At 38.7% G+C, this 144,179-nt stretch overlaps 7 protein-coding genes across 21 annotated transcripts in view; 2 read left to right on the plus strand and 5 right to left on the minus strand.

Annotated features, from left to right (window-relative positions):
• The first annotated feature begins 2,476 nt into the window (after positions 1-2,476).
• tll1 (tolloid-like 1) lies at positions 2,477-52,784 on the plus strand. The gene is made up of 22 exons (XM_056372942.1): positions 2,477-2,682; positions 4,531-5,011; positions 23,023-23,145; positions 23,362-23,442; positions 24,572-24,745; positions 24,845-24,962; positions 27,517-27,695; positions 28,996-29,101; positions 30,010-30,134; positions 31,756-31,871; positions 32,126-32,228; positions 33,386-33,502; positions 33,852-33,997; positions 35,257-35,452; positions 35,579-35,704; positions 37,124-37,284; positions 37,397-37,577; positions 41,967-42,092; positions 45,091-45,218; positions 48,825-49,038; positions 49,356-49,606; positions 50,735-52,784. Exons 2-22 carry the CDS (start codon positions 4,831-4,833, stop codon positions 50,867-50,869), a joined length of 3,087 nt encoding a protein of 1,028 aa, XP_056228917.1. The 5' UTR covers positions 2,477-2,682; positions 4,531-4,830; the 3' UTR covers positions 50,870-52,784.
• Positions 52,785-81,406: 28,622 nt separating this feature from the next.
• On the minus strand, positions 81,407-98,868 carry stox2a (storkhead box 2a). 2 transcript variants are annotated; one of them, XM_056371620.1, is made up of 4 exons: positions 98,230-98,868; positions 89,019-89,171; positions 84,127-86,683; positions 81,407-82,271 (listed from the first exon to the last, which is right to left on the minus strand). In XM_056371620.1, exons 1-4 carry the CDS (start codon positions 98,567-98,569, stop codon positions 82,070-82,072), a joined length of 3,252 nt encoding a protein of 1,083 aa, XP_056227595.1. In that variant the 5' UTR covers positions 98,570-98,868; the 3' UTR covers positions 81,407-82,069. The 2 variants fall into 2 exon arrangements, with proteins under 2 accessions (XP_056227595.1, XP_056227596.1); XM_056371621.1 differs by lacking the exon at positions 98,230-98,868 and adding an exon at positions 90,954-92,297.
• A 1,227-nt stretch (positions 98,869-100,095) lies between these two features.
• On the minus strand, positions 100,096-105,346 carry casp3a (caspase 3, apoptosis-related cysteine peptidase a). Its single transcript, XM_056371622.1, has 6 exons — positions 104,940-105,346; positions 104,572-104,705; positions 102,214-102,342; positions 101,912-102,087; positions 101,696-101,807; positions 100,096-101,608 (listed from the first exon to the last, which is right to left on the minus strand). The coding sequence occupies exons 1-6, from the start codon at positions 104,990-104,992 to the stop codon at positions 101,379-101,381; spliced, it is 834 nt and encodes a 277-aa protein (XP_056227597.1). The 5' UTR covers positions 104,993-105,346; the 3' UTR covers positions 100,096-101,378.
• Positions 105,347-106,343: 997 nt separating this feature from the next.
• On the minus strand, positions 106,344-116,756 carry LOC130166336 (oxysterol-binding protein 1-like). Of its 8 annotated transcripts, none has more exons than XM_056371883.1 (19): positions 116,650-116,756; positions 115,611-115,781; positions 115,017-115,225; positions 114,725-114,887; positions 114,480-114,591; positions 114,187-114,385; positions 113,949-114,063; positions 113,748-113,805; positions 113,449-113,616; positions 113,102-113,347; positions 112,739-112,859; positions 112,447-112,550; positions 112,162-112,257; positions 111,721-111,905; positions 111,247-111,476; positions 111,063-111,101; positions 110,833-110,880; positions 109,985-110,023; positions 108,987-109,866 (listed from the first exon to the last, which is right to left on the minus strand). In XM_056371883.1, the coding sequence occupies exons 2-19, from the start codon at positions 115,742-115,744 to the stop codon at positions 109,778-109,780; spliced, it is 2,355 nt and encodes a 784-aa protein (XP_056227858.1). In that variant the 5' UTR covers positions 115,745-115,781; positions 116,650-116,756; the 3' UTR covers positions 108,987-109,777. The 8 variants fall into 8 exon arrangements, with proteins under 8 accessions (XP_056227861.1, XP_056227858.1, XP_056227856.1 ...); XM_056371881.1 differs by having other exon boundaries at positions 113,742-113,805; XM_056371882.1 differs by lacking the exon at positions 116,650-116,756 and adding an exon at positions 116,363-116,497 and having other exon boundaries at positions 113,742-113,805.
• Positions 116,757-117,662: 906 nt separating this feature from the next.
• Positions 117,663-120,453, minus strand: sart1 (spliceosome associated factor 1, recruiter of U4/U6.U5 tri-snRNP). Its single transcript, XM_056372243.1, has one exon. It carries the CDS (start codon positions 120,133-120,135, stop codon positions 117,820-117,822), a length of 2,316 nt encoding a protein of 771 aa, XP_056228218.1. The 5' UTR covers positions 120,136-120,453; the 3' UTR covers positions 117,663-117,819.
• Positions 120,454-120,584: 131 nt separating this feature from the next.
• On the plus strand, positions 120,585-141,164 carry pcm1 (pericentriolar material 1). Of its 7 annotated transcripts, none has more exons than XM_056372236.1 (40): positions 120,585-120,725; positions 122,096-122,210; positions 122,522-122,770; positions 123,734-124,060; positions 125,243-125,413; positions 126,033-126,152; positions 126,431-126,617; positions 126,845-126,954; positions 127,318-127,591; positions 127,664-127,805; positions 128,105-128,326; positions 128,584-128,750; positions 129,148-129,377; positions 129,657-129,799; positions 129,926-130,055; positions 130,233-130,403; positions 130,505-130,686; positions 130,849-131,043; positions 131,143-131,413; positions 131,594-131,739; positions 131,835-132,061; positions 132,448-132,628; positions 132,720-133,030; positions 133,137-133,298; positions 133,556-133,612; positions 133,788-133,960; positions 134,498-134,629; positions 135,330-135,459; positions 135,965-136,132; positions 136,264-136,361; positions 136,662-136,796; positions 136,900-137,103; positions 137,258-137,317; positions 137,399-137,549; positions 137,957-138,117; positions 138,330-138,390; positions 138,518-138,723; positions 138,879-138,971; positions 139,103-139,226; positions 139,421-141,164. In XM_056372236.1, the coding sequence occupies exons 2-40, from the start codon at positions 122,115-122,117 to the stop codon at positions 139,444-139,446; spliced, it is 6,393 nt and encodes a 2,130-aa protein (XP_056228211.1). In that variant the 5' UTR covers positions 120,585-120,725; positions 122,096-122,114; the 3' UTR covers positions 139,447-141,164. The 7 variants fall into 7 exon arrangements, with proteins under 7 accessions (XP_056228211.1, XP_056228215.1, XP_056228214.1 ...); XM_056372240.1 differs by having other exon boundaries at positions 137,957-138,105; XM_056372239.1 differs by having other exon boundaries at positions 130,508-130,686.
• asah1b (N-acylsphingosine amidohydrolase (acid ceramidase) 1b) overlaps positions 140,905-144,179 on the minus strand; it is a 4,796-nt gene continuing 1,521 nt past the window's right edge. The window contains exons 3-14 of the mRNA XM_056372244.1: positions 144,067-144,157; positions 143,892-143,978; positions 143,666-143,744; positions 143,498-143,572; positions 143,362-143,407; positions 143,126-143,270; positions 142,973-143,027; positions 142,799-142,880; positions 142,174-142,305; positions 141,715-141,838; positions 141,475-141,531; positions 140,905-141,382 (exon numbers count right to left, since the gene is read on the minus strand). Coding sequence (XP_056228219.1) covers positions 141,293-141,382; positions 141,475-141,531; positions 141,715-141,838; positions 142,174-142,305; positions 142,799-142,880; positions 142,973-143,027; positions 143,126-143,270; positions 143,362-143,407; positions 143,498-143,572; positions 143,666-143,744; positions 143,892-143,978; positions 144,067-144,157 — 1,063 coding nt within the window. The 3' untranslated portion in view covers positions 140,905-141,292. The remainder of the gene's footprint in view (positions 141,383-141,474; positions 141,532-141,714; positions 141,839-142,173; positions 142,306-142,798; positions 142,881-142,972; positions 143,028-143,125; positions 143,271-143,361; positions 143,408-143,497; positions 143,573-143,665; positions 143,745-143,891; positions 143,979-144,066; positions 144,158-144,179) is intronic.

The raw sequence follows: 144,179 nt of genomic DNA on the forward strand, positions 1-144,179 counted from the left end.
TATTTTGGCAAAATTATGTTTTGTATTTGGAAACAAGTACACTGAAAAATTAGTAAAATTAGTATTTTAAGAACATAGTGAGCATATGGATGAACGGCAGAGAAGTGAATTTTACTGTAGATGTTTATCTGGAGTAAAAATTGGCCATTGTAGGGATATGTTGCTACTGAGTGAACTCACTGTACAGGTACAGCAGTGTGAGAAAGTTACAAACTTTGATAACCACTTTTCAATAACTCAAAAAACTGATTTTGGACAGCGTATACCTTTTTAAGTTAAACAAGTGCAGTACAAACCTTGTGGAGTTTAGCTATACTGCATATAGAATTGATGGGAAAGTGTGTTTGAGGAAAACAAAGCTAATAATAGTGCTCCAGTACCTGCAGACCACAGCACTTGGCGGAGTCTCGAGGGGCTGCTGCTCACATTGAGGGTTCCTCCTGGTTTGTGTGTGGAGGTGTGAGTGTGTGTGCGGTCTCAGGGAGGTGGTCAGTGTGCTGGGTCAGAATGCTGGCGAGGTACTTTCACAGAGTTTCAGAGACGCACTGATCGATAAATGCTTTAAATAGGGACACAAATACCTGCACACAGCATTAATCTCAATAGCTGGATCCTATTTAAGAAGGAAGCATTTTGCTGAATAGATTGGCTGGATGGCAACCACATGCAGCTACAGTAAGTGGTTGGAGAGGCCCAAACGCCACTCAATGCCTTCCCCAGCGTTAATTAGCAAGTGCTCAGGAGGGAAATCCAGACCACAAACACACAGATACACACTGAGACACACACACAATGTGGTATTAAGGTTTTTTCGACACAGTGGCCCGAGTTTTGGTTTATTTAGTTTAATCCTCAGATTGTACACTAGTTCTGGATGCCTGTGCACACACTGACAAATAACAAACTAGACACAAGAAATGCTGCCATAACAGTAGTAACACTAACACTCAAATAACACATATTCCAAGAGGACATTAGTGTTGCTTAGGAACCCACCTAGCCACAAATAACATACAGTGTATTTAATCATTGTGTATTTATTTGATTAACTGATAAATAAAAGGCAGATGATAAGAGGTGCACCTGAGAACAGAACCAATTAAACAATTAATGAATATGAAATGAAACCTTGGAAATGAACATTTGTGAAAACAATACAAACAAAATCAAACAAAGGAAACCAATATCTTTGAAGCAACTTTCTAAATCTTTCTGAAGTGGATCATAGCATCTGTAAACAGTGACTCAACAGACTAATAAAATCACGAATCAGGGAATGTCCTTCAAAATGAAATATGGTTTGAACTCCTCGTTTTTTCCTCCGAAACCTTTTATAATCATAAGTCAAGTCAATCTTAGATCTAGCCTTTTTAATAAATGTGTTAATCTTACATGGCATATATGGCAATGTCCGTTTGTCCAGCTCTTTGTCCCAGACTGAAATATGGATTGGATGGATTGCCATGAAGTTTTGTACAGATGTTCATCGTTCCCAGAGGATGAATTCTACCGGCTTCAATGATCCCCTGACTTTTTGGTTGGCACCACCAGTAGAAATCTGATGCTTTTAGTGAACAGCTGTTTGATTAATTGCTATGACACTAGTACAAATATTCATGGTGCCCAAAGGACGGATGTCAATGACTTTGCAGATCCCAATTTTTCCTCTGGTGCCACCAGCAGGTTAATGTTCTCACTTATCCTGTAACATCTGTTTGTCGGATTGGCACATGCACTGTATCTTGGTACTTAAGCGTTACCCTGACTTTTCCTCTATAACGCCAACTTGATGTTCACATTTGTGGTTTTGAGTGAACTATTGGACACAAACTATTGGATAGATTGTAGTGACATTTGTTGAGGATAAGAATATCCCCCTCAGGATGAATATGAATAACTTTGGTGATCTCTTGACTTTTCCAGCACCACCATCAGGTCACGTTTTTATTTTGTCCAATACTTAGGATCATGAGTAAATACCTGCGGGACTAATAGTGTTCTTATCAGCCTAAGCTGTTCTTTGTGATTAGTGCCAATAAGCAAATGTTAGTATGCTACCATCCTAAACTAAGATAGTGCATATGGTAAACATTATAGTATACCTGCTAAAAAATCAATATAAACTTACACATATTTGTATATGGAAACAATGTCAACTTTCTGATCTTTGATGAGATCTGGTGATGCTCCTTTCCTTTTGTCAGTACCTCCTTCTCATAAAATGAAGGTTCACGTTGTTCAGTGTAGGTCCACACACTGCTGATTTTGCTCCAAAAATAGGTGACAAAGTGATGGTGCGTGTGTGCGTGTGTGCGTGTGCGTGTGCGTGTGTGTGTATGTGTGTGTGTGTGTGTGTGTGTGTGTGTGCGCGCACTGCCTCCAGGGGATTTGTGTCCATGGCCCGGGGCGTGTATAGTGGACAGCTTGCTGCTGGATTGATAGAGTGACGTCAGCGCGCCGCTACCTCTCCCCGAGGGCAGGATTAGTCGGGAGCAGCAGAGACAGCGCTCCGGTAATCTCCCGGTAATATATGGTGGGAGACGCGCACGTTCGGAACTGCCAGTACCGACTGATACCGGAGGCCCCCTGAGACTCCTGAGAAGATCCCTGCATTTGAAGCATGATGGGTCGCTTCATGACGCCGCAGCAAACCAACGCGCCCCGGGCAGGTAAACGCAGCAGGTAAGCTGCGGAGACGCAGGGTGAACTCGTCTCAGGAGGATTTACCTTTGCAAGGTGTTCACAGGCTGCACTGCTTGTCTGTCAACAACTGCTGCTGTTTTATTTTTACTGTGTGTGCCTGCCGTGTTAGTGCGTGTAGGTTGCACTTGGGAGATTATGGGTGGCTGTTGACAACTTTGCAGTCCGTGCAAAATTAGTAGTAAACTATTTTCTATACATTTAAACGTTTTTGGATTTATACACTTAATGTCACACGCGCACGCACACACGCACGCACACACAAACAAACAAACACACGCACACACAAACAAACACGCACACAAAAGTAGAAGTTTCTCCACCGTATTGTGGGTGTCAGTGATGCAGTGGAGGATGAACCCACATGAACTCAATTCACTCAGCTGTTGTTGACTGACCTACTGTCGGCAAGGGTATTTATGACAGATTAGAGAAGACATCATAGGTGAATCTATCTATCTATCTATCTATCTATCTATCTATCTATCTATCTATCTATCTATCTATCTATCTATCTATCTATGAAAGGCATAATGGGGAAGAAATATTTTCCAAATTAAACCGTTAAATTAACAGAAAATATAAACAAATTATATCGGTTAAACAAAACAACTTCTTTAAAGTAATTGATCAGTGATTATTTTCTGCATTTCCCGAACACTCGCTCGCTATTTGTCATAGTTAATTTTCGGCTCTATTTCTCTACCATCATACACTGTACAGTCAGGCTCCTGCACAGGAAAGGTAATATACCCGCCTGAATCATGATCTCTAAAGTCATGGTGTTAACGTGCTGAGGCCTGAGGCGCGCCTCTTTTTTACGCACAAAGCCCAATTAATCTTAATTGCTTTGAATTGCAACTAATATAACCCTAAATATTTTTCCCATCTCTCTCTTTCTAGTACAGAAAATAAGGAGAGAAGAGGGACAGTATAAGGACTGAGTTGTCACGTCATGGCCATAAAGGCTCCCTCTATAGTAGTACCTCTGGGCATTTATGGTTTGGCTGTCACCTACTTGGCACCTGCCTCTAAATAACCTGGAAACACCCACTATGCACCGGGTCTGTAAGGGCTGGTGGATACTAAAACTCACAGGCAAGTGTGTAACCGCCGTGTTACTTTTACCGCTACCGGTTTTTACTGTAAGTTCACTTTACTTAACGAATCCGTGCGAGTTGAGGTCCAATAACCTGCAATGATCAGTGCGCGCTTCCTCTGAAGTTTACGCTCGTTGTTAGGTTATCCAACTGTATGTGTCTTCCCTCTCTCTCTCGCTGTGAGTGTGTGTGTGTGTGTGTGTGTGTGTGTGTGTGTGTGTGAGAAAGAGAGAGAGAGCAATGGGGGTGGCGAGAGAGATAAAGAGTCTTTCAACATTAGATGCAGATACTCAGTGAAAAGGAACAAAAGAAGACAATTAAAGTTTCGATTCTGCGCCACTTGGGTCGAACAGTGCAGGTAGCTGTGCGTATGTGTGTGTGTGTGTGTATGTGTGTGTGTGTGTGTGTGTGTGTGTGTGTGTGTGTGTGTGTGTGTGTGTGTGTGAGAGAGAGAGAGAGAGAGAGAGTTTGTGTATGTGTTTGTAGGCGGTGCGCTAACTCGGGTTGAGAGAGACAGTACCACTACCGGACACGAGTGAGAGGGGGGGAGAGAGAGAGAGAGAGAGAGAGAGAGAGAGAGATTACACCATGCGATACAACAGTGCTGGTTGGAAGTATGCGAGGCGGATGATTCTTGTGTGAGCAGCAGACACACCGTGGTGCGTCTTTACGCTCGGAGATCATCCAGTCCTGATCCCCTCACCGTTTCTCTCTCTTGTTTGTCCCACAGCAGCCTCACCTGCAAAGCCACAGCGGAGGACAGCGGAGCTCCTCAGCGGACACTTTGCTGACCGAGAGGCACCGGGCGGGCAGACAGATACCTCAGTGTACTTTTACCATGGAGGAGAGCCCGGCAGAGTAACTTCCAGCAGCCTACAGTATCCACAGCCAGACTGTCAGAGAGGACACCGATCTTCACAATGACCCGTTAAATTCCTGCTGCCGATGCTTTCTTTAGAGAGTGGATTGACCATCTCCTAACAGCAGAGGAGACGAGCAGAGGCCTTTATTCGTTTATTTCAGTCTTCAGATGGACCGAGTGCCCTCGGCACTGGCCGCTAAGATGCGCTGGATCACGCTGATGCTTGCCGGCTTGACTTTCTGGGGCAAAGTGACTATTTCTAACTGTTTCGACTACGATGAGCCAGACTATGACTATTATGAAGAGGAGAGAGCGGAGACCATTGACTACAAAGACCCATGCAAAGCCGGTGAGTCCCGTATTTACTCTTTTTTCATTTTTAGTTATTTGAAAAAATTGGTATTTTTGCGCGCCCGGTCACTGATCCCTCTTACCGAGCGCAGTGGCCCTGAGATGGCACGTGTATGAGTGTGAGAGAGATGACAGCGCGCGCCCATGTGTGTGTGTGCACCGGTCCAGATGTCCCTCTATCCCCAACCTTCATAACCAATAAGTCAGTGTCTGTGGTGATCCTGTGGGTGGATGCCACGTGCAGCCCGGTGGCAGTCCACACTTTTCACTGCATGCACGCACATTCAGCGCGTGCGACACTTGTAAGCAAAATTTTGGTTCTGATAGTGGCAGAATGTAAATGGACAGGCTATGCATGCGCGTGTAAGTGTGTGTCTGTGTGTTTGCTTGTATCCAGATGTTAAATCAACCATCAACAAAGATGAGAAACAGCTGGACTTAACTGTACCAAAACATGCGCTGATGCTCTCTCTCTCTCTCCCACACACACACACACACACACACACACACACACACACACACACACACACACACACACACATTGTGATAAAATCTTTTCAGGACATTTAATGGCAAGCTGGCAGCTGTTTGGTCTCATAAGACATACAGTAAATGTGTGTGTGCCTGCGTGTCTTTGTGTATACATGTGTGAAGCAACATCCTTGCAGTTACATTATAATATGTCCATTGTGTGAGAAACTGCCCACACTGTTTTAAAGTGCTTCAAATAACTAAAAAATGTAGTTTTTTTCCTCAGTATATTATAGATTTTATAGGTGTGTGTCATGCGCAGTGTCTTTGTACACTCCACCCAAATGAACTCATACTTTCAACACAAAGCCTGGAGATTCACTCAAGATTTTACACAGTCCTTGAATTAAAGTGACCTTTCTTTACATCTTTAGCAGACACTGTATGTCCCGATTGGATGGTTTGGTGTTATTTAACTTAGTCTGCCTAGGGCTGGGTAAATCTGAAATGTTTTACAAAGGTGTGATACAATACCTGAGTTTCTGTAATGGCACCAGAACAATAGTTTTTCCAATATCTTAAATCAGTACTTTATTACCATAACGATTTAAGAATCCTTTTTGAATTTAATGAAATGTGTGAAACTTCCCAGTGCATCACTGTGTTTTGTCTCAGCGTGCTCAGCTATACAAGCATTTTGCGACAATGTGTCATGATTTAGATCAGGAAATATCAGCCCAAATAAATAAACAAGACCAAAAATTTGAACAAACATTCAATGTCAACTTTTGATACTGGACATGTTACATCACATGTTAGGTAGAGGAATCCTCTCCTCTCCTCTCCTCTCCTCTCCTCTCCTCTCCTGTGTGCAAGAGAGTTGCAAGGGAAATATTGCTGTGTTGTAAGACCAGTAAGCATCTTCTTAAGTCTGGGTTCTTGTTTTGGTTACACCCGTTTTGACTTGGCGTGTCCATGTGCATATGTGATTGCGTACACGTACATTCATGGGTGTTTTAATGGGACTTAATGTTGTCTGTGATGACACGTTGGACTGATAAGAACTCCACCCAGAGCACTGCGTGTCCACACACTGACCAACACGCATTCCTTACATACCAAATACACAAACCTGACAACCCTGGACACTGGCCAGTGTGTGTGTGTGTGTGTGTGTGTGTGTGTGTGTGTTTGCTCATGTGTATGTTACAGTGATCTCTGTGTGGGTGATTTTTATGTTGATACTGCAGTCCCATGACTCTGTGGCTTTTAGTTATGCTAAGAACTTACCGTGTGTGTGTGTGTGTGTGTGTGTGTGTGTGTGTGTGTGTGTGTGTGAGAGTGTGTATATGTTTGGATGGGAGCCTGGCAGGTTACAGGGAGACAGTCAGTCTACATATATTTGAGTAACTGAGCGACTCTTGTAGGTTAAAAAAACGAAGTGAGAAAACACACACAGTGTTTTTATTTGCTGGAAATATCAGTGGACATAAGGAATGCATTTACAGTGGCAAGAAAAAGTAAGTGAATTGGAATTACCTGAATTAGAATCACCTGCATTTTTATATAAATTTGTTTTAAAATGGGGTCAGGTCTTCGTCTACGTTATAATTATGAACATACACAACCTATTGCAAAATGTTTGTATTGTTCTTTGTCCATATTGAAAACATCATTCAAACATTCACAGTGTAGGCTGGAAAAAGTAAGTGAACCCCTCGGCTAATTACGTCAACAGAAAATAATTGGAGACAGGAGTTATCAAACCTGGAGATGAACCAGTGGAACCTGATTGGACGTCTTGGCTGGAGCTACTTTGACTTTTACAAAAACACTCAACATTTTGAGTTTTCTGTTCACAACAAAACACACAGCTTCTGTTGTGAAACATGCCTCGGCAAAAATAAATCGCCCAGCCTAAAGGCCAATTCATACTTCTGCGTTGAATTGATGCCGTAGGTACGGTAAAAGGTATGGCATACCCACCGCCGTAGCCTGATGTGCACCTCCCTAGAAATGTAACTGCATGTCGTGCCGACGCAGACTGCAGCAACTGTGATTGGTCAGCTTGGTCGCATGTCTTGTCCATGTATCTCAGTGGCCAGACAAGCACAGAAAGCACATCCTCCCCCTGCCTCAATCAGTATACCATACATTACATTTACTTCGACGTGCTCTCTATTTTCTGCATTGCAGTATTTTCAGTAAAAGTAACTGTTGTTCAACATTACTAGCTTCAACTCCAACATGATGTTTCAATTGCCATTGTTTGAAGTACACACACACAGTGGCATAAACCCCACAGCCAAATAGATTTTTGACGGTGTAATCGCAGAGCACCTTGTAATTCCACAATGCTACTGGGAAAATGTTTTGTGGACTGCACTATGAATGGCGTACAAAGGGAACATCACACCATCATTAAAACATCATCCCAAAGGTGAAGTGCAGTGGAAGGAAGCATCATGATTTGGGGCTGCTTTGCTGCCTCTGGGCCTGGACAGCTGGACAGGGTGCTTGTCTACCCGTTGAAGCTCAGGAGAAGCTCGGTGATGCAGCAGAAACATGACCCGCAATATCCAAATTAATCTAATACAGACTGACTCAAAAACTGAGAAAAAAATCCACCTGGTGGAGTCAGAGCCCAGACCTTGACTTAGCAGAGATGCTGTGGAATGACCTGAAGAGAAATGTTCACACCAGACATCCTGAGCTGAAGCAGCTCTATAAGGAAGAAAATTCCTCTTAAACATTGTGCTGGTCTGATCAGCAACTACTGTAAGCACTTGTTTTAGGTTATTGGTTAGATTGAGATCAGATCACAGTTTATGGCCAATTAATGCAGGAAACCTGGCAATTCCAAGGAGTTCACATACTGAATGCTGACATGCTTAGATTTCTCGCAGCAAATGACCACACATGAGAATCCCATTTTAAAGAGATCTCCATAATTGACACCTGTTTCTGAGTTTTTATTTTTTAGTAAAATCATGTGTGCATGTTTAATGGAACCCTTTACTTTTTTTCAGGCCTTGTTTTGCCTTTTCTGGATATTTATACAACCAATAACTCAGAGAACGAGAAGGAGAGGGGTGGGGGGGGGGACAACAACATGCGGCAAAGGTCCCTGTCTGGACTTGAACGGGGAACATCAGTGTTACATGGTACGAATGTTTTGTTCAGATTAAATGCAAATCAAACGACTGCCTCCATTTATTCATGCCAGTTGGAATGTTTGAGCGCAGTCTGTGCTTTTACAGCAACAACCGAGGGACATGTTCCCTGATCGACTGTATGGACATTTGCTGTAGCTACTGTACCGAACAACATGCACATCTGTGTGCGAGACACATTTCAAAACTTTTATTCTAACACTTTTAGTTTTGCTGCTGTTGCTGTACATTAGTGGAGTCGTACACATCAGGATAGTAACTGATGTGTCTCTTTAGTCTTCATGGCAGTTCACACCACCTGGATCAAATCTACCTGTTTGCATCTTTAAATTAAGTTCTTATGCATTTGTGGCATCTCTAATTTTCATCTTGTGCTCAGTCTAAATTCCCCAGCAGACAAATGGGCTTTCAGAATTTACCTAATATTCATTTCATTTTCATTCACCTTAATCACTTTTGTCTTCTCCTCACATTTTCTTCTTGACAAGCTTCTGAATGAGGTGAATTTAGTCGATGTTATGGAGTTTTTGGTCCGATCACAGGGTCCTTATCTGCTGCTTGAGTTTGCTCAATTTCCATGGAACTGTAGAGATGGAAACTTTCCATGATTCCATTTCCATGACGTCTCATGTCGACTTAAAAGTTAAGACACATTCAGCTCCTTTCTTGATATTGGAAATATTTAAGAAATCAGCAGTCAGTTTGATAGTGGAGTAATCGCTTAATTTGCTCCACCATATTAGGCAAATATTTCCTGATAACAGCGTCTCACGTGTGAGGATGTGCTTATTCATCTATTTTGAAAAATGACAAATTGCAAATTAAATTGGGCTCTGGGGACTTGTAATGGTTGTTTTGAATATTTTTTTTTTCATTTTTCCATGAATATGTTCTCAATTTACATATAGATACATAACAGCTCACCTGATCATCACTGCATCGCTCTCATATACCATCTTACATGCATGCCACATCTACACAACCTTGTCCGACCACCCCTACACAAAAGGGAAGATATAACAAAAGTAAACATAAGGTGCCTATTTTTTATCATCTATCTTTTAGGTACGTATATGTCACATCTACATGCACATACACAGACACAAACTTCCAGCATTTAAGATATGCATGCACAAATGCATCAAGCAGAGTCTGTACATGCACACTTATGGATTTGTAAATTTATAGATGTCTGTGGATTTACATCCAAAAGTATTTTCACTATTTTCTGAACAGATTAACCAGTAGTGGAAGTAATAATTAGTTCCATCCTTATCATCAACCCATACATGTGCCAGTGTATAAAGATTTGGTGGCTGTGTCTTTGTGTGTGTCTGTGTCGCTTGTAAGAAGTGGAAGCGCGGCTCATTCCAGGCCTGACCCTGTGGCATCAGTCTGAGTAGTTGGTATTCCGCCTCCTGTTTTTGCTGGGAAAACACAAGGGGAATATTTGGCTGGCTGCTTATCTCCTCCGAGTCCCGCGCTGGTAGACAGGAGAACACACACTTCCAGGCCTTTGTGAAGTGATTTCCCTATGCGAACACACACAGGCACACATACGCACACATTTGATGCACACACACACGCAGAGCTCCCTCCATTCACCCGCGCTTATCTCTTCCTGGTTGTCTGCATCCTGCTACTCAGCTGGAGATGACACACACGCGTGCGCACATACACACACACGCACACAGTCATACAGATGTGCACGGGTTCCTACGCTCACTCAAGAGTCATTCATGCTTCCTTCCAAATCACTGTTCTCATAAAATGCTCACACACACAGAGCGAAAGCTAAACAAACCTCGGTGTTCGAATGAAGCCGGGGGGGGGGGGCGGCTCTTCGGGAATGACCCGAGAGACCAACTACTTGTTCTCTTCTTCAAATACAATCGTGGTGTATCATAGGAATGTATAGTAACAGTATTTAAAACACATAATGTACATTTTGTCATGGACTCACATCTCTGAGCCCAGATGTTACAGCCCAGTACTTAGCCCAGCCCAGTAGTTGACACTGCAACAGGGGAGGAGTTTTTGCAATTTTGGCAACAATTGGATAAGAAATTTGCATGTGAGCTATAATGATTTCAAAGAAAATTTAAAAATGGTGGCCAATGTTTTGTTAGGTTAAGTTGTGACTCTAAATTGCCTGTAGCTCAGCATCAGTTGGAATAGGCTCCAGCCTCCCTGTGACCCTCAAGGATCAGTGGGTATACCGGATGGATGGATGGATGGATGGATGGGTGGATGGGTGGGTGGTTGTGTTGGTGGGTGGTGGTTTGTGCTGTTCATTGTCCACTGCCTTGGAGTTTTGATTCAGAGGCAACAGTAATGATGTGACATGACTGCAATACATTTTACCCAAACTCTGGGGTTTCCACACCGGGGTTGGAGAGTCAGGGAAAGAGTTAATAGTAATTTAATATGAAGTTCATGAGCACTTAAGTAACATTATATCACAGTTTCCTTGTGAAGCTTGAAGCAGGACCTTCCACTTAAGGGACGACCTCCGCCCTGCTGCCTACATGAAGTGGTTCACGTCAGCTGAAGCTCATTCTGATGAGATGTGCAGATAAAATTCAGCTGTTTATTCTTAAAGACATTGTTACAGCTTCATGACGGAGGCTCCATGTCTCAATCAGTGACTCCATATATGTGCCCAGGTAGTTAGTTAAAACATCAGATTTAAGGAACCGTTTTAAAGTCTATAGCTTTTGAAGGCAAGAAGACCATCAGACCACCAACTTCAATGTGAGTGTTTAAACAGATGCACTGTGGTGTTTGTTTCTTCGCAGTTTGATGGATAAATTTATACCTATGGTTGTTTGAATGATAAAAACACCATGAATCTTCATCAGATGCCACATTGTCTGTGTACAAACTGTTTAAAGGTGCAGATTTAACACAAAACAAACATTTTTGCCTTGAGTTATTTGCTCTAATTCCACCACATGAGTGTTTTTGCAGTCCGTGTTTACTTTCCACAGAGTTGGCAACAGAGGTGTTGGTGTCACAGCTCAGGTATTCTCCTCTTCTTTCTCTAGTCTGTACTTAATGATTATGTGGAGTCATGCAGTGCTGTGATGAACACACATTTTTAGCTCAAGTTGAAAGATTTCAAACTCACGCATCGTTGCCTCAGTTTGTGCCGTAGAGCGAATCTGCACATGTTCATGTGAACGCGTCTTTGTTTACTTTACACATGTGCACCACAAAATTGACTTTGCATTCAGGCTGAACTTTCCTTCATAAGTTCAAAAAGTAAATGAAAAGTGAGAAAGTACATTTAGATTCTAGACTGTACAGTATGCCTCATAAATGATGGGTTAAAATATAAACATGTTTGTGATAACACTATGTGAACTGTATCCAGAGGTTTTTTTTTGATATTGTGAGTGAGATCTGATGTTGGGTCACTAAAGTAGGATGTAGACTGTGGGATGTTTTATCTATGAGCTTCACTATGTTTGAAAACAGAAAATGAAGTCAAGGAAATCTTCAAACAAACACAAACACACAACCAGATTTAGCTGTTTTCTGGATTCAGGTGTGACTTTAGTAACCGTCAGGTGGTCTTCCAGTTGTTTCGATAGTTTAACTAAGTGCATCTTAAACAGGTGTATGTGTGTGTGCCTGTGCCCATCTACACTTTATGTGCGCTTTGGGCTTTTCAGTCAGAGACTGAAGCCCACCATGTCGTGACAGTGAGCTGCAGCTACTGTTCACCCCTTCCCCCATTCCTCGGTAGGAAGGAAACTAGAGCAATGTGTGTATGTATGTGTGTTTGACACTGTGGCTGCGTTCTGTGTGTGTGTTAGTGAGAGAGAGAGCGGTCTCACTCATATTATATTAAACAGGATTTTCCCGAGCAGAGTGCTCCTGCCACTGAGCTTCCGAAGTCTTCCTCAGGATTCCCGCCTCAGCACAAACTCTGCGGCCGTGCTGAGAGCCGACTGTTTGTTTTGGAGCGTCATTGTTCCGGAGCTGCAGAAGCCATGAGTCAGCACCGCCGTCACTCCGCCCACCTGCCTCGCATTGCTCAATTATTAAATGTCTGGGTGCTTTTATGTCACCTAGCTTTTCCTGATGGTATTTATAGCAGCAAAACTCATTCGCAAACAACCATTATTGGCTGAGGAAAAGCCACTGTCTCCTTACAGTCAAACTATTTTTTAAGCTATTCCAAGTATTGTTGGAGCTCAGCTGTGACGCAGAGCTACACACTTTTAGCTAGGTCCTCCACGTCATTTAACTCATATAGAAGCTAACGTTTGTGTAGGAACAAGCCTTAATTGAGTGTGAGGTAAAAATGTGCAAAAAGATGTATGTACAGTTGACGCACATCAACCAAACAACGGCTGCTGGCCATAATATTTTAAATATTTTTTAAGTTTTCCTTTTGAAATTGCTTTATCTATGTACATAATTACAGAAAAACACCTGGCAAGAAACGACTGCAGCTTAACAAGTCAACAAGTTTCCAACTGTTGGATCTTGACAGTGGTGTGTTACACCTGTGGGTTACACCTGTTCTTTACATTTAATGTGCAAGCATGCAAAGTTTGCAGACAGTATAGCACAGAAAGAGCATTGCGTCTGAATGTAAACAATGTATCACTAGATGAATTTTGATACAGACTCAAAGATAAAGAGAAACAAAGCAGAGCCAAGAGAAAGAGAACATTTTCCTCTGTATTGAGGTAACATTATGTATGTGCGTGCGGCTTATGTTGTGCTTTTGATTGAAGAAGGCACAACTCTAAAACAAATACAAGCATGTGGCCGCTTAACAAGGTTTCTTAACCATAACATCGTGATTAACCATTTATGATTAGTGCCATCTTATTACCACAGAAAATGTCTATTTTGTCTGACAATCATCGGTATAACAATTCAGCAATTCATACTGTCAAATGAAATGTCGTAGTCCGCAGCACACGCAACCACTGGCGCCCTGCCTTATGTCGTATCATACAGCCGGCGATGAAAGCCTTTTTCACCAAAGACATTTTTGCATTTCACATTCGATTTAGGTGTTGACACTTAGGTCACTTGAACAGAACGAAGCTATCATTAATGTTATTCAGTAACACCTGTGCTTGTCTGCTGTGAAAAAGGTCTGTTGTGAGTGAAAGAACTTCCTGACCAGCTGTAAGAAAAATATCCAAATCCAATGTCACTGAATGATATCTGTGTAGACTGAAAGAATCTTCTTGTTGAAGCAAACCTTTCGCCAACAGTTTGAATCTGGTTAAGTGTCACACAGATGTGTCACATTTCATCTCCTAACTTGGTTTATTCTCTGTAATCTGAAACTCACTCCTCACAATGAGTGAAGACACGCAGTCACACCTGATGCACCAATTGGATGACTTACAGAGCAGAACTGTCTTCCATCTTCACAAAAATAACTCCCTTACATAAGTTTAATTTGATCTTCGTACCTGTTAGAGCTTGTTGACGAGCTGTGCCGCTAGGTGCACACCCAGGGCACCCTGATGGTAAATCGAGACATGATCGTGTCCCGTCACAATGTCTGGCCAAACCCATGACCTGCTGGAGAAGAATCTCAGTGTCACAGTAATGTGATTAGGAGGTTACACCAGTGCTGTGTGTGTGTGTGTGTGTGTGTGTGTGTGTGTGTGTGTGTGTGTGTGTGTGTGTGTGTGTGTGTGTGTGTGTGTGTGTGTGTGTGTGTGTGTGTGTGTGTGTGTGTGTGTTGTGTGTGTGTGTGTGTGTGTGTGTGTGTGTGTGTGTGTCATATGATATTATGTTATTTTGTCTCATACCGAACATTTCTTTGCCTGTTATCCCCTTCAGTTTACGTGGCGGAGCACTGTTTAAATGTGTAGTTCTTTTGAAGTCGCAGATGTTCTTTTTACTTTGGCCTGAATATTATAATTATCTACATTTTATTTCAGTTACAGTACAACACAGAGACTGTTTTTTGGTTTTTTTTTCGCAAAATAACCCACTAGGCACACTATAGCCTACTTTGCCTCTGATGTTTTTGGTCGAGAGCAGTTTTATTAATTTATACTTAAAAAGATGAATAGTCTGATGACAATATATTCCTGTTATTGGATTTGTTTATGATCAGTCTGGGCTTTATTTCCGGGTCGTTTGAGATGTCCAGTTGTTCGCCTGACTGCTCTACCATCTGTTTTTATCTGTGTTCATGCATGAACAAACTTTGCCTACCCTAGTCTGCAGACAAACACACACACACACACACACACACACACACACACACACACACACACACACACACACACACACACACACACACACACACACACACACACACACACACACACACACACCTGGAGGTAAACACAGGGATGTGTCAGTGTAAGGTGTGTAATTGGGTCTTTGGCAGTGTCTGGAACTGTGTTTAAGCCAGTAAAAAACATATGATTAGTGTTTGTTTCAGGGTTTCTGGACTCGTGACATCACAGACACACTATCCTTAACTCCTCAGATGCACTCTGAACATCTGCTAAAGAAAAATGGTGATAAAAGTCAAGCTTGTCCATGTTACTAGTGATTTGTTAAGTTTGTTATTATTGTGGTTTCAGTTAATTTGCCGTCTTCAGTCTTTCATGCTCACTCTCTTTTGTTCATGATTATTTCATCTTATGTCACAGACATTGAGATGATCTCTTTCTTTCTGTCTCTCTATTACACTCATACTTGCAGGAGGGTGGGGGTGTGAACTTTTTGAACTTGGACTAAGCTTCTACATTTTTGAGTTTTTTTCTCTCAAAGCACATTTCTGACCAGTGACACTACCGACTCCAGCATCTCTTCACATTCCAACACCTTACAAAGCGTCGTAGCACATCATTATTCCATCGTCACAAAGCAAAATATAAACTGTAATCTCAGTTTAAAGTGATAGTTTCCTCCACAATGGACAATAGAGGCTGTGGACAGCTTGGTTTCACAGCAGTTATTTTGGATTCCAGGAGCGATAAAACATTCATAGAAACCACTCATGTGGCATCATTCAGCTCAGTATCCCCACGATTTGGTAACCGTGACTTTGTACGTCCAGTTCCAACGTGCCAAAGCAGAGAGTAGTGCTCTCTTCATGGAGATTAGGGGTGTTAGAGCAGTGTTCAGCGCATGAGGTAACAGATCTGCAATCAGCGTTCACCTTTAACTGTAACCCTGACCTTTCCCTAACTTTAACCACACTGCAGTTTCCATGTGCACATGTTGGGAAAAGTGATGATTGGAAAAAAAAAGTTGGCATTGGTCATAAAAAAACAATGTCATTATCATAATCGAGGAATCCACAGAGTTGCTAGATATCACTGTTCTTTCCTGGTGAAAGGGTTGTATTATCCTTTTCTGCACTGCCTACCTGAATGCTCAATATGTTTCAGACAGGTATAACTTTGAAGAAAGATGACAGTAAACGTCTTCCATCCTACCTGACCAACAGTCCCGTTGGTCTTGTGTGTATTGGTTCATGTATGTTCTGCCACGCTCACATCATATAGCTTAAACCGTCATTACTGCCGCCCATGTCAGCCTCCTATTTGGAGATATGATATCTCTCTCACTGATGTCAATATACTGATGGCAGTATGGCTGCAAATGCACCACCGCTGGTGGTTATGAAAATATAATACGATCCATTGAGCAAATTTTATAGCAGCCATTCGCTATTTGTACTTGGTTTCACTTGGTAATAAACTGCTACAAACACAACAAAAGTAGCTGATTTAGTTCATCTGGTGCGACTGCGAAGTTAGCACTAGGGCTAACCTTCTTGGAATAATGCTTCAGCACTCCCAAGTTGCAGTAAGCAGTGTTTTTCCTGTTCTTCCCATTCCACCAACATTCATGAATGAAGCATTAGAGAGATCCTGCTCTTCCACTGGCCAGAGCCGCTGCATCCAAACTCACTCACTGGCTCATTGGCCTGATGCTTCAAATCCTAGTAAACAAAACAAAACATGGCCAAGTAGAAATCTGATATGAGTTCACCCTCGTGCATTTATTGAATACAAAAGGAAGTAAAGGAATTTTAGGCCAGGTGGTACAGTAATACCTTCTAAGGTTTTGTGTACAGAATAAGTAAATATTTGAGTGATGTGTCCGGGAGCCAATAAATAAACTGGAACAGGAAATAAGACAAACAAAAGATTAGTAGGTTCATAATGCTGACCAAAAGTGTAAGCTGGGACAGAGTAGTTCTGACCAGTGGAAGAGGGTGTGATGACGAGACGACTCACAAGCTTCACAAGGTTGTGCGTTAAGGACTGAGACAGCAGTGGTATAATAATCTATATTATGGGAAACATATGCCTGTTTGGAGCATAAAGTCCTCATTGTTTCTGAGAGAATCCACTGGAAAAGCTGTGAATTCAAGGTGAACAAAGCCTCTGTTTGATAACTAGATTATGATCTGTTGCAGACTCTCATCCACGCCTTTATTATCTCGATTATTGTAATGCCCTTCTCCTTGGTGTACCCACGTGGGGGTTAAATAGAGTTCTCTGTCGCACGCGGTCCACCCCTACCCTCCACCAATTGCACTGGCTCCAAGTTTAATGCCGCATTTATTTTAAAGAACTTTTTTTCCCGTTCACAAATCTCTCCATGGCTTGGTGCCTCCCTGTCCACCCAATCTTCTCCATCCCTATAAACCTGCTCGATCACTGCGTTCCTCTGATGCCCATCTACTCCCTTCACCCCCCCACCCCCCCCCCAGCCTTTAGTGTAGCTGGTCCTAACCTCTGGAATGCTCTCCCTCAGGGTCTGCAGCAGTGCACATCTGTTGCCTCTTTTAAGTCTCAACTGAAAACTCACTTGTTGTTGCTGGCTTTTCCTGGGGATTCATGAAACATACACTGTGTATTTGTTGTTTTATTTTATATATTTAAATCTTTTTCTCGGTTTATGTCATGAACGTCTTATTCGATTTGTTAAGTGTCCTTGGGTGTCTTTAAAGACGCTTATAAATAAAAAGTATTATTGTCATTATAAATGACAGTCTTTTGAAACCACCTCATCTTAGAGGAATTAGTGTATGCTGTGTGTATCGATGTGTTGTACAGTTTTTGAGCCTGCGTTTTTGGTTTTGGCTGTTTTCAGCGATGTCTGTGTAGTTTGAGCTTGAACCACAGCACCTGTTCACAAAGTGTTAATATGGATCAAACAGCCTGCACAATGATTAGTTTTGGAGAAAATCTTCCAACAGGGCTGAGATAATCTCTTTTTAATATCACAGTACGTTCACAGTCACAGTTATATTCACTATAATAATATTGCACAAGTAGATCAGCTCATACACACACACACACACACACACACACACACACACACACACACACTCATCTTAGCCCACCTACAGTGTGACCTTATATTTGCTTAATGAGGAGCTTAGTGAGGTGTGTGTATATATGTGTGTGTGTGTGTGTGTGTGTGTGTGTGTGTGTGTGTGTCATAGTACACCCCACTGACTACAGCTTGAACTCAGCAGTGCATAATTCTCTATTGTACTGTACTGTGGTGTCTATAAAATGTCAAAAGGAAAAGTAAGAAGCCATTAAATCTACAGTAAAAAACAAACAAAGCTTCCAGAGGGAAATGGTAAACAATATTGTTTATGTTTAAGATTTTGTTCCTCTATTTTGTAGATACATGTAAACGTGTACATGGCAAAAAACATCATGTATCAGTCTTTGCTCCTTCCAACTGTGACCGGTTCAGCTGTAGAAACCCTCATTAAATTAGTGACTCATATGTCAGACTCATATGCGCCCGTAGGTTTAAACAGGTAACAGCAATAAACTCTTGTATTGCTCAGGTGCTAATTGTGTTACATGACGACGAGCATGGTCACATATGCACGTTTTCATTTTCCAGCCCTCACAGTCACACAGAGCCACTGCTGTGTGAATGTTTGACATTTGTTACCAGGCCGCAGAGTGAACTTGCAGAAATCCGACATTAGCGCTGTCTGCCTAGAAAACTTGATCAATATGACTCAAACTGGTCTGCTGGTCTGCTGCCACTCCAAACAGCCAGCATGGTGGGAGGTGCTGGATGCGTGTGGAGGAAGTTTTCCTCTCAGTTTGTGTTTGGTGCATTACTCCTGTGTGTGTGTGTGTGTATTAGTGTGTGTGTGTGTGTGTGTGTGTGTGTGTGTGTGTGTGTGTGTGTGTGTGTGTGTGTGTGTGTGTGTGTGTGTGTGTGTGTGTGTGTGTGTGTGTGTGTTTGCTGCAGTGCCCCTGCTGAAGGGCATGCAGTAAGGCCCTGGTCAGCATGATGTAGGTCTCCTGGGACGTCCTGGGGTTTTTGGATCAATACTTTTCCTCCTGCATCTCCCTGCCTCACTGTCCTCACCCCTCCTCACCCACTGGCTTGACTTTGGGCTATTTATGGTATCTCTATGGATTAACAAGACCCCAACAATCAATGGGCGAAACTTACTATTACTGTACTCTTCCTCCTCTTTTCGCTTTGTATCTCTGCTTGTGTCAGCTCCTTTTTTTCTGGAAAACTTTTAGTCCTTGTGTTTTGCCTTGTTGTCCTGAAATATCCAGAACTACTAGAAGTTTAAAGTTGGTGCACTGTCCCATAACCAGAGACAAAAGCTGAGGGAATATCATTTCAAATGCAGGTGTTATGTGATATTGTCTGTGTTTGAAGTGGCAGTTCAACTTTAACCTAAGGCGTAAAGTGGATTTTTTGCATCCATTTGGTCGTTTTTTGTGGCTCACTTTGACACTACTTATGCAGAGGGTGCAGTAGAGGGGAGTGTCTGTAGAAACTGTGTTACCCACAGTGCAATTTTGAGCCTGTTCATACCACATCTTAGTGCAAGTGCTATTTTTGTTGCTTTATATGGCAAAGGCACACCCACATAAACCACTTCAGAATCAAATAAACATATTTTATATACGTCAAGTTTGATACTGCTTTTCAGTTTGATGCTGATTAGGTCAGGTTAGCAAGGAATGATCTCCAAATGTCAACCTTTGGATGGATCCAGGCTGGCTGTTTCCCCCTGTTTCCAGTCTTTATGCTAAGATAAGCTAGTCAGTTGCTGGCTGTTGTGTCAGATATGATAGTGGTATTGATCTTTTCGTCCAACTCTCTGCAAGAAAGCCAATAAGCATATTCACCAAAATATCAAACTTTTGCTGTAATAAAAGATTCAACTTTTAAGTAATTATACATCTTAAACGTTCACACTAAAAGCATTTAGAAACCACCATTTTATTTGAAATATATTGTGTTTTTTAGTAATTTTTTTTAGGCATGAGCAAACACACTTTAAAGTGCACCCTTCAGTATTACATAGTATTGTCTACATAATAGATACATTATACATCATAATAAATAAATTACAGCAGCTCCACCCTCTAGATCAGACATTAGCCTCATATCTATCTAATCAAAATCTCATACACCACCATTCAACAACACACACTCCTAGTCTATATCTGATATCCTGATTTGTAAACCATCTGTGGTCATTGTGGTTTTGCTCCTCTCTCCAACAATAGCACAGAGTTGAGCACAATGGCACCCTGACCCCCCATTTCCTTTAGTGGCAATCCTAATTAGCTAAGTGACAAGCTTCTCCCATGCCATTGTTAATGTATCTGTGTCTTGAGTCCCTGTGGAGGGCAATAACTCTGCTCAGCTAATCATTTAGTGATGATTATCGCTCAGTCGTTCATTGTTGTGGCTGTGAGAGATACTGAAGATATGGAGGGAGAGGGGGAGGAAAAGAAACCGAAAAACAAGGGATCCAAGATGTGCTTTGTCTGATGCTGAAAGGTGTGTGATGGAAACACTGCCACATACTAGTGTTAGTGTTGATGCATGCATTTTTGTGAGTCAAAAAAGGATGAGGTTGAGGCAGGAGGAAAGGAAGTGTTATGAGGAAGATGATGAAGACGCAGAGGTAGATTGAAAGAGGGCTTGTTATGAGCAGTGCACACCTTTTGAACTGGTCCATATGTTCTTGTGGACGAGGTGGAAATACTCTGCTTTGAGGTTGTGTGGCAGCTGGTGACACAGGAAACATCAGGTCAGAGTCCGTAAAGAAAGTAAAACTGAAAAGAGGCTGGTTTCTACAACAGGACAATGATCCAAAGCAAACCTCGAAATCCACCATGATTTACTTTAACAAACACAAGCTGAAACTTTTGGAACGACCCTTCGAGTCTCCTGAAACTCCGTTGATCGATCTTCAACATGCTGTGTGTGCAGGACAGCCTAAAAATATTGCAAAAACTAAAAGGTTTATAATGCTTTTAATAGGCTAATGCACCGCAGCGGAAAGACACAGAAGTGTTTCGGCTATAGGCTTCAATGCTGAAGGAAACAAATCTTATCTCCGAGTGACCGATTTTTTTTTGTAATTGCCAAGTAGTGACTTACAGTAGTAGGGTGCCCAAATGTTTGCACGTCACAATTACTCTTTCATTTTTTTTCTACTTTTAACTTCTTGAAATTAAAAGTAACATTTAAAGAAAGGCCCATTTTTAATGTCTGGTTGCTGCTGGGCTCAGAAACAGCCCAGTCTAAAAACACTTTCAGTTTATTACCTTACAGGCACAATAGGAGAAAGTAATGTAAAAAAAAAACAAACTTATACCAACCAATTCTTAGCTCTGGGCTAAATCACAATACATGCAACAGAGAATCTCTGCCCAGACAACCATACCAGGATAAGACGGATCATTGTCCCCAGTTTTAGAGATGGGGGTGAGTTCTACTATGCAACCCAGTGCAACCCAGCGTGTCAGAGTGCAACGGCACTGTAGCTCTGATAGCGCTTCAGTGTGTACATTAATGGTTGTGGACAGTGTGTGGAAACCTTAAGCCAGATTGCATGGAAAGAGGAAGGATGGGAGGATGAGGGGGAAGGGGAGTGTCACTTGCCAGAAGGCTTATACGTAGCTTGATATCGAACCATTGTAAGACCACCGGGCGCTGGTGACTCTGTGTGTGTGTGTGTGTGTGTGTGTGTGTGTGTGTGTGTGTGTGTGTGTGTGTGTGTGTGTTGTGTGTGTGTGTGTGTGTGTGTGTCAGAGAGACAGAGAGAGGGAGAGGGAGGGAGACAAAGCTGTTTCTAGCAGTAGGTTTCTACATCTTTGGGTGTAGTTGTGGATGCATGATTGGAGTGAATGAAACAACAGTGAGTCTGTGCTGTGGTATGACGGTAATGTTAGAACTCGTAGAATCAATAACCAGATAATTCAGTTAACGTGACAACTTCAGCGCTAAAGATAAAGAAAAACACCTGTGGTCTTCCTGGTATGTGACCTGCACCATGACTGCACTTGTGTGACATCTGCAGTACTCCTCTACCCAGTGTACAAGTACACATTGTACTTACCTCCAGTTCTCATAGTTCTGCACTGGAGGTCTTAGCCGTTTAAAGAGTTTGTACTTGAACTGAACTTAAGAAAAAATAAATCCAAACCTTAACAGCCTTGAAAAAACAGGACATCGCCCCTTCCCTGAAAAAGATCCCTGTTAATTACATCCGATTTTGTTAGGGTCCAGTGGTTTCAATGCCCCCATTTTACCACAGTAAACACTTTGTTTACTAAGGCACAGCTTACAATTTATTTTCACTTCCTTGTGGAGTTTTTGTTTTTGAAGCCATGTCTGACTCAAACCTTGCTGCAGTTGTGTAGACGCCTGATCATCTCTAGACATCTCAACTTAATAGGAAATATCAGTTTACTGAGATCAACACTCTTAATAGTAATACACATAATTAAACAAACCATATAAACAAACACAATATCAGACTTTTCATGGTTTCTGTTGGATTCAATCAAAACTATTTTTTTGTGATTGCTCAGACACAGAAACAAAATGTGGAACATGAAGTCGGGACCCAAGATTTGATGTAGGGTTGGTGGAGGACTTGGGTTTAAAGCATAAATAGCGCACACCAAAACCCACAAACTAACCTTCATCCATCACTTCACGTTTTGACTAATGAAAAGCCCTGTTTACTTTCACTTTCATCAAAAAGATCCCTCTCATGTCTGCAGCTTGTTCAAATCTCTGTTGCTTGGATTGTAAACTTGACAGAGAAAGACCAGCACGTTTAATCTATCCTTGCTTTTAAAATTGATTTTAAAATTCAATTAACTTCTAAGACTTTGCACTTGGTTATATTGCTGAGCGGAAAACCTGTTCTATGTAACCAAGTTATATATAAACAGTAGTATTTTTCACACTTCTAACACTGCTTATGAAGAGAAATATTACAGTTTTATAATAATGTGATCATTTCCAGGGATGATGAATGATGACAGTGATGATGGCATTAGTGATTCTGCTAACTATCATGTCTTCTCTTAACTTCCAGCTGTATTCTGGGGCGACATCGCTTTAGACGAGGAGGACCTGCGAATGTTCCAGATTGACAGGACGATAGACCTCACACAGCACACACACATGCGCACACACTCCCGGCAGGGGCACACATCTGGTGAGTGGACGCAACATCGCACGCTCACTCTGTAATCATCACGTAATGCTCTCTCTGTCGTGTTTCCTCTGAAACTCTCTCATTACAACATCAGCTGCAGAGTACAGCAACGTGGATAGGAAGGAAGTAGACGGCGGGCCACCTGAGGATATCAGCATTTATTATTATACATTGTTTGTGTTTTGACTCTTGGCACTGTGTGTGTGTGTGTGTCAGGTGGCCTGGAGGAACATGAAATTGCGAAGAAGAGAGGCTCATTATACCTGCTGCTGGAAAGAATACGTAGATTTGGCTTCGGTAAGGACCCTGAATATCACGACATGCTTTGACGTGTGTTACCAAACCACTATTGAAAGGACCACGCTAGTGGTTCTGCATGTTTTAGCTAATTAACCACAAATACTATGTTTTACATTACTGAACCCAGTTTCCCAAGCATACCAGAATGGCATGCGTGGTTTCCATTCATTTCAGTCCAGTATAAAAAACAGCTTTTCTGCAGAAACTTATATTTTTAAATTACACTTCTGTTACCAGCTAGAGTCTCAGTGGCTGCTTGCAGCTGTTTGCAGACTTTGATGACAGACTTGATGACATTTTCACTGTGATATATGAAGCAAGTTTTTTCTCTCTTTGTGCTTTTCAGCTGCAATTAACGATGGGGGACAAAGTTTTTGATTGTATAAATACAGTAATAAATCATTTGAAACCATCTTAAAACATTTACTTGTCAAGCTTTCAGCTTTCAAGTTCAGTGAAATGTTGTCATAAATGTTGAGTCCCTATCTAACCACTGTTGCTGCAACAACATTAACATGGTGGCATGTAGACCTTGGCAATAGACATTTTGGCTCTTTCTAAAACTTGCACTCTAAAAAGAAAGTAACTGTAAGAGCCTTGTCTTTTCATCATAATGTGAATACAGCTTAAATAACGCGAATCACTGGTCCCAGGCTTAATGTGGAGAATGTCAGGTGAGCTAAATCACCAAGTCTGTGTTTGTCATTGATTATTGATGAGGACGAAATGAGACACATCTGAAGCAGAATCAGGCCCCAATGAAAGCTACAGTTATTCTCAATACTACAAGTGATGCTGGACAATTCAAGATTTGTTCCACTTTACAAGTAGATGAAGTTGAACCAGAACCCTTTACTCTACTGAAGCAACACAGCTCATGCAGTATAGATAATAACCTTGTTTAAATTAAATGTTTAGTCAAACAGCTAGCAGAGCTATTTCTGTTAGAGTTTTATTACTCCCTGATCTGAGAACAAACTCTGAAAGGTCACGTATAATAAGAGAGGGTATAATCAAATAATATGGAAGCACATTTATGAACTGATATTTATAATAATAGCCCAGTAATTTATTCTGTTTGCACATGTGTATTTTGACTGTAATTTCTCTTTCCCCACTCTGTCAGACTATCTCCCCAAGAACGTCAGCAAGGGAGCTGCCAGTACCAAGAGCCAAACTGGGAAAGGTGGAAGAGCTGGGAGCGTCGCAAAGAGCCGTATTCCTCGAGCAGCCACATCCAGAGCTGAGAGGATATGGCCTGGAGGAGTCATTCCCTACGTCATAGGAGGAAACTTCACTGGTAAGCAACTCCGCTGGACTGTTGCCCATCCTGCTCAGCAGTAAAATACACACCGACCACGATTGTGTAAAAGTAGGATGTAAAATGTGTGTGTTCCAGGTAGTCAGAGGGCCATGTTTAAGCAGGCCATGCGTCACTGGGAGAAACAGACGTGCGTAACTTTCATTGAGAAGACAGACGAGGAAAGCTACATAGTGTTCACCTACAGGCCCTGCGGGTGAGCTTGGATGATCTCTTTGTACATGTGTGATTGTGTTTGTGATTGTGTGTGTACCTAGAGTTCAGTCATGACCTTGTCACAGCGAGAGACGATATGGTCACTCAACAATGGCTCCGCTTTCCTTCCTGTCCTCCTCCTGTTTCCCCATCCCACCAATCACACTGCTCGGTTTAAGTGTTTGTATGTTCGTGCAGTTTTTTTGTTCATACTCTGCAGAAGTGCATTGTTCTGTTGAGTGGCAGCACGGTGGGGTCAGAGTGTGTTTGTACAGTGGTGGCACTTCACTGGTTGTAAGTTGTAAGGTTTCAGAGTGGCTGAGATCAGGACGTTTGGGTTTATCGCTCTAAGACATTATTGTGCAGATGGCTGAAACAGGAGGACAGCTACACTACATCTGTGAATTTCCACTATTAGCATCTCAAGTAATTGGTTGATAAACAAAAATTCAGCAACAGCAATTTTTATTTGATAAATATTTATCAAGCAAAAATCACTAACAATAACAGTGCTAACGCTATGCAGAGTATGTCCAGACTGAAAGTTCAATGAAAAGTTCTATAAATATGAGCATGTGATATATGTATTGATAGATTAGACTGTCATCCTCTGGTTATTGTAGTTAACATGTACACTGATGTAAAAATAATCTAGGTACGGGTATATAAAAGCTTTTTGTCCATATTTACCACATGTGTCTAACAATCAGAAAAACTCAATTTGTTCAAATTTAGGTGGGCAATAAAAGTAGGTGTTTAAACAATTAATTAAAAAAAACAACAGATTAACTGATAATGAAAATTATAATTTGTTGCACCCCATGTATATTAAGAAAATCCTACTCTGTCTCCGCTCAGTTTCCTCATGGATCGCGTTCAAGTTAAAACTTCCACACTACTTGACAAGATCAAATATTCATCATTTGCTTGTTTTAATGTTGAAACTGTGTCACACTTGCTTAATATTCATATACAGCCAGTCATTTTTCTTAAGCCTGCACCGTTACGCCAAATGTCTGTTTGCACGCACTTTCCTCTAATTCAGACTGACACATCTGATGGAAAACGTTGCACTATTGATCAGAAGTTAAGGGTCAAACCTCATTGAAACTCAATACTATTAGTAATGATTTAAATTTGTCCAGAGCACTGTGTACCAAAAACTGTGAAGTACTGAGTTCCTACATTGAATGTCTAGTCAGATTTGTAATCTAGTTTACGAGGCAGAGATTAGATTTTCTTGTTGTTGTTGTTTTTTTTTAACCCACTTTAGAATATATTTCAGTCTGGTTTAGGTCTTGTATGGGTGCTTGTGTGAAGACAAATATTTAACATTTTTAAATGAAGAACAGGGCTTTGTTAAAAAAAACATCTTTATATTTCTGAAATAAGATGCCAAAAAATATCATTTTGGTATCTAACGGTATTGTATGGTATCATCACAAGTATTGGAAATTTTCAAGCAATGCACTGACCTAAACATTTACAGTAACAGGACTTCTGTGGACTGAACAATGATAGTAAAACAGAGACTAGTCTCCTATAATCTGCACATAATGTCTTTTCTCTTACAATAATATTTGATATCTGACAAAGATCTATAATCAAAACATCGCGCTGCAACTGTGATTAGAAAATTATTGTTGGAGCAAGAGACGTTTTTTTTTTGCCTTTATACTTCCTGTTTCCCGTTGAATAGTTTCCTTGGATGTGCATACCTCTGTCTTTCAGTTTAACACATAGTTACACAATATAATTTCATAATGTTGCAGCTAAGAAGTTTGTTGAGTAATAGAGAAAAAAATTCGATTTTTAAATGTAGATACCTACAGGCATGTAGATGAGCTACAGATCTGCGTGTTAACTGATGATGCCAGTTGTCTCGTGTTCTGTGATAGGCTGGCTGCATCGGAGATTAGACACTTTAATCTGATATATAAATACCCTGCAGCTTGGATTTGTGGTGTGTGTGACAGAGAGAGAAAGAAAAAGAGACAGAAAAGCAAAGTACTGCTGGTGTAAATACAAGCACAATACATTTGTGGCTCCTGTTGTGCATTTTTGTGTGTGTGTTTGTGTGAAGTAGTTGTACTGATACTGGCACTGCAAATGCTGCAAGAAAAGACTCTATCTACTCCAGTGACTCCTGATCCTTACCCTGCAATCAGCTCGCTGGATAACTTTAATCAGATTTGTTAGCCTGGCACGGATGTCTCGGCTAACCAGAAAAAGAGAATGAGTGTGTGTGTGTGCTTTGTGTGTTCTGTGAGCGGCGATATGTGAATTCTCACAGCTTACTCAGTTTGGGTTATGAAACTGCAGCGTTATTGGAACGTTGTATGTAAACAAATCCTGCCGCTTTTCCTCTGGTGGATGTAGTACGTGGCAGGAAATCCTGAAAAGATTTTGTTTTCTGTGTGTGTGTGTGTGTGTGTGTGTGTGTGTGGTCACTATAAACTGAATACAACACTGCTGATGCTTTTTCCATTGCAAAATCTGTAGTAAATGTCATCCGCCTATCTCCCTGCTATCAACTTCCTACTAATCCTTATTAGGTGTTGTTCCTATGTGGGTCGTCGTGGCAACGGGCCCCAGGCTATCTCCATCGGTAAGAACTGTGACAAGTTTGGCATCGTGGTGCACGAACTGGGCCACGTCATTGGCTTCTGGCATGAGCACACACGACCTGACCGTGACGATCATGTGACCATCATCCGGGATAACATCCAACCAGGTGAGGCGTTACCTGTTACCCAAGATGCCCCTGGGTTTCTGCGTGAATCATTCAAGAACACAAACTGACAACGTGTGTGTATGTTTTCAATTTCACACCCGTTTCCAGCTCTGTGTGAGTGTGAATGAGGCTTTTAATGACTGTGAAGTCACCTAGACCCCCCAGAGTGACGGCCGCTTTTCCTCCCACTCACTCTGCTGTACCACAAGGCATTCAACACCTACCAGGTGTTAAACCAAATGATGTTGCAGCGAATGAGACATGACCCAGGTTTTTATTTAGATACTTACGTCTCAACTACACCTTCAAGTATTTTAAGAAATGCCCTTAAAATGTCTTATCTGTTCAGAATCACCATGTAAATCATTTTTATTGTGACACACCAAATGATTAGACTCTCAATGTGTGATAAAACTAAACTTTCTCATACTGCTGTCTGTGCATGTGTGTGTGTGTGTGTGTGGTGTGTGTGTGTGTGTGGTCACTATAAACTGAATACAACACTGCTGATGCTTTTTCCATTGCAAAATCTGTAGTAAATGTCATCCGCCTATCTCCCTGCTATCAACTTCCTACTAATCCTTATTAGGTGTTGTTCCTATGTGGGTCGTCGTGGCAACGGGCCCCAGGCTATCTCCATCGGTAAGAACTGTGACAAGTTTGGCATCGTGGTGCACGAACTGGGCCACGTCATTGGCTTCTGGCATGAGCACACACGACCTGACCGTGACGATCATGTGACCATCATCCGGGATAACATCCAACCAGGTGAGGCGTTACCTGTTACCCAAGATGCCCCTGGGTTTCTGCGTGAATCATTCAAGAACACAAACTGACAACGTGTGTGTATGTTTTCAATTTCACACCCGTTTCCAGCTCTGTGTGAGTGTGAATGAGGCTTTTAATGACTGTGAAGTCACCTAGACCCCCCAGAGTGACGGCCGCTTTTCCTCCCACTCACTCTGCTGTACCACAAGGCATTCAACACCTACCAGGTGTTAAACCAAATGATGTTGCAGCGAATGAGACATGACCCAGGTTTTTATTTAGATACTTACGTCTCAACTACACCTTCAAGTATTTTAAGAAATGCCCTTAAAATGTCTTATCTGTTCAGAATCACCATGTAAATCATTTTTATTGTGACACACCAAATGATTAGACTCTCAATGTGTGATAAAACTAAACTTTCTCATACTGCTGTCTGTGCATGTGTGTGTGTGTGTGTGTTGTGTGTGTGTGTGTGTGTGTGTGCGTGTGTGTGTGTCTGTGTGTGTGTCTGCATTTGTGTGGTTCCCAGGCCAGGAGTATAACTTCCTCAAGATGGAGCCAGGGGAGGTCAACTCTCTTGGGGAGCCATATGATTTTGATAGCATCATGCACTACGCCAGGAACACCTTCTCACGGTAACCAGCAGCAAAATCTCATGATTTGTTCACTTGTTTTGAACTTACAACACAGATCGGACGCATGGTCTGCCAAAACAGATTTTTCTCAACTGTTAAGTTTGCTTTGTTTTTTGGGAAACAGTGAACCTGATGATTTTTTTGAACGTTTCTTTATGCGGTTTACTGTTGTGGGGTGAAACTGGTCGTTAGAACTTCTCCTGCAGTATTTATTTCTGCTTTATTTTTGATTTTTAACTTTATCTCAGCAACCTGTAGAAAATTACCAACCTGGATGTGAGACATTCTCAAAATTAATGGAAGGGCTAAATAAACACAATTTTGTGCAGCAAAAAGATGTTTCTTCTTCTTCTTCTTTCCCATCTTTTTAATCATCTCACGACCAGCTAGATGTGTCCAGCACCCCTTTGTTGGGGTCTCGACTCTCAGGTTAGAAACCACCATGTTAGCGAATGTGAGCTCTAATCAGACTTGTGCTTATAGGGACTTTTCCAGCTATAAAAACTGATGGAAAGTTTTCAGCATCTTGAAATTCCTTCCAATTTTTTTAGACATCTCCACCGTCTGAAATAAGCCAGTTTTGATTTGGCAGTGAGAGCAGTCATGGGTTCTCTTTACATGCTTTTCATTTGAGGATGCTTTTTAATTTCTGCCATATCTTCTCTCAGAACCACTCCCATTCCCCACGCAGCCCTAACTCACACATAAGAAGAAAAACACAAAATACAACATTGGTTGGAAAAACAGTATTTGCGTAGAGGTCACTGTTTTTCAGAATTACATTTTGTTCTTAGAAGGTATCAAATGATATTGTTTTGAAGTTAAATTTATGTGTTGTAATGGCGTATTTAATTTCCCTGAAATCAGAGCAGGATGTGTTTATGAAATCTTTCTTCTGCTCTCTGCAGGGGGATGTTTCTCGACACCATCCTTCCATCCAGAGATGAAAATGGCGTCCGGCCTGCTATTGGCCAGCGGACCAGGCTCAGTAAAGGAGACATTGCACAGGCAAGGAAGCTGTATAGATGTCCAGGTACTGATATATTTACTATGAGACCACAGTGTGTATGTGGATGTGTTGCTGCATGTGTGTGCTGTCATCATAGCTAGGACACAAAAGATGACCTCTGTTTATCTGCTCATATCTTTGGTGTAAAATTGGACCGCCCCTTTACTCTCCAAGGCACAGAGGTGAAGTTGAGTAATTTGTTTTTCCATGTGATGTTTCCCTTTCTGTTTTCGAGTCTCATACACATCCTACTCACACACACACACACACACACACACACTCTCACTTCCCATCAGTTCTTGCGCATACCCCTGCTGTGCTGGCGTCCCTCTGGTCCCTAGCGAATCTCTCTGACGTGATCTGGATCTGCTCTCACACCGAGCTGTGCAGTTAATGTCGCAAAGGTTTTATGATCGCTAAGGCTGCCATCCCGCCTTTGGCCCACACACATACAGTTACATCCTCAGTTCAGACGTTAGGTCATGGTGTTTGTAACATGTACTGTATTTGAGGCAAACAGATTAAATAACATTCTGGTCCACTTAAATTCACAGGTCTCTGTTTCTTACTGGTTTTTTTTGTTTGTATTCATTCATACTGGCTAATTTTGTTCTGTTAAAATACGATTTATCTGGAAATATGCAAAAATAAAAAATTAAACCATGATATATATAAACCTACACATACAAACACAATCACTTTACAATATACATTACATATGATTCTACTAAATCCATTTTGATACTAGAAAGAGAACAAGACTGTGTTAGTGTGTCCCAGCTGGAAATAGAAACAACTTCAACCTTATAAGGTCATATTTGAGTGATACCATATTCACTGACAGATGAACAGAGCCCCAGGGCATTGTGGGGGAAAACAGCATGCATGATGGGATAGGAGGGGCACATTTGGCTAACCTCCTTTTGAGAGGGAGCGACAGCGTTAAACTCAGAATGAAGCATAAAGAGAGCAATATTGTCTGATATTCTTCCACCAAAACCCATCCAGCTGTATCCGCTTTTTTTTTTTTATCTTCATTGTGGTGAATTAAAAGTACATTGCTCTTGTTCACTTACAGTAAATGACTCTACTGGGGTATGTTTAATGGCGCTAAATGGTGACGAGGCTTAATGACTGTGGTTGGACCTCACAAGTACACTGATACACTCAGGAATACAAGCACGCATATTGTAGCCTCCTACATCCAAAACTGAGAGAAGCCAAAGACAACATGAAACATGAGTTTGTTTGGGAGGGCAATTCCTTTACTGTTTTCTGACTCAGAAATGCATTTCTAACAGGTTCCATATGGACAGATGGGATAATGTAGACATAAACATTGGCACAAAAGAGTGCGTGAGGCTGTTGTTTTGATAAAATAGTCTGAAGTGTATTTATTTTGGTAAATTGGCATTAAGAAAATAATAATTTTGTGCAGATTGACAATAATAATAAATGTTGGAGCCATGTGTTCTCTAGTAACATATCAATCTTAAGTCATCAGTACACGGTTGAAAGGATTATGCTCAACAGCAGGACTTACCACAAAAATGTAACTCCATCTGTGTGTTTGTGTGTGTGTTTGTGTTTGTGTTTGTGTGTGTGTGTGTGTGTGTGTGTGTGTGTGTGTGTGTGTGTGTTGCAGCATGTGGAGAGACGCTCCAAGAGTCAACGGGCAACTTTTCGTCTCCTGGTTACCCCAACGGATACCCGTCATACACACACTGTGTCTGGAGAATATCTGTTACACCCGGAGAGAAGGTACACACACACACACACACACACACACACACAAACACACAGTAGCACCCTGCAGTGCAGTGAATGTGCATGCATAGCCAGTAACAATAAGAGACTGCTGACAGAATGACTGTATATTGATTAAGTCCTAACACTGCAGGTACCACCCTCTTCCTCTGGTCTGATTCCCCTCATCCGGTCTCTGATGTGCATAAACTTGGATTAAATGCATTAAATGTGTGTGTGTTTTTTTTTTTTTTCTTTTACTCCTTCAGATTGTTCTCAACTTCACCACCATGGATCTGTATAAGAGCAGTCTGTGCTGGTATGACTACATTGAGGTTCGGGATGGATACTGGAGGAAAGCTCCGCTGCTCGGTAAGATCAAGAGACAGTCAGTCAAGGGTGAACTGAACGAGGGGGCCAGATGGGCACTAGCACCCTTAAAGGAAAGCCTCACAATTTTTCAAATCTGTCTTAAAAAAAAAAAAAAAATTTGAGTGCTCATATTAACAATGAAACAGCTTTTTCTTGCTCTAATTCAAATGTCCCTTTTTAATGCACTTTCAGTGTCAAGTGGTTAGAGATGAAATGTTCAGCTTTTGTTTTGTGAAGATATGAATATGCTGCAGTCTTAGTATGAATTTCTTTCATTGTGCATTGATCAGCTCTTCTCAACTGACTAACTCAGACTGCTGAATCCTCATATTAACTGCAGATGAACTTTTCAACACATGTAGGCCAGTAAGAACCGAACCACTGATCACAGGAAGAAAAAGTTTAATTGCACATATCGGACTAATTGTTAAGACAGACTTGAAATTGTGAACCTATCATTTAAAAAAAAACAAACTGTTCTTGCTCCTCCACTTTTTCTTATTGGATTATACCTCCATTAAACTGATGTCTTGTCTCCCAAATGTCACCTGTTTTTGTCATTGTGACGTTTTATTTTTCAGATATTATATCAGATATTTTGCTGAAGACACAAGAACATTTCTACATTTCTTAATTAAAATCTTTCTTTAATTAAATACTGTAATTGTTGGCTGATTAGATGCCCAGATGCTCCACATCTGTTTATGTGCTTTTTAGGCAGGATTTTACAATTCTTGAAAGTTAATGCAATTTCATCAAGTTAATGGCAGAGTTAGCAGAATGCTACATTGCACATGCTAGAAGTTATTCTACCTGACACAAGTGCATTTGTGTGTTATTAGCCATTGCAATGTGTTGCTACATGTTGTTGAGCCAGGTTTAACTCTTTTTGCCAAAGCCCTTTGTGCCAGCTCCTCAGTTGTGCATTAATCTAATTGAAGCAAATGAGATGGCCATGTTTTTTGACACATCGGTCTTGTGAGTCTGAACGTGGCCTAAAGGAAGATTTACTTTTGATCCTTAATAATGTTTTGCCCAAATTTTCATTGGACACGCAATCTACAGTATGGTCCTCACACGGTTAATGTGGTGCGTGTGTGTGTGTGTGTGTTGTGTGTGTGTGTGTGTGTGTGTGTGTGTGTGTGTGTGTGTTACAGGCAGGTTTTGTGGAGATAAAGTTCCTGACGTCTTGATTTCCACTGATAGCAGAATGTGGATTGAGTTCCGCAGCAGCAGCAACTGGGTGGGGAAGGGCTTTGCTGCCATTTATGAAGGTAACTCCTTTAATCAATTAAACAAACAAATTAATTAAGAAGTAAATACATAAATATTTAGTATGTGACAGGCTGCAAATCTACTGCATATGAAGAAACAAGCAAAGGCTCAACTTGTGACTTTGTGACATTTGTGTGACGTTTTCTCGGGGCTTTCATTATTCAGAGTGAGCACAGAATGTGTTTCAGGTGTTTTGGGTCAGTGCAGAGAAGGGTAACACATCCTCTCAATTTCTCTCTGTATCTCTCTGTCTCTTTGTCTCTCTCTCTCTGTCTGTCTGTCTCTTTCTGTCTGTCTCTCTGTGTCTTTCTGTCTCTGTCTCTCTGTCTGTCTGTCTCTCCTATGCAGCAATCTGTGGTGGGGAGATCACCAAGGACTCAGGACAGATTCAGTCTCCAAACTACCCTGATGACTACAGACCCTCCAAAGAGTGTGTGTGGAGGATCACGGTGTCCGAAGGCTACAACGTCGGGCTCAGCTTCCAGGCCTTTGAGGTGACTAACTGTTTTTGTGTGTGTGTGTGTGTGTGTGTGTGTGTGCGCGCTTAGGAATGTCTGGGTCAAATTTCACGCTCGTATAACTGCTAGGAAGTTAATATAGGTGGTGTGTGTGTGTGTGTGTGTGTGTGTGTGTGAGAGAGACAGAGAGTGTGTATAGAGATGCAGAGACAGTTGAGGAGTAGTTTTGTAGTTGTTACGCTGTAAAAATGTCAGCATGCTAAATGACTCAATATGTACCCTCACATGAAAAGTCAAAGTTCACCTTCTTACTGCAGCTAAGATCAACCATAAGAACTGCACCAGTTTTAGACACTTTCTATTCTATTCTATTCTATTCTACTCTTCGATTGTATTCTGTTCTGTTCTATTCTATGATATATTGCAAGTTTTTTATGATTCAGTTGCAGCTGTGCCAACAATATGTGCTCATTCTTGGACATAAATTGAAAATGTACATTCATAATAATATTTAAGTGTTGTGGGACGACTCTCCCCTCTTGAAACTGAAACAGTGTCACTTTGTACAAAGTTTAGTGCTTCCTTTGGGTTTACTGATGAACTCAGATTGAGTATATCTCAGTCAGTGTTGGTGTCAGCTGCTGCAGGTTCACTAATGTGGTGAAGGAAAGATCCATTTTGTCTTGCTACCCGGTTTTATTCTTGTTGTTCTGGCAACAATGTTCTTTTCCTCGTCAATTTCACTCCTGAGATCTACATATGCATACACATACATACATACTTACCCAATCTATCCATTTAAATGTGTGTTAGATTAGATCTGGGCTGTCTTCTTTGTTTAACTGTGACCATATGTAGTTCCCATTGACCAGTTTCTGTAGATGCCTACATTTAAACCTCATTACATCCTGCTCTTATTTACATCCTGTGTGATCAGATGCTTCATACTTTACGCTTTAAGACTCAATTGAGAAAAGCTGCATTACCAAATCCCATAATCAGCAATTAACTTGCTGATTAAAATGTTATAACCAATATGAATGATGGGCAAAACTACACAATCAAAACCCAGCTTGGGAAAAGATAGAATATCCTTTAAAAGGTTTTGCAGTTGCCTTGATAATTTAACAATAACAATCTTTAAATGTCTCAAGGAGGAAGAAACTTTGTGCTGCATTTAACACTGAACATGTTACTGTCGCAGAGATACTTGAGACTGACAGTGATGTGTCTGATACTCACAGCAGTGTTTTGTATCTGTGTGTTTGTGCGTACCTACACGAATGCTTTCGTAGATCGAGAGGCACGACAGCTGTGCGTACGACTATCTGGAGGTTCGGGATGGCCCTCTGGAGACAAGTCCCCTGATTGGTCGCTTCTGTGGCTACGACAAACCTGAGGATGTGCGCTCCACGTCACACACCCTCTGGATGAAGTTTGTCTCAGACGGGACGGTGAACAAGGCCGGCTTTGCTGCAAACTTTTTCAAAGGTGTGTGTGTGTGTGTACAATTGTATGGTTGTGTGCGTGTCGGTTGGTTGTGTTTTCTCATATGGTTTGTGGACCAAAGCATTCTTAAAGTGTGTGAAAATGTGCTCTGACGTGTGTGTTTTTCAGAGGAGGATGAGTGTGCCAAACCAGACAATGGTGGATGTGAACAGAGATGTGTAAACACTCTCGGCAGCTTCAAGTGTGCCTGTGACCCTGGCTATGAACTAGCTCCTGACAAGAAGAGCTGTGAAGGTAACTGTGTGTGTCTGTGTGTGTGTGTGCGCGCGCGTGTGTGCGCGGTATGCTAAACTCATGATTGCATGTGCATTCTTTTGTGTGTTACTGTAGGATATGAGTCTAACTCATCAGAAAAAAAAACATCCAACCAGCCTTCATCAACAGGAAAAAACATCTTTCTGACACAAAGCCACATGCCTCGTTGTTCCAGTGCCACAAATGCTGTGAACGTCCTTTAATCCCACGAAATAGATTAACTACCCGTAATGACCCACATACTGAAACAACTGAACAAACCACTTCTGAGGCAGAGAGAAAAAGCTCTGCTAGTGGAATATCCAAATTGTGGTTTTTGCTGCATTTCTTCGAGGAGCAGTAGTTACATTGGCATCCCCAGTAAATTAAAGTGTGGGAAAATGTTATAGCAAGTGGATTTTCCAAAAAACAAACAAACAAACAAACAAACAAACGAAAAACCTATGAGTTTGAAAATATATTCTCATACCCTTTAGCTGTCTAACGCTCAGCCTGGTGGTGAGAACAGGGTCAGGAGAAATAACTGGGCCAAGTCAGGAAATGTGTTGTGGTGTGAGGTGAACCTGTGGTGAAGCAGACAGGTGCTTTGTGAGTAACGTTGCCCACTTCCCGTTGAAATTAACAAACATTAGCAGCGATGACTTTCCAAGCACATTTCCTTTTAGCTGACTCTGGGGGCTCTGGGAAAAAATATTCCCACTGGGATTGGTAGAAGCAGAGGCTTTCCACATTCCAGCCTTAACTATATCAGAAATATCACTCTCCTGACCAAAATTAACGCTACACACAGCTGTGGCAGTAAAATCCCAACCCCAGTGCACAAAGCCAACTGCTCAACCATGATGGCTCACAGCTGTGTTAGAAAAATTATGGACATGACAGGCTGGATTTTGTGCAACCACAAATGCAATAGTTTGCAATTATGAAAACTAGTGAATCTGAAACCAAAACTGGATAAAAACGAAAACAGCTCCCTACTACTGCACTGTGGGCTGCAGCATCAGTTGGGGAGTCCTGTTCCTTAATATGAAGTCAACTTTTGAAGGAGTATTTTACAATGATACAACAACTACATTCTGTCCTTCTAGCTGATAAAACATAATATTTCCTGTATTATAGGATTTTCAATTTGCCTTTTATAAGACAGTTGATACTGTAGAGGCGACAGGAAATGAGGGGAGAGAGGTGACCTATGGGGACCTACTGTATGTTTAATGTCATACCACCCGTCTCTCCCCACGTTTACTATTTGTAAAATATGCAAAAAACAAAGAGGAATATAACCAATAAAGCAGGAAAACCTAAGGACCATAAAAGCTTAAACAGCACTCAAGTCTCCGTTCCACGTTCTTCCTAACTGGGTCAGTTTCTGAATGGTTTGTATCTGTATGTTTGCAGCGGCATGTGGTGGTCTTCTCTCTAAGCTGAATGGGACTATCAGCACTCCGGGTTGGCCTAAAGAGTATCCACCAAACAAGAACTGTGTGTGGCAGGTGGTCGCTCCCACTCAGTATCGCATCTCCATGCAGTTTGAGGCCTTTGAGCTGGAGGGGAACGAGGTGAGTGTGTCTGTGTGTTTGCCTGTATTATGTTAATCAGAGTAAAAGGAAGATCCTGACCATAGCAGCCACAGCCTTGTGTGTGTTACAGAAGCCTTATTTGTGTGTTTAGGTCTGTAAATACGACTACGTGGAGGTGCGGAGTGGCCTTTCGTCTGACTCTAAGCTACATGGGAAATACTGTGGCACCGAGGTCCCTGAGGTCATCACCTCTCAATACAACAACATGAGAATTGAGTTCAAGTCTGACAACACCGTCTCCAAGAAAGGCTTCAAGGCTCACTTCTTCTCAGGTAGGACACGTGTGTGAGTGTGTCCAGTACGTGTGTGGGTGTATATGTCTTCCTCATGGGTGGGTGAAATCTGTGCAATATCTGTGCAAAAATGTTGAACGTTTGGAGCATTGTGAACATGCGTACGGACACCTGAAAAGGAGCTGTATGAGAAGTTTCTGTGGACTGATATTTCACAGCTGGAATCCATTTTAAGTGACATAATTACACGCTGATCGCAGCTGCTGCCACCCGCACTACAAACCCTTTTTAAACCCAGGAGAGTGTAAAACATTTTGGGTGGAGTATGACTAATGTGAGGTGTTTGTAACAGGTGGAAAATTATTTTTGTAGTTACTCAATTGTGTCGTGCAGACTTATACAACATGAGCAGAGCTTCTAGGACGCTAGGCTGATTATTTAAGTTTCATTTGCCTTCAACTGGCTCTGGGAGAATTCATCAGCCAAACATAGGGATTCCTATATTAAATTTCATGTCTGCCCACTTCTGCTTTGTGCCATTGTGTTTGTGTATGTTTGCTTGCATTTGTGGAAGTGTCCATATATATATATGTACGTGTATACGCCTGTGTCCATACAGTATCAGTTTGTCTGCTTGTCTTCATGTGCTGTGTCTGTCTGTCATGCTGTACCTCCTGAGCCTCCACCGGCTCTCTGGCCTCCTGCACCCACCCTGCGCTCTGCCCTCCCTCCTCCAGACAAGCTGGCTCTGTGTCAGGAGCGTATGTTTGTGTTTGAGTCATGCCAGGACATAAAGCACGGCCGCTCTCCCACTCGTGGCCGTATCAACAACAAGCTGGCAGCCTCATCAAAGGTCAGAGGTAACATGACCTCACAATCGGCATCTCTGATTGGCTCAGGTCTACTATGTGATTTGAGGGAATGGATGGATCCTGTTTTGATGGTGTGGATCATTGTTTAATCCATTCTCCTCCAGAGGGAAACATGTGCTGTGTCTCAATTCCATACTGGCTACTATTAAACTCTGCATCAACAAGGGCTGGGCGGGAATAAATTATAATGTTCATATTTATTGATTTGCAACAGAGTATTATTGTGAGAATAGATTATTGCAGTATTATTTTATTGATCTTCAAATTTCTCCTCTCTAATGGTCTAATGTAATATATAAGAGTGGAACAGTTTGAACATCAGCTTAATGATTTCATGTGCATTCTTCTCCATAACGTACTATAGAGTACATTTATATAAGAAAAACTTACATATCTGTATTACTGTAATAGTATGTTATTTTGCAGTGAGTATAATCATACATGCTGTGCACCAATGGATTTTCAGGTGTAGGAAATTCCCCAAATGGAAAGATTTCTTACTTTTTTATTGTCTGAGATGTTTCAGGAATGTCCCCACTGTCCACAATTTGTTTAAATGATTTGCTGCCTTGAGAAGCTCTTCTCTTGTGCATTGCATTATGGGACAACAGTATCAATTAGCACCACCTTAAAAAAATCAACTGAACATGGTATGCATATTATTTAATTAAATTTTTTTACTTTCCAAGCGTGAACACACTATATACTGAAAATACATCCAGTATTAGTACATAGTATGGAATTTGGACACAGTTGTGATGTTGCAGTAAAAACACAACAAATGTCCCCTACTCGCTGTAGCAGGGCTGAATTTGTTGGATGCTGACATCAGATAATAACAGCTTTAGGAAGGTGGTTTCTCTCTGCTTCAAAGGGCAGCTTCATTTTAACATGTAGTGACTTCCTCCTGCTTCAGAGGAAGTACATTCAGCTACCTGCAGAACACCTGGAACACAAAGTTGAACTGCTCAGTGGAGTGTGGTTGTGGAGGAATGACTTACTCGGACACAGATGATGTGTTTGTGTGTATGTGTTAAAAGTTGTTGTGTGAGTGGCTCAACTATTGTCAGAAACTTCCAGGGATAGCTTTTGGTTGGCGACAAGCCAGCAGCTTTAGGGAGGTCCCTTCAACCTCCCACACACTACTAATCCATGTGAGTGTGTGTCTGTGTGTGTGTATGTTTGTGTGTGCGTGCATGTGTGTGTGCATGTGGACATTGTGTGCTTGACCTGAAGAAAGCTACAATGAACACTGTGTAGCATCAACTGCAAAGCTTCTTACCTTGTGATAGGGTGAGACTGAGCCCACAATAGCACCGTAATACCACATCAGACACAGACACACACACACACACACACACACACACACACACACACGCACGTACACACACACACGCACACACACACACACCCACACACACACACACACACACACACACACACACAAGGAGTAGGAGAGGGAGAGAGAGAAAAGGATTTAGTGGTTTCATTAAAAGCAGATCTAGTTTGATTCACAAGCTCTTGAGGTGAGGTGAGACTCGGCGTCTGTGTCTAATCTCACATCTCTTTATAGGAATCTATCCCTTACTCACACTCACTAACACACCACACACACACACACACACACACACACACACACACACACACACTGCTCTGTCTTCTACGCTCTTCAGTCTTCCTGTGCGGTCATCTGTCCGTCTCCAGCTCTCTCTTTCTGCCTCTGACACTTGCCGTTGTCAATGTGGCAGCCCCACACTGAGCTCCTTCCACCTCCACTCATTGATCCACTTCGTTCCCCCAGTGTTCAGCCTCACTATAGGGCTTTGTAATCACCCAGCCACCCTGGTGGAGGAGCCATGTGGTTAGAAAAGGACACAAATTAGATGAGGGAGAGAAAATACACGAGGAGCGAGATAACACCTTAGTTGTGTTGGCCCCTTTTTTTGAAGTCCTAATATATCAATAAGTCATCTGTTTTATATTCATACATTGTTCAAATCCACAAAATTTAAGTCGAGATCCCAATGTTTTTAAAGGTAATAAATATGTCAGTCTAAATCTTTGGGGAAATATGTATAAAATCATGAGTCTTGGGTTTGAGTATAGAGGTGCTGCTAGGCCACCTTCAGAAAGCCAGGCTAGCAGTTTCCCCCTGGTCCCAGTCTTTATGCTGAGCTAAGCTAAGCGTCTGCTGACTGTAACTTCACACCATACCAGACGGACATGAGAGTGGTATCAACAGTCTTAGCTAACTTAAAAAACGTTCCCCAAAACTATTCTTTGAAGGTCTCTCTCTAGCTTAGATCTCAAAACCATCTCCTCACAGAATGTATATTATACACATAACATATTTAATTTATATACATACATACATAATTTAAATCCTTAAGCACTTTACCTGCCTTGCTGTACCAACATCATAAAATACATTATAAGCAGCTATTAATTACCAAAAAGAAAAAAAATAATTATTGTATTTGTTGTAATGCAATCATTTTATATAGAGTAGTAAGGCGTTATTGTAAAATCAGTTCTCCTTGTTAGTATGCAAATTTATGGAGCAAAGTTCTTCAAAATCTAATTAGTTTATTTATAGGGAGAATATGTGGTCTACATTTAGGAGTCACCATGGCAACTTAATGTCCCACATATCCTACCATGTACTGTGATGTTGGGACATAGAAATGACACAGAAGTAGGTCTCGAGTATCTTTCCAGATTCATATTTTAAGGCTTCTGGGATTCAGATGTGAAGACGGGCTGAAGCTCCCGTCAGCTTCTCCTCAGTTGGCGGGATGAACACATCAGACTGATATAGCAGTGGTGGTCTGGCCCCGAAGAGAGCACAGCTGATCTGAAAACAGCTTTTTTAAGGTCAAGAGACGTTTGACCGCAGAACAGCTGTAGCCATGACTCTGAAGAGTAGCACAAAGACAGTTTTACAGGCCAACTGAACCCGACACACACTAATGAACTTAACTCATTGTAGGTGTCTTTTGTCTTTTGAGGTGGTTTTTCTCACTTCCTATTAACGCTAATGTTTGTCACTACTTTCTATTATTAGACCTCTGTTTCCTCTAACCTTTCTTTAACAAATCTTTAGATGTTAGCATTGGAACAATTTGGGCTGAAGACGGTGTTTAAAGCTGTGATGGTCCTGCTTTTTTGGCCGTCCTGTTGGGTTTAAACTGTCAGCCTTTCTCTTCTTAAAAAAGTTAAACTTGGCAGTTGAACGACATTCTGGGCGAACATGTCAGCTACTACTCTTAGTTTTTGTTCATCCATTTCGTTCACTTTCACTAATTTGTACTGCACCTTTTTTCTTCACCGACCTCACCTTCCAAGTTTGATTTGACTTCCTTCTCTTTCTCTTTTTGCCTTTCCCCTGCTGTCCTTTACTTATAATCTTTTCTTTCTCAACACTCCCCACCCCCCCCACCCTGTCCTTAAGGTCTCATCCTTCCACTCCTCTCCCCCGCTTGACCTCTTGCTTCTCTCCACCCCGTCTCTTTGCTGTTTCCACATGAGTGATGTGTTGCATGTGTATCTCTCACAGACAAAGATGAGTGCAGCAAGGACAACGGCGGCTGCCAGCACGAGTGCATCAACACAGTGGGCTCTTACGTTTGTCAGTGTCGCCATGGCTTTGTACTGCATGAGAACAAACATGACTGTAAGGAAGGTGGGTTTCACGTACATTCACATCCACACACACACTGGCATAAAAACATTGGTGCGCACATGCACGCCCTTACACATCCACACAAGCATGTGCTCATTCATAAAAACAGTCATCGTCCATCATACAATCCCTACTCTGTCTACCCACATCAGAGTCCGCATGACAACAGACTGACCCTCTCTATTTGAGGGAAGGTTTGTTTTTTTTTTTTTTACACACACACGTTTCCACACTGCAAGCAGAGCTGTAGACTTGAGGCTTTGGACTCAGGCAGGAGTCAGTATCAAGTCAGACTTGATTGCTGATACCTGAAAAACATTCAAGTCTCAAGGTTTGACTTATTTAAATCCAGAAAGTGAAGGGGTCAGACAGGCTTTGCAACGTAAAATGTATGCAGCACAAAATGACTGCACAAGTTCATGGTTACCGCTGCAAAAATAGCTTATGAAGATATATTATTATACAGATTTCTTCCTCAATCATATTGTTCCTCACAGCCCTTTAGAAAATGATTTGTGGCTGGTCCATGCTGGTCAGTACTGGTCTGCAGCTGTAGGGTTGTGAACCACTACTCTTCTTTAGACTTTAAACTTAACCTGAACTTGTCTGACATGACTTGGGATTTGACTTGAACTACAAACAGCTCTGCCTGCAAGTCACCAAAGCTGTGTTTACTGTGATGTGTGTTTATGTGTGAGAAACAGACACACAGGGGGCGGGCAAGGTTTCAGTTTGACAGAAAACATTATTTATTAAATGTCCCCGGCACTTTCCCATGTGCACTCACATGCATATACACAACTGTTGAATTGACATATTATACTCAGCTCTTTGAAGTTGAACTTTTGAACGTGTGCACGTACACACCACATCAATACTCACATACACACCTCACCAAAGGCTCCCTGCACTGCTCATAAAAAGACTCATGTTTCAAACATCTGGGAGCTTGAAAGCTTTGCATGTAGCGCTGCCTTCCTGTGTGGGTGTGAATGTGTGTGTATTGGTGTGTGTGTGTGTGTGTGTGTGTGTTATGTATGCATTAGACCAGCTTGACCCAGTAAGCTTGCAGAGTCATGTACACACACACACACACACACACAGACATATTCCTATCACACAGCTTGTATTCGTTTGGTTATGTACATACATACATACACACATATATACATACATACTGTATGTGCGTGTGATAGTTCCAACGTGTGGAGAGACATTTGGATAGCCTGACATGTGCTGTTAACATGTTGGAGTGATGTAAGTGATGTTGCTCACCTGCCAGAGGTGTGTAAGACTATGAGACACCTGCAGCAGAAAAGAAACAAAGACAAGAAAACTTAAAATCAGTATTCTTTATAGTCTCAGAGATTTAGTTTCTTCCTTTTCATGAAATGAAAACATCTGTTAAACTGGAAAATGATCAATTTTTTACCTAATTACTGTTAATATTGTGATGCACCAACCTGATAATGTGAAAAGATTTACTTTTGATGCTGTGTCAGACAAGATAATTATGGCACAATTCAATGTCGGAGCTAAAATCTACATCATGAAAGTAGTTTGTTTTTTTAACTGCTGACAGTATGAAGGTCTATAAAGTGTGGCAATAGTTTGTGTGGGATATGACATCTGTATTCATTACATCGCATGTTGGAAAACTCTCCTTTACATTTTTACATTGTTCTTGTAAATCCGTCCGTCTCATTCTGTACATGGGTTCAGTTTATCTGACTCTAAATAAAAACTGTCTGGAATACATCTCGTTGTCTCGTAAATGCCTCCTGCCTCCCATCACCTTCATTGTGCCACTCCGCTCATCTAACCTACGCCATACACACAAACACAAACACACACACACACATACTGTATTCCTTTTTCATGTCTGTCTCTGAAAGCTGCTCTGGATAGCTTTTTGGTGCAGTTGTTTGTGCAAACTCTCCAGGATGAAAGCAGCTTTTAACCAGAAACAGTTGCATCACAGTGGTTAGCATGCTAAAATATTGGCCCGCAGCTGATGTTTTATCATGAAGTAGAGTATTACAGCTACAGTTAGTCACTTACCCAATAGTGACGACTGAAACCAAGCTGCTATGTTACAGTAAATTTCACAGTACTTGTCTTTTTTTGGCTTTATCATGGGAATCTGTTGCCATCGGTCTGCGCTGAGGAGGCTACAGTTGTGCACCACGGCACCATGATATTGAGAAGCCCGAAAACTGTTTTCTGAGATAAATCCTTAAAAGCAACCAGTGGCAATAACAGAGTAATTGTTTCCATAATGTGATATAGAAATGAAGAAAGTTTTCATCAGGGAAGAGCCGAAGGTGCAAATCAGAGCTCAGACTCTTTGTCCTTGCAGTCAGGAACAAAACCCTGCAACAGAGTCACTGAACATATCCAGAATGAATCCACAACACTCCCAAACATTCACTCACTAAGGCTTAGCCCCTCAGATTGCAGTGTTTGCAATAAATGTAGGAACAGTTAAAAAACAAACAAATATATTGGATTGTTGCTTCTATAAATAGTAGTATTCAAGGTTCACGTAAGATACTAAAAAATGAAACGAACTTCCCTTTAAATACTGTATGTAGGTTATGGCTGACTTATACATGAATATAAAATTTAACATTCATTCTGGTGCTACTGCTAATTGTTACATTTTATCATTGTTTATAGGTTAAGGTGTTGTTAATCCAAGAAATTCTTTTTATTCTTTTAGTTCTTTGTCTGTGCACAAGGTTGCCACAGTGCAGGAACTACGTAAAGCCCTAATGCAGCACAGTCTTTGTGAGAAGCGTGCGTGCATATGGAACTCACACTGAACTTGTCACCAGGATGTGTTTCTTTGAGATCTTTTCTCTCTAGTTTGGTTCTCTCGTTTCTCTCCTTCCTGTTCTCTTTCCATTTCCTCTGACCTTTTCCTGTGCAGCCACGATTTTAACTTCCTCTCCATGTGTGTGCTTGCGTGTTTCTGTGTGTGTGTGTGTGTGTCCAGCTGAGTGTGAGCATAAGATCCACAGCCCCAGTGGGACCCTGAGCAGCCCTAACTGGCCAGACAAGTATCCCAGCCGTAAGGAGTGCACCTGGGACATCACAGCCACACCAGGGCACCGAGTCAAGATTGTAAGTGTGCATCAAATGAAGCAGCTTCTCTCTCTCACTCCACATAGACCATGTTCTTGAGCATTACTGGGATGCCTCTTTCCCTCATAACAATACATTATTCTGTCTGTAGGTTATGTAAAAGCCTCAGGCTCCCCCCCGCTCCTCCTTCTTACACGATGGTCTCTCTTTTGTATGTTCCACATATGAAACCCAAATGTGAACGGGGGAGAAAGCGCATGTTTTTATAATCGGGCAAACTGCAAGCGTGTGCTCATGCGTTAGAAAGAGGCCTTGGGCAGTGGCCATCTGTGTCTTTGTGTCTTTCTGTGTGTGTGTGTGTTTGTGTGTGTGTGCAAGCTGCATGTGTGCACACATGCATACGTTTGAGTGTGTAAGAATTTATGTGTCGACACAGATAGTTTTCTAAGTAAGTAAGCAGTTGTACTTATTTATTAATAAACTGAATCAGAAACACAGTTCTGATTAAGGTCCATGCGCATTATGGATAATTGAGGTTGAAAAGTTCTAACTCAGATTTGCATGGTCATTTGTCATAAGAAGAGAGAGAGACAGAGAGAGAGGAGATAATCTAAACTTCTGTGACAGCACATTAGCTCAGACAGATGGTGTTTGACTAACAGTGTTAGTGTGAATGGAGAATCTCCCGTCTCAGGTACATTCACAGAAGATGCTTAGCGCCGTTTGCACACTCAATTTGCCGAGGTGATGGAGTGGTCTAGACACACACACACACACACACACACACACACACACACTTCTGTACCTGTGAGGACCCTAAGTGGCATTATACAATCGCTAACCATCGCAACCACATTTAACCTTTTTATACAGGTTATGTACGTAGGCTTTGCATACATGCTTACTTATGGCAACACATTGTTAACAGTTCAGTAAAACAGAAATGAGAAAAGAACAGAATCCATTAATAAAACAGAAAGTTGACAACTGACTTACTTGTTTCATCCGACCAACAGTCTAAAACTTAAAGATATCCAGTTCACTATGGTTGAAGGCAAAGAAAGCAGCTAAACTTAAGGTTGAGAAATAACTTACATGATTTATTGGTTGTCAAAACGCTGTAGCTGCCAATCCATTTTCTGTAAGTTGACTAATAGATTAATCAACTACTCATTTCAGCGCTAAAAAGCGTGTATATCACAAACGTAAAACTCAACTTGGTCCTCACAAAGAAGCAAATGCAGGAGCGGACAGTCACACACATGCTCACATTCACAAAGCGTGCTTCAGATAATCCTCCTAAAATCTACTCATGTTCCCAAATGCAAGTAGTGTCACACACACAAACACAGTGCAGTCTTTATTAAATGTACACACTGGTCTAGACACTCAAACACAAACACAAACACACACACACACACACACACACACACACACACACACACACACACACACACACACACACACACACACAGTCCGCAGTCTGTAGTCCTGCAGAATATAAGGACTTTGCTCCTCACATGTTATCAAAATTGCCATCAGCTGTCATTTAGTTTTGATAATCTCTTATGATCGCTTACGCAACCAAAAACATATTACATCATCAGCTACGATGACACATTGACAGTTCTTTGCACCATGTAATCACACCTTTGGAGTGTGTGACTACATGTGATCTATACACAGATTTGACACATGTGTACTTTGACGGTTGCTTTCTGTTACCCATACTCAGTAATGCGTGCATATGTGTGCGCGCACGTGTGTGTGTGTGTGTGTGTGTGTGTGTGTGTGTGTGTGTGTGTGTGTGTGTGTGTGTGTGTGTGTGTGTGTGTGTGTGTGTGCGTGTTGAGATTAGCAGGGGTGCTCTCTATATCCACAGTAATGACATCACAGCGGGATAAATTTAATACCAGAAATCTGCACATAGCCATGAAGGTCACTCTGTTATTGCTTCTTTCCTCTGTCTGTCTCTCTCTCTCTCACACACACACACACACACACACACACACACACACACACACACACACACAATTCACATGGGAACAGTAAACAGATCCAGAAACCAGTGTCTCATCCGAGCTACAGTTAGAAACATCTGGAAGCCATCACCATCCTCCGAAACAAACACTTGCCCTCTCAGTAACAACATCCTCACATCAGCCCACCTTCGCTCTCCCTTCTCCTCCCGTCTGGTTTGTAAAAACCAGCGCAGTGTGGTGGTTTGTGGTGGCGTGATGGAGCACGGCTCAGGAGACAATCAGAGGGGTGTGTGACTGTGCGTGGGAGAGAGGCCTGCAAGGTGTTATGAGTCAGCTCACAGTGACTTGATTAGATTATGAATCGTGACTCTGTGTACATGCATGTCAGCGTGTAAGCAATGTGTAGGCAAAGACGGAGGGAGGCATGGGGTTTCTTCTGTGATGTATTAAATATGCAAACACATTCATTTTTTTTGAAAACAGCTCTCTAACAAAGAATATAAGACAAAAAAGTTCTTCTCATCGCATCTACCTAAATCACACCGTAAAGAAATATATCGCATCCAAAAAAACCAAACATAAAACACAGATTAAATCATTTTAACCACATTAGCACAGATTGAAATTTTAGGACACCTATATCTTATTGAAAATGACCCTCTGCTAGTGATGTTTGGAGAGACGGATGACTGTCTGCATCAGTCAAAGACAAAAAAAAATATGTGCAGTATTCTGAGGATCTCTTTCAAAAACTAGTCTTTTCTTTTCACAGTCCGCTGAGTTAGTGGTGTGAGAGCTTTAAGTTTCTTTTGGTTAATTTACAGCCAAGCTTGTTTGTGCAGTAATACTTTTTCTATCAAATAATTAGTTGCCAAGTCAGAGAGACACTATGAAGAAAATGGCTTTTAATGAAGACAATATAGTGACAGCTTTTACAAAGGCTACGCTCTCATTAGTTTTCTTCTCTTTCTCACGCTGCCTTTCCATCAGGCTGCTGTGCTTTGAGTCCTGTCATGGAGTCTCTGATTTTCTTTCCATAAACAGACTCTACAGGCCTCTAAACACCACTGAATATTATATTTTCTGTATCTCTCTGTTATTACTACATGTACAAATTTAAACTGCACGAAACAGGAAGAGCAGGTAAAGCTAACGTGTCAGTTTCCCTCAGGAGCATTTTTTTGAAGACGTCAAAGACAGTTTGTGCGGAAAAGTGCCTTAAACAACTTTTGGATTTCATTCTTTGTCATTTTCTAACTGATTGTATTTAGAGAGACCAGGGATGAGGATGTCATCTTTATTTATTTTTAAAAACAGACTATACTACTTCTGCAAAATAGAAAGTTAAATATTTTGTAGTTCCTTACCAGGTACAAATTTATAATCACATAAATGCAACACGTGTGTACCATTGTAGTTTTAAAGGGTAATTTCACCCAAATTACAAAATAAAATCATCCCAGTAATGGAAATGAATACAGTTTAATTTTTGGTGCTCACAGTATTTAAATTAGATTTCAGTTTTCATTGGAACTACTTTCTACCAAAGAAACTGTTCCTATGAAGACGGTTAACAGCGAGGTCAACAGGTCTTGTTTCAACACTCACGCATATCTCACTCATCCATTTCTCTCTGTCGATCTTTCTGCCTCCACCTCTCCAGACCTTCAACGAGTTTGAGATCGAGCAGCATCAGGAGTGTGCGTATGACCATCTGGAGGCCTTCGATGGGGACAGTGACACAGCAGCCATCTTGGGTCGACTGTGTGGCAGTAAAATCCCAGAGCCTCTGGTCTCCACCGGAAACAAGATGTACCTCCGTTTCATCTCTGACGCTTCAGTACAAAGGAAGGGCTTCCAAGCTACACACTCCACAGGTGTGTGTCTGTGTGGAAATGTGTTTGAGTTCATGTCTGTTACTGACGTTAAAATGGCTTTTTGTTTGTGAGTTTTTGTGTTTGCAGAAAGAGCATCACTCACGGTCCCCAGCTTGAATTTCTCAAGTTTTACTCATTTTTTAAGGGCAATATCCCCCTCTAGTGGTTCTTAAGAGCACATACATGATGGAAATTATTCATGAAACCTGACTTGAGTTTTAAGAATGTCTGGATCAACACAAAATCTAACAAATGCCACATTTTTCAGGTCAAAACTTTGTATGACAATACCTTTCCCTCCATCTGTCTCTCCTCAGAGTGTGGAGGGCGTCTGAAAGCAGAAGCTCGTCAGAAGAACCTCTACTCTCACTCCCAGTTTGGAGACAACAATTACCCAGGTCACACTGACTGTGAGTGGCTGCTGACAGCTGAACAGGGTTACGGCATCGAGCTGAGCTTCATCACATTTGAGGTAGAGGAGGAAGCTGACTGTGGTTATGACTACATCGAGCTGTACAACGGGTACGACGCTAACTCACATCGACTCGGCCGCTTCTGCGGTTCAGGGGTAAGGCTTCATGATTTCTCAAAGGTTATTAGTTATTAAAGAACCATGACAGTGTTTGTTACATGTTTGAGCTCTTTAACTACAAATGATATATACTTTTTTTTTTTACGACTATTGTCAAATCCATGCCAAAGGTTTACTTTTAGCTTTTTTGATGTATTTCTTCAGCTGTTCCAGGCAGCTTTCACCTTCCATTCATTTCCATTTGATCCTAAATATCAGTTTCTTACTTTTCTGATTAGGCTAGTATTATTCGATATATTTTTTATTAACAACACATTTCCTGAAAAGACCTGATATCTCTTATTTCTCTGTGCGATAGATCTCCTTTGTCATCCAAACACTATTGAAAGAAAATGCATAAGCCACACTGGTTCATATGTTCCTTCATTACCATGAACGTGGCAACTGTAGATCATTTTGACTCAATCCCATGTGCTGTTTTAGAAAATAATTTCTTTAAATGATACAATGTGTTTATGACCAATGGCTCCGTTGCTGAGGGCCACACACATGGTCGGGAAGGTATCGAGACATCGACTAATGTATTGTTGATTCTGGTCTTTTCGTGAGTTTTGTCCACGATAAGGAAAATGTTGAATAACACCAGACATATCCTTCAACTACAAATCATGTATATTTTTCTTTTGAATGCATGGTGTAGTTTTAGATTTTGTATTTTCCTACCATTCCAGGAAGCTGTTGGTTTCAATTCATTTCTATTTGGGATGAAAAATCCCAAAAGTCCCGAAAGTTGCTCGAGTTTGTGTGGTTGATAATTTTCTGAGTGTCTTCTTCTTCCCTTTGGCACAATGCTAATTTCCTTGACACATTACTGCCCCTTGTAGATCAGTGGAATGGTGTGAAGCTATTGGCAGAAAAGTGTGATGGATTGTGACGAGTTACACAACTGAAGCAACTTTTAAAAGTTTGCTAATTAATTTTCATATTATGCATGAATGAACAGAAATAAGGCGTTTTTCTGGAAGGTAGAAAAATATATTCAGAAATCTAGAACACAACAGCATGGTTTGCAAAGACCTGCTTCTATTTAATTTGTAAGCAAAAGCTCAGATATGAACCTTTAAATGTCTGAGAAACTCCTTCTCATGTCTCCTCCTTGCTCAGCCTCGGGAGGGGATTTACTCGCCCGGAGACGCCATGCTGATTCGTTTCCATAGCGATGACACAATCAGCAAGAAGGGCTTCCACATCCGCTATACGAGCACCAAGTTCCAGGAGAGCCTTCACACCAGGAAATGACCTCACACGTAGCCCGTGACCTCTGACCTCTGTGCAGCCCCGCCACTGTTACCCTGACCTTCGCCATGGCAACGAGAAAAGTACAGCCTGTCCCCTCTTCTTGGACAGATGTGGACGTTTGTGGACGTTGGCCAGCCATGGGAGGAAGACAACACTTTGGTGAACATTCGTCTCCCTCTGTGGCTCCACACAGGTCATCGCACCCTGAGATGAGACAGGAAAAACAACGAGATATCAATACGAGTTTCAACAAACGTGGGGAAATGTGCTGATGACTGAGTGAGCCGTTTTTGTGGAGGGCATGGTTTTCATTACTGCACATCAAGATTCCCTTGTTCAGTGTGGACAGAGGGTCGCAGAAGATCCAAATTAGTTTACTGAGATACTAACGGTTGCACAAGTGCAAACAAAAGACGACCAACACACACACACACACACACACACACACTAGATTCATATTCAGAATTATAAACTATGGATGCTAAAGGAACTAAAGAGCTACAAGAAAATGCATCCAGGAGTCTTTTCTGGCTCCTTAATCCTTGACCTGTGCGACTTACTGTGATCAGACGGCTGCTCATAACCCACAGTAACTGAAAGGAAACACTAAACAGACATTTTTATTGCCTTTGATGCCTGGGAACTGGTCACTTCAACCCAGCTCAGAATGGCTGCAGATGGTTTTATTTCATGTCTTATTGTAAAACCCATTGTGTTTACTGTATGTGTGTGTTTGTGTGTGTGTGTGTGTGTGTGTGTGTGTGTGTGTGTGTGTGTGTGTGTGTGTGTGTGTGTGTGTGTATGTGTGTGTACAGAGAAAAGAACAAACAAAAGGCTGAAGTCCGTCCTTTGCCCTTTTTGCTTAAAGCTTATGCATACGACCATTGAGGAATGGAAAACAAAAAAAAAGAAAAGAAAAAATGCAAATGGTGAATTTCCAAATGATCTGTGATGTTAATGTTAAGCCTTGCATTATGTTGTGTGTGTCCATGCTGTTTTTGATTTTCACCATCTTGTAACAAACCAAGCAACTTTCATGGATATTTCCAGTTTCCTCTTCAACCACAATAATCATGAGATTTTTTTTTCAGTGGATATCGGAAGGGAATATTTTTCACAGCTGTCTCTCGGAGTGACACGATTCTGATTGAAGGAGAGATTCCCATGGTGCTAAAATAAAAATACACTGAATGACTGAGTGAAGGTTTTCAAATGGAGACACAGTCAGCGTGCAAACAGCACACTGCATCAACAGCACTAGTCCTGTGGAACTACAATTTTGCCTTAGAACCAAATGTATGCTATTGGAGGTCGCTCCTATGCTCTTGCACAGGTGTCTTGTGTCAGCGGAGAGTTTTAAAGGTTTTTTGGCAGCGTATTTCATTTGTTTGAAGATCTTGAATGGTTTTATTGTGAAAAAAAACATGGGAAATGTAGTCTGTGTGTGAGATAGTGTCTACGGTGCATGTGTGTTTGTGTCATTTTTGTAGCTGCTCTCAGAGATACATACACACATGCTTACACATCCACAAATACACACAAAAAAAACCACACCTCATTTTTGTGCTTTTTCCCAACCAATATCTGAACACACACTTCCCCTCTGTAAATTTGGAGTGTGGAGAGCAAAGTGTTGTACCAGGTGCATACAGGCTGCATCGTTTCTGTGTTAAATGCATTATGTGTAAGTGTGTGTTATAGGAAATTATAGAGAAATAATGTGTGTGTGACTGTAAGCTGCATGTTTTTAAGTTGAATCATTCACTGCTGTACGTGCCAAGCTCTAGGTGACCCTGATCCACCTTAGTTTTTGTTTCATCATTCCACCTTTTGTTTCATCATTGTGTCTGTAGTTCAGAGACACTGACAAGACATCCTCTGCATCAGTCATTAAAATACACACAGGTAAAAATGACACGCGTGTTTCATATATTATTGTTATATTTTGTGTTGTGTATAGGTCCCGTTTTTTCAGCCTGTTTAGATGAGACAACAAGTACTACAAGTGCCAACTATTGATCCATAAATCAAATCCTGGCATTTCCTTTTGTGATAATTATCATGTGAAAGCAAATTGTTGTCTACCTGATGATGAAACCTGGACAACGATGGCTCAAATTAAATGAAAGTCACTCATTTTCCCAGTTGTTTAGCAAAGTAAAAGAAGCTACTCTAAAAAAGTGTAAAGCTCGTCTGAGTGTTTTGTTAGACTTTTATTTTGCTGTCTACAGTTGTTTCTATGACTTGATTACTTTATTTCTACAATTATTGTGTGTTCTTTGAGTCTATGGAGTCTTGAGAGTGCCATCTGAATAAATTTAGGCATTGTTAAATTATAATTAATTAATAAACTAATAGCTGTTATAAATTTAACATTTAAATGATGCATTAAAAACTCAAAAGAAATAATAAAAAGATGAATTGTTCCAAATGATAATTCTGTTTTCATAGTTCATGTTTAAATGATGAATTCATAATATAATTGAAAAATGGAATTGAAAAATACATTTCAATGTTTTAAATTTTTTTGTTTTAAGATTTTTTACCATATATGTTATATTTATATGTATTTACTATTTATTTATTTGAGCATGTGAATTAACTCTTCACCTTTGGAAAGAGTATGTCCCACAAAGTATTCTTAATTCAAACGTAATTTTATTAGATTAGAATAGATTTGTAACTTGTTGTTGCTCACACGCAAAATCACGAGGAACATGAGTCACCAACACACGTGTGTTTCATCACCCAGGAGTTCTGCCAGAACTCACAATTGGATGGAACACTCATGTGTGGTTCACAAGCAAACCTGCAATTGCCATGTATCGCCATAGGTGTCACCAAAGATAATGAGACTTAGATTTTCAAGTTTGCTAATTAAACATAATGCAACAACTTGAATTTAATGTGAATACAGCTCTTTGTAATTTGAGGGCATCCAAGCAGTGTGCCACCATAATGTTAACCAACCCATAGGGCTGCAACAGGAGCTCTGACTGACCAGTTCTGACTCCACATACGACTCCTGCCCACACCACAGGTCTGACCACCATACGAACGGCTGTTGCTGCCATGTCATCATTTAATATGCAAATTTAATTATTCAATTTACAAGATAATTTAAAGTATAATTCTGTTAGTTCATTACAATGTCCATACACCAGACACTACTGTCACACTATTGTACCGTGGGTCTTGACTGAGTTTCTTATGATAAATTCAATAAGACTGTTATAACACTGTTATGACCTGGATTGGAACACTGAAAGTGTTCAATAAAGTGTTCAGTTCAGGTAGATTAATCTTAATTTAAAAATATTGAAATGCATGAAATTACTTTTTTGGGCAAGTAACAACAATAATGTTACTTTTAATGTATAATTTAAATACTTTTTTCTTGCGTTGTTGGCCTTCATCTTTTCTGTGAACATATTTTGACCCATTTTAAACACCACAGCTTGTTAGTACATAAGGATAAGCCACTTACCTTTATAGGATCAGTTTGATGAGCTTCAGTTGTCACACATTTGGTGCAACTAACACACCCAGCTGTCAGAAGATACGGTCATACTACCAGTTATCCAGCAGAGGGGGTCTAAGCTTTTCGATGTTCAGTACTCTGAAATGGAACAATTTACCCTCAACAGTATATCTGACTATTTTATGCCTTACTATAATATGACATTTTTATGCCTTACTATAATATGACTTTATTACTTACTATAGTATGACTTTTTATGCCTTACTATACAATAACTTTATGACTTACTATACCATGAGTTTTTATGCCGTACTGTACGATGACATTTTATCCCGTATTATGATATGACTTAATGACGTACTATAATATTACTTTTTTAGGTCTTACTACAATGTAACATTTAACGGCTTACTATACTATGACTTTATGACTTACTGTATGATGACTTTTTATGCCTTATAATACTGTGATGTATTTATGCCTTACTATAATAAAACTTTTTATGCCTTACTATACAATAACTTTATGACTTACTATACCATGAGTTTTTATGCCGTACTATATGATGACATTTTATCCCGGATTATTCTATGACTTAATGACGTACTATAATATTACTTTTTTAGGTCTTACTACAATGTAACATTTAATGGCTTACTATACTAGGACTTTATGACTTACTGTACTAAGATGTTTTATGCCTTATTATACTGTGATGTTTTTATGCCTTCCTATAATATAACTTTTTACGCCTTACTATACTATGACTTTATGACTTACTATACAATGAGTTTTTATGCCATACTATATGATGACATTTTATCCCGTATTATAATATGACTTAATGACGTACTATAATATTACATTTTTAGGTCTTATTACAATGTAACATTTAATGGCTTACTATACTATGACTTTATGACTTACTGTACTATGACTATTTATGCCTTATTATACTGTGACATTTTTGTGCCTTACTATACTATGCTGCTATTCATGGTATAGAAAGGCACAAAAAGTAATTGTATAGCAATTTATAAAAAGTACAAGTTCATTGAGGCATAAAAATGTCATATTATAGCAAGGTATAAAAAAGTCATGGTATAGTAAGGCAAAAGTCAATGTAGTAAGGCATAAAAAGTCATAGAATAATAAGGCATAAAAGTGACAGTAAAGTAAGGCATAAAAAGTCAAAAAAAAGTCATAGTATAGTAAGGCATAAAAAGTCATAAAAAAGTCATAGTATAGTAAGGCATAAAAAGTCATAAAAACGACATAGTATAGTAAAGAGTAAAAAGTCATAGTATAGTAAGGCATAAACAGTCATAAGGCATAAGAAGTTGTATAAATGACATAGTATAGTAAGGCATAAAAAGTCATGAAAGCAACATAGTATAGTAAGGCATTAAAAGTCATAAAAACGTCATAGTATAGTAAGGTATAAAAAGTCATAAAAAAAGTCATAGTATATTAAGGCATAAAAAGTCATAAAAAAGTCATAGTATAGTAAGGCATGAAAAGTCATAGTATATTAAGGCATGAAAAGTCATGAAAAAGTCATAATATATTAAGGCAAAAAAGTCATGAAAAAGTCATAGTATAGTAAGGTATAGAAAAGTCCTAAAAAAGTCATAGTATAGTAAGGCATAAAATTAATAAATACAATATAGTATAGTAAAGCATAAAAAGTCAAAGTATAGTAAGGCATAAAAACGACATAGTATAGCAAGGCATAAAAAGTCATAGCATAGTAAGGCATTAAAAGTCATGAGAAAATCATAGTATATTAAAGCATAAAAAGTCATAGTATAGTAAGGCATAAAAAGTCATAAAACGACATAGTACGGCAAGGCATAAAAAGTCATAGTATAGTAAGGTATTAAAAGTCGTGATAAAATCATAGTATATTAAAGCATAAAAATATATAATATAGTAAGGTATTAAAAGTCATGAAAAATTCATAGCAAAGTGAGGCATAAAAAGTCATGAAAACGACATAGTAAAGTAAGGCATAAAAAGTCATAGTATAGTAAGGCATAAAAAGTCATAAAAACGACATAGTATAGTAAGGCATAAAAAGTCATAAATACAACATAGTATATTAAGGCATAAGAAGTCATAGTATAGTAAGGCATAAAAAGTCATGAAAAGTCATAGTATAGTAAGGCATAAAAAGTCATAAAAACGACATAGTATAGTAAGGCATAAAATGTCATAAAATCGTCATAGTATATTAAGGCATAAGAAGTCATAGTATAGTAAGGCATAAAAAGTCATAAAAACATCATAGTATAGTAAGGCATAAAAAGTCATGAAAAAGTCATAGTATAGTAAGGCATAAAAAGTCATAAAAAGGACATAGTATAGTAAGGCATAAAATGTCATGAAAGCAACATAGTAGAGTAAGGCATTAAAAGTCATAAAAACGACATAGTATAGTAAGGTATAAAAAGTCATAGTATAGTAAGGCATAAAAAGTCATAAAAACGACATAGTATAGTAAGGCATAAAAGGTCATAAAAACGTCATAGTATAGTAAGGCATAAAATGTCATAAAATCGTCATAGTATAGTAAGGCATAAGAAGTCAGCGTATAGTAAGGCATAAAAAGTCATAAAAACGACATAGTATAGTAAGGCATAAAAAGTCATAAAAACGTCATAATATAGCAAGGCATTAAAAGTCATATTATAGTAAGGCAAAAAATTCATAGTATAGTAAGGCATATAAAGTAATAAAAACGTCAAGTTAAAGTAAGGCATAAAAAGTCATAAAAACGTCATAGTATAGTAAGGCATAAGAAGTCATAGTATAGTAAGGCATGAAAAGTCATAAAAACGACATAGTATAGTAAGGCATAAAAAGTCATAAAAACGTCATAGTATAGTAAGGCATTAAAAGTCATAGTATAGTAAGGCACAAAAAGTCGTAAAACGACATATTAAAGTAAGGCATAAAAAGTCATAGTATAGTAAGGCATAAAAACGTCATAGTATAGTAAGGCATAAAAAGTCATAAAACGTCATATTATAGTAAGGCATAAAATGTCATAAAATCGTCATAGTATAGTAAGGCATAAGAAGTCATGGTATAGTAAGGCAAAAAAGTCATGAAAAAGTCATAGTATAGTAAGGCATAAAAAGTCATGAAAGAAACATAGTATAGTAAGGCATAAAAAGTCATGAAAGCAACATAGTAGAGTAAGGCATTAAAAGCCATAAAAACAACATAGTATAGTAAGGCATAAAAACGTCATAGTATAGTAAGGCATAAAAGGTCATAAAAACGTCATAGTATAGTAAGGCATAAAATGTCAGAAAATCGTCACAGTTAGTAAGGCATAAGAAGTCATAGTACAGTAAGGCATAAAAAGTCATACTATAGTAAGGCATAAAAAATCATATTATAGTAAGGCATAAAAAGTCATAGTATAGTAAGGCATAAAATGTCATAAAAACGTCATAGTATAGTAAGGCATAAGAAGTCATAGTATAGTAAGGCATAAAAAGTCATAAAAAGTCATAGTATAATAAGGCATAAAAAGTCATAAAAACGACATACTATAGTAAGGCATAAAAAGTCATATTATAGTAAGGCATAAAAACATCATAGTATGGTATAGTAAGGCATGAAAAGTAATAAAAATTACATAGTAGAGTAAGGCATAAAAAGTCATAGTACAGTAAGTCATAAAAAGGTCATAGTATAGCAAGGCATAAAAATTTACAAAAATGTCATAGAATAGTGAGGCATAAAAAGTCATGAAAATGACATAGTATAGTAAGGCATATAAAGTCATAGTATAGTAAGGCATGAAAAGTCATAAAAACGTCATAGTATAGTAAGGCATAAGAAGTCATAGTATAGTAAGGCATAAAAAGTCATAAAAACGTCATAGTATAGTAAGGCATAAAATGTCATAAAATCGTCATAGTATATTAAGGCATAAGAAGTCATAAAATCGTCATAGTATAGTAAGGCATAAAATGTCATAGTATAATAAGGCATGAAAAGTCATAAAAATGACAAAGTATACTAAGGCATAAAAAGTCATATAAATGACATAGTATAGTAAGGCATAAAAAGTCATACTATATTAAGGCAAAAAAGTCATAGTATAGTAAGGCATAAAAAGTCATAAAAAGTCATAATATAATAAGGCATAAAAATTCATAAAAACGACACAGTATAGTAAGGCATAAGAAGTCATAGTATTGTAAGGCATAAAAAGTCATAAAAACATCATAGTATAGTAAGGCATAAAATGTCATAAAATCGTCATAGTATAGTAAGGCATAAGAAGTCATACTATAGTAAGGCAAAAAAGTCAGAGTATAGTAAGGCATAAAAAGTCATAGTATAGTATGGCATAAAAAGTCATAAAAACGACATTGTATAGTAAGGCATAAAAAGTCATAAAATCGTCATAGTATAGTAAGGCATAAAAAGTCATAGTATAATAAGGCATGAAAAGTCATAAAAATGACATAGTATACTGAGGCATAAAAAGTCATATAAACGACATAGTATAGTAAGGCATAAAAACGTCATAGTATAGTAAAGCATAAAAAGTCATACTATATTAGGGCAAAAAAGTCATAGTATAGTAAGGCATAAAAAGTCATAAAAAGTCATAGTATAATAAGGCATAAAGATTCATAAAAACGACATAGTATAGTAAGGCATAAAATGTCATAAAAACGTCATAGTATAGTAAGGCATATAAAGTCATAGTATAGTAAGGCATGAAAATTCATAAAAACGTCATAGTATAGTAAGGCATAGGAAGTCATAGTAAAGTAAGGCATAAAATGTCATAAAATCGTCATAGTATAGTAAGGCATAAGAAGTCATAGTATTGTAACGCATTAAAAGTCATAAAAAGTCATAAAAAGTCATAGTATAGTAAGGCATAAAATGTCATAAAATCGTCATAGTATAGTAAGGCATAAGAAGTCATAGTATTGTAAAGCATAAAAAGTCATAAAAATTCATAAAAACGTCATGGTATAGTAAGGCATAAAAAGTCATAAAAACATCATAGTATAGTAAGGCTAAAATGTCATAAAATCGTCATAGTATAGTAAGGCATAAGAAGTCATACTATAGTAAGGCAAAAAAGTCAGAGTATAGTAAGGCATAAAAAGTCATAGTATAGTATGGCATAAAAAGTCATAAAAACGACATAATATAGTAAGGCATAAAAAGTCATAGTATAGTAAGGCATAATAAGTCATAAAAACGACATAGTATAGTAAGGCATAAAAAGTCATAAAATCATCATAGTATAGTAAGGCATAAAAAGTCATAGTATAATAAGGCATGAAAAGTCATAAAAATGACATAGTATACTAAGGCATAAAAAGTCATATAAACGACATAGTATAGTAAGCATAAAAACGTCATAGTATAGTAAAGAATAAAAAGTCATATTATAGTAAGGCATAAAAAGTCATAGTATAGTAAGGCATAAAAAGTCATAGTATAATAAGGCATAAAAATTCATAAAAAGTCATAGTATAGTAAGGCGTAAAAAGTCATAAAAACGTCATAGTATAGCAAGGCATATAAAGTCATAGTATAGTAAGGCATAAAATGTCATAGTATAGTAAGGCATAAAAAAGTCATAGTATAGTAAGGCATAAAAAGTCATAAAAACATCATAGTATAGTAAGGCATAAAATGTCATGAAATGGTCATAGTATAGTAAAGCATAAGAAGTCATAGTACAGTAAGGCATAAAAGGTCATACTATAGTAAGGCAAAAAAGTCATAGTATAGTAAGGCATAAAAAGTCATGGTATAGTATGGCATAAAAAGTCATAAAAACGACATAGTATAGTAAGGCATAAAATGTCATAAAAAGTCATAGTATCGTAAGGCATAAAAACGTCATAGTATAGTAAGTCATAAAAAGTCATAAAAAAGTCATAGTATAGTATGGCATAAAAAGTCATAAAAACGACATTGTATAGTAAGGCATAAAAAGTCATAAAATCGTCATAGTATAGTAAGGCATAAAAAGTCATAGTATAATAAGGCATGAAAAGTCATAAAAATGACATAGTATACTGAGGCATAAAAAGTCATATAAACGACATAGTATAGTAAGGCATAAAAACGTCATAGTATAGTAAAGCATAAAAAGTCATACTATATTAGGGCAAAAAAGTCATAGTATAGTAAGGCATAAAAAGTCATAAAAAGTCATAGTAAAGTAAGGCATAAAAAGTCATAAAAATTCATAAAAACGACATAGTATAGTAAGGCATAAAATGTCATAAAAACGTCATAGTATAGTAAGGCATATAAAGTCATAGTATAGTAAGGCATGAAAATTCATAAAAACGTCATAGTATAGTAAGGCATAGGAAGTCATAGTAAAGTAAGGCATAAAATGTCATAAAATCGTCATAGTATAGTAAGGCATAAGAAGTCATAGTATTGTAACGCATTAAAAGTCATAAAAAGTCATAAAAATGTCATTGTATAGTAAGGCATAAAATGTCATAAAATCGTCATAGTATAGTAAGGCATAAGAAGTCATAGTATTGTAAAGCATAAAAAGTCATAAAAATTCATAAAAACGTCATGGTATAGTAAGGCATAAAAAGTCATAAAAACATCATAGTATAGTAAGGCATAAAATGTCATAAAATCGTCATAGTATAGTAAGGCATATAAAGTCATAGTATAGTAAGGCATAAAATGTCATAAAATCGTCATAGTATAGTAAGGCATAAGAAGTCATAGTATTGTAAGGCATAAAAAGTCATAAAAACGTCAGTATAGTAAGGCATAAAATGTCATAAAAAGTCATAGTATAGCAAGGCATAAGAAATCATAGTATAGTAAGGCATAAAAAGTCATACTATAGTAAGGCAAAAAAGTCAGTGTATAGTAAGGCATAAAAAGTCATAAAAACGACATAGTATACTAAGGCATAAAAAGTCATAGTATAGTAAGGCATAAAAACGTCATAAAATCGTCATAGTATAGTAAGGCATAAGAAGTCATAGTATTGTAAGGCATAAAAAGTCATAAAAAGTAATAAAAAGGTCATAGTAAAGTAAGGCATAAAAAGTCATAAAAAAATCATAGTATAGTAAGGCATAAAATGTCATAAAATCGTCATAGTATAGTAAGGCATAAGAAGTCATACTATGGTAAGGCAAAAAAGTCAGAGTATAGTAAGGCATAAAAAGTCATAGTATAGTATGGCATAAAAAGTCATAAAAACGACATAATATAGTAAGGCATAAAAAGTCATAGTATAGTAAGGCATAATAAGTCATAAAAACGACATAGTATAGTAAGGCATAAAAAGTCATAAAATCATCATAGTATAGTAAGGCATAAAAAGTCATAGTATAATAAGGCATGAAAAGTCATAAAAATGACATAGTATACTAAGGCATAAAAAGTCATATAAACGACATAGTATAGTAAGGCATAAAAACGTCATAGTATAGTAAAGAATAAAAAGTCATACTATATTAAGGCAAAAAAGTCATAGTATAGTAAGGCATAAAAAGTCATAGTATAATAAGGCATAAAAATTCATAAAAAGTCATAGTATAGTAAGGCGTAAAAAGTCATAAAAACGTCATAGTATAGCAAGGCATATAAAGTCATAGTATAGTAAGGCATAAAATGTCATAGTATAGTAAGGCATAAAAAAGTCATAGTATAGTAAGGCATAAAAAGTCATAAAAACGTCATAGTATAGTAAGGCATAAAATGTCATGAAATGGTCATAGTATAGTAAAGCATAAGAAGTCATAGTACAGTAAGGCATAAAAGGTCATACTATAGTAAGGCAAAAAAGTCATAGTATAGTAAGGCATAAAAAGTCATGGTATAGTATGGCATAAAAAGTCATAAAAACGACATAGTATAGTAAGGCATAAAATGTCATAAAAATTCATAGTATAGTAAGGCATAAAAACGTCATAGTATAGTAAGTCATAAAAAGTCATAAAAAAGTCATAGTATAGTATGGCATAAAAAGTCATAAAAACGACATAGTATAGTAAGGCATAAAAAGTCATAAAAACGTCATAGTATAGTAAGGCATAAAAAGTCATAGTATAATAAGGCATGAAAAGTCATAAAAATGACATAGTATACTGAGCATAAAAAGTCATATAAACGACATAGTATAGTAAGGCATAAAAACGTCATAGTATAGTAAAGCATAAAAAGTCATACTATATTAGGGCAAAAAAGTCATAGTATAGTAAGGCATAAAAAGTCATAAAAAGTCATAGTATAATAAGGCATAAAGATTCATAAAAACGACATAGTATAGTAAGGCATAAAATGTCATAAAAACGTCATAGTATAGTAAGGCATATAAAGTCATAGTATAGTAAGGCAAAAAAAGTCATAAAAATTCATAGTATAGTAAGGCATAGGAAGTCATAGTAAAGTAAGGCATAAAATGTCATAAAATCGTCATAGTATAGTAAGGCATAAGAAGTCATAGTATTGTAAAGCATAAAAAGTCATAAAAAGTCATAAAAATGTCATTGTATAGTAAGGCATAAAATGTCATAAAATCGTCATAGTATAGTAAGGCATAAGAAGTCATAGTATTGTAAAGCATAAAAAGTCATAAAAATTCATAAAAACGTCAGTATAGTAAGGCATAAAAAGTCATAAAAACATCATAGTATAGTAAGGCATAAAATGTCATAAAATCGTCATAGTATAGTAAGGCATATAAAGTCATAGTATAGTAAGGCATAAAATGTCATAAAATCGTCATAGTATAGTAAGGCATAAGAAGTCATAGTATTGTAAGGCATAAAAAGTAATAAAAAGTCATAAAAACGTCAGTATAGTAAGGCATAAAATGTCATAAAAAGTCATAGTATAGCAAGGCATAAGAAATCATAGTATAGTAAGGCATAAAAAGTCATACTATAGTAAGGCAAAAAAGTCAGTGTATAGTAAGGCATAAAAAGTCATAAAAACGACATAGTATACTAAGGCATAAAAAGTCATAGTATAGTAAGGCATAAAAACGTCATAAAATCGTCATAGTATAGTAAGGCATAAGAAGTCATAGTATTGTAAGGCATAAAAAGTCATAAAAAGTAATAAAAAGGTCATAGTAAAGTAAGGCATAAAAAGTCATAAAAAAATCATAGTATAGTAAGGCATAAAATGTCATAAAATCGTCATAGTATAGTAAGGCATAAGAAGTCATACTATGGTAAGGCAAAAAAGTCAGAGTATAGTAAGGCATAAAAAGTCATAGTATAGTATGGCATAAAAAGTCATAAAAACGACATAATATAGTAAGGCATAAAAAGTCATAGTATAGTAAGGCATAAAAAGTCATAAAAACGACATAGTATAGTAAGGCATAAAAGTCATAAAATCATCATAGTATAGTAAGGCATAAAAAGTCATAGTATAATAAGGCATGAAAAGTCATAAAAATGACATAGTATACTAAGGCATAAAAAGTCATATAAACGACATAGTATAGTAAGGCATAAAAACGTCATAGTATAGTAAAGAATAAAAAGTCATACTATATTAAGGCAAAAAAGTCATAGTATAGTAAGGCATTAAAAAGTCATAGTATAATAAGGCATAAAAATTCATAAAAAGTCATAGTATAGTAAGGCGTAAAAAGTCATAAAAACGTCATAGTATAGCAAGGCATATAAAGTCATAGTATAGTAAGGCATAAAATGTCATAGTATAGTAAGGCATAAAAAAGTCATAGTATAGTAAGGCATAAAAAGTCATAAAAACATCATAGTATAGTAAGGCATAAAATGTCATGAAATGGTCATAGTATAGTAAAGCATAAGAAGTCATAGTACAGTAAGGCATAAAAAGTCATACTATAGTAAGGCAAAAAAGTCATAGTATAGTAAGGCATAAAAAGTCATGGTATAGTATGGCATAAAAAGTCATAAAAACGACATAGTATAGTAAGGCATAAAATGTCATAAAAAGTCATAGTATCGTAAGGCATAAAAACGTCATAGTATAGTAAGTCATAAAAAGTCATAAAAATGTCATAGTATAGTAAGGCATAAAAAGTCATAAAAACGACGTAGTATACTAAGGCATAAAAAGTCATAGTATAGTAAGGCATTAAAACGTCATGAAATCGTCATAGTATAGTAAGGCATAAGAAGTCATAGTATAGTAAGGCATAATAAGTCATAAAAACGACATAGTATAGTAAGGCATAAAAAGTCATAAAATTGTCATAGTATAGTAAGGCATAAAAAGTCATGAAAAGTCATAGTATAGTAAGGCATAAAAGGCATAAAAACGACATAGTATAGTAAGGCATAAACTGTAATAAAATCGTCATAGATAGTAAGGCATAAAAAGTCATAAAAACGTCAAAGTATAGCAAGGCATATAAAGTCATAGTATAGTAAGGCATAAAAAGTCATAAAAACGACATAGTATAGTAAGGCACAAAAAGTCATAGTATAGTAAGGCATAAAAAAGTCATAGTATAGTAAGGCATAAAAAGTCACAAAAACGACATAGTATAGTAAGGCATAAAATGTCATAAAAACGTGACAGTATAGTAAGACATAAAATGTCATAGTATAGTAAGGCATAAAAAAGTCATAGTATAGTACGGCATAAAAAGTCATAAAAACATCATAGTATAGTAAGGCATAAAATGTCATGAAATGGTCATAGTATAGTAAAGCATAAGAAGTCATAGTACAGTAAGGCATAAAAAGTCATACTATAGTAAGGCAAAAAAGTCATAGTATAGTAAGGCATAAAAAGTCATAGTATAGTAAGGCATAAAAAGTCATAAAAACGTCATAGTATAGTAAGGCATAAAAAGTCATAAAAAACGTCATAGTATAGTAAGGCATAAAAAGTCATAAAAACGTCATAGCATACTGAGGCATAAAATGTCATAAAATCGTCATAGTATAGTAAGGCATAAAAAGTCATAAAAACATCATAGTATAGTAAGGCATAAAATGTCATGAAATGGTCATAGTATAGTAAAGCATAAGAAGTCATAGTACAGTAAGGCATAAAAAGTCATACTATAGTAAGGCAAAAAAGTCATAGTATAGTAAGGCATAAAAAGTCATAGTATAGTAAGGCATAAAAAGTCATAAAAACAAGCCAGTATAGTAAGGCATAAAAAGTCATAAAAACGTCATAGTATAGTAAGGCATAAAAAGTCATAAAAACGTCATAGCATACTGAGGCATAAAATGTCATAAAATCGTCATAGTATAGTAAGGCATAAAAAGTCATAAAAACGTCATAGTATAGTAAGGAATATAAAGTCATAGTATAGTAAGGCACAAAAAGTCATAGTATAGTAAGGCATAAAAAAGTCATAGTATAGTAAGGCATAAAAAGTCATGAAAACGACATAGTATAGTAAGGTATAAAAAGTCATAGTATAGTAAGTCATAAAAAGTCGTAAAGATGACAGAGTGTATTAAGGCATGAAAATGATAAAAATGTCACAGTATAGTAAGGCATAAAAAGTCATAAAAACGTGATAGTATAGTAAGGCATAAAAAGTCATAGTATAATGAGGCATAAAAAGTCATAGTATAGTAAGGCATAAAAAGTCATAAAAACGACATAGTATAGTAAGGCACAAAAAGTCATAGTATAGTAAGGCACAAGAAGTCATAGTATAGTAAGGCATAAAAAAGTCATAGTATAGTAAGGCATAAAAAGTCATGAAAACGACATAGTATAGTAAGGTATAAAAAGTCATAGTATAGTAAGTCATAAAAAGACGTAAAAACGACAGAGTGTATTAAGGCATGAAAATGATAAAAATGTCACAGTATAGTAAGGCATAAAAAGTCATAAAAACGTGATAGTATAGTAAGGCATAAAAAGTCATAGTATAGTAAGGCATAAAAAGTCATAAAATCGTCATAGTATAGTAAGGCATAAAAAGTCATAAAAACATCATAGTATAGTAAGGCATATAAAGTCATAGTATAATAAGGCATAAAAAGTCATAAAAACGACATAGTATAGTAAGGCACAAAAAGTCATAGTATAGTAAGGCATAAAAAAGTCATAGTATAGTAAGGCATAAAAAGTCATGAAAATGACATAGTATAGTAAGGTATAAAAAGTCATAGTATAGTAAGTCATAAAAAGTCGTAAAAACGACAGAGTGTATTAAGGCATGAAAATGATAAAAATGTCACAGTATACTAAGGCATAAAAAGTCATAAAAACGTGATAGTATAGTAAGGCATAAAAAGTCATAGTATAGTAAGGCATTAAAACGTCATAAAATTTTCATTGTATAGTAAGGCATAAGAAGTCATAGTATAGTAAGGCATTAAAACGTCATAAAATTTTCATTGTATAGTAAGGCATAAGAAGTCATAGTATAGTAAGGCATAAAAAGTCATACTATAGTAAGGCAAAAAAGTCATAGTATAGTAAGGCATAAAAAGTCATAAAAACGTCATAGTATAATAAGGCATAAAAAGTCATAAAAACGACATAGTATAGTAAGGCATATAAAGTCATATTATAGTAAGGCATAAAAAGTCATAAAAACGACATAGTATAGTAAGGCACAAAAATTCATAGTATAGTAAGGCATAAAAAAGTCATAGTATGGTAAGGTATAAAAAGTCATAAAAACGACATAGTATAGTAAGGCATAAAAAGTCATAAAATCGTCATAGTATAGTAAGGCATAAAAAGTCATAAAAACGTCATAGTATAGCAAGGCATATAAAGTCATAGTATAGTAAGGCATAAAAAGTTATAAAAACGACATAGTATAGTAAGGCAAAAAAAGTCATAGTATAGTAAGGCATAAAAAAGTCATAGTATAGTAAGGCATAAAAAGTCATAAAAACGACATAGTATAGTAAGGCATAAAATGTCATAGTATAGTAAGGCACAAAAAAGTCATAGTATAGTAAGGCATAAAAAGTCATAAAAATGTCATAGTATAGTAAGGCATAAAAAGTCATAAAAACGACATAGTATACTAAGGCATAAAAAGTCATAGTATAGTAAGGCATTAAAACGTCATAAAATCGTCATAGTTATAGTAAGGCATAAGAAGTCATAGTTTAGTAAGGCATAAAAAGTCATAAAAACAAGACAGTATAGTAAGGCATAAAAAGTCATAAAAACGTCATAGTATAGTAAAGCATAAAAAGTAATAAAAAGTCATAGTATAGTAAGGCATAAAAAGTCATAAAAAGTCATAAAAACATCATCGTATAGTAAGGCACTAAATGTCATAAAATCGTCATAGTATCGTAAGGCATATAAAGTCATAGTATAGTAAGGCATAAAAAGTCATAAAAACGACATAGTATAGTAAGGCATAAAATGTCATAGTAAACTAAGGCATAAAGAAGTCATAGTATAGTAAGGCATAAAAAGTCATGAAATGGTCATAGTATAGTAAGGCATAAAAACGTCATAGTATAGTAAGGCATAAAAAGTCATAAAAACGACATAGTATAATAAGGCATAGAAAGTCATAGTATAGTAAGGCATTAAAACGTCATAAAATCGTCATAGTATAGTAAGGCATAAAAAGTCATGAAATGGTCATAGTATAGTAAGGCATAAAAACGTCATAGTATAGTAAGGCATAAAAAGTCATAAAAACGACATAGTATAATAAGGCATAGAAAGTCATAGTATAGTAAGGCATTAAAACGTCATAAAATCGTCATAGTATAGTAAGGCATAAGAAGTCATAGTATAGTAAGGCATAATAAGTCATAAAAACGACATAGTATAGTAAGGCATAAAAAGTCATAAAAACGTCATAGTATAGTAAGGCATAAAAAGTCATAAAAACGTCATAGTATAGTAAGGCATAAAAAGTCATAAAATCGTCATAGAATAGTAAGGCATAAAAAGTCATAAAAACGTCATAGTATAGTAAGGCATAAAATGTAATAAAATCGTCATAGTATAGTAAGGCATAAAATGTCATAGTATAGTAAGGCATAAAAAAGTCACAGTATAGTAAGGCATAAAAAGTCATAAAAACATCATAGTATAGTAAGGCATAAAATGTCATGAAATGGTCATAGTATAGTAAAGCATAAGAAGTCATAGTATAGTAAGGCATAAGAAGTCATAGTACAGTAAGGCACAAAAAGTCATACTATAGTAAGGCAAAAAAGTCATAGTATAGTAAGGCATAAAAAGTCATAAAAATGTCATAGTATAGTAAGGCATAAAAAGTCATAAAAATGACATAGTATACTAAGGCATAAAAAGTTATAGTATATTAAGGCATTAAAACGTCATAAAATCGTCATAGTATAGTAAGGCATAAGAAGTCATAGTATAGTAAGGCATAAAAAGTCATAAAAACAAGACAGTATAGTAAGGCATAAAAAGTCATAAAAACGTCATAGTATAGTAAAGCATAAAAAGTAATAAAAAGTCATAGTATAGTAAGGCATAATAAGTCATAAAAACGACATAGTATAGTAAGGCATAAAAAGTCATAAAATCGTCATAGTATAGTAAGGCATAAAAAGTCATAAAAACATCAAAGTATAGTAAGGCATAAAATGTCATGAAATGGTCATAGCATAGTAAGGCATAAGAAGTCATAGTACAGTAAGGCATAAAAAGTCATACTATAGTAAGGCAAAAAAGTCATAGTATAGTAAGGCATAAAAACGTCATAGTATAGTGAGGCATAAAATGTCATAAAAATGTCATAGTATAGTAAGGCATAAAAAGTCATAAAAACGACATAGTATACCAAGGCATAAAAAATCATCGTATAGTAAGGCATTAAAACGTCATAAAATCGTCATAGTATAGTAAGGCATAAAAAGTCCTAAAAACGACATAGTATAGTAAGGCATAAAATGTCATAAAATCGTCATAATATAGTAAGGCATAAAATGTCATGAAATGGTCATAGTATAGTAAAGCATAAAAAGTCATAGTACAGTAAGGCATAAAAAGTCATACTATAGTAAGGCAAAAAAGTCATAGTATAGTAAGGCATAAAAAGTCATAGTATAGTATGGCATAAAAAGTCATAAAAACGACATAGTATACCAAGGCATAAAAAGTCATAGTATAGTAAGGCATTAAAACGTCATAAAATCGTCATAGTATAGTAAGGCATAAGAAGTCATAATATAGTAAGACATAAAATGTCATAAAAAGTCATAGTTTAGTAAGGCATAAAAAGTCATAGTATAGTAAGGCATTAAAACGTCATAAAATCGTCATAGTATAGTAAGGCATAAGAAGTCATAGTATAGTAAGGCATAAAAAGTCATAAAAACAAGACAGTATAGTAAGGCATAATAAGTCATAAAAGCGACATAGTATAGTAAGGTATAAAAAGTCATAAAATCGTCATAGTATAGTAAGGCATAAAAAGTCATAAAATCTTCATAGTATAGTAAAGCATAAAAAGTCATAAAAACGTCATAGTATAGTAAGGCATAAAATGTCATAGTATAGTAAGGCACAAAAAAGTCATAGTATAGTAAGGCATAAAAAGTCATAAAAATGTCATAGTATAGTAAGGCATAAAAAGTCATAAAAACGACATAGTATACTAAGGCATAAAAAGTCATAGTATAGTAAGGCATTAAAACGTCATAAAATCGTCATAGTATAGTAAGGCATAAGAAGTCATAGTTTAGTAAGGCATAAAAAGTCATAAAAACAAGACAGTATAGTAAGGCATAAAAAGTCATAAAAACGTCATAGTATAGTAAAGCATAAAAAGTAATAAAAAGTCATAGTATAGTAAGGCATAAAAAGTCATAAAAACGTCATAGTATAGTAAGGCATAAAATGTCATAAAATCGTCATAGTATAGTAAGGCATAAAAAGTCATAAAAATGTCATAGTATAGTAAGGCATATAAAGTCATAGTATAGTAAGGCATAAAAACTCATAAAAACGACATAGTATAGTAAGGCACAAAAAGTCATAGTAAACTAAGGCATAAAGAAGTCATAGTATAGTAAGGCATAAAAAGTCATGAAATGGTCATAGTATAGTAAGGCATAAAAACGTCATAGTATAGTAAGGCATAAAAAGTCATAAAAACGACAGAGTGTATTAAGGCATGAAAATTATAAAAATGTCACAGTATACTAAGGCATAAAAAGTCATAAAAACGTGATAGTATAGTAAGGCATAAAAAGTCATAGTATAGTAAGGCATTAAAACGTCATAAAATTTTCATTGTATAGTAAGGCATAAGAAGTCATAGTATAGTAAGGCATTAAAACGTCATAAAATTTTCATTGTATAGTAAGGCATTAAAAAGTCATAGTATAGTAAGGCATAAAAAGTCATACTATAGTAAGGCAAAAAAGTCATAGTATAGTAAGGCACAAAAAAGTCATAGTATAGTAAGTCATAAAAAGTCATAAAAAGTCATAAAAAGTCATAAAAACGACATAGTATAGTAAAGCATATAAAGTCATATTATAGTAAGGCATAAAAAGTCATAAAAACGACATAGTATAGTAAGGCACAAAAATTCATAGTATAGTAAGGCATAAAAAAGTCATAGTATGGTAAGGTATAAAAAGTCATAAAAACGACATAGTATAGCAAGGCATATAAAGTCATAGTATAGTAAGGCATAAAAAGTCATAAAATCGTCATAGTATAGTAAGGCATAAAAAGTCATAAAAACGTCATAGTATAGCAAGGAATATAAAGTCATAGTATAGTAAGGCATAAAAAGTTATAAAAACGACATAGTATAGTAAGGCAAAAAAAGTCATAGTATAGTAAGGCATAAAAAAGTCATAGTATAGTAAGGCATAAAAAGTCATAAAAACGACATAGTATAGTAAGGCATAAAATGTCATAGTATAGTAAGGCACAAAAAAGTAATAGTATAGTAAGGCATCAAAAGTCATAAAAATGTCATAGTATAGTAAGGCATAAAAAGTCATAAAAACGACATAGTATACTAAGGCATAAAAAGTCATAGTATAGTAAGGCATTAAAACGTCATAAAATCGTCATAGTATAGTAAGGCATAAGAAGTCATAGTTTAGTAAGGCATAAAAAGTCATAAAAACAAGACAGTATAGTAAGGCATAAAAAGTCATAAAAACGTCATAGTATAGTAAAGCATAAAAAGTAATAAAAAGTCATAGTATAGTAAGGCATAAAAAGTCATAAAAACGTCATAAAATTTTCATTGTATAGTAAGGCACTAAATGTCATAAAATCGTCATAGTATCGTAAGGCATATAAAGTCATAGTATAGTAAGGCATAAAAAGTCATAAAAACGACATAGTATAGTAAGGCATAAAATGTCATAGTAAACTAAGGCATAAAGAAGTCATAGTATAGTAAGGCATAAAAAGTCATGAAATGGTCATAGTATAGTAAGGCATAAAAACGTCATAGTATAGTAAGGCATAAAAAGTCATAAAAACGACATAGTATAGTAAGCATAAAAAGTCATAAAAAGTCATAGTATAGTAAGGCATTAAAACGTCATAAAATCGTCATAGTATAGTAAGGCATAAGAAGTCATAGTATAGTAAGGCATAATAAGTCATAAAAACGACATAGTATAGTAAGGCATAAAAAGTCATAAAAACGTCATAGTATAGTAAGGCATAAAAAGTCATAAAAACGTCATAGTATAGTAAGGCATAAAAAGTCATAAAATCGTCATAGAATAGTAAGGCATAAAAAGTCATAAAAACGTCATAGTATAGTAAGGCATAAAATGTAATAAAATCGTCATAGTATAGTAAGGCATAAAATGTCATAGTATAGTAAGGCATAAAAAAGTCATAGTATAGTAAGGCATAAAAAGTCATAAAAACATCATAGTATAGTAAGGCATAAAATGTCATGAAATGGTCATAGTATAGTAAAGCATAAGAAGTCATACTATAGTAAGGCAAAAAAGTCATAGTATAGTAAGGCATAAAAATGTCATAGTATAGTGAGGCATAAAAAGTCATAAAAATGTCATAGTATAGTAAGGCATAAAAAGTCATAAAAATGACATAGTATACTAAGGCATAAAAAGTTATAGTATATTAAGGCATTAAAACGTCATAAAATCGTCATAGTATAGTAAGGCATAAGAAGTCATAGTATAGTAAGGCATAAAAAGTCATAAAAACAAGACAGTATAGTAAGGCATAAAAAGTCATAAAAACGTCATAGTATAGTAAAGCATAAAAAGTAATAAAAAGTCATAGTATAGTAAGGCATAATAAGTCATAAAAACGACATAGTATAGTAAGGCATAAAAAAGTCATAAAAATGTCATAAAATCGTCATAGCATAGTAAGGCATAAGAAGTCATAGTACAGTAAGGCATAAAAAGTCATACTATAGTAAGGCAAAAAAGTCATAGTATAGTAAGGCATAAAAACGTCATAGTATAGTGAGGCATAAAATGTCATAAAAATGTCATAGTATAGTAAGGCATAAAAAGTCATAAAAACGACATAGTATACCAAGGCATAAAAAGTCATCGTATAGTAAGGCATTAAAACGTCATAAAATCGTCATAGTATAGTAAGGCATAAAAAGTCCTAAAAACGACATAGTATAGTAAGGCATAAAATGTCATAAAATCGTCATAATATAGTAAGGCATAAAATGTCATAAAAAGTCATAGTTTAGTAAGGTATAAAAACGTCATAGTATAGTAAGGCATAAAAAGTCATAAAAATGTCATAGTATAGTAAGGCATAAAAAGTCATAAAAACAAGACAGTATAGTAGGGCATAAAAAGTCATAAAAACGTCATAGTATAGTAAAGCATAAAAAGTAATAAAAACGACATAGTATACTAAGGCATAAAAAGTCATAGTATAGTAAGGCATTAAAACGTCATAAAATCGTCATAGTATAGTAAGGCATAAGAAGTCATAGTATAGTAAGGCATAAAAAGTCATAAAAACAAGACAGTATAGTAAGGCATAATAAGTCATAAAAACGTCATAGTATAGTAGGCATAAAAAGTCATAAAATCGTCATAGTATAGTAAGGCATAAAAAGTCATAAAATCTTCATAGTATAGTAAGGCATAAAAAAGTCATAAAAACGTCATAGTATAGTAAGGCATAAAATGTCATAGTATAGTAGGCATAAAAAGTCATAAAAAAGTCATAGTATAGTAAGGCATAAAAAGTCATAAAAATGTCATAGTATAGTAAGGCATAAAAAGTCATAAAAACGACATAGTATACTAAGGCATAAAAAAGTCATAGTATAGTAAGGCATTAAAACGTCATAAAAATCGTTCATAGTATAGTAAGGCATAAGAAGTCATAGTTTAGTAAGGCATAAAAAGTCATAAAAACAAGACAGTATAGTAAGGCATAAAAAGTCATAAAAACGTCATAGTATAGTAAAGCATAAAAAGTAATAAAAAGTCATAGTATAGTAAGGCGTAAAAAGTCATAAAAACGTCATAGTATAGTAAGGCATAAAATGTCATAAAATCGTCATAGTATAGTAAGGCATAAAAAGTCATAAAAATGTCATAGTATAGTAAGGCATATAAAGTCATAGTATAGTAAGCATAAAAAGTCATAAAAACGACATAGTATAGTAAGGCAAAAAAGTCATAGTATAGTAAGGCATAAAAAGTCATAGTATAGTAAGGCATAAAAAGTCATAAAAACGACAGAGTGTATTAAGGCATGAAAATGATAAAAATGTCACAGTATACTAAGGCATAAAAAGTCATAAAAACGTGATAGTATAGTAAGGCATAAAAAGTCATAGTATAGTAAGGCATTAAAACGTCATAAAATTTTCATTGTATAGTAAGGCATAAGAAGTCATAGTATAGTAAGGCATTAAAACGTCATAAAATTTTCATTGTATAGTAAGGCATAAGAAGTCATAGTATAGTAAGGCATAAAAAGTCATACTATAGTAAGGCAAAAAAGTCATAGTATAGTAAGGCATAAAAAGTCATAAAAACGTCATAGTATAATAAGGCATAAAAAGTCATAAAAACTACATAGTATAGTAAAGCATATAAAGTCATATTATAGTAAGGCATAAAAAGTCATAAAAACGACATAGTATAGTAAGGCACAAAAATTCATAGTATAGTAAGGCATAAAAAAGTCATAGTATGGTAAGGTATAAAAAGTCATAAAAACGACATAGTATAGTAAGGCATAAAAAGTCATAAAATCGTCATAGTATAGTAAGGCATAAAAAGTCATAAAAACGTCATAGTATAGCAAGGCATATAAAGTCATAGTATAGTAAGGCATAAAAAGTTATAAAAACGACATAGTATAGTAAGGCAAAAAAAGTCATAGTATAGTAAGGCATAAAAAAGTCATAGTATAGTAAGGCATAAAAAGTCATAAAAACGACATAGTATAGTAAGGCATAAAATGTCATAGTATAGTAAGGCACAAAAAAGTCATAGTATAGTAAGTCATAAAAAGTCATAAAAATGTCATAGTATAGTAAGGCATAAAAAGTCATAAAAACGACATAGTATACTAAGGCATAAAAAGTCATAGTATAGTAAGGCATTAAAACGTCATAAAATCGTCATAGTATAGTAAGGCATAAGAAGTCATAGTTTAGTAAGGCATAAAAAGTCATAAAAACAAGACAGTATAGTAAGGCATAAAAAGTCATAAAAACGTCATAGTATAGTAAAGCATAAAAAGTAATAAAAAGTCATAGTATAGTAAGGCATAAAAAGTCATAAAAAGTCATAAAAACATCATCGTATAGTAAGGCACTAAATGTCATAAAAAGTCATAGTATCGTAAGGCATATAAAGTCATAGTATAGTAAGGCATAAAAAGTCATAAAAACGACATAGTATAGTAAGGCATAAAATGTCATAGTAAACTAAGGCATAAAGAAGTCATAGTATAGTAAGGCATAAAAAGTCATGAAATGGTCATAGTATAGTAAGGCATAAAAACGTCATAAAATCGTCATAGTATAGTAAGGCATAAAATGTCATGAAATGGTCATAGCATAGTAAGGCATAAGAAGTCATAGTACAGTAAGGCATAAAAAGTCATACTATAGTAAGGCAAAAAAGTCATAGTATAGTAAGGCATAAAAACGTCATAGTATAGTAAGGCATAAAATGTCATAAAAACGACATAGTATACCAAGGCATAAAAAGTCATCGTATAGTAAGGCATTAAAACGTCATAAAATCGTCATAGTATAGTAAGGCATAAAAAGTCCTAAAAACGACATATTATAGTAAGGCATAAAATGTCATAAAATCGTCATAATATAGTAAGGCATAAAATGTCATGAAATGGTCATAGTATAGTAAAGCATAAGAAGTCATAGTACAGTAAGGCATAAAAAGTCATACTATAGTAAGGCAAAAAAGACATAGTATAGTAAGGCATAAAAAGTCATAGTATAGTATGGCATAAAAAGTCATAAAAACGACATAGTATACCAAGGCATAAAAAGTCATAGTATAGTAAGGCATTAAAACGTCATAAAATCGTCATAGTATAGTAAGGCATAAGAAGTCATAATATAGTAAGACATAAAATGTCATAAAAAGTCATAGTTTAGTAAGGTATAAAAACGTCATAGTATAGTAAGGCATAAAAAGTCATAAAAATGTCATAGTATAGTAAGGCATAAAAAGTCATAAAAACAAGACAGTATAGTAGGGCATAAAAAGTCATAAAAACGTCATAGTATAGTAAAGCATAAAAAGTAATAAAAACGACATAGTATACTAAGGCATAAAAAGTCATAGTATAGTAAGGCATTAAAACGTCATAAAATCGTCATAGTATAGTAAGGCATAGGAAGTCATAGTATAGTAAGGCATAAAAAGTCATAAAAACAAGACAGTATAGTAAGGCATAATAAGTCATAAAAACGACATAGTATAGTAAGGTATAAAAAGTCATAAAATCGTCATAGTATAGTAAGGCATAAAAAGTCATAAAATCTTCATAGTATAGTAAGGCATAAAAAGTCATAAAAACGTCATAGTATAGTAAGGCATAAAATGTCATAAAATCGTCATAGTATAGTAAGGCATAAAAAGTCATAAAAATGTCATAGTATAGTAAGGCATATAAAGTCATAGTATAGTAAGGCATAAAAACTCATAAAAACGACATAGTATAGTAAGGCACAAAAAGTCATAGTATAGTAAGGCATAAAAAAGTCATAGTATAGTAAGGCATAAAAAGTCATAAAAACGACAGAGTGTATTAAGGCATGAAAATGATAAAAATGTCACAGTATAGTAAGGCATAAAAAGTCATAAAAACGTGATAGTATAGTAAGGCATAAAAAGTCATAGTATAGTAAGGCATTAAAACGTCATAAAATTTTCATTGTATAGTAAGGCATAAGAAGTCATAGTATAGTAAGGCATTAAAACGTCATAAAATTTTCATTGTATAGTAAGGCATAAGAAGTCATAGTATAGTAAGGCAAAAAAGTCATAGTATAGTAAGGCATAAAAAGTCATGAAAACGTCATAGTATAATAAGGCATAAAAAGTCATAAAAACGACATAGTATAGTAAGGCACAAAAAGTCATAGTATAGTAAGGTATAAAAAAGTCATAGTATGGTAAGATATAAAAAGTCATAAAAACGACATAGTATAGTAAGGCATAAAAAGTCATAAAAATGCCATAGTATAGTAAGGCATAAAAAGTCATAGTATAGTAAGGCATAAAAGGTCCTAAAAACGACATAGTATTATAAGGCATAGAAAGTCATAAAAAGTCATAGTATAGTAATGCATAAAAACGTAATAGTATAGTAAGGCATGAAAACGTCATAGTATAGTAAGGCATAAAAAGTCATAAAAATATCATAGTATAGTAAGGCATAAAAAGTCATAGTATAGTAAGGCATAAGAAGTCATAAAATCGTTATAGTATAGTAAGGCATAAGAAGTCATAGTATAGTAAGGCATAAAAAGTCATAAAATCATCATAGTATAGTAAGGCATAAAAAGTCATAGTATAATAATGCATGAAAAGTCATAAAATCGTCATACTATACTAAGACATAAAAAGTCATAGTACAGTAAGGCATAAAATGTCATAAAATCATCATAGTATAGTAAGACATAAAAACGTCATAGTATAGTAAGGCATAAAAATGACATAGTATACTAAGGCATTAAAACATCATAGTATAGTAAGGCATAAAAAGTCATAAAAACGTCATAGTATAGTAAGGAATAAAATGTAATAAAATCATCATAGTAGAGTAAGTCATAAAAAATACATAGTATACTAAGGCATAACAAGTCAAAAAAATGTCATAGTATAGTAAGGCATAAAAGGTCATAAAAACGACATAGTATTATAAGGCATAGAAAGTCATAAAAAGTCATAGTATAGTAACGCATAAAAACATAATAGTATAGTAAGGCATAAAAAGTCATAAAATCGTCATAGTATAGTAAGGCATAAGAAGTCATAGTATAGTAAGGCATAAAAATTCATAAAAATATCATAGTATAGTAAGGCATAAGAAGTCATAGTATAGTGAAGCATAAAATGGCATAAAATCATCATAGTAGAGTAAGTCATAAAAATGACGTAGTATACTAAGGCATAACAAGTCAAAAAAATGTCATAGTATACTAAGGCATAAAAAGTCATAGTAGAGTAAGGCATCAGAAGTCATAGTATAGTAAGGTATAAAAAGTCATAAAAACGACATAGTATAGTAAGGCATAAAAAGTCATAAAAATGCCATAGTATAGTAAGGCATAAAAAGTCATAGTATAGTAAGGCATAAAAGGTCCTAAAAACGACATAGTATTATAAGGCATAGAAAGTCTTAAAAAGTCATAGTATAGTAAGGCATAAAAAGTCATAAAATCGTCATAGTATAGTAAGGCATAAGAAGTCATAGTATAGTAAGGAATAAAAAGTCATAAAAATATCATAGTATAGTAAGGCATAAAAAATCATAGTATAGTAAGGCATAAGAAGTCATAAAATCGTCATGGTATAGTAAGGCATAAGAAGTCATAGTTTAGTAAGGCATAGAAAGTCATAAAAATGACAGTATACTAAGGCATAAAAAGTCATATAAACGACATAGTATAGTAAGGCATAAAAAGTCATAAAAATATCATAGTATAGTAAGGCATAAAAAATTATAGTATAGTAAGGCATAAAATGTCATAAAATCGTCAAAGTATAGTAAGGCATAAAAATTCATAGTGTAGTAAGGCATAAAATGTCATAAAATCGTCATAGTATAGTAAGACATAAAAACGTCATAGTATAGTAAGGCATAAAAATTCATAGTGTAGTAAGGCATTAAAACGTCTTAGTATAGTAAGGCATAAAAACTCATAAAAACCTCATAGTATAGTAAGGAATAAAATGTCATAAAATCGTCATAGTATAGTAAGGCATAAAAAGCCATAAAAACATCATAGTATAGTAAGGAATAAAATGTCATAAAATCGTCATAGTATATTAAGGCATAAGAAGTCATAGTATAGTAAGGCATAAAAAGTAATAAAAACGACAGTATACTAAGGCATAAAAAGTCATAAAAATGTCATAGTATACTAAGGCATAAAAAGTCATAGTAGAGTAAGGCATAAAAAGTCATAGTAGAGTAAGGCATAAAAAGTCATAAAAACGACATAGTATAGTAAGGCATAAAAAGTCATAAAAACGTCATAGTATAGTAAGGCATAAAAAGTCATAAAAATGTCATAATATAGTAAGCCATAAAAAGTCATAGTATAGTAAGGCATAAAAGGTCATAAAAACGACATAGTATAGTAAGGCATAAAAAGTCATAATAAGTCATAGTAGAGTAAGGCATAAAAACGTCATAGTATAGTAAGGCATAAAAAGTCATGAAAAAGTCATAATACAGTAAGGCATAAAAAGTCATATTATAGTAAGGCATTAAAAGTCATAAAAAAGTCATAGTAAAGTAAGGCATAAAAAGTAATAAAAATATCATAGTATAGTAATGCATAAAAAGTCATAGTATAGTTAGGCATAAAAATATCATATTATAGCAAGGTATAAAAAAGTCATGGTATAGTAAGACATAAAAAGTCATTGTATAGCAAGGTATAAAAAGTCATAGTATAGTAAGGTATAAAAATTCATAGTATAGTAAGGCACAAAAAAGTCATTTTATAGCAAGGTATAAAAAATTCATGGTATAGTAAAATATAGAATGTCATACTATAGTAAGATGTGAAAAAGTGATTGTATAGCAAGGTATTAACAGGTCATAGCATAGTAAAGCACCAAAATTCATAGTATTATCAGGCATATTAAAAGGCATATTAAAAGTCATAGTATAGTAAGGCATAAAACTTACTTTTCTCGTTCATTTGGAGAAAAAAACAACACATAGAAGACTACGTGCTCCTACTTTGAAAGGCAGAAATGGCGTCGTCAGCAGGTGATCACCTGTTTTCCGTAAATGGCCGAGTAATACAAGTAGATTTTCGTTCAGACTGGCGGAAAGAGTGTTTCAAAACTCATAGAATTTAGATCCACAAATGCTGTCAGTTAAGGACCAGTTCACTCAAATTACACTCAGTTTGCCTCTAATCTTATCTATCACAGAACATAATTTTGTTTCTATTTGTTGATGTCAACACTACTGAGACTTCTACCATCAACCCAAAACTTGTGTTAGAGCTGGAGCGATGTGGAATTTAAAATAAAAATCTTTTAATTTAAACCCCCTTGAACTTTGATGTAGATCTGTAAAGTTGAAAACTATTGTTTATCTACGTGAAATATGTCTGCAATAAAAGCTTTCACAATGTTGCTGCTCTAGTGCATGAAGTATGCTACTTTGTTGTACCCCCTCGACAGCACTAGTATTTGTTTATTGGGTCTCACAGTTACCAACTGATCCCAGCAGTATTTCTTTTATTCAGTGTTTTGTCTATAAAATGTCAGAGAATCCTGAAAATGTATATCACGGTTTCCCTAAGCCCAAATTGACTTTCAAGTCTTGCTTTGTCCAACCAACACAAAGAAATGCAGTTTACTATAATATAAAACAAAGAAAAGCAGGAAATCGTCACATTTGAGAACCTAGACCCAGGAAAGTTCTGGCACTTTTGCTTGAAAGATGAATTTTCTGTTGATTGACTTATCGCTTTAGCTCTAAAGATTATTACTTTCTAGAGACAATATCCTGGTTATTATGGATAATGCACAGATGCCAGTATCAATACCTAATTGGGAGCTATTTTCTCAATGATAGTAGAAAATCAAATTAAGTTGAACTGACCATTTAAACTTTTTAAACTCACATCCATATCTGTATACTGCTGTTGCAGCAACTGTCGTCGAACAGACTACTCGTTCTGCCTACAATTCCCACAGTGCACCAGGGCTGCAACTATCAATTATAAGCCCATGTTGATTCCATAAAATTCCCTTAATAGACAGAAAATCTTCACTGAGAAGCTGAAACAAATGTTTTTGACATTTTTGCTTTATAAATCGCCTAACTAATCACTTAATTGACTATGGACAATCTGAGTTTAATTAGGAACCATTACTTACTGAAAATAGAAAATGAAATCGAAATGAATCGACTCACATCTAAAGTTTTCCAACATCCTTGACTGCGTAGTCAGCTGCATCCGTAGAAACTGGTTACACAGTCTACTCATTCAGCCTACAGTTCCCACAATGCACCATGTCTACACTTTTTGAAGTATATAGCAGTGAAAACCAGAAATAAAAGAAGCAGGAAGCTCAGAATTACAGACTCAAACCCAAAATCTTTACATTGACCACACGCTTGAGAACTCATGAACCTGTTAATAACTTGAAATCAATTACTCTTTATAAACAAATATTTGTGATGATACTGAAAAGTTCATTCTTAACGGTAGCTGACGAAACAATCTCACAACATCTACAATACCATGACAACTGAGCAAACTATCTGCTGAGGAAGATCACATGATACGATCAAAAGCTCCAGAACAGGGCCTTGTGGTGATATTTTTTTTGTGGAGTACCTGTGATGTCCTGTCATGTACATGTGAGAGGTGAGGTGCAGCTCATTTTGTCCAAACATCATTTTGGTCACATAGCATCTTTAATACCACCATTATAATAATTAGGATATCAAAAGTATCGAGTATACATACATCATTTGCATTGCGGTACACAAATCTGAGCTGATTTATGTTTTTATATCTTTCATTCGTTGTTCTCAGGATCAACTTTTATTGTCTCGACATTGTGCTGATACATTGAATCGTCCTGAAGAACTTGACGCTATTTCAGGAAGGAGAACATTTAATTGGACATGTATTGTTAAGTAATATAAAAAGTTTTTTGATATTTCCAAATGTAACTTGAATCCTATAGTCTACTACTTTCCAATACCAATAATCAAGAATCTTGATATAAGCCAAACTAGAGTCCATGTCACCAAAATCAAAGTACTTCAGGTAGGTTTCTTCACCTACTGTGGTCTTGATATTCTGTAGTTTTTCTTCTCTTTTTTTTGCAGTAAAGTTCTTGAAGCTGTGGGAACAGTCTCTTGAAGCCATGCCTGTTTTTGTAACAGTCCCAGTAAATGGATTCTCAGGAGTCTGAAGATGTGTGTGTGTGAGTGCGTGTTTTTTTCATGTGTATGTATGTGTGTGTTGGCTGAGGAAAGCGAGGGTCAAAATGGTGAAACACCTCTCTTCCTCTCTCCTCCACCACCTTCACGGTCTCAGTCTGTGCTGCCTGTCAGACGCTGGTGATGGAGGCCAGGCAGTTCGATGACTTCTGGAGTTTCTCAGGCTGTGTGGTGGGGGGCTCTGGGATAGCGCGAAAGCTGAATGGCAGTCCCATACTACTGGTGCCAATGTGGCCTGGGCTCAGCGCTGGATTCTGCCGTCTATTGCTTTCCACAATGCTGGATGTGTTGGATGCAAGGCTTTCACGTGTCCTGCACAACAGAAAATTAAAAAGAAAGTCAAATGTCTACCATGAATTAAAATAACCAATTAATTTTATATTGTGTACAACACAAGTGGTGCTTGGTAAGAAAGAGGAATACCACTAAAATACAACAGAAACTATTTTAAAGCATATTTTGACTGAGAAAAGATTAATAAAAAAGAACAAATTCCTTCCAGGAAAGAGAGAGGCAGTTCAAACATTTTTCATTTATCTTGAAAATATATACAAATACATAGAAAATAGATAATAAAGATAGATAAAAATAGATTAAAGCAAGTCTCTGAGTCTAAGTATAAGCTTTAAACCTGGAATAACAAAATCCTTTGCCACTTGGGGGCAGTGGAAACAGTAGAGTAACATTATCATTAATTTGGAGTCATGTTTCTGACCATTAGGTTAATTTAAGTCCAATATATAATCACTCTCTTTTAGTTCTATTTTTGGCCTCTACCAACTGCTGAGGGAAATATCTGTCAGATATTGTGGGGGCTGATGATAGATGTGACTCAGTTGCATTTTGAATAAACTCAGGATAGGTCAGCCTCTGCTGCTATTAAATCCTACAATGTTATGGAAATGTAATAGTAGATAGATTCAATAGTCCTTTAACTGTCAAGTAACTATTGCTGAGGTGCTTTTCAAACTGCTGCGCTTTGTTCATGTTTCACTAAAGTAGCAGACATAGCTTGCTAGTTCATTTGTTTGTCCGATAAGCAGTTATTTGCAGCTGTTAATGTGAAGTTGAAACAATTCATCATGTTCATATGAAGTTTACTGTTTTATGCTTCTTATTATCACTGTATTGTTTAAAGTTGTGACAATAGAGTCTTTTATTGTTATATAGTTATTATTACACTTAATTTCAAAAGTCAATTTTCCATCAGGATAAAAAATGTCACTAGTGTACTTTACTAAACTACTTCACAGGTCATCCAAGTTAGACCAACCAACAGAATCAATGTAATTAATCATTTGTAAGTATGCAGATTTAATGTTTTGCATCATGAATCTGGTGGTTATGAACTTTTTTTTTTATAAGACTTTCATCTTTGTAATGAAAGTCGTCAGAATCTGTGTTTCACATTGTGAGGGTGGCCACACTTAATTTCCATATTAACAGTCGTAGGTGTGTGCTTTACCCAAAACCACAACCCAGGATGGAAACTGGTGCAATGGTATGTGAGCGTAAAACTGCTGGACACCTCTGATTGAAAACAACATACTGTATGCCTAGACTTGTGATGGATTTTGCTGTCAGAACTATTATTGGACTGCTGTTAAAGCAGGAAGCTGGGGCTGCTTTAGCAAAAGAAGAGTGGACAGGAAACATGGGAAGAGGTGAGAGGTGACATGTAAAAAAGATCCCTGAGTAGAGTTGAACCATGGACATTGTTATTGCATGAAATGCTTCCTTACCAATTGGCTGCCGGGATGCCTTGACTGACCAATAATGTCATAAAATTGGTAATAACAATAACAATTGGAACAAGCCATATAAAGATGCTCTTAAGATGAGAACCGTAATGACGTCCAGATGTACAATTCTCAACATACACATTAAGTTAAGACCTGAATTGTACTATAACTACATAATCCAGCCTCCTATCCTCTGTTCTGATAGATGGGTCAATCATTTCACTTTGGATACATCACCAGCTACAGTGAATACATTTATAAGAATGAGAATAAGAGTAAGAGCCTCAACAGTTACCTCCATGACACCTTTCCTTTAGCTCTGGGGTGCAAAAAGAGTTTAAAAATTTTGGAATATATTTGGTCCTACTGTGTACTTATGTATCCAAAACAGTTTTATCTAATACACAGTTAATTTTTGCATGTACCTGGGGGAGTTGAATCCACTGTCCACTGTGACACTGCTGCTGTCCATGCTGTCCAAACGGGCAGAGTGGGCCGACTTCTGACTGCTGCTGTTCTCCGTCTCCTTGGGGCTGAGTAAGGTCAGATTGGTCTCCAGTTTCCGCTGCAGATCATGGTCCTTCTCTCGCTCTAGGAGCCACTGCATGGTTCCCTCCCCACCACCACCGCCGCCTCCACCGTTACCACCCACTTCCCCGTGGTCTTTGTTGTCCTCTGTTGTCGCCAACTCTTTGTGCGAGTCCTCCTCTGCCTCTTCTTCTTCCTCATCATCTGATACATTATAATAGTCAAAGGAGGCGGAGGGGACTGTTGGCTCTAAGCAGCCCTGTAAAACTGCAGGTGACGCTGAGGAAGTGGCTGAATTGGAAGGCTGCTGGGGCTCAGGATTGTCTAGGGCCTCTGTTGATTTGGCATGTGAGGCTTTCCGCAATGTGCCGGACTTGGTGTAGCTGCTGTCCACGTAGCCTGTGGACAAGGCATTGTGTGGAGGTTTGAACAAAGTGTCCTTGCTGAAGATCTCTTTCCTCTTGATCACCATACCGCCTCCTCCCCCTCCGGGATCTACATTGTGTTGGTGTGGCGTCAAACGGGCATTTTGCACCGGCTCTGGCGTCTGGCTTGGTGTCAGTCGCACCGAGCCGTTTTGTCCCTTTGCTGCCGACAAGTCCTCTTTGTACTCCATTGTATGTGGAGAGGTGAGGTGAGGCGTTTGGCGGTCAGCCGGAGAGCCCTTTCGGAGTCCCCCTGATGAGGTTAATGTGTCATATTCTGATTTTGCCTGAGGCGAAGGGGCAGTTAGGATTGTTTCATTTGACGTATTGCACTGGAAGTACTCATCTGTTGAGGGCTTAGGAGAAAGTCCCATTAGCTCATTGTACGTTGGCAAGCTGTCTCTGCTTTTGTTCCTCTCCATCGTACTCCGGATCCTTGACTCGTCCAAACTCCCTTTCCCCAAATCAGGCACATTAAAATCAGAGTGGAACTTAGCAGCAGAGAACATAATCCTTGAGTAGTGGGAGGACTTCTGCGTGGCCCGCAGGGTGCCGTCATCAGTGTAGTAATGACTACGCTCCTCCAGACTGGGTTCAAAGTCTTCTGGCGCACCCAGTGACAGACCCTTGAGAGAGTTGTCCATGGACCGAGATCGTTCTTTAGCTTGATCGGACCTCTCGTGACGCGACTTCCTGTCCTGATTGTGACTGTGACTTCTTTGAACTCTGGACTGGCACGTTCCACGTGACGGCTCTGGGAAGGGCATCTCTGTCCGTCTCTTGGCTAGCTCCCCAGACACGTCCCACTCGGGGGTAACAGGGCAGTACGATTCAGTAATGTTGGGGTTGCTGTGGACCAAGTATGTTGCACCTCCACTTCGCCTGCGCTCCAAGGTGTACATGGCCTCCCGAGGCGAGCGAACTAACGAGTGGCTAAAGAAGCGGTAATCTCTTTCCATGAACACGAGGTCCCAGTTTGAACCCTCAGATGGGTCTCCCCTAGAGGTCCGGGGTTTGCTATGAGAGCGGGACTTACCATGTGGAGCCCTCCGGTGGCCCCTCCCCCTCCTGCTGCGTGCACTGTGCTGGGCTGAAGACCCCGCCTTGTTCTTCTGCGTACGCTCTTCCTCCAGCCTCTTCATCACAGCCGTGTGCCTTGCCACATTCTCCACTGTTAGGTCGGGGTTGATTCGGCGGATGATCTCCATCTCCACCTCGCGGGGAATGGGCGTGGTTGGCACATCCTCATCACGAAGAGGCCACTCCTCTGGGGGGAACTGGGCCGAGAAGGTGGCCAGCTGCCGCATTTTGTCCTTCTTGAAACTCAGTCGGAAGAGCCTGAGTCCAAACCTTTTGGATTGCTTCTCGCCAGTTCCGTTGCCACCACTTCCTTCTTTCTTTTTGGTCAGAGTGTCAGTTTTATAATGGAAAGAAGTGATGCTTTTGCTCTTATCGGCTGGATCTTGAGGCGGCGGTTGCTGCTGGACAGGAGGGGAGGTGGGAAGTGGGGGGTAGGGGTATGAAGGTGGTTCTCCTCGGTGCTCCTTGGCTGACGTGCTCGGTGGAGGTTCCCCGCCGTTGTGATCCTTGGGTGGCTTACTTTGATAGGAATCTCCCCTGTGCTCCTTTGGTGACTTACTTTGGAGCGCAGAGGCGTGAAGTCTGGAGGGGTCTTCGCGATAGGAATTGTATGAGTCATTGTGATTCTTGCGAGGAGGCCTCTCTCTCAGGCAGCCAGGTGTAGATGGTGTGACGTTGCCAGACTGAGGTGAAGTGCATTGCTGAGGTTGCTGCTGCGGCTGTTGTTGTTGTTGTTGTTGTTGCTGTTGTTGTTGTTGTTGCGGTTGGCGCTCTGGCAGCCGATCATCAAGGTGATACCACTTGTTGTTGGATCTGATGAGGGAGGGAGTGATAAAGTAGGTTTGGGGAGTGACAATGAAGTAGCCCTCTGGAGTTGGGTAGATCTTCCTCTCTCGCACCAGCATGTTCAGAGTATGTCGCAGAACCTCTGAGCTGGGTGTAGGCACGCCTGCAGGGAACAGATTACACTGAGTTGATTCACAGTTTTATATACTCATTTTTAAGTGATGTGATTTATTTTACAATAGTTTAAATACAGGACATTGTGAACATTTTGTTGCCACCTTGGAACAATTTGGTAATGAAAACGAACAGGTCATAATTTAAGAAATGTCTCTGTGTGAGAACTGCTATCAGATAATCATGGTGAGGTCTCCAGAAAAAACACCTCAGTTTAATTGGACCTGATTAATGGTCACATCATGCATGCAAAATTGCCTGCTAATAATCTTCTGATGATCAAATCCATAGTATTTTTCAACCTCAGAAACAATTTCCCATTAATGTACCCATTACATTTCTCACATCACAAAAACACAAAATCTCCCAAGTGTATGACAGTATCACATACTGTACACATGGTAAATATATCTTCTATTCCAACATGTTAATTGAAGCCAAATTGCCAAACCAGTGGATTATGTATGCACCATTCCAACATGGAAATAAATTAGATGTCTCATACTGTGTTTTATACCTATTTCCCCTAAACCGATTCAGTCTTACATATTTAGTAATTAGTATCTTTTTGGAATTTTTGGGATCTCACAAATCAACTTCACAGATAAATCACACTGGTGGTTACATCAGAGTTTATTAACAGCTGTTTATTGGAATCTTCCCTTTTATTTTTAATAAGTATAAAATGTCCTTTTAATTTTTTCATAATCCTCTAAAAATGAGAATGATCAAAGGTCTATTTTGTACTTATTTTACAACATTAAAAGGAATTTTATGTTTTATATATAGCATGAGTCACCTGAAAGACTTAATATACTGTAAATGACCAAATCAACATTAACTAAACCCCATTCATAACCATTGTCTTGCAAGACCATGTGTTGCCTGACATTACATCACCCCTGTGTAATTTTTTTTACACAGAAATGATGCAACTTATAAGTTCAACTCCTCTCCACTCTGGTACTGTACAGAAGAAAAGATACATTTGAAGAATATGCAACCCATTAAAAACTGACAACCTGGCTATGCAGTGATTAAACCTGTGCTCTTACACCTTGTGTTAGGGAGCTGAAAACGTTGGCTGTGCTTTTGTGCATTTTAGGCTATTTCACCAATATTGTTTGAGAATAGTACTGAAAATAAATGTTTTACACACTTTGGTAAAGGCAATAGTTACTATTAAAATATTAAATGTTATGTTAAACTGTTAAAAACAGGACACTGTGAACATTTTGTTGGAGTAGAGGGATGATTTGGAGAAAAGAAAGAAAATTACAAAACGATCAGAAAGTTCTGATTTAGGGCTGCAATCAATTAAAAGCCCTTGGCTTCTCAAGAAGAGATAATATAATAAGAAGAAAATAATAACAACATAGATAATTCTACTTGCATAGTATCATTTATTTAAGTTCAACAATTAATGCTTATCCGGGTATTTTTGTTCAGTTAAAAAGGTTCAGATCATCCACAATACAGAATCATTAATACTTTTTTCAATGTCACATTAATCAACATGTAGATGTCACCTCAGAAAAATGAGAATGGAACAGGGAGCCAAAGATGTTCACTGTGGTTTAGTACATTTTAAGCTTGTTTCACCAACACTGCTTAAGAGAAGTTGTGGATTTATTATCTGTGTAAGATTGTAATCAATTAATCATTTCCTCTTTAAAATAGTGAAAAATGTCCATCATAATTTCCCAGAACCCAAACTGACGTCTTCAAATCACCTGTTTTATTCGACCAACTGTCTAAGATACAAAGATATTTCATTTACAATATTTCATGAGAAAGAAATGTGTCATATTTGAGGAGTGGGAGCCAGAACTTTCACCTGAAAAATGACAAAATGATAAAATGATTTGTCGATCATCAAAATAGTTGCCAGTTCATTTTCTGTCGATCAATTAATTGCTCAATCGACTTATCGTTTCATTCCAGTTGAAACATTACGATGCTGTTTGCAAGATTTTAAGCACTGAAATATCTCAATTCTTCATTAATCTCTGAAATGTGTCAGGAAACCAATAAGTGAGATCAATAGATGTTTAAATGCTATATAGAGCTTTACTTTGCTCTCTGAACCTGGCCTCTGCAGTACATGTGTTTTGGATATAAAACTTGAAGTGGTTAAATCTTTGGCTTAGTGAATTTAGTAAAAGGGTGATGAACAAACTAAGGTACGACACACAAAAATCAATATTTCTACCTTAGTATTTATGGACGCTGCTGCTTTTCCAACAACATAAGTCCCATAATGTATTCGTGTTCTGCATACTTTAATGCTGTCCCACTTCAGGAACAAGGTGAGAGGATCATACCTGGGAAGCTGGCAGTGAGGTGCTCCACCAGAGCCTCCTGGTTGACAGGCTTTTTGGCAGAGTTCATAGCAGAGATGGCCAGGCACAAGATCTCCCCCAGTGGGATGAACTGTGACTGGCTGATGGGTGACATACTGATCGGAGACACGTCACCTGCAGGAGGAGGAGGAGGAGGAGGAGGAGGAGGAGGAGGAGGAGGAGGAGGAGGAGGAGGAGGAGGAGGAGGAGGAGGCACAAGCACAACTGTTAGATCATGAATGAACAGCAGGCGCAGCGTGTGAAGCTATGATGTAATGGTCAAACAGCAGCAGTTTGCATGCTGCCTGGAACGGCTCCACCCCTCCTCTCTGTGCCTCCTTAGCCTCTCATTCCTCCTGTTTCTCGTAGGTTAGCAAAACGAGGCAGCTGCTGCTGCAGCAGCCGTAGCGGTAGCGTGAGATCACCTGAATCTTTGCCACCTCTTTATCCGATTCACATCATCTGACAAACAGAAAAGGAAGCTCGCACAATCCCACAGCAAGTCAAAATGTTTGAAATGTAACAATATGACAGACTTTAGCGCCACATTCAGAGCTTACATACAGAAATTCTCTGTTGCCTTTGTTGAATTAAGCTGGCTTTGCTGTCAGCAGTAGTGAGTAGTGAGATCATCCTACAACCAGCCGGCCCGGCTTCAAGCCCCTCTGAGAGCAAACATCTGCCCTACTGAAAGGTTGTAAAGCGACACACTGGATCCGCCGCTGCAGCATCTGTGCTGTAGTGACCCTCTCCTCTGACCTAAATCTGGTGATCAATAGAGAATCACACCACACGATGTAGAAGCTGTAACATCAAACCTGCCATTTTTGATTTCTAGTCTGTCAATAACAATAATTTATAATAATCTAATAATGTTTTCTAAAATTCACAGGTAGTTTACAGAATTAATTTTGCGTGATTGATGACAGTTTTAAAGTTTCGTTGTCCGTTACTGCTCACAGCTCTTACCTGTGCTGTCTGTGCAGGGCCCTGCCTCCTCACCGCACTCTGCTGAATGGTCAGTTAAGCAACACGATGACGTTATCTCTGCTTAGTATCACAGCCCCTCAAGCTTTATGTGGCTTTACAAAGCTTTACTCGGTTTCTAGTAAACATGAGAAAACCTGGATCTGCCAGTGAATCAGTACAAGAGAAAAATCACCATCTTCTGCTGTTATAGTATGTTTTGGGTTTTTTTTTTTTTTGGGGGGGGGGGGGGGGGGGGGGGGGGGGGGGGTTATAAAAAAAATCTCCCAGGAGTGGGGGAATGAGTTTGCAGTGTTTATGTTTCACATCTTACAATGAACAAGAAAGACAGACAGCAGAAAAATATGCAAATATTTATAATAAAAGGGACTGAAAGGATGTGATTTTCATATCACGCAGGGCAGGACTTTATGATACGAAGTACTGCTGATACGATATGAAGCCCTTTTGCAATCTCAACAAACACAAAACATGAATCTGTCACAAGATTTGACACTAAGGTGAAGCAATCCCACAACTACTGAACTTTTGGCAACTCAGGAAAATATTATTTATGTATAAAAAAACATTCAAATGGTAAAAAATTGGCAAATGTACATTTTTTTCATTGTTTTTTACCATTGCTTTTATCTGTTTTAACATATGGGTCAGTGCATATGAAAGAAATAGGAAAATGTGTCTGAAAGTAAGAAAGTTACAGAGATTTGGACCCACTGAGATACAGTTAAATGAATTTTGAAATGAGCCAAATGTGCGATAGGCCCTATAATGAGATTAAATACAGTGGGAAAGTAAAGAAAACTGAAAGTTATCAAGACTTCCTACTTGAATACTCTTTCAACTCTGCCCTTTGCCCCCAAATCAAACGGTGTCTTTGCAAACTCTGTGTAGAGAGGGTGGAGCTTGTCCTGGTGGGAGTGTCTGACTCACCTGGCGCACGATAACTTGGTGGGGACGGAGAGAAATGAGGAGGAGGAGGGGGAGGAAGATGCTGCTTCTGCACACGGATGTCTTTTTCACTACGAGAGAGGTTGTGCTCCAGCGGGCGTTCAGTAAGCTCCGAGCTGGGCCAGGCCCGCCGCAGATTGCTGCTGCGGTTCTTCTTCATCGTGACCCCTTTACCAGGTGGCCTTCACCCCCCGGGGGCTTCTGGGGTAAGGTGGAGTGGAGGCGGTTGGAATGGGGAGGACGGGGAAGGAAGGAGGGAGGTGGGGAAGGGAGGGGGGGGAGGGATGTGCAGGGGGAGGTCGACCAACCTCAGGCTCAGTGCCTCCCCCGCATCAGTAAGAACGTCCCGCTAGAGCGATCACACACCAGACATGGCAAGAACCAGTGTGCACCTTCACACACATACACACGTCTCATTTACATCCACGAGCAAGCTACAAACGACTGTGTTCACACTGTGGGTGGTTGTCATCGGCTGCTGGGCTCTCCCAGGCTGATCTGGAGCGGTGGCAGCAGTGGCAGAGGTGCAGGTGATTGCGCGAGGCATCACCCTTTCATCGGCATCAGTCCCAGCCACCATTTGTAGCATCCCCATTTGCATGCGTAGGGAGGCACATTACGTAGCCGCTCTGATGTGGGAGGAGGGAGCAGGAGAGAGGTGGGGGGGGCACGGGTAGAGATGAGGGAAATGGGGCATTGGAAGCAAGGAGGACGGTGAGGAGAGATTTCAGTGGACGTTTTGGGATCCGCTTGTTCCTTTTGAGTAGAAGGTAACAGGGGAAAGAAGGGAGGGGATGGATGGATGGTCAAAGATTCAAAGCTTTAAGAGGCCCAGTCTTCGACAATAGCTCAATTCACCACAGGAGTGCTCGGCCGATCCCCGGAAAACAAAAGAGCCCACTTGAAAAAAAAAAAAAAACAGAAATAAAAGCTCCATTCACCCTAATGGGCAGTGAAACCTCAATAGTATGCCAAGCACCGGAGACGCCACGTTCACCTCCATCTTTATCCGATCAAGCACAAGACCCCATCGTCCTTTCGACAACAGCACACCAGGAGAGGGTGGGGAGAAAAAAATGGAGAGCATAGAAATAAATAAATAAATTCAAGAATAGATATCCACCGTTTCCCGCAATCCAACGGAAGAAGCTCCTGAGCCGATCGCTGTAGCATCCATTCATTAACAGAGGGGATGCAAACTCCAGTGAACGGCAAATCTCTTTCAACGCTAATGCTGCAGCTGCTCCCAGCACCTCCAGGAAGGGTGTGTGAGTATGTGTGTGTGTGTGTGTGTGTGTGTGTGTGTGTGTACGTGTGTGTGTGTGTGTGTGTGTGTGTGTGTGTGTGTGTGTGTGTGTGTGTGTGTGTGAGAGAGAGAGAGAGAGTGTGTATGCGCGCATCCGCCTGCTGCGCGCGATTCTGCGTGAGCATGCATGCGTCTGTGTCTGGGTGATTGAGGCTGAGGGGAGGAGGAGGAGGAGGGGGAGGGGGGTGTGCATGAGAGAGAGAGAGAGAGAGAGAGAGAGAGAGAGAGAGAGAGAGAGAGAGAGAGAGAGAGAGAGGACATACATAAGGCAGAGAGGAGAGCAAATATCAACAGCGCGAAACACACACACACAGACAAATAAAAATGTTTTAAATTTTCCGGCCCTGAGGTGATGTCCAGGGAATGGGAAGAGCTCTGAATCTTTGGCTAAATTTCCATCCTCACCCTCTCTGTATTAGTAGCTCTGCTCTTGAAGGATGAGGGGCCCCTTTAACCACCATCCATCCTCTTTCTGTGTCTCCCCTGACTCTAAGACCAAATCTGAAGACTTGACAGAGCCACAACCGGAAGGAAATAATTTTAAAGGTGTTGATTTGTGCCCGTCTCATCAGTGCTTTCCACCGGTTGATTCACTAACTAAACTGTTGGGACAACAGCTGAACTCCCCGTAGAAAAAAACCCCAAAGCATCACCTTAATCATGTCCAGAGTGGCAGCTCCTGCTTGCTGCAGACTCCTGCTGACTCACATGTGTGGAGTGTGAATGGACGGTTGGAGGGACAGAATAAGGAGCAAAGTGAGAGGGCAGGACGGGGCACGGGTGGAGGGGGGACAGTGTCACAACCAATCTGCTCCAGTTCACTGATACCAAAGAGAAAGAGGAGAGGAAGGGAAAGGAAGGAGGGGTGAGGAGGAGGAGGAGGAGGAGGAGGAGGGGGAGGAGGGAGAGCGACACCACGCCAGCCATTTTATTTCTCAGTAGTGCTGCAACAGCCTTTGTTGCCATGACGACGCAAGCCGATGATCTCATAGCTGTTACCTTTGAGTGCTGGTCCCTTAAAGAGCCAGTTACTCAAGATAGAAAGCAGACAGACACCACATAGACGAGGACTGACTGTCTGTTACATGGAAAAAAAATACTCCTGCATCGCTGCTGGAAATATGACATCCATCAACACACAAAACAGCATCATATCCTGAGAGTTTTTTTTAAATACATGTGAATTTACTACAATGATCATCTATGTGAAGTGACTACAATGATTTCAATTTTTGTTAGAAAATCCTGGTTACACCAAATGTGAAAATGTGCAATTAGAGCTGGAATGATTAGTGGATTAATTGACAAATCAATCAACAGAAACTTACTCAGCAACTATTTTAATAACTGATTGATCATTTATGTCATTTATGGCAGGGATTTAAATGCCTTTGGGTTTAGGACTCTTGGCCAGATACAAGCAGCAATCTGAAGACATGGCTTTGAGCTATGGGACCTATAAAATGATTTTTTTCACTATCTTCTGACATCTTGTAGATAAAAACATTAACCAATTAATTGAGGAAAAATACAGCAATTTAATTTGATAATGAAAATAATTTGTTCATTGCAGCCCTAGAGGAGATTAATATGATCTATTATTGATGCGCACCATCATAGATTTACCAAGCGTCATGGTCTTAGAGTCCATGACCTAGTTAAAAATGAGACTAAGAGTGTTCAGCCGCACAGCTCCGTGAAGCTCTACTTAGCCACAGCTGTGCTCTGAGCTAAACGCTAACATCACCATGCTAACATGCTCACAGTGACAATGCTGATGTTTAGGTATAGGTATAATGGTATTAGGTATAATGTTTACCATATTCACTGTCTTATTTTAGTGTGTTAGCATGCTAACATTAGAATGTCAGTAGTTTTAGTCCTGGATAAAACTAAAAATGTGACCTGAGGATGGTGCTAGATGGAAAGTCAGAGGATTTCTAGTTAGCAGATTTACTAGGATTCATCTTCTGGGGAGCATGAATAATACTATCCTGCTGTTTATATTAGCAGTTAGCCAGTATGAACGGTCCAACACTGAAGGATTTGTGCCACTTTACAACCTCAACCAACTTCCATTTTTTGCCGGTGGTCTGTCCTCCAGTGGACCATTTTAAAAACGCGCTACTCTTAGAAATCCACTCTTAAGGCCAAACACTGAACAAACAGACCAAAGCGTTTTTTTGCCACAGCAGCCGGCATAACACATCCTGATCTGACATAAAGATATATGGCAACAAATCTCTGCTGCGTCAAACATTTCCCCCAATTCTCTGTTGGGACCCTCCCTTTCCTTCCAATGGAGGAGTGGGCTATAGCAGGGAATGCAGTGCAATAGTGTTTTTCCTGAACAAATGCTCCACTTTTCCTTCCTTAGGAGCACACACTCCTCCCAGCCCATTGTTTATAGTCTGCTAACGGATACAAAGTCCCTCAGTTAATCAGATTGAATTGTCAGTATTAAAAAACACTTTGTTTCCACACAGTTGAAAAAACACAACTTTTGTATAAATGTATTAATCCAGCTCCTTTTTGGCTCTCAGCCCTAATCAAACATTCTCAGGCAGTTTGGTGGATAATCTGGAGTATGTGAAAATGTAGTTATGTGTGTAGCAGCCTGACATTAAAATGCACTTCAAAACAATATTATTGTCCCTGCTAAGACTTTACAAAACTATGGTAAGGTTTTTATTTTTAAGTGACAAAGCTTTTTAATCAATCCCTGTTTCACCGCAGACTCAACAATACCCGAGAGTCTGTGAGTTTTTTTGTACAAGGCATGTCCATAAAAAGCCTTTTACAGATGCATTTATTTGTCCAGAACCTTGTTTATAAAATACAATAACCTCCTGTTATAAGTGTACAATATTCCAAATACTGAGCACAAACATAGTTAATAAATAGTATTTGTCTGAACTTTGTTTGAACTTGTCTCGCAAACTAACATCTTGACTCCACAGCTTAGAAAATGAGTCACACAACAACTTGCAGCTCACACTAGAAAATCAATACTGCACTGGTTTTCATCTGTATACTGTTATTGTTACTGTAGGACATTTTCCATAAGAAGAAAAACCGCAAATGGAATTGAAAAATATGAGGACTTTTTGATCCACCAAAGTGATCTGAGTTACAGGAATGTTTTGCATGTGGGAGTTGTTTCAGGTGATCTCAAAGAGGCAAAATGGTTTAAAATTTAACTACTGGTTGAATTCACATGAGCTTACTAATAAACTTAAAACAGATTATGCTGTCCAATAAATTTGTCCAGCACACAGGTGAGTATAAAAAACAACCCCTGACTGTTGCATGCGTTTCAACACAACAAACATTTTCCGGGTTAATATCTATCCTAGATTACGGGCCTAGTTGTGAAAAACTTATCTCATACAAAAAATTCATCAGTCTGTCATTTCCATCTGCACCAGCAGCATATAAGCTCTGTTGGTTTAGGCATTATAGAGCATTATAGAGTCTGGTGAGTTATTAGCTATAAGACAAACATTCCAGTGCTTATCAGTATTTGCTTCTGTAGTGTCAGTGAAGCTACGTCGCCTCTTCTAATGGGCAGACACAGAAAGAAATCAGCTTCACATAATCAACTATCTTAAGATATACTTTGGACTATAATAGACCTTAAGGTACAGCAGGTATTGAACTTTTCAGCTCAATACAATCAGCGTCCAGCAGCCGTAATGTAGAATACTGATAACATACACAGAGCCACGGAAGAGTTTCAATACACCTTCAAATTTACAGTTCAGTGAAAATGATGTTGTACATTTGGAGAAGCTGCACAGGTTGAGTTGACACAAATATAAAGTGGCTAATCTCAAAATTAGTTGAAAGATGCTAAAACGCTGTTTAGAGTTGAGGGAAGCTGCAGAATCAGGTGATTATTCTCTGTGCTCTTTGTCACTACAAGCAACACCTTTCACATTACACAAGGTCATCTGACCCGCTGTTAATTTAAAAACACCGATGAGTGCAGCTTTAAATATACTGCACTTACTGCATGACGTAACACTGCTGCTCTTCTCTCTGGAAAGCTCGTGTTGCTTTTCATGAACAGCGTATTAATTTTTTCCTTCCCTATAAAAACACTTCGGAAAACCCTGGTATGTTTACTTTTATCCCTTTGATTCCAGTACTAATGCATTAAGTAAACTTAGGGATATTGGCCATGCTTTCATTTAGATGCAGTGTGTCAGTCAGTTTTACACAATGACTGATTGACCGAACAAACAAGTACTGGAAAATGTAAGACTTCTACATGTCTTCATCATCCCTCCCTTCTACTCCCTAACCTTCTGTGTTTTCTCTGCTGCAGTTTGATGCAGCTCGCTGATGGAACAGATGATCCAAACCAAAGCTCTGCTGTGAAACAAACAGAAATAAGATGATCTGTTACATGCTGTACGCCTCTATCTCGTTTGCACGCACACATAGTCGCACAGAAAGTTGTGAGGGTAGTATGATGGGTGCAATGGTTAGACTTGCTGACAATTCCAAGTCGTCCTAACCTGTACCAGCGCATACAATGAATTACGATCTTGATGAGTATGAGTGTAGGAATGTTGAACTGCAGTAGAGCCGGGCTTCAGTCCTGGCTCTTCTATCTGAATGCATAAGCTCACATGACATGAAGTAGCTGCGGTTATGAGGCGAGATGCTGCCTAAACTCCTTGTTTACTCTAGACTTTTACAACTGGCTTCATGCAACCTGCCAGCAGAACTCACATACTCATGGTATCAAATGAAAACCTCAGGGGAAAGTGTTTAGCTCACAATTACAGAGAAGAGGGTCATATGAGGTTCAATGCTAATCCTCAGCATTTACCAGCAATTAAAGAGGTGTGGAAATCTGCATGAAACAACCAGCTGAACTCTTAAGAGTCACAAACAGAAAATAAATCTGGATGTATATGAAAACTATTCCAGTGAGCTCTGTGCAGTGAGGTAAACAGATTTAAACTATTATTAGATTAACTAGTATTGATATTCTGAGTTAAGGTATTGGTAGAGGCAAGGTTGGATCTCTGCATTGCTTAGTGACAGAGACTGTTTTTAAATCCCTTGGCTCATGTCCAAGACAAGTCTCTAGTCTTCATAAGCAAACTGCAAAACAGTTGCAAGTATCTCAGGTCTTTGAGTGCTAACCATTACAAAACCACAGCACAACACTTTCTTTACAAACCTGTGTTGCTAAGGTTTTTTTATGTACCAGAAAACGAGTCCTTAACCAAGCATTTTCCATGCAGGGCCATTATAAATAGACAGGCAGCTATGTAAAGCCTCGCTCATGTCGTTTTATTTATCTTTCATTGTTCCTTTACATTGTTGGAATTAAGACTTTCAATTTTTATTTCAAGTCAGTTGCAAGTCTCAGACAAATCAAGTCTGTCAGAAAATCCAGACCAAAAGTCAAGCCTACAGCTCTAGACATTATACATGGAGAATGCTGGAAAACAAAATGCATATGAAGATGGTGGGTTCAAGTTTGACTTTAATTATGTAGTCTACTCCCTGCATATATCATGTTCAGGTGACCTGATCAAGTCCTTGTGACAGACTGAGTGAATAGAAGCCAAGATTTACCCATTTTCATTCAATTTTATACTTATATATAAGGTCTGCTTTACTGATGGGTCAGTCTGTTGTGATGTGTATTTTTTGTTATCCTGCAAGTCAAATTTCCAAACTGAACAGAAAAGAGATGGAAAAAAACTTTGCCTCCAAACATATGAATAATTCTTAAAGGCTCAGTGTCCTGCCTCAACCCAACCACCTGATCTCTACACACAGCCACGTGGAATAAAGATTAAGTGAAATCACGCACTTTTCTGTTTATGGCTCTGTAATGTTTCCAGTTTAGGTTAGTAGTGTTGTTGTAAATGTAGCGTCACTGTTTCCAATTTGTACTTAAATGACACGAGGGACAAACATACTCACCTATACACTTGATGTCAAAGCCCTGAGGTGGTTTTAGTGTCCGCCTAGTCCATCCGTTCCTGAGGACTTGGAGGTGAACTTCTTTGCCCTGGATCAGCAGCACATGCTCATCTATCCAGCCCAGGAAGAAGATCTCGGAGAGCGCGTGTGTCAGCGCCTTGTTCCAGAAATGCTGCATGTTTACGGCTTTGAAATTGGCGAAGACCTCGTAGCCGCTATGATGCTGTAACTTCACTGAGAGCACGGCCGGTGATGATGGTGAATGCTCCTCATCTTCTCTGCAAACCTGCGACAGCACCAGAGCCAGAGAGTGAGGAGATATCTGAAGGAACTTCTCCATGCCTACTTCAGCCAAAGTTTATCCACACGTAGGTGAAAGGAAAACCGCTGCTTTTTAAGTGTACGACATTGTTTATACCACGCAGATGTTTGTTTTTTTTCAGGTCTATCTAAGACTCGCTAATAACCTCAGGCTAGTTTAAACATGTTTAAGAAAAAGACTTCAAGGTGAAAGAAACACTCTGCGTCGGTCCAGAGTTTGCAGCGCGACGTTAGAAGTGTTGAACACAGGTGCAACCTGTAAACCCAGGGAAATCAGCAACCTGACACGCCGTCCACGGCAGCCAACTATCTCCAACTGTCAAAGAGTATTAGGCCTATTCCCAGCGAAGAAAGAGGCGAGGACTTGTGCTGCGTTCAGGTGTGACTCGTAAACTCCTACTTTCGACTTAGGAAATCCGAAGTCAGCCTTTTGTTGTCAGAAATTCTGTTCAACAGTGTCTTATCAATAACTCAAGAGAGACATAAGAAGTTTGGCAAACAGTTGGCTCAACACTAATATGACAAAAAAAAGTGGCCAAAATAATAGAAACACCTGTATGGTGCAATGCAATATCAATAGATATTCTCTCACAAAGAGATGAATATAAAACATGATAAAATACAACAAACGTATTAATATTGTATATATATATATATATAGTATAATATACAATTAGAAGTTATATTTTATATAAATATATAAAATATAATATATACATATATATATATACTCATACTAGAATCTCCCACACAAGTGCATATAAAATAATGTACATCAGTGCACAAGATAAAACCTCTGGTGCACATCCAGTCATCATCATCTCATCCAATCATCAACGGTTCAAATAAGGACAGGCAAATTCTTTTTATATATAGCACATTTCTTGCACAGTGGCAGTTCAAAGTGCTTCACACGTTGCATAACAGAAATAAAAACAGGGGCACCATCATCACCCTCCAGTATTATATGGAAGGCTGATCATCAGCTGCCTCATCTTGAGCATTTAACAGTTTGATGGCATGAGCGACTAAAGAATTCTGTGCATCTGGTCGTCCAGACGGGGATCCAGATATACAGATATACTAGAGACTGTCGTGAGGGCGCTGGTGGTGCAGCTGTACTGAACTTCTTGTATTAGAGGGTGTTTGTAATATGTTGCCCACCTCACCCTACATCCAACATGTAGTAAATGGCTTGTTTGTGGAAGCAGGTTTAGGTAAAGTGCTTCAGTGCTGGCAGTGAAGGAATCTGAGGCCCAGTTTTATTTGGCCCTGGGCCTCAGGATCTGGTGGCCCAGTTCTTCTCACCTCCAGGCATGCCAAATCTGGAGTAATCCTGCCTGTTTACACTCAAGACAGTGTACACAAATAGACCCTTTGCTGCATTTGTAGAGGATAAGTCTTTCACAAGATAGTGTGAACAAAACTAGCAAGACTTTATGTAAATGTTAGCACTTTAACACTAGTAATATATCTGTTGGCATCTGTTGGTAATCTTTACTACTGTTACAGCGCAAGAGCCAAAAACAAAATCAGTAACAAAGCTCGGTGAAAAACTGGTTTTTATTCTTCAGGAAAAACATCACACCAACCACAGTGCAGCTGCTTACAAAACAGTGATATTATAAAAAACCAGACCAGTGTCAAATTGTGCTTTTTTATAAATCACTCCTGGCTGATGGTTACATGTAAAAGTCACTCAGTTTCACACTAGTCAGAAACTGGAAATTATTTTTAAAAAGTGAGAGGCTGTAACTAAAGCAAAGCAAAAAGGCATCCCATTTCCTGTTACATATTTTAAAAACCATAAAAAATACATGTACCACAGCTAAATATGAAATATAAAGCTGAGTTCAAGTATGAATAACTCATCAAAATGTGCCTGAAATAACAGCATCGTGCAGGCTGGCTGGCCTTACTCATGCATGCTATGAAGAAGCCTGTGTCGCCACTTATTTAAGGATATTCACAGGCAACAGTTCATTCAAAGAAATCCATGTTTAGACAGCAGAAATTTAAAATCAGCAAGAATTTAACTCTTAGCCTTCAGCCTTCAATATAACAAAACACGTGATAGCTTACTGGATCATCCTGAATATGCTACACAACATTATCATTTAATTTACTGACTGAGTACAAGTGATGCATTCGTTTAGGCTCCACACAGCTCACTGGGTACAAGTTCACTCAAAAGTGCAAAAAGAAAAAAAGAAATTAAAAAGTGGAGTAACACACATGATCCCTTAATGACAAACCAAATAGATCTCTCTTAGATTCAAGTTAAACTGCTTATAGACATGTTGGTGCTGGAGGGCAGTAAGCCCATCTATGGTTTCATGATTAAACAGATCAGGTCAAACTTCCTATCAAACTGGCTCCAAGTATTGTTTTCCCTGAAATATATTGTAAACGGTAGAGAGGCATCTACTGGTAAAAAACTGAGTTTGGAATTACAAGGTCAGTTACATTTTTTTATCTGCAGATTTTCATGATTGACAGAATTTAAATGCTATTATTTTATGTTGATGATATAAAATAACTTTTCTAGATTAAATGTCTAAAAAAAGACATGCTGCTGGGATAAAATTTTTAATGCTGTATATCTCAGAACAGTACCCTACACAGAAAGAACCTTATAATCCCAAGCTTGTGAAATGTTTTTGCATCTGCTCTCCCAGAAATACGTTAAGCTGAGGTTTCAAGAGATATTCATTCAGAATGTGTAAACTAAAATAATTTGCAAACAAGACGCTCCCATACACATCCTTAAGCCTTTCTTCTGCAGATGAAGGTCTGCCAGGCTGAAGTCTTCTGATGTGGAGACAACATCAAGGAAAAAAATACATCTCTTTGGTCAGCATAGACATAATGCATGGGATTTGTTTCTTTGCATGAAAATCTGGTGAGTTGGAGATAGACTCAAACTCTACTGCCACCTTGTGGTTCACTCGTGTCATGATATGCTGAAGCTCCAATTTTTCTCCGTATTTGCTCATCATATCGCAGAGTGACTGGATGAACCAGGACCCGGTCATAGTATTCCTCCATGAGTAGTAGCCTGTAGATAGATGAATGAATAAAAAAGGTATATCAATGCAAGAAGGAAACAATACATACGCAAAAAGACCTGTGTTAGAGTGCTAACCTGGGGCTGTGGAGAAGGCATAAAGGAAGTCAGCTTCCACAGGGATCTTGGTGGTGCCATTATCGCCACTGTCTGTTTCAATGCCTGCATCCAGATCAGTGCCTCTGCAAGCCTACGCAATGTGCACACAAACAGAACAAGAATTGGTTACAGATGACATACATTAACAAAGACCAAGGAAAGTTAGTGCAAAATGGAAACAAACTCTTAAAATACCTGGATGAAGAAGAGTTTGGGCTTTCCCACCAATGACTTGCAGCGATTGCCTCGAAAAAGTGATGTGAGGTCCTTAAGCTGTATTGACCCATCGGTACCAAAGAACACGCCCTCATCTCCGTGACTCAACAGAACACAGATGAATGAGGCCGAGCAGCTGTGATCTTCCTTTGACACTGAAAGAAACAAAAGTATAACATTCAATATGTTTTTGATACAAGCTGATATAAAAAGACGGTAGATGGAAAAGTCACGGTATTAATGTGTATCTGTAATTTGTATTCATTTGACATTATACTTACCAGCAGTTAAAACCTGTTTCATCTGCTCGACCGTCTGATCATTGTAAACCTTCGCTTTATAACCCAACTTGGTAAACACTTTCATTGCGTTGGCTGCATCTACGTCCGTACCATTTCGCTGATTCATGCCTGAAAAAAAAAAAACAAAACAAAACAACAAAAACCCCAAAACAATTAGATCGTTCCGTTTACTTGACAAACAATGAAAACACATTTACATAAATATGAAGGAAGCAAAATCTCTTGCTTCCTCTTATCTACTGTAGATTTTAAAAGGTTGTGCACACCCATAGTACAAGCCTAAACAGGCAGATGACATTATTTTGGCTAACTAGACCTCTTTATGTGACATGGTGGGAGTGTATGGACTGTGCTTGACTGACATCTGCCTCATTCTGCTTCGCTTTGTTGCACCTGTAAGAGTGGGACAGACTACACCGTTATCACTGACTGCGCTCCATTCTTGTTAGTATATAACGTCTCGTGACCTCACACATATCACATATAAGTGAAAACACCTACACAGGTGTAAATAATTAAATTATTGATGGCTGACTGCTGATTGCTGGCTCACTGTCAGTGACTTTTAGCTAAGCTATATGTACATTGTCAAACCTTTCAACACAGAGCTATTTTACCCAGAAGTTTGCTCCTTCCAAGACTCAGTCCATCTCTAATTTTCTTGAAAACAGGGGTAGGGGAATTCTAAGTATGCACGAATCTGCTATAACAAGAATGTTTTCTTGGTTGGAAAGAATTAAATTAAACTTGACAGGCTTAATTGCCTCTTTTTTACCCCACTCATATGTTGTACAGTACTTGAGCTTTGAACATCAAGCAGTCATGTGTACTCAGTTAGTCCTGCTAGACAGGTTTGTGAAACACAAGTCTCTCAGCAATACAAGACCATCACAAACTCTGATGCTCTATACACTAAGGGCAGACTAAAGCTGTATTTGCTTTCATTGACATCCAAGGTCTTCTCAGCCAGATATTAGAGGCTCTTTCAATACTAGCAGACACATCTCCTCACGTTTAGATTGCACAATGTCCCTGTTTCAAATAAAGGTTAGACAAGGACTAGGGTCAACTCAAGGTTTCATTAAGTATCTCCAACTATCACAGATGTAAAGGTTTTCTTTGCTCAGAAAATCAAGCTCTGGACAAATACTCCCCTATAGAGAGAGAGACACACACACACACACACACACACACACACACACACACACACACACACACACACACATATATATGTATAGGGTCAAGACCACCAGAATATCCATGTGACTGGGCTGTTAAATACATGTACAGATTGAACTTTCTTTTACATATCTTTCTCCATAGACCACAGAAAATTTTGAAGAGGAACTAGTCAAAACGTGGACATCCATGTGATGACTGCAAGCCCTGCGGGTTCATGCACTTCCTGATGAGCCAATAACAGTACGATGCAGTGGCAGTTATTTAATTGTATTGTTATCAAAAGCAAGGATGCATACACAAGAATTTGGTAACAACCGCCTGCTTTTGTTCTCATTCTCTACAGCCAACTTAGGGAATGCCACTGAGCTGTCTTTCATATCTAATTCACTGGCATGGGATGCAGTTAAATGGTATCCACAACAAGTGTAAATTTGGTCCCCTAGCACACCCATCACCTCATGAAGCTGTGGATGTTTGATTTGATGATACATCTGCTCTGTTGTACACTGAGATGGCGAGTGCAAGAAGCAAAACATTGCTTTAGTAACAGCTAACTTGTAACAGTTAATCAAAGTTGCCCATTAACCATAAGGCTAACTGGTGACTTACTGCCTCTTTAATTCTATCAACATCAAGAGAAAGTGAAAAAAATCCAAGTAGAAATCCAAGTAATTATTTTCATTACCCTGTAGTCTTTACAAATTTCGAGTATAAAATATAAAAATTACCTATAATGAGAGCCTAACACTGTCTCTGTCTCTCACAATTGCTAATTTTGTGATTACATTAAAAAGCCCAAGGGTATTTACTATTTAAATTACAATGACACATAATGAAGAAAAGCAAGTAAATATTCTCCTTTAAGTAGATGTTACCATCAGATGCTTGTTGTTTTTTCTGAACTAATATTTTTTTTATTAGTAATAACAAATTTCAGCAGTAAGTAAAAATAGGTTAAATGTGACCTTGAAATGTCAACAAGCATTTCACTGAAATGAAACTTTGTGAGGGGGGCTTGAATTTAAAATGATTGGTGACACATTGTTGTGGTTCGCCTATGTGGTCTTCAAAGCAGTTTAATTTTGAATATGTCTTCTCAGAAAAAAGATTGACAGTAGTCCTGCCCAAACAAGCACAAAGAAACAAAATATACACCTGTTCTTTTGTCGAAGTTCTTGTTGTTGATGATGATGCACTGGCCGATGCTGGGGAAATTGAGGCTGTATCTGAAGCTGTGGGACTGGGGTTTGGCATCCACGTCCATGGGCGCAAGTGCAGGCCCCTCTGACCTGCAGGACAACAAACCAGCGCACGGTCTATAACTCCAATGTGAGACATCAACAAGCAGTAAATAATGCGATACAGAGAAATATCTAAATCAGTTTAAAGTATTTCAGATAACAGCTAGTAATTATTAAATAGCGGGTGAAATAATAAGCCGGCGACAGGGCGGTTCCTCATCACTAATCGCTAACAATAGTTAAAGAGCAAAAAGCTAACTATCAGAATTAACATTCACTCACCTTTGCCCATCCTCTCGCTTCGCGTCTGTGGAGTCTTCTCCATTAACCGACATGTTTTTTGAGTCAGCTAATTAACCGCTAACCAGACGGTAAAGTAAGTGTGACAGACAACCGCCTTTACAGACCACTTGTGCAGACGTGTTCAGGCAGAGGAGCAAAGCTAGCTGTGTAAAGCCAGTAAACAAAGATGCTGATGTCACGCGGAGATGCGCTCGTTTTAAAGACCCACGCCTACCGTGGGAGAGGTTACTGCACAGCACAAACTCGTCTGATAAGGCCCATTAACAGGTTTTTTACAAATACTGAGGTCTGATTCTATATTCTATGTATTAAATTAACTAAAAACAAATGTTTCTCTAATTAGCCCACCACATTAAAGGTATTAACCGTTCCTGTTTTCTGCCCCCAGATCGTGGTCGGGGGGGCGCAAGGGAGACTTAAATGCTGCTCCAGGGCGGAAGTTGTCTGCAACCAGTGGGAAAATAACACAACTGCGTTTAGGCAGCATCAGCTAATGAAGAACGAGCTCACAAACGTCTACATCCATTGCATTTAGCACAAGTGGGACAATGAAATTAGGCAATACCCCCTAAACTGGCATTTTTCATTATACAACGTGAAATACTGCAGAAGAGTTATTCATGCACGGACCCTTAACATAGTAACATTCAAATAACGACACACTGTTAATAGTGGGATTCACCTGTAAAATACCCACTGGGTTTCAGTATCATTCTCACAGTTTCCCTAAAATCCTAAAATTACCAGAAAAAACGGTCAGCAGCCCCTGCTGTTACTGCATATTCTGTCAAGAGATTTTGAGCCACATAATGTTTTTTACCCCTTTTATCTAATATTTCAAACATTTTTTTCTCTCCTAAATAAACTTTGGATATAATAATAATTTGGGATTTTAGTTCTTTACTTTGTAATATGCCTAGTTTTGTTTAAATTTAAAAAAAAAAAAAAGAAATACTATGGAGCACCTGAAAAACATGGCTCATATTTGTGATTGAACATTGTCAAGTGAGCAGGCAAAATTATTGTTTGAGCCACTGATTACCCCAAGGAAATTTTGAATTTGTGAAATGAGCCACATCAGTTACTAGTTGCAGGAGACGAAATGCTGAGCACTATGCCATAACTACACAGATGATAATCCACATTTATAATTCAAGATCAGACATACAGTATATTCTTTTTATTTAACATTGTTTTTGTGTCAGTATTATCAAAGACTATGTGTCAATTTGATAGTAAGGTAAGTTGTATTCAATGTGGTAAAACCCACCCACACACTTATTAGAGCAGGTTTAAATAAAAAGTAAAAGTTTGCTTTATAAATCTTAACTAGTATTAACTGTTTTGTGATACATTGTTGAAAAATTAACGCAACCAACGATATGTACTTCATCTCCATACACTTTAATATTGTCAACCTCTAAAACAATCCTGCTAAAAATCTGAATTAATGGACAGAAAAGGTGAAACGTGTGCTCAGACTGCAAGTCAATACATATGTATATTTTCACTTATGTACATTTGTTTGCAATTACTGAACATGGTTTAGGAAATGTTTTCAAAACAAACTCACAAAGTGACAAAGTCTTCAGTAGCAGACATTAAAGTTGAGTCTTTATCAGTCAAATCAAGTAGAGAAAATTAAATCACTGATGTACTGTACTAAAGTGCAAATAACACCTTCAGTCTTTTTGTGCAGGGAAAACAAAATCGGAGCAAGAAGCAGTGGAATTGAATGAAAAAAAGGTAGAAACTTAAGAAAAAAAGTTAAAAATGGATGTAACGATCTGGCTACATAATAAGGACCAATGGTTAAAAATCAATATTATATTGTATTAAAAAAGACAGAACAGAAAGAAATCTGTAGACTGATTCTGTAATTAAAGAGATGTAATGTAGTATCAAGATATCTATTTAAATGATGTATAAAGCAAAAGTTGAAAGTAGGATGAAATAGTTTAGGTCAAAAACAAATTAATATAATTTAAAATATAAAGCTATCTTAGGTGGAAAATGGTGACATATGATAACTGGGTACACTGAGCTCAGACTGATCTGAGTAAATAAAAATGACAAAGAAAAAAAATATTAAAAGTGCATCACTGCCTTTTGATTCTCTATCAACATAACCAGTTAATATCACAATTACTATTTAATATATTTACACAGAAATATTTGCAACATTATGTTTTGTGATCTTCATTTTAAGTGTCCTCCTTTAAGTACACTTGAATATAAAATGAAATTTAGATTAGATCAACCATACAGTCCTTCCACTCAAGCGACAAACAATAGAGACGAATACAAAGACAGAATTGTCCTCATATTTCATTCAGTGCCACGTGTATATGCACTGAGGCACTCTTATTGCTGTCTGTTAAAAATCTACAGTCAAAACACACAAAGACTAAAATATCCTAGTTCAAGATTAAAGCTATGGTGAATAAGTTTGAAGGATATCAGGAAGACAAAAACACTTCACTAATCACCAAGCCAGTAGCAATCCAGTTTGGAGCACAGCCCTGCTGCTCTGTATTTAAATCACAACTGTTATAATTGTGAGCCTCAACATCTTCATCTACTTTGGGAGCAGAATTGAAATGGTTGATGACAGTGATAGCAAGAGAACAAACTTTAGGTATGAAAATACAAGTCTGAAATTCATGTAGGGCACATGTCCTAACAGACTTATCTTAAACATATAGATACGAGTCAATCTAATACACTTTTTCAGACAATATGACCACGCTCTTGCTTTCAATGAGATGGTCAACAACTGATTTGTTAAAAGAAACACAAAATGACAGGGTTTTCATATTTTTCATATTTTCATGGGACCAATACAGATTTTTTTGGTTCCACTACTTCAGTTTATGTGGAATTCAATATGCTAACGTGAAATAATAAAACCAATGTGCTACATACAGAAATGCCATTATTCTTCCTCAAAAAAAAAGGAAAAAGAACAGAAAATGGTAATGTTGTTCTTCAAGAGTGAAAAAAGTAAAAAAGACTCCTATATGGGATGAAGTATGCAGCCATTTAAGACTCACAATTAGGGATTCTTAAGATAACCAAACCAGACTTCATCAGGCCAAATCACAATAAGAGTGGCATAATCATAAGGAACTGCACCTTCTTCATCACTGCCATGTATGAGTTATCAGGGGGAAAAGAACCAACACACATTTTGAGTCTAGTTGAGTGCAAAAATGAAAAAAAGGCTAATACGTTGATATAGTATACCTCTAGACTTGTGTTTCACCTCAGTGAATAAAGTAGCACCACAATTCATCATAAATTCAAAGGCTAACTCTGTATCTGTAATTATTTAGAGTAATTGTTGAAATAATAAATATAATTGTTTTACATAGCTCACTTTTGTTTCCATCTATGCATTTGATGTGGTCTCAAACTGGTGTAGTAAATATTTACTGTGTGAACTATTGAAAACTTTGGGTAAGATTCAACTTGTGGTGCTGTTGGGAAAGCTGCAATAAATGCAGTGCAAAAATAATAAGCAATGCACAACTAACATAAATTTCTTGTCAGGTAGTGGCTTGCTCTGTCTAAGCAAACCTTATATAGTGTAAGACTTCATGTGGATGAATTAGTGCTTCCGAAAAACGACCAGAATCACCTGTTGCTAAATGCCAGTCAAAGGCTGTACCACAGGCCCCCGGACTGAAAACAAGCAGCAGACCAAGTCCAAGATAAACAAAGTGTTTGAGAGGCAGTGATAAGGGTTTTCTGAACACTAACCAGATGCAATGTTACTACAATGCATAATGTCACTGTATCTATATTGAGTGTGGAATCCACATGCCCTCGATCCTGAGCAAATCTCTGCTGGAATAGGGGAGCTGAAGGGGGGTGGGGGGGTTGTGTGATCAGTTGAAGCTACGGACATTGAAGATAGGTTGATATCAGGCTTGATTTCCCCACTTCAACTGATGGAAGGTAGTTCACCTCTTACCATCTTCTCATTTGTACACCACGGAGGGAAACTAGCTGATTCAGCTGTGATCAGAAGATGTCGGGGCACATGTCCCAGCTGCCTTGATCCTTCGCCTCCCAGTAACCCCCTTTGTAGACATGCAAGGTCTCTCCAGATGCAGGGTCATCTATCTTCTCAAACCACAGTGCCTGGTAGTTGTCTGGATGGGTGCCTGGAGGAAAAGAAAGAAAATCCTTCACTGAGAAGAAGCTTTAGAGAGACCTATGGTGAGGGTTAGGTGAGCCGTGACAATATATCATGCTAAAATTAAGCTGATATGCTCTCAGACGGTTGACTAAGAAATAGAGAAAAATGTATTACATTGTACAGATTGCTTGGTCTTCAGATGCACCTTATACAAACCAAACGCGGGAGGAGAAATATTGATTTTCACTTGATGAAAACACCAATTACTTTCTTTATCATGTGGAGAGAACAAGGCTCACAGCTAATGCACCAATGCCCAGGACCAAAGTATACTGATCAATGACTCACAAAATACTACTCACCAAAATATACTACAGTAAATACTAGAGTATTTCAATGCTAGGTTTATTCTGCAAATTCTACGATTAGCTAAGCTATTCTCCAATAAGCACCAAAGGACCAATAATACACTAACTGACAAAAAGATAATAAAAAAGGAGACATGGAGGGATAGAGGGCATGACTGATGTTACTTGCTTTTGACTGGAGCTCCATAAGGACCTTCCTTGCCTTCCACTAAGACAGAGCAAGTTGCAAAGGATGTAAAGAGGAAATGATGGATAAACAAGTTTTTTTGTTTTTTTTGTTTTAAAATCTGAATTCTATTAAATTACTAGAAAATTTGAAATAATTGCACTGTATATATTATATCATGACCAGAATACTTGCTTAAATAAGGGAAGAGTGATGGTCCATAAGGGGCTGAAAAAGAAGAACCAAGGATGAATGTCTGGGAGTTAAGAAATAAAAGAATGGGTATTATCTGAAAATGACTGATACAAAGAAGAACAGTGAGTGAAAATGTAAAGGTGCTACTTGCATGCAACAGGTGTATGAGGGGTAGAGTCCTCTGTGTCAGCTGAGCAACAGCAGCACAAAAAAAAAAGATGTAAATCCACAACTCAGCGACCAAAATCCAAACCAATTTCTTGTTTGTGTACATTTTAAAAGTGCTGTTTGTGGCACCTTAAGCACTATAGACTTCTCAAAATAACTGTGGCGGTTCAGTTTACTCATCATTAACAAAACAGACAATAGTTGAGACAATTTCTGACCTTCAACACATGCAAGTGTGACATTAGAAATAATGTTTCTCTCATTTCCCCATGAATGCCTTTGCTTTGCGCTACTAAAGATAATCTTTTTTTCAACTTCTGTTTACACTGACTAGGCCTCCTCCCATTTGGCAAACAATGTCCTTTTTTCCATATAACTAATAGGCAGTTCCCTATTTATTTATTTGACTAGGAAAATGCAATACAGAAGCTTATGTAAGCACAAAACATACTCAGTGCTGGTCTCATTTGTTTAAGGGTATTATACTAATGTTTCAAAGTACACACAATACACGAATTTGGTGTTGTAAAATGGGCATTACATCACCTATGACCTCTGTCAACTTGCCATATATAGCTCTGACAGGTGAAAATGCTTAGTGAGGAAATTAGTCTTTTGCCAAACAGCATGTGGCAAAAAGCAGGTTGTTTCTCCACAAATATCTTTTCCTAGCACTAGTTTCAGTAACTGTGAAGTCATTAGAATAGAGAAACAAGCCCACCAGCCTCCTGTGGATATGCTAAGGTCATTTCTTACTCACTGCTTTTGTTAAACTGCCACTCAAAGCACCTTTAAAAAGTACACGTTGTTTAACTGTGAAGTGATACTTGCTTTCATCAGAAACCTCACTTGCTTCTGTGCCAGTCTCCTGTGCATCAGCTAAATGGAACAGAAATGGATGAAGGGACAGTAAAATGTGAATGAACTGTTATCAAGATGATGTAGAAGACATTTAGCACCTTCTTACTACACACAGAAACATGTATGTGTGTTTTGGATTCTAGCATCAATATAAAGTGTAGAACTAAGGTGGGGGAAAAGACTAAGAGAAGAGTACTTGCTTTTCAAGGGCGAGTCATTGATTGAATCCTCAGTGACAGCTTAGGGTTGAGACAGAGACAAGCAGGCAAAGTATACCAAGACAGACAAAGTGGACAAAAGATGAATGGACAGGAAAACATTGGACAGAAACACAGGACAAATAGAGAAACTCCAAAAACCAAGCCACCTTATTTCTTTCCCTACCTTCCTCAGGTGAGCTGGCTGCTTTAACAGCTTCCCTCTCCCTTTCTCGACGGGCCGTGCGCTGTTTTTCTTCCAGCCTCTGTTTCTCCGCGTTAGCCTCGTCCCAACGGCCATCCTCCATTAGTCGCTGGTCGGGGCGTCTTCGGCTGTCTGTCGGTGCCACTCCCTCTTCAGCTTCATTGAGAGTCAAGGCCAGTGAGGAGAAGAAGTACATGTTCTCTGCTCCCTCTCTGGAAAGTCATTACCATAAAAAGATCAGAGGCACACAGCTTTACAGCCCTACCTCCACAGCTCCGTTTGTTTAAAAGCATGTTCAGCTTTCTCAACTCTTACCAATTGCGGGGATGGGCATGGTCGCACGCAGCTGCAGTAGATGAGAGCAGTAACCAGGTGAGTTGATTGATCAACCACCTCACCTGGCATCGCTCTCATCAGCCCATCCCCACACCGATCTTCTATGAACTGACAACTTACGGTAAAGGGTTTTTTCTCCAGATTTCTTTGGCTTTGAGGGTCTGATAGACAGTCCTCTGTTTGCCTTCAGTGCCATTCTCGCCTTTACTGCTCTGCATGACCCGGGAAAACTCCATCTTCTCATCCCATGTTCCCGACAGCACATAATGGGCCTTTCCATCCTTATCCGTTACTACTCCCGTTACCTGTGGGGAAAACACAGCTTTCAGTGAAGAATATAATCAAATAAACCTGACAGAAGGTTGTACAGGAGTTCATAGAATTAACAGCTGTATGGTATCGGAGAGCCCAAACCCCCCCCCCAAAAAAACAGTAATAATTTGCTGGTACACCTAAAACTGGATCTGTATGCATATCTCCCTATAAAGTCTGGTTTTACATACAGTAAGTGCTTTACCATAAAACAACACAAAGAAAAAAAACACATGTGAACAGCCCAACCTTTCTTGGTACATCTCTAGAGAAGTAACTGTAGGGAGCAAACTTGAGATGGCAGCGATCTCCTGTCCTGTGGTTCACCACATCTATCTCCCCTGACTGGAAGGAGAGAAAGGAAAATATTTTGATATTGAAGACTTAAAAAGGACAAACCAAGTAAAACGATAAGCAAAACAGTCTTTGAGAACATCTGTGTCATTTATTTCTCCTTAAATAATTAGTGGTCATGTCATATGTTTAAGGATGTTAACATAAGTTTAATCAATACTTCATCAGCTTTAGAATTACCTGATCGATCCATAATTTCCCCACAATAATGTTGTGTACTGTTGTAGTAACTTTTTTCCAAGAGTAGTGATTGTTGCTCTTATCAAATATACACTGGATAGAACCTGGTGACAGAGAGGGAACGATGTTACACTCTTAATTTGTCTCCCACATACAGAAGTTATGAGCTTATACATGACAGACTCCATAGAAATAAGACACAGTGAGCACTGACCAACAAAGAGTTCAACACACACACACACACACACACACACACACACACACACACACTCACACACACACACACACTCACCCAGGGGCATGATAGAGAGGTATTTTCCTCTAAACTTGCTGGCCAGTGTAATTTCCTGTCTGAGGCTCCAACCCTTTTCAGAGAGAGCATGGTGAGCTGCAGCAGGTGGATGGTGACTCACCTGAGGCGAAAGTGAGTAGAGTGACGAGAGAGAACAGGTAGCAAAATAAAGAAATAATCACCATAATTATGTGATTGTTGGAACCTATTCAAGAAAATAAACATACTTGTATAAACACACTTCAGGCATGTTTATTTTTCAGAACTGGAATCCGGTCAAACCTGAATGTGATCCTGTACATGGAACTAAGCAAAGCATCGAAACAACTATATGCTGCAAAAAGCTGTGTTTTTACAATATACCTGTTCACACAGGGAGCGGTAGCCGCACTCTCTGAGTCGATCAAGCTCAAAAGTTTCTCCCAGCAGAGGATTGAAGGGTTTTCCTGTGCGGTGGACAGTAGTGGAGTAGGAAGAGACTGTGAAAGCAGCAACGTAACACATCTGCTCTAGAGAACTCTGACATTTAGCAGCCTTATCCAGCAGCTCGTAGTACTCCAGGTCTTCTGATAGACGTTGCAGCATCGAGAGGGGCTCATTGAAATTCACCTAGCAGGTGAAAAGCCACACAGAGAAGAAGCTGGATTACTTCTGATTACTCTCAAATAAAAAAAAACACTTAGAGGCCAACAAGTGTACAGGTTTCTTACAGGCATTGGTATCTTTGAGAGCTCCTTTCCAATACAATTCTTCATGATGCTCCACAGATTGAGGTAATAGTTGGGTTTGTCAGGGATACGAGTTCGTCTTTGTCTAACTGGCTCAAGCTCCAATGGCTGGGGAGACTCTGGATTGGATGCCAAGGACAGTTCATCAAACTGAAGGAAGGAGACGAAAAACACCCTTAAGGATCAGCTAACTGTGGCATCGTTCACAAGACAATACAAATCAGAACTTGCTTGTAAAAAAAAAACAACAAAAAAAAAAAACAAACTTAACACACATTTACCGACTGATCGTCAATTCCAGTCTCACTGCTGAACCCACTAACATTACTGCCAGATCTCCTGCAGAACAGAGAAACAACACAGCAGAAACTTTAAGACAACACAGGACATAATGTGAGAAAATAACAAAAAAAGAGATGAGATTCTAAAAAAAAAAAATAATAATAATCACTGGCATTTGAAAAAGAAAGCCAGTTAATAACCTGTGATACTTGGGGTCAGCGGGGACAGTAATAAACTCTGCTGGGTCTTCCATAGCATCAAAGAACTCATTGTCATCATCTTCGTCACTGGCGTCACCTTTTCCCGAAACGCCACCTAAAGTGAAGGAAGACAGTGAAAGGATGAATGACTGAAAGGCTCAACTGGCCTCACATATGTGGCATGGTGGAGTGAGTAAGGGTCTGACGACAAAAGTTCAGTTGGGGTTGAGACCCTTACCTTTGTTGCCTAAGGCGGGATTGCTGAATGAAGGGGGGAGAACTGTAGCTCCTCTGAAAGCTCTTTCCAAGTGGTTGTGCTGTTTAGCCAGCTGCTCTAGAGTCTCCTCCAGCCGTATCCTCTGGTCTCTTTCAGTCTGTAAGGCCTTCTGCCAGCGCTTACTGTGGTTCTGGGCCAGGGAGAGGAAGTCTCTACAAGCCTTGGGGAGCATGCAAACACAAAAGCAACATGTCAGTGAGAGAGTCAACAACTGTATAGCATGTTCCTTCGTGATTTACACTATGGTAACCTACATTTATCATGGCATTAGAGGTGATTCTGAACAGTGTGGCTCTCTCTGTAACTTGTCTGATCTTTTCTCCCATGTCCCCTCCAACACGAATCCCCTCCAGTTCTGACAAAGACCTGTGTGTGTAAAATAAAGGAATAAATTAAAGAACAAATAAACAGACAAACAAAATAAATAACATTCACTCTTCTTTTCCTTAAATAATATTGTTTCTCTCTAAAGGCGTCAAACTGCTCAGATAACTGATACCTCTGGAGGGCAGACCCATGCTTGACAATGAGATCATTGCAGGTGGTGAGGTCCTCCACCTTGCTGCTCAGTGTTCGTAGTGTGGACTGGACTTCTGAGTTACGGCAGCTTCCACCCTGTCCTGCAGTGGGGGGCACTGCGGGGCAATCGTCACCTGAGTCATCTAATGGAGTTGACAGGGAAGATAATATGACCAAAACAAAGAAATGTAATGAAAAACTGCTTTGCAAATATTTGTGCCTGGCAAAACTGCTTCTTTAAAACCTGTAACAGGGTATTTCCTCCCTCTCACCAGATTCGGCCTGCATATGGACGGCCTTTGCCTTAGCAAGCTCCAGCGCAGTGATCCACCGCTGGCGCTCTACTTCTGAGCTGGCCTTCAGGTGGTAGGTCTGCGCGCCACCATTCGAAATGACAAAATTGCACGAGTCCTCCACAGCAATATTGGCTGTGGCCAAGTTGATGGTGCCTCGGCATGTGTGACCCATCTCTGCCTGGGTCCTGAGGACAAACAGAATAGCTGGTTTGTAAACTAACACATATTGTCAAACCACTTCATTTTCATAAGGCTGCTTAGTTTAGGGGAAAGGAGCGCTTCTTAAATACACAGTGTATTGTTAGCTTAAATGGCATTGAAAAAGCAAAATTAAAAAACTCTGGTATCAATATCATAGATTGTGTTACTGCTTGAGAAAATTTTGACATATTCATTGTATATCACCCAGCCCTACATCAAACTTTAAATACACATAATCATGGTCATTGACAATCTTATGCTAATGCCCCCCATCACCAGGTACCACCATGGCCCCACCATGGCCCCACCATGGCCCCATGCTGAGTCCAGGAAAATCCAGAATATTCATATAAAGTAGATGTAACTTACCTGTAATATGACAATAGTCCATTGCTAAGAACAAACCAGCGTCTCTGGTAACCTTTTATGTAGTTGGTCCATTTGAAAAGCCAACCCTTGTATGTGTCTCCAGGGGTTGGAGTAGGGGGCTTAGGCTCTGACATCACAACAGCCTGTAGTTTCACTGGGTGAGGTTAGAGCCTGAGGAAGAAGAAAAACCCTAGTCAAGATTAACATTTTTATTTCATATTGGGCACACTGCTACTCAGTGTAGATTTCATACATGGGATGAGTGAACAACAACTGGTCTGATGGTTGCTACAGACACTTGCATCACAGAGTAAACTGGCTTGTTAATGCCAACACCTTTTGATTAGATTCACAAGTTCATTATGTCATGCTACTATGAAATCAATAAATCTATACTAAACCATAATTTAAATGCAAACAACCATTAAATCGACACGTAAAAACTAACCCTTAGTGTTTGCTGCAATTAGTCAAATTTCTATATTATAAATGTTATATGATTAAATGCTTGATGGCTCACACTTGACAAATGTTTACTAATGATACATCTATGCATGCAGTTAAATATGAATCTGGAATTAGCAATGAGCTGTTTCTATAATGTCACTATGATAGTTTTCAGCTTGGTTTCGATCTTAACGTGGAATCTGCAAACAACAACATAAATGGTGGAGGTGACATGACTCTTAATGCTCTGTTTAGCTAACATTCACTGCGTCTTAACTACAACTCTCAAATTGAGAAAACTCTACCGATAACGGTCATCTCAACCTGCCGGTTATACACCACAGTCAAGTAAACACAGCCCGGATATAATGAAATACTTCGAGGAACAAGATGTAATTTCCAAACATCAAAGCTACTTAAAACAGCGTCCGTCATTAAGCTTGCTGCTAGCTAAACAACAGGAAGCTGTCAAACAAGATGACACGTCGTAGACGATGCGAACGATCATTTTCAATAGTGAAACACTCTCAGCTTTACTTTGTTTTAACTGACATTAGGCATTGAGATGTGATCATATTTTCCTAACACCCACCTTTTCTGTTCAAGTCTTCAGCCATCAACTGAGCATTTCGTGTTGGAAGCACAGTCTATGGTTGGATGAAGCGACGATAGCTCGCTAGTGTTAGCTTTGCTAACTACTTTGCTACAGGTTGTGCAACAAAATAGCGGCCGATCAGCCTCTTAACCGTCGACTTTAGTTCCGCTGACAGGCGGCATACGTAAACTAATAAAACTAATAAATAATAATAATAAAAAACATAAAATAATATAATAATAATAATAATATCTCAATAACAATATCAACCAATATTATTATAAATACACTCTCACACTATGAGCCTTACTAGATATTTGACAACATGAACGACGGTGAGAATGTCTTTGGTAGTATTACAACAATCTAGTGCAGTTAAAACGTTTTAATAGTTACCTGGGCAATATCTACTCTAATTTTAATTTAAAGAAAATTAGTATATTTTAATAAAATTCAATATTAAATGAATTTGAGGAAAGACGAAAGACGCCCTGCAAATAATTACCCACCAGTATCGTGTGCTTTCTGACAAACCATTACAAGGCTGCCCTCTATTGGATAAGAATTGCACCCTATTTTTGGACAGTATCTATATAGTGGAATATCTATAATGTAGGGTTGTATTCGATCATCTACTGTTCAAATTTTACACTTCTTGTATTCATGTACAACTTTAAGTTATGATGAAACCATGGAAGAGGAAATTTTAATCTTTTAGATTATCAAAGATGTATTACACCATGTGCAATTCAACAAAACATTTTCAGTGTTTACATTTTTGCATTATTTTATTTACTATCATTCAATTCTGTCTACTTTTACTGCTCATCATAACCCAAATGCATTTTACACTTTTTTTTGCTCCCCTCGTTCTTTACTTCAACTATTTCTTAGCCCATTCCACAAATGGACAACAGTTCTCAAAATATTCTCATTATGACAATAGTTACCTTTTAAATTTACTCTTCACCTTGAAAATTTCAAACACAGAAAAGGAAAGAAAACAAACATTTCTCTTATTTGTATTCATTTTATTCAACAATTCTTACTACAGCAGTTACACTTGTATGTACTGGGGCATGACATTATAGCAGTTACTTTACTTAAAACATCCTGTGTATGAATGTGTACGTTTGTATTAAAGATAATCCACTCTTCTCCATTCACTCATTTAGTGATGGTGTTTGCATTCATACTTTTCCCACTCCCACTAAGCACAATATATGGTGTCTTCTGAGACTTCTGCTTCTCTTGAAGCAAGGCAACAGTCCCCAGAGGAGTATCACTGCTGCTCATCTTCTTCAGCAGTGCCTCTTCCTCCAGCTTTTTCATCCTTCTCTCTGTCTTCATCTTTCCAGATCCTTTCCCATGGAATCGATGTGAAAGCTGCCTGAAAGCTTCTTTTGGAGTGAGTTTCCGCCCAGACTCATCCACATATTCAATCTTAACGTCAGGCTTGTACCCATCCTTCTCCTTGAAGTCTTGAGTGAAGCCTCTGTATTCTTCTCTGCGACTGTACTTGTCATCAAAGCCCATCTTGTCCTCAATGCAGTAGTTGTCGTTGGGCAGGGCGCCCTTTGTGGCTTTGACACGGGCTACCTTCTGCATTTGAGTGTCCAACAGACCTTTGTTTTTGCACAAAAGCAAGGCAGCAGCAAGGCCGGAGTTGACAATGGGCTCTTCATCTAAAATGGTGGCTGAGGCTGTGGAGAAGTCAGGTTGTTTTTGCTCTTCATCCAAGTTGACTGTGCTCCATCCAACATTCTCATCCATTTCAGAGTCTGAATCTCCAGCATCATCTTTCTCTTCCTCCTGTTCAAAGTCCATAATGTCTTCTTGGTCCTCTCTGTTGCCTGACAGTCCATAAGTTGGAATATCACCCAGAGTTCTGCAAAACTCTGAGGTGGCGTTGAAAACAATGTTGTTCCTCCTATCAGGATCATTGTCATTCTCACCATTACCAAGCACTTTAATCTGTTCTGCCACTTTCTCCCCAGAATCTTTTAGAAGCTGCTTTTGTTTCAGCTTCCTCTGCTTCTCCAGTTGTTTCTGCAGCTCCTGCTCTGCCTCATCCTCCTCAATTACAGCTGACTCAGGAAGTGTGAAGTCTTCTTCATCACTTATGTCCATTTCAGCCATCCTGATGTCATCAGACATCTGCGGGGTATCATGTGGCAGACTGCTCTCCTCCTCCTTTACTTCTTCCTCATTGTCATCCAACTGTTTGCGGCCACGACCACGTGTCCTGGAGCCAAAATCTGAGCTGCGAGTGTCATCGAGGAGAAGTTCATCAGCAGCTGTCTGCTTCTCCTTCTTCCTGATCTTCTTCACACGCCGTTTTGTCTTTTTGAAGCCCACCATTTCCTGAGGTGTGTAATACTCTGAGGCGATGGTGAGAGCAGGCATTTCCAAGGACTGGGCCTGATTTCGTAGAGTCTCTCTCATGGCCTGGAGTTCCCGCTCTCGTTCCCCGTCAGCAAAGCCCCCTGTACTCAACCGGAAGCTCTTTTTCTTTTCACCCTCAATTTCCTCATCGTACTTTGAAAGTACAGAACGGGGCTTAAAGGTAACCATGTCATCCACACTCTCCTCCTCTTCATAGGGCTTGTAATCTGGCTTTTTCTTTTTCAACTCCACATTCTTATCTGCTTTTTCCTTGTCCACCAGCCCCACATTTACCAGCACATCTTCTTCCTCCTCGAGTACACCTTTATCCTGTAGGGTCAGGATGACTGTCTGACCCTCGGTGAAGGAGTCCACCTTGTGCTGCACTTTGAGTCCCTTTAGATCTTGAGATGAGTAGGCATCACTTCTGCTTTGTGCGAACTCCTTCTCTACCAGACTGCTCACACCAAATTCCTCATCCATCTCCTCCAGAAGTTTGGCTCTTTTCTCTGCCATTTCTTTTTCTTTTGCCATCTTTCTGCTTTTCTCCACCCAAGCAGCTGTATCATCTAACCAGTCTTCCTCAGCTAGGGTCTTTACTTTTCCTAATTTCTGATTCAGGATGCGTTTTTCTTTCATGGCTGCAAGCTTCTCTTTCATATCTTTCTGCTTTTGGATGAGAACAGGATTTATGGTCGCAGCCACCATTGGCTCCTCTTTGGTCCCGAGCTCCTTCTTGTTCTCATTTAACTCGAGAGGCTTCAGACCCAGCTTCGCTCTGAGTTTGTTTGTTTCCTCAATGCTGAGAGACGCATCTCCGCTTGCAGACTGTGGTTCCACTTCTGTATTGCTCTCCTCATAGCCAAGATCAATTTTCTCCTTTTTCACTCGTGGCTCGCCGCTGCTCTTTTCACCTTTGCCGCGGCTCTCCCTTCCACTTCTTTCTCTGGACCTGGAGCGCTTTCGTTTCTCTTTCTCCCGAGTCCCATCTCGATCCGAAGTATCTCTATCCTTGTGGCGATGTTTCTTATGTTCACGACGGCGCTCTTCTGTGTCCTTGTCGCGACTCTTTTCCTTGTGTTTCTTTGACGACCCCATTATATCCTCTGCTGGTTACAACAGTACAATCTAAAAAAACTCAGCAATGTTCCAATATATCTGCGTATGCAGTCTCTGTTTGATGAGATTAATGGGAGTAAACTGTAGTTAGCATACCTTCGCTAACTAGCTCTCGTTAGCTTGGAGGCTAAATGGCTAACCGACGACAAAAGTCACTCAGTGAGGAGCAAAAAATGAAAACTTGCATTCGAACTCCGATATTGATCGAGGAAGAGCGAAACTTTACAAAAAAGGCTTAGCTATTAGTTTTCTTCAGTTAAGTTTAACCATTCACTTCACACTAACGCACAGCGGTTCGAAGCTTCCACGAACGAACGGCGATCGTACTAATAATAACGATTCCTTCCTGTGGGTGGAACATTAGCTACTAGCTAATGTATACTGCCACCTGCTGTACGGGAGTGTTTATATCAGGCCAAGACCGTATACCTGAGTTGCTGCATAGTGGGGTCGATTAGACGTTATCATTTATCAAATGGCTTTTAACCAGACTCGGAGAACATTTGCGAAAGCTTTATACTGTATGAAGTGCTAGGCAACGGTGTTTCATCCACTTTTCACTCTGAATGGTAACATCAACGTTCTCTGTCTTAAAATGTAAGCGAACTGAGCTAGCGCATAGTTTAATGACTAAAAGCCAGTATTTTGTCTACCTGCTGCGTTTGACGATAGCTAACTAATGTTAGTGTTGGTTAGACCTGATAATATGCATACCCTAGCTTACAAAAATACCTAATCTAATGCTCAACTTGATGTTTAGCTGAGAGGTTTGTTTGCTTCAACTTTTACAGAGACATTTAAAGTTAGCTCCGTGTTGAGCAGCAATTAGCAAGCTAGATAGCACTAGCCAGCTACCTCGCCAAGCTTGGCAACTTTGGCGACTGGTTAGCATGGGGTTTCGCAATTTCTTTATTTTTCGATCGACACAAATAAAGCCTGATGCTGTGGCGGTCTATCAATAGAGAAAGGGGGTAATGGTATACAGGGGGTTAGCTGATGCAGATCGGGTTTATCGCGTGTTGCCATGGCGATTGTGGGACGGAACTAGGTCACAGTTGATGAGCTAGTAAAGTTCACCAAGCAAGAACGTATTTGACGGTTGTTTGAGCCATCTACGCGTTTTCTACCAGTTGTCGCTGCACATTATGGCCGTTAAGCTAACGATAACCAGTGTCTTCCCTCGGGGAGCAGTGACAGAAAGCTCGTGCTAACCCGCTGCGTGGTGGAGGGAATGTCTCATTGTTTTCCCCCGGGAATCTGAGCGGGCCACACATACACAAAACCCAACGGCAGCTAACGTTAACGGACAGGTCGAAAAAATTACTCGACAACGTTACACGATCGACGTAAATGACTGATTTCTCTCCGGACTGGATGCTAATTAGAGAGTTAACGTTAGCTAAACTTAACTGCTGCTGGTAAGAAATGACGCATTTGATGCTTTCATGCAACTGTTAGCTGTAACAGTTAACCCACACTGGGTTCATGAAACATATCTGCGTTGATTACATTAGCGTTAACGTTTGTATTTAGCGTTATATCGTTTTGTTGCGTATGGTAAGCTGGCGTCGTTACTAATAGCTTACTACTGTTAGCCAAATAACCAATTTCGTGTAGTTAGCCTCACTTCGCTGTTGTTAGGTACTAACAATTAGGTTAACATTACAGTGACAGTTATGAACGTTACTTGAAAATGTTGCCTATTACTCTGGAATTCTTAACTGGTGTCCATTCTCCTATTTGTTTTACTGACTTGTTCTGTGGTCCTGTATGGTGAGCAGTATGAAACTTATGACCAGTATGATCTTCCAGCATAATGTAAACAAGCAGTTTCCTGAATTGCAAAATTTAATTTTTGTTGAATATGTCAAATGTAGACCTGTTTGATGTCCTGTGGTTTCAGTGAGGTGACCATTGCGCATTTTGTTGTGAATTCCAGCAAGCTGTAAGTGGGTGACATGGCAACTGGTGGCACTCCTTTTGATGACAGTTCAGAAGAGCTGCATAACTGGACTGTAACCAATGGCAGTCTGGAAGATAGACTCAACAACATGGTAAGGGCTGGTCAGGACCTGATAGAAACTATAGACATATGAGGGACAGTTACATTTTCACGTAATATTACACTTGAGGGACTCCTCAAAACTTTCTGCTTTTATTATACAGTCAATTTGACCAGAATTTTGTAATTCAAACAGTAAAGTACATGTTGCTCCATGAAATGTATCTCTCTGTTTTATGATTTATTATGGATTACCGGTGCCATGATATGTCTGTTAACTTGTAAGGACAGATACATAATGTGTATACAGTTGACATCAAACATAGTAATAGACAGTAAAAATATTTTTTTTCTGTTGATCAGGACTGGGGTGTACAGCAGAAGAAAGCCAACAGATCATCAGAGAAGAACAAGAAGAAGCTGTCAGCTGCGGTTGTGGAGAGCCGCCTGACTAATGATATTTCACCAGAATCCACCCCTGGGGTGGGTCGCAGGAGAGCACGCACTCCTCATTCCTTTCCTCACATCAAATATACCACCCAGATGTCTGTCCCAGACCAAGCTGAACTAGACAAGTTGCGTCAGAGGATCAATTTCACAGACCTAGATGAGGTAAAAAGCTACCGTATACCATTAGAATTTCTTTGGTTATTACGGTCAGTATTCTGTTCATTTGAGTCTCAGGAATGCAAAGATCGATTTTTTTTTTTTTTTTTTTAACATACAGTGACTTGAGTGACTTACTGATAGTAATATGTCAACTGTGTCGTGACCTGTGTGTTGTGTTTTGACAAATAAACAGCAGTGGATAGAGCCACCATTTGCAGCTAATATAAGCATTTGTACAAGGACGCACATGCATGCCACAAGCAACAGAGTACAGTAATGCTCATTTCTGCCCATTACAGATTCCTATTGCTGTCAAGTATCAAGTTTTACTAGTTTTTTTTTTTGAGAATCTTAAGAATCTTAAGGACATGAAATAAAAAAAATCTTATCACGCTGTCAAAAGAAAAAAAAGCTGTGCTCCTATTTCAGTATTTAAATGCTAACGAACTGCTGTGCTCCTTAACAGCCAATAGAGGAAGTGATAGCAGAATATTTTTTAGTATGGAGTTGTTTGGCTGACCTTGTTCTGTCGCAGCACAGAGTGTGGCAGAAAGGCAGAGCAGTGCACAAAAATTGAAGACTTTGAGAAGAAAGTGTAAACTTTGGATAAAGAAAGCAAAATAACAAACTGAAAATGTTTGCCCTTTGGTGGACAAAGCTGGAGTCAGAGTTTTTTTTGTTTTTTTTTCATTAGTGCATTGCATCATTGTATCATTGCTTTTACTGGGATAGTGAATCATGTTTACATAACAGTGTATTTGGTGTATTTTGGACAGATAATATGTAAAATTAGTTTATTAGCAATTAAAATTCCACCTTTTTTCATTTTGGACTCAACAAAATGTGGAGGTCTGTTACGAAAAAAGGACACTAACAAAAATGTGAACACATCTTGAGTTTTTAGAAGAAAATCGTCATAATCTTGAGTGGTAATTTGTCTGACTTGTATCTTCTTTTCTTACTCAGAGGAGCATCGGCAGTGACTCCCAGGGGCGTGTCACAGCTGCCAACAACCAGCGCCAGTTAGCAGGAGAGAACAAGAAGCCCTACAACTTTCTACCTCTGCATGTAAACACTAACAAAAGCAAGGAACTGCTGCCTCCCTCCTTCTCTGCCCCAGCCACTCCAGCTATCACCAAGGAAACCAAGAAGCAGAGCCCGGGATTCAGGGACACGTTAACCCCTGTGGTTCCTACCAAGGATACTCTAAGGCTCAGCCATAGTGGCACAGAGAGAGGGCCCTCGGTGCACAGAGAATATGGGAGAGGAGAGCCGAGAATAGACAGCAGCCAGGTAATATTTGGTGTTGTTGAGTTCAATCTTGATGCCTTGAGGATTAAGTGGAACAATGTTTTTACAATTCTGTATAGAAGTTGGTGCCAATACATTGAGCAGATATAGATGCAGTTATTTTACTGAATAAGTAAAAACTTTGACCTGCTGATGGTGTTAGAGGAAAACTCAGAAGATGGCCAAAGTAATTTCAATTTACCCTCAAGTAGATTTGAATAAATGCAAATCATTAGATAGTTGTTAAGAAATTTCAATCTGAGTTACAAATGTCAACCTGATGGCACAAAATTTCATTACAGTCCATACAGCTGCTGTTGAGATTTTTCAGTTTGAACTAAAGCGGTGGGCTGAAAACCATCACACAGACCAAAATTGCCATCCATATACCCTTGTTGCTAACATCGCTAAAAGAAACAATGTTATTCACCTTTTATTAGGTCTATGACCTAATAAATGCAAACTGCTGGAAATTTCCAAATCCATCTACTATTGGAGCATGATTAAGCAGATATTAGCATAAAACTCATAACTTTATATATAGCTAAATCTATCTCTTCTGGGCTCACACCAGTTTCTGAGAAACTAAACCTAGTGCCTATAGAAAACCTTTAAAAATGATGGGTAGTGCATGGGGACTGGAGATGTGTAGCATTCAGAAAATATACACATTGAGCTGGATTGACTGTTTGAGAGGGATGAGGTGTAGAAAGTAATTTTCTTTGATGAGCAACATTGATGAATTCTTTTTAACATTATGGTTAATTTTCACAAACACCCAGTAAAATATTAGTGATTATAACTTGTAATGGTTTTATTTATCTATAATGCTTAGAAAGACATTCATTTCACATTTAATTGAATTGAGTCACTTTTCTCATGTACAGATGGCACTGTCTATGTGTCGCTTCACTCAGACTACTATTGTCAAACCAGAACTAGGATGAAAGTGAGGGAGAGCGTGTGCAGCTGAAACTAGGCTGTATTTAGGGCAATTTATAAATATGCCACCCTTGGTGCCCAGTGAGTTTTGTGCCCAACCCCCTTTCTGCCCTCGTTCAGCCGAGACTGAGCTGTTGCTACAGATGCTCGCTCACCTTTCCTTACGTCTTTCTCTGTCTTCTCTTCATTTACTCTACTGAAACCCACACCCATACACCACCCCCTCTCTATGTATGGTCTCAGGTGGTGAGCAAACTGATACAGATCCGGGAGTACATCAGTAAGGCCAGCTCCATGCGGGATGACCTGGTGGAGAAGAATGATGTGCCGGCCAATGTGGAGCGTCTTTCTCATCTCATCGACCACCTCAGGGAGCAGGAGAAGTCTTATTTACGGTTCCTGCAGAAAATGCTGGTAAGTTTATCCACTAGTTCTCTAGCTTCATGGCTGATATCTTTTATAGGATCTACTTTTCTGCTTTTCCCATGCTATCAGGCAAAGCTATGTACTTTTGGGAAAATGTGCTATGTCATGTGCAGAAGATGTTTCTTAGCTTATTCATAGCTGAGGTGGAACCTGTTTTTTGTTGGTATCCTGGCAGCCTGCCACACATATATTTTTAATGACCTTTTTTCTCTGTGGCCTGAAACACTTCAACAGTGGAGTCATGTTTCCTGTGATGGTAAAATTGGGACCTTGGATGGCACCTTTCTTAACTCTGGGATAGTTTTTTCTGATCATTGTACATTGATTTAAGAATTTTTCTGAAATATATAGTAGTTTTGACAAGAAACATACATTTTAATTCATCAGACTTAAACTCACTGGAGGTTTTTAGTCTCTATATTCCCACAAATTTCAGCAACTGATGAATGCAGGCATTTCCATCTATGTTTTTTCATTCTTTTTCAGTTACTAACTTGTTACTTTTAGTAATGGCAGACAGTTTGTGGTCAAAACAAAACATTTTTTGTCATACTTTACTATTTGGCTATCTTTGAGTCAGTGGCTGTTCTCTCTACTATTTCCATAGGCACGGGAAAATGAAGAGGATGATGTGGGGACCCTGGACTCTGCAGTGGGCTCAGGTTCACTGGCAGAGAGTACTTCTCTCAACATTGAGGTTCGCTCTTCAGATGCCTCAAATGCAATGGTGTGTACATTTGTTGTGGACCGATTACCACTTTCTATTGATGTGTGTTGCCACTGTTATTGGTATCGAGTGACTCTGTTGTCTTTAAATTCTTAAATGAGGAAATAAAACCCAGGCAGTAAAGTCCTCCCTTGCCTTTTTCATTGTATGTTTTTATTTGCTATGTCATAGCCTGACAATCCGCTTCTACCATTTCTGCTGAGTAGCAATACAGTATTGCTGTTGTGGATTTTTGTAGACTCTGTTTTTGTAATGGTATGTGGGTGTGAATTTTGTAGGGCTCTAGGCCAGAAGTTGTACATGCTGACCAGAAGGAAGAGTTGGAGAATCTGCGTAAGCAGCATGAGCTGCTGAAGAAGATGCTGGAGCAGCAGGAGCAGCTCAGGGCCCTGCAGGGCCAGCAGGAAGCTCTAATGGCCATGCAGCACAGCGCAGAACAGGCACTTGCTGTGATTGAAGATACTGGTGAGAGAAACACAGTCATAGAGGTGGTCACAGATTACTTTTCTTGCAGACAGAGATGCATCAGTGAAAACTCAGCTGGAATATTTTTAATGAACATTTAATTGGCAGAACTGATTATATTGGATTTTTCATTTATGTATCAATATTTTCTGGTAAATATTTACAATGACTAACATAAGTAAATATTTTCCTATGTTTAATTCCGTTGACATTTTTGTTGTCATTAGTTGTCACAGAAACCACAGGCAGTGTTTCAGGCCTGAGCATCACATCGGAACTGAATGATGAGTTAAATGATTTGATCCAGCGGTTCCACAACCAACTACATGACTCTCAGGTATAGTAGACACTCACTGGGCTCCCATGTTCTCCATAAATGATACCATATATAATAGTTTTATGTCATCTAGAATTATTTCATACACTGAATGGTCTACTGATTTATGTACTGCAGTTTCTAAAATAATTATTAATGACTATTTCAGCATTATAACATTTCAGTGTCAGTTTGTGAAGATATTGACTTTGTACAATTTGATAAAGAGATAATATAATGTAAAAGTAATGCTGGCACAAACAGCCACCATCTGCCTTTTCTTTGACAAGCTGTGTCAACTTTTTAAAAAATCCGTATTTAACCTAACTGTTTAATTTAATAAAGAGGTTACAGTTCAAGACTTACATTATCCATGTCCTGTAGACCAAAGCAGTGCCAGACAACCGTCGTCAGGCAGAGAGTCTTTCCCTCTCCAGAGAGGTGTGCTGGTCTAGGACTCCCCAGGCTGTTGGCCCACCTCAACACAGGCCGCTCCTCCACTCTGCCTCTGGCCCACACACTGGGCTAGACACTGGAGCAACAGCTGCCAGTGCCAAACTCACCAAGCTCCAAGAACTTCAAGACAAAAAACAAACCATGGACAAGATCCTAAGGGAGCTGCACTCACTCAGAGACCAGACTCTCAATAATAACTCATGTAAGAGTATTTCCAAAACATGGTTAGATAATTCTGTTGCATTTTTACTTACCTGCATGTTGTTCCCTTCAGGTCGTGGCTTGTCAACACAGTGCAGTCTGAGTATGGGAGGATCTTCAGAATGTCCATCTGCTCTCTGCTCTAATGGGGCCTCGGCTTCCACTTCCTTCCATCATTCACTCACACAACACCAGGACAGCTCCAACAAGCTCAGGTACATACAAAAACACACAACTTCAAGCAGCTGAATAGGAAGGTCAGATATCAGCAGCAGGGTGTTGTAGATTGTGGATGGTGTAATATAGGGTAGTTTAATATAGCCTTGTAGCTACACACTAGACCTGCCCCCTTTTATAGGGGTGCTTTTCTGTGGGTGACTCTGTACTTTGACCTGTAGTAGTGGGGGGAATTGTGAAAACATTGTTATGGTGTGTCACACAATCCTTTAAATTATTTCCCCAAGTATACATTCAGTTAATTCACATATTTGTTGTTCTTTTCTGCTCCCTACAGGAAGCTAAAGGAGGTCCACAAGCGTTTGAATGAGCTGCGGGAATTGGTTCAGTACTATGAGCAGACTTCTGATATGATGGTGGATGCCGTCAATGAGAATGTGAAAGAGGATGATGATGATGAGGAAGAGGAGGATGACGAAGATGAGACAGAGGACGGCTCTATGTTTGAGGCCATGTTTGACTCTGAGCAGGAGAACCGCCAGCCTGTAACTAACATCAGGTGGGTGTCTAAAGAAATTTAATAGTAGTTAAATGAAAATGAAAATGACTTTTTTTTCAGATTGGACTTCTATCAAAAGGCTAATCATTATAAACAGATTCAACAGCTTGTGTTATATGGCTAAATTACACAGAAACACTCAGTAAAAAGGAAAAGGGGAAGGGAAGAAAAAGGAAAGTTTTGTTGACATTGACAATAATCAGTAGTGTATCCATAACACTACTATTAATACATGACAATACACATTATCTTTTTAGAAACCCACAGCGCAGTGGCAATTGGACAGACTTGAACAGCCTGACCAACGGGCGCAGTGTCAGGAGTAGCGGCACTAACAACCGGGATGGCAGGCTCAACACAGAGTGTGAGATCAACAACCGGTCAGCAGCCAACCTCCGCAGCCTCAACATCCCCTCAGCCATAGGTACTCTCTTGCAGACACTGACACACACACTATGACTGACACAGATATGTTGTCTCATACTTTAAAATGATACATTGGCTTATGACTATTGTTTATGAAAATGCTTTTCAAACTTGGCAAAATTGAATCTTAATTTGTCATTAACATGAACAGCCACGTCCATGCATCTTGACTCCTGAAATAAAATTCAAATGACAAATGACAAAAATGACTATTAGCTTGGTACTGTCTGTTTCTATCAAGAGTGCTGTGATTTCAGGAGCACACAGTTGGGAGGTCAATGTTATTGCAAAGTTTAAAGGTGGAAAGCAACACATTTTAAATGATGTAACTTAACAGACAAACAGAATGAATAATGGAGAATAAATAATATTTCTATAAATTTGCTCCTATTTAGAGTGCCAGTACAACAGGGACATGCCCTTTAACCAGGTGAAGGATGAGGATGAAGAAGAGGACTGTCTTGATAATGATGCAGGGGCACAGGCTGTGGCTCCAGACAGTGAGGCATCGGGGTCTAGTCGGAGGAGCAGCCTGGCTAATGATGGAGGTTTTTCCCAGAAGGTTCATCGACAGACAGCCAAGCAGAAACTGCGGCAGCTGCAGGAACTGGTGGCCATGGTTCAGGTATGACAGAAGACTGAATAATATTTAATACACTATACTGTGATTGTAGGTGTTCTTGATTGACAGGATGAAGGTTGATAAAGCCCCTATGTGTAGGTCTGCAAATTTACGACTCCTGTTGGTCCTATCAAACAGACAATGCATTCAATATTTACTCATTAAAATTGACATGTTGCATCTTGTGCAACATAAAGAATAACACACTTTTTCTGGTATGGAATTACTGAGACAATTCTTTGCTAAACAGCATTTAAGATGTGTGTTTTTGTCTGTATCTAGAGTGACGACACAGATGGTACAACAGCCAATGAGGATGAAGCTTTACACCAACAGCCAAATAATACCAGAGCTACTGCAGTTAGGACACCTGGGGCTGGATCTAAACAGAATCCCAGAGACCTCACTCTCTCCAGCAAGGCCAGGTACAGCATATGAACGATCTCAAAAGCCTCTCTGACAGTAAAACATTATTTTGATTTTATTCTGTTTATTTCTTGTCTTTGTGTTTTGACCTTGGTTAATTTGCATTGAAACTACTCCTGACACAGGGAGAAGTTGTATGAGGAGAAACTGCTTCAGCAGAAACAGGAGTTGAAACAGCTCCATGAAGAGCGCCAGAGACTCATTGAAATCCAAGGCAAGATCCAGGACCTCCAGTGGGCTTGCCCTGACCTCCAGGTATTTTACACACACAGTTTTTTTCATGTCTTACACCAATAATATGCCAAGAATCTAAACTACAATTTCAGATGAAATGGAATCAGTAAGTTAAAGACCACTTTGGAAAGTGGTCTCAGAGTTTTTGATCCCACTGTAAGAATATACCCTTATATACTCTGCTTATCTACTTTCTAGTCATCTGTGTCCAGCACGGTGAGTCAGCAGGGTTTGCTGAAAAAGGTCCCAGTTGCAGTTTCCACTCCAGCCACTATCCAGGCTTCTTCATCATCTGGACCCAAAACCAACTCGGTTGTACTCAAACCCACTCCTCCAGAAGCAGCTACTTCTTCAGTCACTGACAATGAAGTAAGACCCTCCGCCACCATTAGTCAAATGTCACAATGTGAACTGCATGTTAAGAATAATACAGATTTGTTAATTCACGCCCTCTGTCCTTGTGTTGCCAGCAGCTTTGGACAGAGATGCGTCGCCACCAGATTCTGCGGGAAGAACTGCGCCAACGCAGAAAGCACTTAGAGTCCTTGATGGCTGAACACCAGAGGCGTAGTGGTCTCAGTGACTCTCCCTGCCGGACTGACGACCAAGGTGGCCTTGCTACACCTTCACAACCTATCAGTAGGGATGAAAGGTAGGAGACATATTGCTCAAGGGGCCTGTCTCATGAATGTTAGACGTTGGCTGGATTTTTCACTATTAACTAATTTTAGCAGAAAATTTTATCACTTTATTTAACCAATATAGGAATTTATTCCACAAATGGCTAGATTCGTTTTTTCTGATGTGTCATTAGGACAATGGCTACCTGGGGTTCCACTCCCTGCCACCTTGATGACGATGATGATGATGAGGAGGATGAGGATGAATATCACTCAGAGATGGGTGCAGAAGAGGAAGAGGAGCAGGAAGACTGTGCAGAGAGCAGCACTGATGATGACATCTACTCTTCGAGCAGGAACCAGTGCTCTTATAGGAATAATCAAGGAAGGTCAGACAAAGTGGACACAGGAGGAATAGTGTTACTATTCAGTACTGATATTTCTAATGTGCCTTTTTAAATCATGTGCTCACTTTTCTGTGTCTCCAGTAACCTGAAGCCTCCACCAGCCTTCTCAGGTGAGGGTAGTGGGCATCTTCATAACAAGATTAAGGCCAAGCAGCAGCAGCAGCAGGGGTCTAGAAGTTTGAACCAGTCTGCTAGCCAGCATGCAGGTTCTCGACGGCAAGAAAACCTGCGCTGGGCCTCAGAGCTTTCCTTTGCTGAGGGCTCAGGTCACTGGCAGGAACAGGTCAGCCAGCTGCAGAGACAGCTGGACTTCAGCACCAGCATGTGTCAGACACTCCTGCAGGACCAGCAGGTTGGTACACAAACAAATATATGCACACGCAGAGACACTGAATGATCTTGGTAACTGACACCAGCCTACATTTCTAGACTTCAGTCAGATTGGATTTTGGATATGTTTCTTTTTATTCTCTCCCTTAAAACAAAAGGAACAATAACTATCATTTCTGTTGTCTCTCACCTCTTTCCACAGACACTGTCATACATGTTGCAAACCATGCTGACAGGTCAGTACGGTGTGTTACCCAACAACCTGTCATCGCCACAGGTCCACCTGGTCATGCACCAACTCAACCAGTGTTACACCCTGCTGGCTTGGCAGCAAAACAATGTACAAAGGTGAAAGCAACAGCATACATAAGTACGCTACTTAATTTGCAGCAAGTGGTACATCTTTTTTACATTTTCTACATTCTGTCATGCCATTCCTCCAGACTAAAGCAGGTCCTGACCGACCTCCTACAGCAGCAACAACAACAGCAACAGCAGCAGCAACCGCCATCCTCTTCAACAGCATGTTGGCAGACACAGAAGCAGGGCTCCTCCCAGGAATCCAGCTCTGGTCCCTCAGCCTCTCCTGGTGTCTTCCTCCCCTTCTCCTCTACCCTGCATCCTTCAACCAACAACATGTCAACGGCTGCCATATCCCCATTCCCTCCCAGTATGACATGCATATTTATCAGCTCTTGGGCTTAATTGTAACACAAATCTCTTTTCCATTGCAGCTAAAGATGGTTTTTGGGTCATCTCATTTGTGAAAATCATAGCAATTCCTCTTTGCAGTACACAAATATCAGAATGTTCAAAAAATTAAACATAAAGAAATATGGAAAATATTATTTTCTTCAAGTACTTCTTGTACAATGGCTTAACAGTCTCATTGCTATAACTGATATGAGTACTGATTTTCAATTAGTTGAATTTGAAGTAATTAATATATTTTAAAGTGACTCAGTTGTGCCGAAGTGAAAGGCCGGAAGTCTTACTGTCATGATTTAATTGCTTTTTAGCTTAAGCTAATTAAGTCTTTTTTCATTCACTCTGCAGGCTTTAACTTGTATCCACTGTTCCCTCCTGCCATGGGTGAGTTCCCGCAGAGTGTGGCAGGTCATGCTGCTCCTGACCACCAGAAGCAGCAATTAGACCCAAACACCTCTATCAAAACAGAGTACATGAGTTTCCCTCCTCCACTGCAGCGCTCTCCTCTTAACACGACAACAGAAAGAGGGTATGTGCATCACTTTTGCCAGAAAAGGCTTTTGTGGTTATTTGTGCAACATTGTTGTTCACATATTTATTTTCCACATGACCCTTTTCAGAGCGGCCGGCTGGCTTAACACCTCCTATGCAAACCAGACCGTCCAGCATCACTCGTCTAAAACACAGCCACAAGAGTCGCCCTCCTCCTCTCCCACGTTTGTTAATCGCCACTCCAGACCTCAGGACTTTGATCAGGCGTCACAGGAAAGCTTCAGCAGCATGCCCGATCCCGTTGACCCCACCACCATAACAAAGACTTTCAAGGCTGGGCGTAAGGCCTCTGCACAAGCCAACCTGGCCTCCCGAAGCAAGACTCCCAATTCTAAGAGTCGTCGCAGGAGGAGCAAAGGGCACAACAAGAACAGTGAAGGTATGAAAATGGAGTTGAATTTCCTCTCATACTTGCTGTAACCTAATTAGCAAAGCGAGGAAAATCTCACTTGTGGTTCTCTTTTTAATTTTTGTGTGTTCCGCAGGCCATGAGAGTGACAGTGTTAGCAGCAGTGCGGACTTTGTCCAGGAGAGGGCAGCCCCATCTCGTCACAAGGATCAGAATCAGAGTCTGCTGGACAAACTGACTCAAGAGAAACTAGACAGCAAGATGAAGCTTGGGAATAAAAGAAATGACCTCTCCTCTGGTATGGTTAACACAACCTGTAGTGAAAGTTCCACCCACCCTCACTCCACTTTTGTCTGTGTGTTTAATTTTTCTTTGTTTACATTTAATATCCACATTAGGCTTAATTTACATCAGAATGTTTGTTTTTTTCTATAATTTAAACATCTTGTCATTTGATATAATTTTAATTTACTTTTCTTTGCACATTTGTCATGACCACAATTTTAATTATGGGTTAAATTGCTTTGTTGTCACTTTAATTTATCTTACTCACAGCCTATGCTTGGAGAACACCCTTCCTATCTAACAGAATTGCATGCACAGAAGCACCAGGTAAACTCACAATGCAAATCCAAGCATCATTTGGTTCTTATGTCACCTAAACATCGCATGCATGGGCTAATTATGTCTTAACCTAAACCAAAGCTTCTAAGTTTGAGGGCAGACTGTTGTTCTCGCTCATGGATGAGATTATGCAAATGCCTCTTCATTCATCTTGAACCTGTAGATGCAAGCAGTGACTTCTCTCTGTTCGAGGCACTGAGGGAGACCATTTACTCTGAGGTGGCTACCTTGATATCTCAGAATGAGTCCCGACCTCACTTTCTCATCGAGCTCTTCCATGAGCTACAGCTGCTCAACACAGATTACTTGCGGCAGAGGGCACTTTATTCTCTCCAGGTAAGTGTAGACACATGTAACTACTTACTGCTAGTGTGTAAAAACTGTTGTTTGAATCGATACTTTATGCTGGGCTCAGATAACAAGATATTCCATGTGATTTACCCCTTGGTCTGCACCTAAAATAGCCAAGTTATTGATGGGGTTCCAGGTCAAAGGAGTTGTTTGGCGCAGAATATCTGGAAGTGTGACAGGTTACAGATAAGATTTTCATCTCCCGTACTATTTCCATAATTACGGGCTGCGTTGACCATATTAAACATTTGGTCACACTTGAGAGACTCTGGACCGAATGTCTGCTTTCTGTGCATATCAGACCTGCAGGAGACAATGAGTGACAATTAGCAGGAGGAAAAGGGGGATTTTTGAAATGGACACACTTGGTGTTAAGGAAAACTGTAGATTAAAGGCAGGTGGCCTCTGTTTTGATATGAGAATCACATCTCCTATGATCTGACACGGCTTAGATATGAATGCAGTGTTTCCTTGACAGCTTCAGCCAATGGGTACAGTAGGCTCTCCCTGTGTTTCTCTCAGGATATAGTGACCAGGCACCTAGCAGAGAAAAGTGCAGCTGAGGACCAGCTGCCCCGTCTTGGTCCTGTGGTGTGGGCTGCAGGCTCTCAGTCTGAGCTGACACCCAGCGAGAGTCTGGCTACCAGTGATGCAGTAAGAGACACATTATTTCTTCCCAGTGTGGCATTTTCCCATCTGTGTGTTCTTTCTCTCTTATTTTTTGTTGAAGCTTTTGCCTGTTCTGAAGTATCTCTCTCAAACCTCTTTTCCCTACTCTTTTTTTGCTTTCCTCTTTTACATTTTAATACATTTTGGATTAGTTTCTCAGCCTTGTCTTCTTTCATCCTTTCCTGCCTTGTCTCTTGTCATCCTTCCATGTCTCTCTTTATTCTGTGGTTATAATTTTCCCTCACCCCATCTTCATTGTCTTTGAATTTAACCTGAGAGCAAGGCTTCAGAAGCCTGTCTGTGGAAGAAAAAAAAAATGACCCTCATCGCTCCATGTCTCTTTTTCCAGATCAGACATGTGCTCTTTGTTCTGGGCCAAGGTCCCAAGAGTTCTGCTAATTGGAAGCCAGGCCTTTTGTCTGTCTAAATAATGCCTTTGTTCAAGAATGATGGATGAAATGCCTAATTTGCCATGTTAGGAGAATGGAAAGAGAAGCTACCATTGCTGTTGTTTATAATATATGCTAAAATCTCTCTTGCCTCTGAATTCTTCAGGGGGGTGTTAGGCTGCTAATAAAGTGGATCTGTGTTGAATCATCCATTCTCTTACATTTAAGAGAATCAGGGTTGGATTTAAGATGGATGCTGTGTGTGAGACTCAAAACAGAATGCTCATCTTTTTCAGGAGGTGGTGGAGAAGAACTTGAGGCTCACACAGGACACAATGAAGAAGAGAGATGATGCAGAATCTGTGGACAATGACAGCACCATGTCAACCTCATCCAACCTGGAACCATTTGCTAATGATGATCTAGGTATATTTTTGCATGTCTTAAGCATTTGACTTTGGGAAGCAAGGGTTTAAAGCTTGGAAAACTGTACACCTAGCTTGTTGCATATCCCAGTATTCAACTGAATTGCTTTGCTTATTGCCTTTAACTATAGCAAACTGAGGTTACCCCTTCCCAGTTTCTCCTGCAGGGCTTCTCAGGGCTTGTCTTGGTAAACCAACCAGTTTACACCTCAGGATCATCAATACATCATCAATACTACATGTCCAAATTAAAGAATATTACCTATCAGACTAAGACCTAAGACTATATTTCCCAGCAGAAACGCGGACCCTCAGATTTGGGGAACTTTAGTATCATAGAGCAGTGAGACCTGGCATACTATGTTTGATCCTCTAGTGTAAACCTGGTTGCAGATGCATTAATCTCCATTACTGTCTTCTCTTTTCTCCTGCTGCATTGATTTTTTTGAAATTTTCATATCCCATTTCTGTTTCTCCCTGCTCTCCTTTCTTTGCTGCTCTGATAGGCAACACGGTGATTCATTTAGACAAAGCTCTGGCCAGGATTAGGGAGTATGAGCGCATGAAGCTTAAAGCTGAATTTAACCCCTGCAACGCCAGCACTGCAGGTGCAGGTGGCTCTGAAGTCTCACATGCTGAACACCCTTCTGCTAACCCTGCTGAACCACTGGAAGGTACCCAGTCACATAACCTCGCCTGATTGCAACATGTGCAAAGAACTGTAGTGACAGAACCATTGCGTTTCACTGTGCTGTTTAGTGTTGCTGAATTTCTGAAGAAAAAAAATTTATTTGTGTGTGAGCAGGAGGTGCAGCTGATGATGTGCGATGTCCTCAGATTGACACGCAGCAGCTGGATCGTCAGATCAAAGCCATCATGACAGAAGTCATTCCCTTCCTTAAGGTAGGCTCACCATCACAAGGAGCTGCAGGAGATTGTAGCTTCATGCCAGCAGAGAATCAACCGCAGATGAAAAAATTTGAGTTTGTAGTTAAAGTGCTCGTCGGTAATTCATTGCTAAACGTGTTAAGGCTCAAATTAAATTGAATGTGAAAATTATTGAATTTAGATCATTTTCTGCCTTTTCAAATTTCATATTCAAATTTGTTGTTGAAGATTTAATCTCTATGGATTTCTCGTCAATACTGGATGCAATACATAATGTGAACAGTTATTAAAGAGTTGAATGTTTTCTTTAATTAGGAGAACATGGATGAGGTGTGTTCCGTCCAGCTGTTGACATCCGTGCGGCGCATGGTCCTTACACTCACCCAACAAAATGATGAAAGCAAGGAGTTTGTCCGCTTTTTCCACAGACAGCTGGGAGGCATCCTGCAGGTACGACCAGCGCCAGATTCCTCAAACAGTGGCCATATGTGTTTAAGCAGATCAAATAAAGAACAGTCTTTCTGTCTTTTTCCCGCTTTGTTTCTTGCACCAGGACTCTCTTAGTAAATTTGTTGGCCGCACTCTGAAGGACTGTGGGGAGGACCTCCTGGTGGAGATCTCAGAAATCCTCTTCAATGAACTGGCCTTCTTTAGGCTCATGCAGGATTTGGATAACAGCAGCAGCATCGCTTTGGCAGCCAAACACAAAAATAAGAAGAGGACTGAGCAACCCAGTAAAGCAAAGCCCAGTGTCAAGGTTAGTTGTTTTTTTCTGCTCCACTTATATTTGTATTTTTGGCAAGATGATAAAATAGTGCTTAATGAATTAACACTGAATTATCAGATTTGTAAATTCTTTTTTTATAATGAATCTAATTTGACTCCTGGTTTCAATTTATTCATCAAATTAGGAAAATACAGTACCTGGTGGTGATAAATCAGTTTCTCCAACCTACTCGGATGAAGTCAAGGTCAGTCATTTTAATACTGAAAATGAAATTTTCAATACTTACTATACTGCATTACAATAATCTCACTTTTTTTTCTTCCAGGACCAAGATGAGGCTGAGCAGGAAGGCGATTCTACACTCCAGGATCTTTACCTGCAGACAGAGATGAAGAATAACAGAAGCAGTGAAGCTTCAGAGGTTGAGGAGGAAGATGAGGATGAAGGGGTCGGACAGGGAATGCCTATGTCAATCAGTAAGTGAAGGTTATTTTTTTAATTGAATTCCATATTTTTCTCTTTAAAATAAAACTTTGAATTTCAGCTCATACCTTTAAGTTGTATCAGGTCCTGGCTTCTTTAGGTCACAGGCCAATTACATCTTCAAATGGACAACCTGTTCATCACTGAAAGTACTGTACTTTGTCACATTGAAACATTATATGAAAATAGTTACTTTTACTTGAATAGAAAATGTATAATGATGCACAAAGCTTGTGAAAATAATCCACAGGACAACAGAACAGTGTGGCAGGAAATGAGCAAAAATGTCAGTCCTGCTGAAATTTTAAAAGGAAAATATGAGTTTATCCACATGTAATCCCTTTTTTGCCTGGGTGTGTTTGTATATGCTGTACGTTCATCACTCACATTTTTTGTGCAGGTCTGTCCAAAGCAGAGACTCAGGCCCTGACGAACTACGGCAGTGGGGAGGATGAGAATGAGGAGGAGGAAATGGAGGAGTTTGAAGCTGGACCTGTTGACGTCCAAACCTCCTTGCAGGCCTCTGCTGATGGACAGGTGGAGCAGGAGGTCAGAGCCACAGTTAGTTAAAGAGTTTTCCTACAAACATTGATTTTCCTGCCTTTATTCCCTTTCTCTTTTTATATTTGGCAAAACTCTTTGAGCTGCATCCTGTGTATGAAAAGTGCTATGCAAATAAAGTTTATAAAGTTTTATTTTTATTTATTTTAATCATTATCTTACAAAAATAGCTGTTGTCTTAGTCTCACTTGTGTAATTTTCTCGTCTTCAAGGGGTCAACAGCCAGTGAAACCCAGGAGACAAAAACTGAACAGAGTTCAGAGAATGAGGAGGGTGAGGCCTTCTTGATATTTTCAGTGGTAAAAGTTTGATTTGAGAGTGGTTCTTATGTGATAGAAATCTTGTATTTTCAGACCCATTATTAGTTTGTTATCTTTTATCTAAAATCTCTGTCTTGCAGAAACCAACAAGCCAGTTGGGACGATGAATTCCAAGGCAGATGAACATACCATAGCAGCATGCCAGAGTCCTGAGGAGGAGAGTAAAGTTGAGGCAGCTGCTGCTTCAGAAGAAAACACTGCAGTCTCTCATGATCAGGATGTGCCCAAGGAGCCAACCACAACTAGCAGCCCTGACACTGACTCACCCGTTATGATCAATGTAGATGTAAGTCCAAGTGTGAAGATGCTAGGTTAATTGAACATTGTCAAGATATTGGTTTTCATCCTATCATTACATTTCACCATAATTGTTTTACTGCAATGTGAAATGAATGTCTAACCTTGTATTGTTGCTGTTCTATATTGATCTGATTGATGCAGGAGATGGGGTCAGGTAACACTAGTCAGAAGTCTGATGAGGAAGACTTTGTCAAGGTGGATGACTTGCCATTGCAGCTTACAGTCATGTGTGAGGTGTGTAATGACTAAACAATGAAAAATGAATGTGTACCAATAAAAACTTAAGAAAAAGTAATTAAAAGAAAAATACCTGTGAAAGACATTTCTTTAATATAATGGATTTACTATGTGTGCTGTAATGTTAGGAGGAGCTTCAGAAGAGAATAGTGGAGGAGCAGCAGAATAACAACCTGTCAGTAGAGATCCTCAATGGGAACACTGAATCGCTGACTGGGCTGGTGGGAAATGCACAGGCACTGAAGGAACCAGGTATGGATTACAGTCCGTGTCAGTTAGGATTACAGGTTTGTTTGTGTTGTTGCCAAACACCCTACAAAAGCCAAGCCACTGTCTTTTGTTACCATGTGTACATCTATACAAGTCAGAGCAGATGTTGTGCACATCCATGAACTAATACTCTCTTCCTTTTTGGAATAAATTATGTTTTCTTTTGTCTTTTTCAGACACTGCTGGTGACCAGAATGTGTAAAGAGTTGTACCAATGTCTCATAATCTACTGTTTTTAGCAACACTATGCTTTCAACCTCAATCTGTTCTGGATGTATGATTGTTGATTCTTAATCTGCTAGTTTAAACGGAGCAACAGCTCATAATATTGGTCACAAATTAGGTCTCTCTCTCTCTCGCACACTCACACTCACACACACACAAACCAGATAAAACTAAACCTATACACATAACCAACACTGCAATTCATTTTATTCGTGAAAGTTTAATGTGATTTATTGGTAATCTGGGGTGGGGTTATCTCTATGCTGCTGATTTCTGACAGTTAAGCCTCTGTTTGAATCTTTAGTACTGAAACTCGTGTTCAGATCTGCCTTAGTCTCTTCCTTGGTTCTGGGATCAGTTTGACATGAGTTGTGATTTTTTTTTTTTTTTTTTAAACGTCTTATTTGTCTTGGCTCTGCCTTACTGTTGTACAGCTCATCTTTTCTGCACTTGATTCCTAATTATAAAGAGATTACAGTAGGATAAAAGTTCAGCTGTAGCTTGGCTGACTTCAGCTAATTGTTTCTCCATCTTGAACACTTTTTCCTTTGTATCAGAGCTCAAAGCTCAGACTTAACTTTTATCCCTTCAGATGCATCTTTATATGCTGTTTTGTTCTGTTAATGGTTAGTCTCCATTGATTTTCATGTAATTAAAATGTTGACTACAGTAATAAGTTTTAATTAATAAAATGCTGGAACTTTCAAAAATGAAGGTGTGGGCTTCTTCAGATGTCTTGTAGCTACTTTCCAGTGTGTAGTACGTAAATACTGATAGCAGTGTTGCTATCGGTAGCTGTAAGGCTGGATTAAACAAGGCAAATTAGGCACCTGCCCTAGGGGCACCAAAAGCCCCAGGTTTACTGTGTGTACAATGTTAAGTTTTCCAGTCTTTTAGAGGGACCGTTTGTCTAAATTTAGTTTGAAAACCATAATTATTTTAAGTAATAATGTGCTTACATGGTGCATATATCCCTAAATAAAGTAATGTTTAATCAAATAACCATAAACTATTTGATACACAGAAGACCTTGGGCCAGGTGGTCACATTTCAACTCAGGAGGCCTGGATGGTTTGTCAGTCTGTTGGATCCAGACAGGTTCCATTAAGCCATGATTAACACAACTGCACAATAACTGAGAAATCTCCTACCAATTAATTTAAATTATAAACTGATTCATGTAATTCACATTGATGAAATTACAAATAGAACTGCTGTATTTGTGAATCCATTTTAATAAAAAAAACAAAACGATAGTGGTCAGCATTGAGGTACATTTATCAGTAATGTGTTAAATGGTCAGTGGTCATATGGTGAGACAGAACCTGTAACTGAACTGTTTGAAAGCCTGATTTGGGTAGAAAATAAACTTGAAGCATGGTAGTCGAACATGGTGAGTATTGGCTGCATTTGAGAACTTTAAGAAACAATGTAGTAAGATTTTGCATCAATTTAATTATACACCCGTGCATTCATCTCAGGGGTCCCTAGGCCCATATTGAGATCCATGTATAATTACAGGAAAAACAAAAAGGGGGAAAACATTTACAAGGTAGATTCACTTTCGTACAAATTTCCCTCAAAACAGAAAAGGTAGGATTTAGTATTGTCATCAACGCTTCAAAGTTTTCCTGAACTGTGTGAAAAAGAGAAGACAAATGTCAAATTGACATCAGGAAGACAAACTTTGGTTCAGGGGATTAGTGGCTGTGCAAACACAGGAACAATTTAATGTTTTGTCCCAAGATCAGCTGAGGTTATCTTACTGCTTCTGTATGCAACTAAGCACTTGCAAAACTGATCAGAGTTCAGTGCTTAGAGGATCACCAGGGCATGCAGGGGTTAGGACAGTCACGTATGTATGACTCCAGTTTGCCTTCTGACACTTGCATCAGTGTTGTGTATGTGGTCAACTGAAAGGCACAGGAAGAAAAGAGACAAATGTTATTTACACCGAAATAATCAAAGTAGTTTTGAAAATAGAAGTATTCATGAAAAGGCTCACCTTGTTTAACACTGGTTTGGTTGAGAGCACATCGTACATGGTCTTTAGAGAGATGTTCTAAACAAAGAGACAGAGCAAAGGTGTCTTTGATAGAACATGAATGTAACTTGTCAGACTTGTACTTCAGACCTAAACACATGACTGGAATAACTTAACTACATCTGCAAATATTTATGTCCTCTAATCAGAGACAGAAAATAGTCGAGTTCCGTATAGGAAGTGGGTGTCATCAGGACTCACCTTCTGTGTGGTCTGGTTCATACACTTCATGCCAGGAGTTCTGCGATCGTCCAGGAACAAAGGCTCCTCCCAGTGGTCGTAGTTCGTCTCCAGGACGTACCACCGGCCCAGCTTCAGGTCAATCCTGAAATACAATAAATTAAATAAAAACTTCAATCTGTGACATGCAGCTACACCACACGACTGATTTGTGAAGTCGAGTCATATCAGGTGACCTGAAACCACAACGGTCATCAGTTCCTAGTTGAGCAAACAGTGTTTCACAAGACAAACACGAGGCAAGCTGCATCATTGACTTTTGAGCCACTACTTCCACTATTACATTTTATTGTAGTTAAGCAGATTATATTGTAGGCCTGTAGCCGGACTGATTACACAGAAGTCAGTCTTGATAGTGATTTAGCATTTAACACAAAGCAAGAATATTCTCTAAAGTCCAGTATAAACTCCAGTACTTACTCCAACATATCGATACTGAGCAGTCTAGACCGGGTGATGATGCAGCCCTGGCCTGTCTGGTTTCCCCCCAGGATGAAGTAGGCTGGAGCGAGCAACTTCGTCTGAGCCAGGCGGGTTTTGGCCTCCTCGTAGCTGATGGTAATGAGAGAAGACGACACACATTTTTTGGACTGCGACATTGTCATGTGACGTTGAGAGACAGCATTCAGGTGTTATGCACCACTCGTCTGGAACAACAACCAGAAAAACCTGAAGTCTGCTCCAGCTGTTATTTCTTTTAAATCATAGCTTAAAGCTTTGCTGTCGCCTTTTATTAATTAGATTTTTTTAAATCCCATTTATTTGTCTTTTTATATTGCATTGTGATTATTTTCTGTCTCATCTTATTACCCCTTTAAGCATTTGAAATGCCTTGTGTTTGAAAAGAACTCAACATTTTAAATCACATTACTGCCACCAAACATCAATATGTGTCACTGTCCTCAACAAAAATGTGCATAACATCATCACTGTGCTTGTGTTATGCTGATAACACACGGTCCTGCTCGTAGAAACATTGCTCTACAGTGCCACTAGTGGTCAAAACTCCACAGTGGCACATCTAAATATTGAAGCGAAAAAATACCTGTGAGCATTTTCTAGCACAGAGCGAGTGAGAAAGCTCATCCACATCCCATCTCTCTTCCCCAGGATCCACTCCAGGATTCCTGCATGTGGACAGATTGAGAAGATGAAACTCACTGTAGACCTTCTCTCTAATGACTGTGTAAACAGAGCTGAGAAAAACAACTTCACTCACCAATGTATCCTCCATCGAGGCTGAAACGCTCATTCATGGTCAGAGTGAAAATGTGCTAAAAGGAAAACAAGAAGTTCAATATTCCTTGATGCCGTGATGCTGAATAATGTTTTGTGCTGATTGAATCTTCGGTAATGATACTAAATGACTTACAGGCTTAATGCCAGTCAGCATGCCAACATATCCAGCAAAGTTTGTAGACTTGAAGACAGTCTGGTTATTTCTCTTGAAGTCCAGGTTGACCACTAGAGGTTTGAGCTTCTCACTAATGATCCATGACTTGTTTTTCACATCCCAGCTGTGAAGAGGGACAGCTTAATCTCATGAGATGTTATTTTTACCACATCTCAGTCAAGATGACCAAGCTTGAAAATGTGTGATATTCTTACCCCATAAATAATCCGAAATCCAGGTTTCTGCCATGAAAGAGGTTACCTGGAAAAGTGCAAAGCCAAAAAGTGTTTCAGTATAGATGTAACATCATTTTAAGTTAATTAATCAACATGATTCTGGATGATGACTCACCTTTATTGTCTTCTGCAACAATAGATGTGCACACAGTGAACACCTCATAGAAGATGTTGAACAAGACAACTTCACCTAAATTACAGAAGTTAAAAAAAAAACTATTAAATTATAAATATATAGATACAGTTGCTTAATGAAGAGTTGATAACATTTGTGTTTTCTTACCCAGAGGAATCCCTGAAACAGTGGCAATTCCTTTGATTTCATCACTGAAAGGATTTGGAAGTGTGTCCACCATCAAAGGCTGCAGAAAATTAGAAACCATAGTGCAATCAGCACTAGTAAGTGCTGATTGCAGTGCAAGCAGTGCAAGCAGTGCAAAAGCTTCCATGGGGATTAAAAAAATATAATACAAATTCAAAGAAAAGGTCAGAGGAAAAATGACACTCACCAGTGTAATGTCAACCAGCTCTATCAGCCTTCCACTGGGCACAAAAGCATAAGCCAAGTCTTTGATGGCCTGAATCATGTTGACCAGCTTGAACGAAAAACATCATGAATAAAAAACAGGTGAGATTTTTGTGAGACTTGGAACGGTTTATTTAATTCTGAATTACTTCACTTACATCTGTTTTTTTGTCAGTGATCAGAGCTGTCCATCTCTTGCTGGGCGGTAAGTCCAGGTCCACTGTGTACCAACTGACAGCTCCTCTGAACCTGAATAGAAATGAAAAGCTGT

Source organism: Seriola aureovittata, chromosome 3 (genome assembly GCF_021018895.1).
Source record: "Seriola aureovittata isolate HTS-2021-v1 ecotype China chromosome 3, ASM2101889v1, whole genome shotgun sequence".
Classification (NCBI taxonomy): domain Eukaryota; kingdom Metazoa; phylum Chordata; class Actinopteri; order Carangiformes; family Carangidae; genus Seriola; species Seriola aureovittata.

Bases quoted from the DNA above. Each gene is read 5' to 3' on its own strand.
- casp3a (XM_056371622.1), bottom strand. From the start codon at position 104,992: ATGTCGGTTAATGGAGAAGACTCCACAGACGCGAAGCGAGAGGATGGG. The intron at 102,088-102,213 runs GTAAGTATAATG...TGTTTCTTTCAG, and splicing joins GAAACAGGTTTTAACTGCTG to TGTCAAAGGAAGATCACAGC. The intron at 101,808-101,911 runs GTATTTTAAGAG...CACATTGCGTAG, and splicing joins CCAAACTCTTCTTCATCCAG to GCTTGCAGAGGCACTGATCT.
- tll1 (XM_056372942.1), top strand. From the start codon at position 4,831: ATGGACCGAGTGCCCTCGGCACTGGCCGCTAAGATGCGCTGGATCACG. The intron at 33,998-35,256 runs GTGACTAACTGT...ATGCTTTCGTAG, and splicing joins TCAGCTTCCAGGCCTTTGAG to ATCGAGAGGCACGACAGCTG. The intron at 37,285-37,396 runs GTGAGTGTGTCT...TTGTGTGTTTAG, and splicing joins TTGAGCTGGAGGGGAACGAG to GTCTGTAAATACGACTACGT.
- stox2a (XM_056371620.1), bottom strand. From the start codon at position 98,569: ATGGAGAAGTTCCTTCAGATATCTCCTCACTCTCTGGCTCTGGTGCTG. The intron at 86,684-89,018 runs GTATGATCCTCT...TGTTCCCTGCAG, and splicing joins CCTCACTGCCAGCTTCCCAG to GCGTGCCTACACCCAGCTCA. The intron at 82,272-84,126 runs GTACATGCAAAA...TCTGTTGTGCAG, and splicing joins AGTGGATTCAACTCCCCCAG to GACACGTGAAAGCCTTGCAT.
- LOC130166336 (XM_056371881.1), bottom strand. From the start codon at position 115,744: ATGTCAGAGCCTAAGCCCCCTACTCCAACCCCTGGAGACACATACAAG. The intron at 111,477-111,720 runs GTAAGTTGTCAG...ATGACTTTCCAG, and splicing joins TGGAGAAAAAACCCTTTACC to AGAGGGAGCAGAGAACATGT. The intron at 111,102-111,246 runs GTAGGGAAAGAA...CTCAACCCTAAG, and splicing joins AGCCAGCTCACCTGAGGAAG to CTGTCACTGAGGATTCAATC.
- pcm1 (XM_056372236.1), top strand. From the start codon at position 122,115: ATGGCAACTGGTGGCACTCCTTTTGATGACAGTTCAGAAGAGCTGCAT. The intron at 122,771-123,733 runs GTAAAAAGCTAC...TTTCTTACTCAG, and splicing joins ATTTCACAGACCTAGATGAG to AGGAGCATCGGCAGTGACTC. The intron at 132,629-132,719 runs GTATGTGCATCA...GACCCTTTTCAG, and splicing joins AACACGACAACAGAAAGAGG to AGCGGCCGGCTGGCTTAACA.
- sart1 (XM_056372243.1), bottom strand. From the start codon at position 120,135: ATGGGGTCGTCAAAGAAACACAAGGAAAAGAGTCGCGACAAGGACACA.